The sequence below is a fragment of the Salmo trutta genome, chromosome 37, assembly GCF_901001165.1.
Source record: "Salmo trutta chromosome 37, fSalTru1.1, whole genome shotgun sequence".
Lineage (NCBI taxonomy): Eukaryota > Metazoa > Chordata > Actinopteri > Salmoniformes > Salmonidae > Salmo > Salmo trutta.
Window position 1 is genome coordinate 34,928,000 of NC_042993.1, and position 144,179 is coordinate 35,072,178.

The following is a 144,179-nucleotide window of genomic DNA, read 5'->3' on the forward strand; positions in this document are numbered from 1 at the left end:
TTGGTCCTGCCATACATACCTACACGTACGCTACGGTCACAAGACGCAGGCCTCCTAATTGTCCCTAGAATTTCTAAGCAAACGGCTGGAGGTAGGGCTTTCTCCTATAGAGCTCCATTTTTATGGAATGGTCTGCCTACCCATGTGAGAGACGCAGACTCAGTCTCAACCTTTAAGTCTTTACTGAAGACTTATCTCTTCAGTAGGTCCTATGATTAAGTATAGTCTGGCCCAGGAGTGTGAAGGTGAACGGAAAGGCTGGAGCAACGAACCGCCCTTGCTGTCTCTGCCTTGCCGGTTCCCCTCTCTCCACTGGGATTCTCTGCCTCTAACCCTATTACAGGGGCTGAGTCACTGGCTTACTGGTGTTCTTCCATGCCGTCCATGGGAGGGGTGCGTCACTTGAGTGGGTTGAGTCACTGACGTGGTGACTCAACCCCCCCCCCCCCCAAGACTCGGCCTTGTCTTAGGACGGTAAGTTGGTGGTTGGAGACATCCCTCTAGTGGTGTGGGGGCTGTGCTTTGGCAAAGTGGGTGGGGTTATATCCTGCCTGTTTGGCCGTGTCCGGGGGTATCATCGGATTGGGCCACAGTGTCTTCTGAACCCTCCTGTCTCAGCCTCCAGTATTTATGCTGCAGTAGTTTATGTGTCGGGGGGCTAGGGTCAGTCTGTTACATCTGGAGTATTTCTCTTGTCTTTTCCGGTGTCCTGTGTGAATTTAAATATGCTTTCTCTATTTCTCTCTTTCTCTCTTTCTTTCTTTCTCTCGGAGGACCTGAGCCCTAGGACCATGCCTCAGGACTACCTGGCATGATGACTCCTTGCTGTCCCCAGTCCACCCTCGACAACTACTATGATTATTATTATTTGACCATGCTGGTCATTTATGAACATTTTAACATCTTGACCATGTTCTGTTATAATATCCACCCGGCACAGCCAGAAGAGGACTGGCCACCCCTCATAGCCTGGTTCCTCTCTAGGTTTCTTCCTAGGGTTTGGCCTTTCTAGGGAGTTTTTCCTAGGGAGTTTTTCCTAGCCACCGTGCTTCTTTCACATGCATTGCTTGCTGTTTGGGGTTTTAGGCTGGGTTTCTGTACAGCACTTTGAGATATCAGCTGATGTACGAAGGGTTATATAAATACATTTGATTTGATTTGAAATAAATTTGATTTGATAAGTGCCGGGAGAAGGGGGGGTGGTCAACCTTGCCCGTAATTGTTTAGTTGGGTTGACAGGTTTATTGGGGAAGGTCTACACACAATGAAATGTATAGCAATTTAGACTAAGAATGCATTGAGATAACGATCGTCCATTACCATCCCACTCGAGACAGAAAAACAGGGATAAATGGGGGTTGTAATGAGAAGAATTATTACCGGCAGTAAAAGGTCCCGTTTGTAAATGTACATTCTAACCGTGATGATGTGTGCTAGGTTGAGAAGCTTGAATTCGAGTGATAGACTCAAAGTAAAGCACTAAGGACTGTCATTCTAAAAACCTGTGACTCATATTTTGTTAGGCTGGATGTTCCTCCAATGTAATTCATCTCTTCCCCATTTCTAACAGGGACAGTAATTGAAAGAGGCTATAGTAACAACATGGAATTGGACTACGGTGTAGCAGGGGTTACTTTAGTAGCATTATTGGGATATCATTTTATGAGGACTCATGCCACATGAAGTGGTAACTGGGAGACCGATGGGAGTATCGGGTGCTGTTATTCACAGGTCACAAATTAGTGACCTGGCCAAAATTGGAGAGTCTATGTTGTCCTGTTGTCAGGAAATGACCCATGCGTTGCAGTGTGTGTATATTCCCAGGAGCAGGAGATGAAGCATTGGCTGAATTCGGGAGATTGAGTGTATATCAAGATACACCAGTACTCCTTGCAGCACCTGCAGTGGTAAAGATCGTCATGTCTCTCCTCGGTGGGTTCACACTTCTCACGTGAAGTGAGATCCAGCTCACCTCTGTCAAGGCTTGAAGACGCCTTGACAGAGGAAGCGGAGCTAAAGAGAGAGAAAGACTAGATTCCATTGTAGACTTGCAGATGGGTTGGGTCTGGGAGCTACTTTAACAGCCATAGTTGGGTTGGGTTAGTTGCTTTATTGGTTAATGCATCATATAAGAGGATAGATGTTGGGGTAATTGTACACTGGACAACATTCTGGAGGCAACATTCTTGAGGCGTTTGTAATACCCTAGTGCAAAACTAGGTATTGAGTTTATTCTTGTTAAAACCAAGTATTGAGTTTATTTGTTATAATTAAATTGTATTATATTTGAAAGGTGACGGAATTGCTCCTAAATTGTAATGTTAATGCATTTCTTTTGTAGAAATATTTCTTTAATGTATAAGTGAATAAGTTGGTTTACTTTTAAGTTTAAGTTTTGACCAATAAGGTCGCTTGTTAAGCTGTGGCCAATGGGAATTGACCTGGTTAACAGGAGGCCTAGGAAAAAAAGAGAGGGAGAGAGACGTTGAGAAAAGGATGGATTTTTACATACAGGACCGTTGGTGAGGAAAAATTATAAAAGAAGACAACAAAACTATAACAAAACCATTACCTACTAAGACATGAAGGGAAATATCGATTTTATTTTATAAGATAGTTGTTATAATTTTGTTAAGACTTAGTAAAGACTGAAGCTACCGTTTCATCATGGAGGTATTTGACAGCCTTGAGGTTAGCCTAGCATAGTGTAACACCGAGAGAGAATTGCTTGGGAAAGCTTAACGAGTTCATGTTCCCATGGGATATCGGTTACTGCTAAAGAGTACTGTCTGCATTGATGGCTGTGCTTGCTGTGGATCTTGTGAGGAACCTTGCAAGGAACTGCCATACTTCACTGAAGGAATATCTTCAAGTAGTGAGTAACCACAACGGTGGAGTGCTTCTGGACTTTATGTGTCGTCTTTTTTTTTTTTAGCTCCAACGCACGCCAACAGGTTAAACAAGCTTGAAATAATTTGTACATGGGTTGTGCATGACTCATTGGGGTTTATTATTTTTATTTATTTTGATGTTGACCTATGAAAACGTAATCATACACATATTGAACCTTATGTATGTTGCCTTGATGGAGTCATTTACTGTTTTCAATTTAATTTAATGCATGGGATAGCCTATCCTGAAACAATAACAGAAACCTGTAATCATTTCATCTGAAGTTAATACCCTATTGTCATCACCCTAGATAGTTTACAATAGGAATTCTTAGTGGAGATGTCCTTCTCACCTAACATCCCATGCTGTTGAGATACTCTACATAAGTTAATATTGTGAGAGTCATATTCAAGCCTGGTGAGAGGGTTACACATTGATGTGAAACTTGTATCCACTGCTGAGTTACCTCAAGAGGATGTAGCGTTGATTAGGGATACGCATTCGCCTATCAGGTGACGTGCCTATCAGGTGGTAATGGAGGAAGAAGGAGATGGAGAACAAAGTGAAAATGAAATGGCTTGGGAACACCTCTTATAACCTGTAGCCTGATGGGGAAGACTGGGCATGAGGTGGTTTTTTAGGGCCTTCATTTTTGTGGAATCCAGCAGAAAAGTATTCTGAAGGCATAGAGTCAGGTGAAGAGAGAGTGGGAATCGTCATGTTATCAGACTTCGGGTTTTCTTTGCATATATAATTATGCATAGCTTACCACATTGTTAATACTGTTATGTTTTGTGTTTCTCGTTGCTTTTCAAGTCTTGTGCTATCACTCTCTTAGGGACCAGAAAGAGAAAGTTGAAATGGAAGAAGTCGACAGCTCCAGCGGACACATTATTATCACTGTTCTAAGAGAAATGGAAATAAGAGTTTGTATGGTGTGACTATAGAACAGAGGCCACAAGTCTCTAAGTTTGTAAACCTCACTGTGAATGTTAATCATGTTTTATTTTTGTTCATGTTTTGTTATCATTATTTGTTAATTTAGAAGTAATTTCCAAATTTATGTAAGTTGAACAGTAGGAAGCTATTGTTCAAGAGGAGGGATTGTTGGGTTCTGAGAATATGAAATACACTTATCAAATCACAGTTTATTTGTCACGTGCGCTGAATGCAACAGGTGTAGATCTTACAGTGAAATGCTTAATTACAGGCTCTAACCAACAGTGCAATTTTTAAGTAAAAAAAAGGTATTAGGTGAAGAATAGATAAGTAAAGAAATAAAAACAACAGTAAAAAAGACAGTGAAAAATAACAGTAGTGAGGCTATATACAGTAGCGAGGCTATAACAGTAGTGAGGCTATATACAGGCAACGGTTAGTCAGGCTGATTGAGGTAGTATGTACATGTAGGTATGGTTGAAGTGACTATGCAAATATGATAAACAGAGAGTAGCAGTAGCGTAATAGTCCGGGTAGCCATTTGATTACTTGTTCAGGAGTCTTATGGCTTGGGGGTAAAAACTGTTGAGAAGCCTTTTGGTCCTAGACTTGGCGCTCCGGTACCGCTTGCCATGCGGTAGTAGAGAGAACAGTCTATGACTGGGGTGGCTGGGGTCTTTGACAATTTTTAGGGCCTTCCTCTGAAACCGCCTGGTTTAGAGGTCCTGGTTGGCTGGCAGCTTAGCCCCAGTGATGTACTGGGCTGTACGCACTACCCTCTACCAGCACTAACCTCTTATTCATGTCACTGAGGGAGAGAGGGAATGTAGTACTTTTACATTCTGTATACATTTAGTTTGAGCTGTATTAAGCGTCCATGAGTTTTAATAGGTTCATTTAGAACCTAACAATAGTCATCTTGGTTCTACACAGAAAAACAGGATACTTTCTCCCATTCCTTTTCATCCAAAGTTGAGGAGGGAGAAAAGACAGGAAGTAGCAGGTTAGTTGTTGGTCAATGAGAGGAAGTGATATGAAGTAGTGGAGGGTTGATAATGAGGTGAGTAATGTTTTTCTCCCCGTTTGGCTGTTGCCAAGGTGCACCTTTGTCATACCCCAATACGATCTGTTAGCAAAAGTACCCAACCATATTTATATGAAAACAGCATGCCACTCACTAGGTATAGTTTCTGTTAAACCACTTCTATATTCTATTCACCAGTAACAATGAACAGCTATACTGTGACCTTGTGAAGTGATTTCCTATGAGAACCTGCATCATGGCTTTTAAATCAGCTTGCAGTAGAATCTTGCATCTGGCTATGCCTTTACTGGGCTGGCTAAACTCTGTCCATGGTGCTGGAAGTCTCCAAATGGTCTACTGTATAAGCCAGACTTCAAGCTGCAGAAGCTAACATCACATTCATCCTTCCTGTGTTCAGTTAGCCTAAACTGACAAGAAGAGATAATGCAGTGATTGAAGACTATTCTAAGATATTACGTTCTGAGATAAGTAAATTACTAGCTTACCTCAAAAGTTACTGAGCTGACATTATTTCCAACATTTTGGTTTGAGGAGATATGTTGGTATAGTTAAGTGAAGCGTAGGTAGTATGTTCATTCTTCACAACTCATTTGATACTAAAGCCAAAATGGTTCACATCACTGCAGACAGTAGGTCAGGAGGGCACACACACAGGCTTAGAAAGTCTGTATAGTTCTTTAACTTATGATATAAGAATTTGTCAGCATTTCAATAATGCAGTATTGTCAGATAGATGATCACGTCAGATTGTCCTTTTCAAAGGGGTCTTTCATATCGGTTAGGAAATAAAGACAAATTGTAAGATAAATGTTTGATCATAATATAGTCAGTCATCTCTTTCAGAACAAAATTCTGAAAGAAATTGGTGACATGAAGGTTCATCATGGAAAAATGATGAACATTTCATGACTGCAATGACGAGATAGAAAACAGTGACAAACTATTGGTATTCATTTTAGATCCTCCAATATAATATGTTATCAAAGCTTGGATAAGGAAACCTTGTGAGGGAAAAATTACCTATTTACCTGATTTATTTTAGATTAATGGTTAACAATTTATATTTAACTTATAGAAAGACATTCCTGTCCTGCTAGTGTCTGTCTTTTCATGGGCTCCACTCTAGTTCCCTGCAGCTAATCTGGGCGTATGGTCACCAGAGATGGCTTGAGCTAACAAATTAGTTGAAGACTGCATTACATAGACAGGAATGTGTTTTACTAGAGATAGCTTAGGAGTACAACAATCCCTCATTGTCTCAAAATCATCCTTGCATCTGGGAAACTAAGCCAGGGTGGGGTTAAGACAACAACCCGCGTGCAGATAATGACAGGATGAAGCCAGAGTGGCTTATGATGCCCCAATCTGCATGAGGGGGGTTGAACCAACCATGACTGAGCATTGTTAGTATCAGCTATATACAGTACTCTGCATTTGTGTAAAGGTTAGGTTACTCGGTCCAACACTCAAGGGTGGTGGGTCGACCAGCCTCATTATTGCAATAATTAATAGATATTAATTAAATAAGATGATTGTTTGAAGAAGTGACCAAATCTCTCTCAGTATTGAATTTCCACGACAGCCTACAGTAAGTACAGTTGGCTGGACCTCTTTATTTCCATGCTATCCACCTCCTATCCAACCCCAGACAAACTCTGTAACTCTGTAACTTTGCCTTTCGCGTGGTGGTCTCCAAAACAGGAAGGACTGTTTCCTCAACAACCCAAACAAACAGTCACTTTTGCCCCCGTTCCACTCCCCCTGATAAATGCCTCTCACTCCTATTGTCCCCGAGTGGCTGCTTTGCAAAGCGACCCCAATAACCCCGTAGAAAGTCTTCTGTAGCTGCACAAGTGCACGTGTTGTCCCTGTGAATGTGTCGTTGTTGGCTAATTTAGAGTAGGTACGTCCTCAGTGCAGAGCATCTAGGAAGGCGGCATCCAGTTGATTGCTATGTTTTTCGGACGACTGTGTGATCTCGCTCTCCGTAACCAATGTGAGTAAGACCTTCAAGGTACAGGTCGAGAGAAGGATTCTAAAATTACAATAACATTTTTATCCAGTTTAATTAAGGCCCTTAACCCCCTACTGTATCATTTCAGTGTTTGACCTGATGGGGCTTGGATAGGTGTAGCAACATGGTGATGACTCCACCCTGCTGGGAAATGGGCTCTGGGACACTTATTACTTACACAAATCTAGAACCTCCAGATATGCAAACACTAACTAGAAACCAATGTCCAATTCCAAACCAACCCTGCCCTAAAGTTTGATTTGTAATTGGGCACAAAATATGAATTGCTAGGGAGAAGGGGTTTTAAGGACCAGTAAGGAACTGAACAGTCAATTTCAGTCAATTGTCACGAGTGCTGTCTTCGATTCCCTGTCATAAATTAGCCAAGGCGCAACATGCCGGTAGTTCCACATATTTTATTTGTGAACTCGATCAAAACAATAAACAGGTGAAACTGAAACAAATGTGACGTTCTGGGGCTGCTCAAACACAGCTGCACAAAAACAAGATCCCACGAAAACAAACGGAAAAACAGGCTGCCTAAGTATGGCTTCCAATCAGAGACAACGATAGACAGCTGCCTCTGATTGGAAACCATACCAGGGCAAAACATAGAAAACAAAACAAACAATACACCTATCACACCCTGACCTAACTAAACAGAGAAAACACAGCTCTCCTAGGTTAATATTTTTTTACTTGCAATAAATATATTTACTATGCAAATTTAAACATTTACAGCCAGTTCTTTCAAATATTTACCAGAAAGCAGGCTCATACAACTCACAGAAAAAATATACAAATATTTACATGCTTGAAAACCTTACTTACAATACAAGACAGTTAATGTGCTTTTTACTTACCAACCAACTTACCAACTTTCACACTGCCAATGTCTGCAAGAAAACACATCTTTAAACTAATTAAAACATTATTATTACAACATGATTAAAGTTATTTACAATATCATGCAATTTACAAAAGATGTAATGTCGTAAAATTACCTATCGCCTTGAGGTGGGGAGCCGGCCAAGCAGTGTCAACAAGGTTGGAGAAAACAACAGACAAAACAGATTACAGACGACGGACACCATGGACAGACAAATTCACGGACATTGACAACATGAGACAAACAAAACACATGAAAATGCTTGCATCATCTCCTGCACCGGCTTAGGTGGTCGGTTGCTGCAGCACCCTTGATGAATAACAATAAAAAAGTTTTCATATTTAAAATAAATGTCCATCAAATTAGTGCGCTAGGGCTTCATTACGCCTGTATGAGCAGAGAAAAATACTCAGCAGAGCAGGGAGAAAAATACCCCCATGGATTTCAGGTATCCTGTCATGGAGGGTTCCTCACCTCTGCAGAGACGTACACTGTTTCCAATAGCAAACCGCCCACAATCTGTGCCCCCTTTCTGCTGCTGGACGGCCGACGACATGTACAGTACCAGTCACATGTACAGTTTGGACACACCTACTCATTCAAGGGTTTTTCTGTATTTTTACTATATTCTACATTGTAGAATAATAGTGAAGACATCAAAACTATGAAATAACACATATGGTATCACATTTTTTTTAAACAGAGTAGCGACCCTTTGCCTTGATGACAGCTTTGCAAACTCTTGACATTCTCTCAAGCAGCTTCACTGGGAATGCTTTTTAAACAGTCTTGAAGGAGTTCCCACATATGCTGAGCACTTGTTGGCTGCTTATCCTTCACTCTGCGGTCCAACTCATCCATAACCATCTCCATTGGATTGAGGTTGGGTAATTGTGGATGCCAGGTCATCTGATGCAGCACTCCATCACTCTCCTTCTTGGTAAAATAGTCCTTACACAGCCTGGAGGTGTGATGGGTCATTGTCCTGTTGAAAAACAAATGATAGTCCCACTAAGCGCAAACCAGATGGGATGGCGTATCTCTGCAGAATGCTGTGGTAGCCATGCTGGTTAAGTGTGCCTTGAATTCTAAATAAATCACAGACAGTGTCACCAGCAAAGCACCCCCATACCATCACACCTCTTCCTCCATGTTTCACGGTGGGAACCACACATGCGGAGATCATCCGTTCACCTACTGTGCGTCTCACAAAGACACAGCAGATGGAACCAAAAATCTCAAATTTGGACTCATCAGACCAAAGAACAGATTTCCAGCGGTCTAATGGCCATTGCTCATGTTTCTTGGCCCAAGCAAGTGTCTTCTTCTTATTGGTGTCCTTTAGTAGGGGTTTCTTTGCAGCAATTTGAATGTGAAAGAAGGCCTAATTTACGCTGTCACCTCTGAACAATTGACGTTGAAACGTGTCAGGTACTATCACGTGTGGTCCCGCTCCCCCTCTCTGGCACTCGAGGTCGCCAGGTTGCTTATCATTACGCACACCTGTCACCATCGTCACATCAGCACTTCATCAGACTCACCTGGACTCCATCACGTTATTAATTACCTCCCCTATATCTGTCACTTCCTCAGTTTCTTTCCTGAGTCAGCATTAATGTCGTTATGTGTCCCTTGTCCAGACGCTGTTTGTGTTTTGTTTCCTGTCTGTCTGTTAATTCATAAAATATTCACTCCCTGTACTTGCTTCTCGTCTCCCAGCGCCTGTACTTACAGTTACTGGAACTCTGTGAAGCATTTATTTGGGCTGCAATTTCTGAGGCTGATAACTCCTGAGGCTGGTACCTCAAATGACCTCTGGGACTTCCTTTCCTGTGGCGGTCCTCATGAGAGTCAGTTTCATCATAGAGCTTGATGGTTTTTGCGACTGCACTTGAAGAAATGTTCAAAGTTCTTGACATTTTCCGTATTGACTGACCTTCATGTCTTAAAGTAATGATGGACTATCATTTCTCTTTGCTTATTTGAGCTGTTCTTGCCATAACTTGGACTTGGTCTTTTACCAAATAGGGCTATCTTCTGTATACCACCCCTACCTTGTCCCAACACAACTGATTGGCTTAAACTCATTAAGAAGGAAAGACATTCCACAAATTAACTTTTAACAAGGGACACATGTTAATTGAAATGCATTCCAGGTGACTACCTCATGAAGCTGGTTGAGAGAATGCCAAGTGTGCAAAGCTGTCATCAAGGCAAAGGGGTAGCTACTTTGAAGATCCTCAAATATAAAACAGATGTTGATTTATTTAACACTTTTTTGGTTACTACATGATTCCATATGTGTATTTCATAGTTTCGATGTCTTCACTATTATTCTACAATGTAGATAATGGTAAAAATAAAGAAAAACCTGGAATGAGTAGGTGTGTCCAAACTTTTGACAGGTACTGTAAATTACCAACTTCTTATTTTTTTTTATATATTTTTTTTAACCTTTAATTTAGAAAACATATTGAGACCTAGGTCTTTTTTACAAATGTGCCCAGTTTATACACAATATAAATATACACATTATACCCAAACATATACACATGAAAATACAAAAATACAGTCATGGGAAGCACAAATAAAAGATCACAACTCACCCAGAAAAAAAGTTCCATTCCTCCACAAATAAGTCCCCAATGATCAGTACTTTAAATTGGCTGAATGGCACCAGAACATCAAGATTAAATGTATTTTGAATTTTGTTCCAGCAATTCGGTGCATTAATACTAAAAGCATATTTACCTAGCACTGTGGAGACCCTAGATGGCAAAATTTTGAAAAATGGTTGTACAATAAATCCTTCCAGTGATCTAATAGTAGGTAACTACTTAACGTTACCCTGAATTGTGATATTCTCTGCCCCCCTAGGAATGGTGTGCCTCTTGTTGAGATCAGTGGTGTCTTCATGGTACTTTGCCTGGTTGGAAAGATCAAATAAAATCTCCTCGAGGGAGAAAACTGTTTGGCTAGCTAGCTGACTAGCCTGGCTCAAGTAAATAAGAATCTAGCAATGTCAATCTAAAATCAACCTAAAAAGAGCTTGAATTATGTATTCCTATTTAACAATATGTTCTTATATAAAGACAAATATATGGACATCCTTGGAGAGTGATTCTGAGGTAATAAATTAGTGCGGACCAAGCGAGCGCTTAGGAGGTGAAATAGAACTAGAACTGCCCGCGTCCTCCATCCGCCGCGCCTGCTACAGGATAAAATAGAGCCAAGCAACCAGCATAGCAACAGACGCTTTGGTTAATTACGTAGGCCGGTCAGAATTTTGCAAGTTCTAGCAACAGCCCTACAGGGGGTAGGGACACACACACTTTTTGGCATGACAGGCCCCCTGGAAATCATGTTCTGCATGCCAGGTCGGTATTCGGACATGATTACCACAAGTTTACAGTAGATAGATGGCTAGACTAACTTACCTATCAATACATTGTTAGCTGACATGGCTAATTGAGTGACTGTCAGTGACTGACATAACAAGAGAAAAACTGAGATGCACAACCAAATTTCGAAATTGCACCTTGTGTATTCTACTATTCTAAATATAAACAATAAGTTGAGACTCCAAATAAGTTCTTAAAAAAAATATATATATATGTTTTTGGGTCAGAGGACCCCTAACACCTGGGGCCCCTAAGCGTGCCTGGAGCCAGCCCTGGTTGTCCTGCTATCCAGCTGCAGCCAGTGATCAAGTCCTCTGCAGCTAGCCTGGTCCCCCGAACATAGACATTCCTGCCTAGATTGTGGCCTAATCCATTCTACCCGCTGCCTACTATTGTTGGTACAAGTATGTAGCAGGACTACCGGAATAAATAATGTCTCATAACATGCAAAGGCAACCTGATACAGCACAAGAAAACCTGAAACAACCCATCACAACACATATCTGTCTCTGGTTTCACTTTGCTCTGATGTTTTTCTAACACCTGGGAACCAGCTCATGTTTCGTTATGTTGGACAAAACATCCGGCTGCAGTGTTGCATCAACACCTCAGACAGACAGAGTTCTGAAGAAATAAGAAATACAGTAGTGAGCCTAACTCTACTACACTGTACCTTAATGTTGCTGTTGTTGTTTGGCAGAGAGAGGCATGGCAATATTATCAGAGGCAAGGGCACATGTTCATATCTAAGGAAGTGTAATACTGCCCAATGCCTGATTACTTTATAATGTCTCAATCTATGAACAACCATCAAGCTGGAATCTGATTTATAGACTTAAAAATGCTTCTTCCTTGAGGAAGTTACATGGAAAAGTTGTTGACAGGCAGCTCTGTACATATTATTGCCAATGATTTAGTCAAGTGCATAACGGGTTTCAAAATACTAGAATATGTATTTGTTTTAAATGTCCTCCATTCAGTTCTAGATGTGGAGAACCTATTAGAGAGTACCAACGGAGTACTAAATTTGATCAGATGTGCATGTTGTAAAGGTTAAAATGTTAGTTTTCAGTAGTCATCATTGCATTCCTTTGTCCAATGAAAATCAATTATTTATTTTTAACCAAAGGAAAAACATGTTCTCTTATAATCTGTTTTCAATTCAGTGTCCTCACATAAACCTTCCAATAAGAAATAGGGCATTTAGGCAAAAAATATATATACATTAAATTGTGATTATGGAAACTAATGAGTTCTGTTTTTCCAAAAGTTATTCCCCTGAAATCTATTATGCTCAATAAAAACAGTAGTGTATTTGTAATGTTCTGTTGCAGTTTCCAGCTGATCCAACCCTTTGTTTCATACTCTGTTAGTCCTTCCTGCCTTCCCTTCCCTTCACATCACATCCCACTGTCACAAGATCATTCCTAGAGTATGACTATAACATCAAGAAAATAAGCAGAATGTTCAGGGGTCAGTAAACGATTTACTACCATTCAGCCACTAGATGAGGCTGTATGTCCATAGTAAATTGAAGCTGAAGCTTGCAGAGAGTTGACAGGCTTTAGCTATTCTGTAGCCTACTTGGTCTGATTCAATCCAATTTACCTTCAATCTAAAAATTCTCTTCAGTATGATAAACTGACTTAATACATATTTGTTCTATTCATGGCAACAATTAGGCTATTACAGTTCATATGACACGTTCTATATATTTGTTACATATGAAACAAGAATACAATTGTTTGACATGAAGTAAGACTTATGCATACACCTGCACACTCTTAGAAAAAGGGTTCAAAGCAGGTTTGTTCTGCAGTTGTCCCTGTAGGAGAACTCTTTTTTTTGGTTCAAGGTAGAACACATTTAGTTCATATTGGAGAAAAGGTTCTACCTGATACCAAAAAGGGCTCTACCCAGCCAAAAAGGGTTCTACCTGGAACCAAAAAAGTGTTCTCCTACAGGGACAGTCATAGAACATCTTATGGTTCTAGTTAGCCCCCCACCCCCCACCCACATAAGAGTGCAGTACATCAAGAGCTTTGTCTTTTGCTAAAAAAATATTTCAATCTTGACTCATCAAAAGCTCTTAAAACACATTTATCTTTAGAGTTGTCCATGCTCCAGTGTGCTCAAGCTCTGAAAGCTTATGAGACCAGTTACCAGTATATTATTATGGTCTTTAGTGATGATAAAAATATGAAAATATTGAATTAAACATCGCTCACATTGAAACAAAGAATACTGTATTGTAACAGTCAGCTGTAATGCGTTATTTCATTTAGTAACCTCAACGATTTTAAATTACGAAAACAGTTAAAACAGTGCGCTTGGACCATCTTCCTTACAATGCTTGCTGGGTATTGAAGTCTTTTTAATCCAAGGCAGATTCGATTTGCGACTACCACACATAGTAGGCCATTGAGATGCTCTTGGCTGCGGGTTTACACAAGAACTACTACTACCGAAATGCCCTCCAGGTTGTTTCCGGTCATTCTGGTAAAAAAAAAGTTTCGATGGGGGCCTGAGTAAAAGTGATTGGTGAGGAAATGGCTGAGTAGCCTAGCTATATTAAATCGACTATAACCGATTTCCGAACAAGAGGAGGGCAATTCATGAGTCAGGAGAGAAGGTATGTGAGGTCTGAAGTAACATGATAGATTAACAGAGATGGAATAATTCCCTGCAAAACACAATGAACGTGGTTTTAACTTGGCAATCACTAAGAGACAATTCCATTGCCAATGAAAATATAGATTTGTAATAACTTTTTTCCAAATGACATTTTTTATGAGTTTATTTTGTTTTTACCGGTTAAATCAGTGATTGTATTTTCCACCTTGGTTTGATCTCCATTGATGTTCTGTTGGCGTTCAAGCACAATGGATGCGCGTGATGATGCTCTCTAGATGTTATCAGTGGGATGGAGCGGTGATGTTACACTGGGTAGCAATTAGCAAGCCTCTTTTTCCTACAAAGCGGTGAGTTACAGGCTGCTGTTTGTGATTTTTAGATATGTGGTGACTTCTTCATCCCTGTGGGTTGATTACAACTGCGTTGTCTATTCAATTCGTTTTTTGGGGGGCAAGAATGATAGGCTACAGTTGACGAAATAGCCAGTTGCTAAGTAGGCTAACCAGAACTTGTAGGCTACTTAATTAGTTTGAAAACAGCAGCTATGGCTATCTATGCGGTTGGTTTCCTGAAGGTCGGTTTCCTGTTCAGCCATTAGCAACAGTTAGAAATGTTGCTGTGGCTTTCTTTGATATGCACAAAAGGCTAAACTGAGTCTACGAATAGGCTATGCCAACATACGCAGTCAATCAGGAAAGCAAAGGCTAGCTTTTTCAAACAGAAATTTGCATCCCGTAACTCTAACTCCAAAAAGTTTTGGGACACTGTAAAGTCCATGGAGAATAAGAGCACCTCCTCCCAGCTGCCCACTGCACTGAGGCTAGGTAACACTGTCACCACCGATAAATCCACGATAATCGAGAATTTCAATAAGCATTTCTCTACAGCTGGCCATGCTTTCCTCCTGGCTACCCCAACCCCGGCCAACAGCTCTGCACCTCCGCATCTACTTGCCCAAAGATTGGAAAGCAGCCACGGTCATCCCCCTCTTCAAAGGGGGTGACACTCTAGACCCAAACTGTTATAGACCTATATCCATCCTGCCCTGCCTTTCTAGTCTTCGAAAGCCAAGTTAGTAAATAGATCACTGACCATTTCGAATCCCACCGTACCTTCTCCGCTGTGCAATCTGGTTTTCGAGCTGGTCACGGGTGCACCTCAGCCACGCTCAAGGTACTAAACGAGATAACCACCATCGATAAAAGACAGTACTGTGCAGCCGTCTTCATAGACCTGGCCAAGGCTTTCGACTCTGTCAATCATTGTATTCTTATCGGCAGACTCAACAGCCTTGGTTTCTCAAATGACTGCTTCGCCTGGTTCACCAACTACTTCTCAGAGTTCAGTGTGTCAAATCGGAGGGCCTGTTGCCCGGACCTCTTGCAGTCTATGGGGTACCACAGGGTTCAATTCTCGGGCCGACTCTTTTCTCTGTATATATCAACGATGTTGCTCTTGCTGCAGGTGATTCCCTGATCCACCTCTACGCAGACGACACCATTCTGTATACATCCGGCCCTTCTTTGGACACTGTGTTAACTAACCTCCAAACAAGCTTCAATGCCATACAACACTCCTTCCGTGGCCTCCAACTGCTCTTAAACGCTTGTAAAACCAAATGCATGCTTTTCAACCGTTCACTGCCCGCACCCGCCTGCACGACTAGCGTCACTACTCTGGACGGTTCTGACTTAGAATATGTGGACAACTACAAATACCTAGGTGTCTGGCTAGACTGTAAACTCTCCTTCCAGACTATTAACCATCGCCAATCCAAAACTAAATCTAGAATTGGCTTCCTATTTTGCAACAAATCCTCCTTCACTCATGCTGCCAAACACCCTCGTAAAACTGACCATCCTACCGATCCTCGACTTTGGCGATGTCATTTCCAAAATAGCTTCCGATACTCTACTCAGCAAACTGGATGCAGTCTATCACAGTGCCATCTGTTTTGTCACCAAAGCCCCTTATACCACCCACCACTGCGACCTGTATGCTCTAGTCGGCTGGCCCTCGCTACATATTAGTCGCCAGACCCACTGGCTCCAGGTCATCTATAAGTCTATGCTAGGTAAAGCTCCGCCTTGTCTCAGCTTACTGGTCATAATAACAACACCCACCCGAAGCATGCGCTCCAGCAGGCATATCTCACTGGTCATCCCCAAAGCCAACACCTCTTTGGCTACCTTTCCTTCCAGTTTTCTGCTGCCAATGACAGGAACAAATTGCAAAAATCGCTGAAGCTGGAGACTTATATTTCCCTCACTAACTTTAAACATCAGCTATCTGAGAAGCTAACTGATCGCTGCAGCTGTACATAGCCCATCTGTAAATAGCCCACCCAATCTACCTACCTCATCACCATATTGTTTTTAATTTAGTTTTCTGCTCTTTTGCACACCAGTATTTCAAAAGATACTATATTTAATTGGTCCTAATGCAGTTAGCGTCTTTGAACGGGGTAGAGTTGGACAGGCTTCCTGTGTAGATTAAAACGCTGTGGAGCTGGCACAAGATATGTCTCTGAAAAAGTACCTCAATCCAGGGATGAGAAGTGCGTTGTACTCCGAATTGTCCCCTTAGCCCAACTGTTACACTGAGATGATTGAACGACTGCTAGTTAACCTGTTGGGGATAGGGGGCAGTATTTGCACGGCCGGATAAAAAACGTACCCGATTTAATCTGGTTATTACTACTGCCCAGAAACTATAATATGCATATAATTATTGGCTTTGGATAGAAAACACCCTAAAGTTTCTAAAACTGTTTGAATTGTGTCTGTGAGTATAACAGAACTCATATGGCAGGCAAAACCCTGAGAAGATTCCTTACAGGAAGTGCCCTCTCTGACCATTTCTTGGGCTTCTACACTCTCTTTATTGAAAACTGAGGATCTCTGCTGTAACGTGACACTTCCTACGGCTCCCATAGGCTCTCAGAAGGCGGCAAAACGTTGAATGATGCCTTTGCAGGCCCTGGCTGAAAAACAGTAGTGCATTTGGATAGTGGTCGATCAGAGAACAATGAGACTGGGGGCGCGTGCACAAGGCGACACCATGTTTTTATTTTTTCGTCTTTGAACGAAAACAGGGTTTCCCGGTCGGAATATTATCGCTTTTTTGCGAGAAAAATCACATAAAAATTGATTTTAAACAGCGGTTGACATGCTTCGAAGTACGGTAATGGAATATTTAGAATTTTTTTGTCACGAAACGCGTCGGGCGCGTCACCCTTCGGATAGTGTCTTGAACGCACCAACAAAACAGAGGATATTTGAACATAACTATGGATTATTTTGAACCAAACCAACATTTGTTATTGAAGTAGAAGTCCTGGGAGTGCATTCTGACGAAGAACAGCAAAGGTAGTCCAATTTTTATTATAGTAAATCTGAGTTTGGTGAGGGCCCAACTTGGTGGGGTTCAAAATAGCTAGCCCGTGATGGCGAGCTATCTACTCAGAATATTGCAAAATGTGCTTTTGCCGAAAAACTATTTTAAAATCGGACATAGCGATTGCATAAAAGAGTTCTGTATCTATAATTCTTAAAATAATTATGTTTTTTGTGAACGTTTATCGTGAGTAATTTAGTAAATTCACCGGAAGTTTGCGGTGGATATGCTAGTTCTGAACGTCACATGCTAATGTAAAAAGCTGGTTTTTGATATAAATATGAACTTGATTGAACAAAACATGCATGTATTGTATAACATAATGTCCTAGGAGTGTCATCTGATGAAGATCATCAAAGGTTCGTGCTGCATTTAGCTGTGGTTTGGGTTTATGTGACATTATATGCTAGCTTGAAAAATGGGTGTCTGATTATTTCTGGCTGGGTACTCTGCTGACATAATCTAATGTTTTGCTTTCGTTGTAAAGCGATAATATTCCGACCGGGAGTCGTTGTATCCGTTCAAAGACGATAGAATAAAAATATGGGGTCGTCTCGTGCACGAGCCTGAGTCCCGTTGTCCGCTGATACACCACTTAGCAAATGCGCTAAAGCTTTTCAGCCAGGGCTTGGAATTACGTCATTCAGCTTTTTCCCGGGTTCTGGGAGCCTATGGGAGCCGTAGGAAGTGTCACGTCATGCCAGAGATCCCCTGTTTTGGTTATAGATGATCAAGGAGGGCAAGAAATGGTCAGAGAGGGTACTTCCTGTTTGGAATCTTCTAAGGTTTTGGCCTGCCAAATGAGTTCTCTTATACTCACAGACACCATTCAAACAGTTTTAGAAACTTTGGAGTGTTTTCTATCCAAAGCTAATAATTATATGCATATTCTAGTTTCTGGGCAGGAGTAATAATCAGATTACATCGGGTACGTTTTTTATCCGGCCGTGAAAATACTGCCCCCTAGCCATAAGAGGTTAACTGTATCAAAGGCCTTCTGTAGGTCAAGCAGTACCATTCCACACAGATTTCCCTCATCAATCTCTTTCCTGATGAAGTCAATCAAATAAAGTAGACATGAATCAGTGGAGTATGTTTTTCTAAAACCCGACTGAAAATCATACATTTGTTAACATGTTCATACATTTTGCTCATGTAAAACTCTCTCCAGGATCTTTGATGTTACAGAGAGGATAGATACAGGCCTATAATTCCCAGGGTCAGACTTTATCCCCTTCTTATATAGAGGTATAACTTTAGCTTGTTTCATGTTCCTGGGAAAGGTACCTTGTTCAAGAGAGAGATTAACGATATGCGTAATACAAGGGCCAATTTGCTCAGCAGAATCTATAAGAAAACTTGCAGGAATATTATCCAGGCCTGTGGCTTTGGAGCATTTAAGCTCTGCCAGCATACTGACTATTTTGGTTGTTGCTACCTTTGCAAAAGAAAAAGAGTTTGGCTGAACTCCAAACGCTACATAATACCTCTTGACTTGGTTGCTTCCATACAAACCAGAACTGGTGGGCAGCTTGCTAACCAGCTTGCTGGCAACAGAAGTAAAACAAATAGTTGAATTCATTGGCAACCTCTGCTTTTTCATATACCATCTCCCCCCTGATGTTCAGTCCAATACTGTTTAGTTTGGTTTTGGTAGTACTACTACAGCCTAGTTCCTTAAGTGATTTCCAAAGCTTTTTAGGGTCATTTTTGTTCTCAATTATTTTCTCAGCTTCATCCATCCTGCTCTTTGCTTAATTTCTGTGATGTTTATATAGGACAAAATCATGCTGCTCTTGAGAGTTCATAAAAATTAAAGGCCTTATTCCTTGCTTGGATAGACTCTAGAATCTCATGATTAAACCAAGGGCTAGATCTCTGCTTTACTCTGACCCGTCTAATGGGAGCCATCACATTCACCACATCAAGGAATCTACATTTGAAATACTTCCCAGGCACTGTCTACCCCTACACTATTTAGCACAGGTGACCAGTCAATTTTACCCACTTCCTCCCTAAACTTTTCAACACAGTATTTTTTTGAGTCCTCTGACTCTAACGGTTTTCTGACGCTTAAATATATCTTTAAAAATCCTCCTTGTGCAAAATGTAATAAAATTTATCACTGATTCCATATAATATTACTCCACTCGGCGATATTTTGGATTTATCAGATTAGATTTATATTAGATTAGTTATAATCTACAGTTGAAGTTGGAAGTTTACATACACCTTAGCCAAATACACTCAGTATTTTAACATTTCCTGACATTTAATCCAAGTAAAAATTCTCTGTCTTAGGTCAGTTAGGATCGCCACTTTATTTTAAGAATGTGAAATGTCAGAATAATAGTTGAGTGATTTATTTCAGCTTTTATTTCTTTCATCACATTCCCAGTGGGTCAGAAGTTTACATACACTCAATTAGTATTTGGTAGCATTGCCTTTACATTGTTTAACTTGGGTCAAACGTTTCGGGTAGCTTTCCACAAGCTCCCCACAATAAGTTGAGTGAATTTTGGCCCATTCCTCCTGACAAAGCTGGTGTAACTGAGTCAGGTTTGTAGGCCTCCTTGCTCGCACACGCTTTTTCAGTTCTGCCCACACATTTTCTATGGGATTGAGGTCAGGGCTTTGTGATGGCCACTCCAAATACCTTGACTTTGTTGTCCTTACGCCATTTTGCCACAACTTTGGAAGAATGCTTGTGGTCATTGTTCATTTGGAAGACCCATTTGCGACCAGGCTTTAACTCATAATGCCATCTATTTTGTGAAGTGCACCAGTCCCTCCTGCAGCAAAGCACCCCCACAACATGATGCTGCCACCCCCGTGCTTCACGGTTGGGATGGTGTTTTTCTGCTTGCAAGCCTCTCCCTTTTTCCTCCAAACATAACGATGGTCATTATGGCCAAACAGTTCTATTTTTGTTTCATCAGACCAGAGGACATTTCTCCCAAGTACGATCTTTGTCACCTGACCCTCGCACCTGTCAACACTCACACCTGTGTTAACGAGTGAATCACTGACATAATGTCAGCTGGTCCTTTTGTGGCAGGGCTGAAATGTAGTGGAAATGTTTTTGTGATTCAGTTCATTTGCATGGCAAAGAGGGACTTTGCAATTAATTGCAATTCATCTGATCACTCTTCACAACATTCTGGAGTATATGCAAATTGCCATCATACAAATTGAGGCAGCAGACTTTGAAAATTCATATTTGTGTCATTCTCAACTTTTGGCCACGACTGTACATGTAGGTAGAGTTAACGTGACTGCATAGATGACAACAGAGAGTGGCAGTGGTGTGGAGAGTAATGCAAATAGTCTGGGTGGCCATTTGACTATATGTTCAGGAGTCTTATGGCTTGGGGGTAGAAGCTGTTTAGAAGCCTCTTGGACCTAGACTTGGCGCTCCGGTACCGCTTTTATTATTATTATGTTATGTTATGTTTTATTATGTTTTAATATTATTATTATTATTATGTTATAATTAAGTCTATGATTTGATAGAGCAGTCTGACTGAGCGATGATAGGCAGCAGCAGGCTCGTAAGCATTCATTCAAACAGCCCTTCGCAATGCATTATGCTGTTTATGACTTCAAGCATGTCAACTCCCAAGATTAGGCTGGTGTAACCGATGTGAAATGGCTAGCTAGTTAGCGGGGTGCGCGCTAATAGCGTTTCAAACGTCACTCGCTCTGAGACTTGGAGTAGTTGTTCCCCTTCCTCTACATGGGTAACGCTGCTTCAAGGGTGGCTGTTCTCAATGTGTTCCTGGTTTGAGCCCAGGTAGGAGCGAGGAGAGGGACGGAAGCTATACTGTTACACTGGCCAATACTAAAGTGCCTATAAGAACATCCAATAGTCAAAGGTATATGAAATACAAATCGTATAGAGAGAAATAGTCCTTTAGTTCCTATAATAACTACAACCTAAAACATGTTACCTGGGAATATTGCAGACTTATGTTAAAAGGAACCAGCAGCTTTCATATGTTCTCATGTTCTGAGCAAGGAACTTAAACGTTAGCTTTTTTACATGGCACATATTGCACTTTTACTTTCTTCTCCAACACTTTGTTTTTGCATTATTTAAACCAAATTAAACATGTTTCATTATTTATTTGAGGCTAAATAGATTTTATTGATGTATTATATTTAGTTAAAATAAGTGTTTATTCAGTATTGTTGTAATTGTCATTATTACAAATAAATAAATAAAAAATCGGCCGATTTAATCGGCTTGTTTTGGTCCCCCAATAATCGGTATCGGCGTTGAAAAATCATAATCGGTCGACCTCTACACTCTAGTGCCTTGTGGTCAGAGGCCGAGCAGTTGCTATACCAGGCAGTGATGCAACCAGCCAGGATGCTGTCGATGGTGCAGCTGTAGAACCTTTTGAGGGTCGGAGGAGCCATGCCAAATCTTTTCAGTCTGCTGAGGGGGAATAGGCTTTGTCGTGCCCGCTTCACGACTGTCATGGTGTGCTTGAACCATGTTAGTTTGGTGATGTAGACACCAAGGAACTTGAAGTTCTCAACCTGCTCCACTGCAGCCCTGTTGATGAGAATGGGGGTGTGCTCTTTCTCCTGTAGTCCACTATCATCTCCTTTGTCTTGATCACGTTGAGGGAGAGGTTGTTGTCCTGGCACCACACAGCCAGGTCTCTAACCTCCTCCCTATAGGCTGTCTCGTTGTTGTTGGTGATCAGGCCTACCACTGTTGTCATCGGCAAATTTAATGATGTTGGAGTCGTGCCTGGCCGTGCAGTCATGATTGAACAGGGAGTACAGGAGGGGGCTGATCATGCACCCCTGAGGGGCCCCTGTGTTGAGGATCAGCGTGGCGGATGTATTGTTACCTACCCTTACCACCTGGGGGCGGCCCGTCAGGAAGTCCAGGATCCAGTTGCAGAGGGAGGTGTTGTGTCCCAGGGACCTTAGTGCACTCAAAGCTCATCAATAAGCTATGATGTCAATGAATAGCATTCTCACATAGGTGTTGCTTTTTGTCCAGGTGGGAAAGGGTAGTGTGGAGTGCAATAGACTGCAACATCTGTGGATCTGTTGGGGCGGTATGCAAATTGGAGTGAGTCTAGGGTTTCTGGGATGATGGTGTTGATGTGAGCCATGACCAGCCTTTCAAAGCTCTTCATGGCTACAGATGTTAACGCTACGGGTCGTTAGTCATTTAGGCAGGTTACCTTAGTGTTCTTGGGCACAGGGACTTTGGTGGTCTGCTTAAAACATGTTGGTATTACAGACTCAGTCAGGGACAGGTTGAAAATGTCAGTGAAATCCCTTGCCAGTTGGTCAGCGCATGCTCGCAGTACAAGTCCTGGTAATCCGTCTGGCCCTGCGGCCTTGTGAATGTTGACCTGTCTAAAGGTTTTACTCACATCAGCTGTGGAGAGCGTGATCACAGTAGCAGTTTAGCTCGTCCAGTAGGCTCGTGTCACTGGGCAGCTCTCTGTTGTGCTTCCCTTTGTAGTCTGTAATGGGTCACATCCGACGAGCGTCGGAGCTGGTGTAGTACGACTCGATCTTAGTCCTGTATTGATGCTTTGCCTGTTTGATGGTTCGTCAGAGGGCATAGTGGGATTTCTTATAATCTTCCGAGGTTAGAGTCCTGCTCCTTGAATGCGGCAGCTCTGGCCTTTAGCTCAGTGTGGATGCTGCCTGTAATCCATGGCTTCTGGTTGGGGTATGTACATACGGTCACTGTAGGAACGACATCATCAAAGCACTTATTGATGAAGCCAATGACAGATGTGGTGTACTCCTCAATGCCATTGGAGGAATCCTGGAATATATTCCAGTCGGTGCTAGCAAAACAGTCCTGTAGTTTAGCATCTGCTTCATCTGACCACTTTTTATTGACTGAGTCACTGGTGCTTTAGTTTTTGCTTGTAAGCAGGAATCAGGAGGATGGAATTATGGTCAGATTTGCCAAATGGAGGGCGAGGGAGAGCTTTGTATGCATCTCTGTGTGTGGAGCATACGTGGTCCAGAGTTCTTTTCCCTCTGGTTGCACATTTAACCTGTTAGGGTATAGGGGGCAGTATTTTCACGGCTGGATAAAAAAATGTACCCGATTTTAATCTGGTTACTAATCCTACCCAGTAACTAGAATATGCATATACTTATTATATATGGATAGAAAACACCCTAAAGTTTCTAAAACTGTTTGAATGGTGTCTGTGAGTATAACAGAACTCATTTGGCAGGCAAAACCCTGAGACAGATTCTGACAGGAAGTGGATACCTGATGTGTTGAATTGACTTTAAGCCTATGCCATTGAAAAACAAAGGGGCTGAGGAATGTTTTGGCACTTCCTATGGCTTCCACTAGATGTCACCAGCCTTTACAAAGTGTTTTGAGTCTTATACTGTGAGATCTGACCGAATAAGAGACTTGGAACGGTGATGGCCGATTAGACCCCTGGCGCACGAGTTGATGGTGGGTACTCTCGTTCCGAAACGTTTTAAAAGAGATCCCAATGGTCCGCCTTGAATTTTATTCACGTTCTGGTTAAAAAAGGCACTAATGATTTAAGCTATACAACGTTTGACATGTTTGAACGAACGTAAATATATTTTTTCCGTTCGTGAAGTGAAGTCCGGCTGGCTTAGATCATGTGCTAACAACATGGAGCTTTTTGGACATAAATGATGAGCTTTTTTGAACAGAACTACATTCGTTATGGACCTGGGATTCCTTGGAAGTGACATCTGATGAAGAGAATCAAAGGTAATGGATTATTTACATAGTATTTTCGATTTTAGATCTCTCCAACATGGCGGTTAGTCTGTATCGCAATGCGTATTTTTCTGGGCGCAGTGCTCAGATTATTGCAAAGTGTGATTTCCCAGTAAGGTTAATTTTAAATCTGGCAAGTCGATTGCGTTCAAGAGATGTAAATCTATAATTCTTTGAATGACAATATAATATTTTACCAATGTTTTCTAATATTAATTAATTATTTTGTTGTCATGACTTGACTGCCGGTTATTGGAGGGAAACGATTTCCTGAACATCAACGCCATAGTAAAACGCCGTTTTTAGATATAAATATGAACTTGATAGAACTAAAAATGCATGCATTGTCTAACATAATGTCCTAGGAGTGTCATCTGATGGAGATTGTAAAAGGTTAGTGCATAATTTTAGCTGATTTTATGGTTTTGGTGACGCCTGTCTTTGAATCGACAATACATTACACACAGCTATTGTCAATGTACTCTCCTAACCTAACTTTATGCTTTCGCCGTAAAACCTTTTTGAAATCGGACAACGTGGTTAGATTAAGGAGATGTTTATCTTTCAAAGGGTGTAAGTTAGTTGTATGTTTTGAGAAATTTGAATTTTGACATTTATTTGGTTTCAAATTTGCCGCTCTTGAAATGCACCTGCTGTTGATAGGGTGCGCCACGGGTGGCACGCTAACGTCCCACATAGCCCCAAGAAGTTAACATGCTGATAGAAATTTGGTAAAACAGATTTAAGTTTCCCTGCATTAAAGTCCCTGGCTACTAGGAGCGCCTCCTCTGGTTGAGCGTTTTCTTGTTTGCTTATGATGGAATACAGCTCATTCAATGCTGTCTTAGTGCCATCATCGGTCTGTGGTGGTATGTAGACCGCTACGAAGAATACAGAAACTCTCTCGGTAGATAGTGTTTTCTACAGCTTATCATGAGAAACTCTACTTCAGGCGAGCAATAGCTCGAGACTTCCTTAGATATTTTGCACCAGCTGTTGTTTACAAAAATACTTAGACCGCTGCCCCTTGTCTTACCAGACGCCACTGTTCTATCCTGCCGGAACATCGTATAACCAGCCAGCTGTATGTTGATATTGTCGTCATTCAGCCACGACTCCGTGAAGCATAAAATGTTAGTTTTTAATGTCCCGTTGGTAGTTTAACCTTTCCAGTAAGTCTTCCATTTTATTGTCCAAGGATTGCATGTTTGCTAGCAGAATTGAGTGAAGTGGGGGTTTATTCAATCACCTCCGACTTCTCAGAAGGCAGCTTGCTCTCCGGCCTCTTTCTCTGCCTCCTCTTCACGCAGATCACGGGGTCGGGGCCTGTTCCCGAGGGAGCCGTATATCCTCGGGCTCGTCAGAGTCGTGAAGGAAGAAAAAGTATTCTGCTAGTAATCGCAGTCCTGATGTCTAGAAGTTATTTTCGGTCATAAGAGATGGTAGCAACAACATTATGTACAAAATGAGTAAAAAAAAAAAAATCAAACAACGCAGACAAACAAATAAAAAAACACAATCGGTTGGGGCACATAAGACGTCTGCCTTCTGCTCCAGAACCATCTTTCTTGTTTAGTGTTTTACGTATGTACACTCGTCAACAGAGATGTTAGCAAGTTCCAGAGATTTCTGTAAGTCTGTAAGTCTTTAGCTGACAGTCTAGGATTCTTCTTAACCTCATTGAGCATTCTGCGCTGTGCTCTTGCAGTCATCTTTGGAGGACGTCCTCTCCTAGGGAGAGTAGCAGCAGTGCTGAACTTTCTCTATTTATAGACATTTTGTCTTTCCGTGGACTGATGAACATCAAGGTTTTTAGAGACTTTTGTAACCCTTTCCAGCTTCATGCAAGTCAACAATTCTTAATCGTAGGTCTGCTGAAATCTCTTTTGTTCAAGGCATGTTTCACATCAGGCAATGCTTCTTGTGAATAGCAAACTCAATTTTTGTGAGTTTTTTTTATAGGGCAGGGCAGCTCTAACCAACATCTCCAATCTCATCTCATTGATTGGACAGGTTAGCTGACTCCAATTAGCTTTTGGGAAAGTCATTAACCTAGGGGTTCACATACTTTTTCCAACCTACACTGTGAATGTTTAAATTATGTATTCAATATAGACAAAAATACAATATTTTTTGTTATGAGTTTAAGCACACTGTTTGTCTATTGTTGTGAAGATCAGATCAAATTTCATGACCAATTTATGCAGATATCCAGATAATTCCAAAGGGTTCACTTACTTTTTCTTGCCACTGTATGAATATTTAAATTGTCATCATTTTCATCCCTAAACTGAAAGGGGATTTGATGTTATCAAGGTCATGTTAAATTAGAGGACATTGGCACATTGTTTGTGTTTGAGCAGAGCAGTCTGTGTGAGGTAGGTGCCAGTGTTGTTGGGGTTGTAGTTAGGCTATGTTGAAAGGAGTTCTTTGTGGTTGTCTTAATGCTGGACGGTCAGCATGCAGTAATACCAAAGCATCTACAAACTCTGTGGTAATACAGTAGCAAAACACTGCTGCCCGTTTTGCCAATGTAGTCCTGTCTTACAGAGCCTACTTCTAACAGGATGGTGCGGAGGTGTTGGATGCATGGTGTATCATTATGTCAAATAAAATGTTCTGTCACATGAGCCGAATACAACTGGTGTACAGTTTAGAGGTCGACCAATTAATCGGAATAGGCGATTTAATAGGGCCGATTTCAAGTTTTCATAGCAATCGGAAATTGGTATTTTTGGACACCGATTTGGCCGATTTAAAAAAAAATAAAATAAAATTTAAAAAAAAAAATCTATTTAATTCATTTTTTTAGTTTTAATTTAATTTTTTAACACCTTTATTTAACTAGGCAAGTCAGTTAACCTCTTACATCTAGACGTTCCGCTAGCGGAACACCTGCTCCAATAGCCAATGATGGGTGTGGCGCGAATTACAAATTCCTCAAAAATACAAAAACTTCAATTTTTCAAACATTAACCTCTCTAGGGTATGTGGGATTAAATCGTCCCACCTACTCAACAGCCAGTGGAATCCCGTGGCGCGATATTCAAATACCTTAGAAATGCTATTACTTCAATTTCTCAAACATATGACTATTTTACACCATTTTAAAGACAACACTCTCCTTTATCTAACCACACTGTCCGATTTCAAAAAGGCTTTACAACAAAAGCAAAACATTAGATTATGTCAGCAGAGTACCCAGCCAGAGATAATCAGACACCCATTTTTCAAGCTAGCATATAATGTCACAAAAAACAAAACCACAGCTAAATGCAGCACTAACCTTAGATGATCTTCATCAGATGACACACCTAGGACATTGTTATACAATACATGCATGTTTTGTTCAATCAAGTTCATATTTATATCAAAAACCAGCTTTTTACATTAGCATGTGACGTTCAGAACCAGCATACCCCTCGCAAACTTCCGGTGAATTTACTAAATTACTCACGATAAACATTCACAAAAAACACAATTATTTTAAGAATTATAGATACAGAACTCCTCTATGCACTCGCTATGTCCGATTTTAAAATAGCTTTTCGGTGAAAGCACATTTTGCAATATTCTGAGTAGATAGCCCAGCCATCACGGCTAGCTATTTAGACACCCACCAAGTTTAGCACTCACCAAAGTCAGATTTACTATAAGAAAAATGTTATTACCTTTGCTGTTCTTCGTCAGAATGCACTCCCAGGACTTCTACTTCAATAACAAATGTTGGTTTGGTCCCAAATAATCCATAGTTATATCCAAACAGCGGCGTTTTGTTCGTGCGTTCAAGACACTATCCGAAAGGGTAAATAACGGTTACGCACCCGACGCGTTTCGTGACAAAATAATTCTAAATATTCCATTACCGTACTTCGAAGCATGTCAACCGCTGTTTAAAATCAAATTTTATGCAATTTTTCTCGTAAAAAATCGATAATATTCCGACCGGGAAAGCGTGTTTACGTTCAAAGAGAGAGAAAGCCAGCGGCTGGAATTACATCATTCAGCTTTTTCCTGGGTTCTGAGAGCCTATGGGAGCCGTAGGAAGTGTCACGTTACAGCAAAGATCCTACATTTTTTTTAAACAGAGCCAAGAAGCTCAAGGAATGGTCAGAGAGGGTACTTCCTGCCTGCCATATGAGTTCTGTTATACTCAGACACCATTCAAACAGTTTTAGAAACTTTAGGGTGTTTTCTGTCCAAAGCCAATAATATATATAATATATATTATATTATAATATAATTATTATAATATAATAATATATATAATAATATATGCATATTCTAGTTTCTGGGCAGGAGTAATAATCAGATTAAATCGGGTACGTTTTTTTTTATCCGGCCGTGAAAATACTGCCCCCTAAAATAACTAAAATAACACATCCTAGATCTGAATGAATGAAATAATCTTATTAAATACTTTTATCTTTACATAGTTGAATGTGCTGACAACAAAATCACACAAAAATAATCAATGGAAATCCAATTTATCAACCCATGGAGGTCTGGATTTGGAGTCACACTCAAAATTAAAGTGGAAAACCACACTACAGGCTGATCCAACTTTGATGTAATGTCCTTAAAACAAGTCAAAATGAGGCTCAGTAGCGTGTGTGGCCTCCACGTGCCTGAATGACCTCCCTACAACGCCTGGGCATGCTCCTGATGAGGTTGGCGGATGGTCTCCTGAGGGATATCCTCCCAGACCTGGACTAAAGCATCCGCCAACTCCTGGACAGTCTGGTGCAACGTGGCGTTGGTGGATAGAGCGAGACATGATGTCCCAGATGTGCTCAATTGGATTCAGGTCTGGGGAACGGGCAGGCCAGTCAATGCCTTTCTCTTGCATCAATGCCTTCCTCTTGCAGGAACTGCTGACACACTCCAGCCACATGAGGTCTAGCATTGTCTTGCATTAGGAGGAACCCAGGGCCATCTGCACCAGCATATGGTCTCACAAGGGGTCTGAGGATCTCATCTCGGTACCTAATGGCAGTCAGGCTACCTCTGGCGAGCACATGGAGGGTTGTGCGGTCCCCCAAAGAAATGCCACCCCACACCATGACTGACCCACCGCCAAACCGGTCATGCTGGAGGATGTTGCAGGCAGCAGAACGTTCTCCACGGCGTCTCCAGACTGTCACGTCTGTCACGTGCTCAGTGTGAACCTGCTTTCATCTGTGAAGAGCACAGGGCGCCAGTGGCGAATTTGCCAATCTTGGTGTTCTCTGGCAAATGCCAAATGTCCTGCACGGTGTTGGGCTGTAAGCACAACCCCCACCTGTGGACGTCGGGCCCTCATGGAGTCTGTTTCTGACCGTTTGAGCAGACACATGCACATTTGTGGCCTGCTGGAGGTCATTTTGCAGGGCTCTGGCAGTGCTCCTCCTTGCACAAAGGCGGAGGTAGCGGTCCTGCTGCTGGGTTGTTGCCCTCCTACGGCCTCCTCCACGTCTCCTGATGTACTGGCCTGTCTCCTGGTAGCGCCTCCATGCTCTGGACACTACACTGACAGACACAGCAAACCTTCTTGCCACAGCTCGCATTGATGTGCCATCCTGGATGAGCTGCACTACCTGAGCCACTTGTGTGGGTTGTAGACTCATGCTACCACTAGAGTGAAAGCACCGCCAGCATTCAAAAGTGACCAAAACATCAGCCAGGAAGCATAGGAACTGAGAAGTGGTCTGTGGTTACCACCTGCAGAACCACTCCTTTATTGGGGGGGTCTTGCTAATTGCCTATAATTTCCACCTGTTGTCTATTCCATTTGCACAACAGCATGTGAAATGTATTGTCAATCAGTGTTGCTTCCTAAGTGGACAGTTTGATTTCACAGAAGTGTGATTGACTTGGAGTTACATTGTGTTTAAGTGTTCCCTTTATTTTTTTGAGCAGTGTGTGTATATATATATATGTGTATATGTGTGTATATATATATATGTGTGTGTGTGTGTGTGTGTGTGTGTGTGTGTGTGTGTGTGTGTGTGTGTGTGTGTGTGTGTGTGTGTGTGTGTGTGTGTGTGTGTGTGTGTGTGTGTATATATATATATAAATTATAATAATCCTGGTGAGGACATTGTGCAAACCCACAGTTTCATCAGCTGTCTGGGTGGCTGGTCTTAGATGATTCTGCAGGTGAAGAAGCCGGATGTGGAGGTCATGGGCTGGTATGGTTACACGTGGTCTGCGGTTGTGAGGCTGTTTGGAGCTACTGCCAAATTCTCTAAAATGACGTTGGATGCGGTATATGGTAGAGAACTTAACATAAAATGATTTTGCAACAGCTCTGGTGGACATTCCTGCAGTCAGCATGCCAATTGCACGCTCCCTCAAAACTTTAGATATCTGTGGAATTATGTTGTGTGACACAACTGCGTATTTTAGTGGCTTTTTATTGTCCCCAGCACAAGGCGCACCTGTGTAATGATCATGCTGTTTAATCAGCCTCTTGATATGCCACACCTTTCAGATGGATGTATTATCTTGGTAAAGGAGAAATGCTGACTAACTGGAATGTAAACAAATTTGTATACAACGTTAGAGAGAATTAAGCTTTTTGTGCATATGGACAGTTTCTGGGATCTTTTATTTCTGCTCATGAAACATGGGACCAACACTTTACATGTTCAGTATATTTCCCTCTTCAGTGCACATGATTTAATCCTATTTAATCTTTTCATTTTTTGCCCCTTTTCTGCCCAATTGATAGTTAGTCTTGTCCCATCGCTTCAGCTCCTGTACGGACTCGGGAGAGTGACTGCGCCACTCGGGAGGCCCTATTTCATCTTTTCTCCACGTACTAGTGGAGTTTGTTCCTGTGTGTCTGTACTGTCTGTGTAAGCCACCTCCAATACCTGCCCCATAAAACTGTATCTCATTATCTGATGCTGACTATTTGTGGCCTGAGAGGTCTTGAAGTTAATTTGCCTGTCAGAGAAAACGCTGTCTCAGTGCTCTTGCAGTGCTCGCCACATCCTATTGGAATGCACTGCAATGGGTAATGGGCCATTATAAGCAGAGCAGGATGCTTAACCCATCAGCTGGGCATGATTCTGTTAGACCAAAGAGGAGACAGGTCTCTGACAAGCCACTTCAATAGCTCTCAGCTAGGGTTTCTGTTAGGAAAATGTTGCGCCAGACAACGTGACCGGAAAGATTTTAATTTACCTGCCATTTTGAGAAATGTACGTGACACATATGCATTGTGTGCATAACCCATTAGGGCGTCCACACACGGTTCTCAGAATGACAGAAATCGCATTTAGATTATGGTAATGCATTTTAACAGAACATGCAACTCATGTAATGAAGCAGCCTTCAAAAATTGGCCACAACGCAATTTGCGGGAAAACCCCATTTTAAGCAGTGCACCTGATAGCGGAGATGAAAATCTCTGTCAAACTTTGAAAGAGGGTGAATCTAAAGATGCAACAACTCAGATGGGTTGCTAATATGAATGGGATTGTAGCCTTTGGCTTCTGGACAACAAAATAAAGTTGATATGAAAACCAATAGAACAGGAGAGAAATTGCATAGTGGTGGGTCCAATGGGGAAGTAAATGGAAATGCATTTGCCAAAATAAAATCTTGTCTCCTGTCTATACATAAATAAATAAAATCATTCAAAATACATGACTTAGTCAGAGGAGTTGAGGATCATTAGCCTCTTGGGAAAAAAATGCTGTGGAGGTACAAGCTCGTAGGCCTGTGCCTATTTGGGAAGCCCGCAATTTGGGCATCGTGAGTGGCAATAGGCATAGCTGATTATTGAATTGCGGCTGTCAGTGAAAGCATCTAAAATATGTGTGACGATAATGTGTCTTTTATTATCATTTAAAAGTTGAGACAATAAGGGAGGGGTGTGTGGCGACGATATAGGTGTCTCTCTCCAGAATGGTTTAGCTGTATCCCGCAAATTCTTTACATTCATTGTTTTATTGATTCTCCATTTTTACACATGTCACCATTTAGTAAATGTACTATTAATCCCCGTCATTTGGTTGTCACTCTAGCTAAGGAAGAAGCAAAATGGAAGAGTGACTGGGGAGGTTCTACAGTGCATTTGGGAAGAATTCAAGCCCTTTCCCTTTTTCCACATTTGTTACGTTATAGCCTTATTTTAAAACAGCTTAAATAATTGTTTTTCCTCAATCTACACACAATGCACCATAATGACAAAGCAAAAACAGGTTTTTAGAATAAATAACAGAAGTATCTTATTTACATAAGTATTCAGACACTTTGCTATGAGACTCAAAATTGAGCTCAGGTGCATCCTGTTTCCATTGATCATCCTTGAGATGCTTCTACAACTTGGAGTCCACCTGTGGTAAATTGAATTGATTGGTCATGATTTGGAAAGGCACACACCTGTCTATACAAGGTCCCACAGTTGACAGTGCATGTCGGCGCAAAAACCAAGCCATGAGGTAGAAGGAATTGTCCGTAGAGCTCCGAGACAGGATTATGGCGAGGCACAGATCTGGGGAAGAGTACCAAAAAATGTCTGCAGCATTGAAGGTCCCCAAGAACACAGTGGCCTCCATCATTCTTAAATGGAAGAAGTTTGGAACCACCAAGACTGTTGCTAGAGCTCTGACAGAGCTCCAGAGTTCCTCCGTGGAGATGGTTGTCCTTCTGGAAGATTATCCCGTCTCTGCAGCACTCTTCCAGACGGAAGCCACTCCTCAGTAAAAGGCACATGACTGCTCGCTTGGAGTTTGCCAAAAGGCAACTAAAGGACTGTCAGACCATGAGAAACAAGATCTTCTGGTCTGATGAAACCAAGATTGAACTCTGAATGTCGAGCGTCACGGCTGGAGGAAACCTGGCACCATCCCTACGGTGAAGCATGGTGGTGGCAGCATCATGCTTTGGGGATGTTTTTCAGCGACAGGGACTGGGAGATTAGTCAGGATTGAGGGAAAGATTAACAGAGCAAAGTACAGAGAGATCTTTGATGAAAACCTGCTTGAGAGTGCTCAGGACCTCAGACTGGGGTGACAGTTCACCTTCCAACAGGACAATGACCCTAAGCGCACAGCCAAGACAATGCAGGAGTGGCTTCGGGACAAGTCTTTGAATGTCCAGTCAGAGCCCGGACTCGAACTCGATTGAACGTCTCTGGAGAGACCTGAAAATAGCTGTGCTGTGACGCTCCCCATCCAACCTTACTTTCCGAAGGCCCTGTACGTCTTTAACTTTTTAGGGTATAGGGGGCAGTATTTTCGATTTCGGATGAAAAGCGTGCCCAGAGTAAACTGCCTAATACTCGGGCCCAGAGTCAAATATTTGGATATTATTAGTAGATTTGGATAGAAAACACTCTGAAGTTTCTAAAACTGTTTGAATGATGTCTGTGAGTATAACATAACTCATATGGCTGGCAAAAACCTGAGAAAAATCCAACCAGGAAGTGTGGCAATCTGAGAATTGTAGTTCTTTTAAATCCCTATCGAACTACAGTATCTGTGGGGTCACGTTGCACTTCCTAAGGCTTCCATTGGCTGTCAACAGCCTTTAGAAAGTTTTTTCATCCTTCTCCTGTTACTGGGCAGAGAATAGTAGCTCAGTCAATGAGTGGACTGCCTATGGACAAAGGGCTTGGTGATGCACGATCCCGCGAGCACGCCGTTCCTTTTTCTCCTGGAAAGAATACGCTATTGTCCGGTTGGAATATTATCGACGTTTTATGTTAAAAATACCCTAAGGATTGATTGAAAACAACGTTTGACATGTTTCTACGACCGGTAATGGAACGTTTTGACTTTTCGTCTCTGGTACTGCGCTCGTGCAGTACAAAACGGAGGTATTTGGACATAAATATGGATTATATCGGGGGGAAAAAAGAGCATTTCTTGTGGAAGTAGGAGTCCTCGGAGTGCATTCTGATGAAGATCAGCAAAGGTAAGAGAATATTTAGAATACTAATTCAGAGTTTTGTTGATGCCAGATCTTGGCGGGTAGCTGTATAGCTTGCTTCGATGGCTGAGCGATGTTCAATATTCTGAGTACAATGTGCTTTCTCCGTAAAGTTATTTTGAAATCTGACAAAGCGGTTGCGTCAAGGAGTAGTGTATCTATAATTCTTTCAATAACTGTTGTAAATGTTATCAACGTTTATGATGAGTATTTTTGTAAATTGATGTGCATATTCACCAGACGTTTTGGTTGGAATACATTTTCTGAACATCACGCGCCAATGTAAAATGCTGTTTTTGGATATAAATATGAACTTTATTGAGCAAAACATACATGTATTGTATAACATGAAGTCCTATGAGTGCCATCTGATGAAGATCATCAAAGGTTAGTGAATATTTTTGCTATATTTTTGGTTTTTGTGACACATGTCCTTACTTGGAAAATGGCTGTGTGGATTTTCTTGTGAAGTTTATGTCCTAACATAATCTAATTTTATGCTTTCACCGTAAAGCCTTTTTGAAATCGGACAATGGGGTTAGATTAACGAGAGTCTTATCTTTTAAAATGGTGTAAAATAGTTGATTGTTTGAGAAAATGAAATTGAGATTTATGAGATTTTTGCTGTTTTGTATTTCGCGCCATGCTATTTCACTGGCTGTTGAATAGTGTGGAACGGTCACATCCCACCTAGCCCAGAGAAGTTAATCATGGCTTAAGCAACTAAAAAGGGGTTCTTATTCTTTTGGTAATCAGATTAGCTAATATCCATATGACTGTAGGAGATTCTCACGGGAGATGTATTATATTAGATATATCAGTGGACAACTTTAGTTTTTTGTCTCATCAACCTCTATGCCCCAAATGTGGATTTTTTTTGTTGTTGAGAGGAACAATACAGAAATTTAAGGATTATAATGAACAAATTAGAATGGCTGGAGATTTTAATACAGTGATAGATTCAGCAATCGAACTGGGAGCCGCATGTCAAATTATCACCTACAAGCTCTTTCAGCAATCAGGGAGAATACAGTTGAAGTTGGAAGTTTACATACACCTTAGCCAAATACATTTAAACTCAGTTTTTCACAATTCCTGACTTTTAATCCTAGTGTAAATTCCCTGTCTTAGGTCAGTTAGGATCACCACTTTATTTTAAGGATGTGAAATGTCAGAATAATAGTAGAGAGAATCTTTTATTTCTTTCATCACATTCCTAGTGGGTCAGAAGTTTACATGCTACCAAGTACTAATTGAGTGTATTGCCTTTAAATTGTTTAACTTGGGTCAAACATTTTGGGTAGCCTTCCACAAGTTTCCCACAATAGTTGAGTGAATTTTGGCCCGTTCCTCCTAACAGAGCTGGTGTAGATGATTCAGGTTTGTAGGCCTCCTTGCTCGCACACACTTTTTCAGTTCTGCCCACACATTTGCTATGGGATTGAGGTCAGGGCTTTTTGATGGTTACTCCAATACCTTGACTTTGTTGTCCTTAAGCCATTTTGCCACAACTTTGGAAGTATGCTTGGGGTCATTGTCCATTTAGAAGACCATTTTGCGACCAAGCTTAAGATTCCTGACTGATGTCTCGAGATGTTGCTTCAATATATCCACATAATTTCCCCCCCCCCCCCCCCCCCCCCCCCCCATGATGCCATCTATTTTGTGAAGTGCACCAGTCCCTCCTGCAGTAAAGCACCCCCACAACATGATGCTGCCACCCCCGTGCTTCACGGTTGGGATGGTGTTCTTTGGCTTGCAAGCCTCCCCCTTTTTCCTCCAAATATAATGATGGTCATTATGGCCAAACAGTTCTATTTTTGTTTCATTGTTTGTACAGATGAATGTGGTACCTTTTTAGGCGTTTGGAAATTTTTCCCAAGGATGAACCAGACTTTTTTATTTTTTATTTTATTTTACCTTTATTTAACGAGGCAAGTCAGTTAAGAACAAATTCTTATTTTCAATGACGGCCTAGGAACAGTGGGTTAACAAAATCGTCCCACCCTATTCAACAGCCAGTGAAAAATCAGAGTGCCAGATTTAAAACCACAAAATGTCATAATTCAAAGTTCTCAAACATAGGACTATTTTACACCATTTTATAAATACACTTCTCCTGAATCGAACCACGTTGTCCGATTTACAAAAGGCTTTACAGCGAAAGCAAAACATTAGATTATGTTAGGAGAGTGCATCGACACAATAACCACACAGCCATTTTCTAAGCAACTAGCATGCATCACAAATACACAACACAGCTAAATGAAGCACTAACCTTTGACGATCTTCATCAGATGACACTCCTAGGACATTATGTTATACAATACATGCATTTTTTTGTTCGAATAAGTTCATATTTATATATAAAAACAGCATTTTACATTGCCGCGTGACGTTCAGAAAATGTTTTGCCTCAATACTGTTGGTGAATCAGCACCACAATCTACAAGAATACTCGTCAAAAACATTGATAAAATATTAAACTGTCATTCAAAGAATTATAGATTAACATCTCCTGAATGCAACCGCATTGCCAGATTTCAAAATAACTTTATTGGGAAATCACACTGTGCAATAATCTGAGTACTGATCTCAGAAAAAAACACTAGGCGATACAGATAGCCGCCATGTTGGAGTCATCTAAATTAATAAATAGTATTAGAAATATTCACTTACCTTTGATTTTCATCAGAAGGAACTTCCAGGAATCCCAGATACTCAACAAATGTTGTTTTGTTCGATAAAATCCATAATTTATGTTCAAATAACTCCATGTTGTTTGCGCGTTCAGTAAGGTACTCCAAATGAAGGGCGCGCGAGGGAAATGTCACAACAAAGTAAAAAAAAATGTGTATTTACGTTCGTTCAAACGTTGTAAAACATCAATCTTTAGGGCCTTCAGAACGTGAAGATTCAGTAATATTTAAACCGGACGGTTCCTGTGTCTTGAAAAAAGTTTTTGGAACGGAGCATCCTCTCTCGTGAACACGCCCCAATGAAGTGATGTCATTCCCTGGTCTACAAGTTCCATGCCTTCTCATTCGGCCTCTGTTCATCGTAGACGCTTCAAACAACTTCCTAAAGACTGTTGACATCTAGTGGAAGCCTAACTCACCATGTGTTCGAATGGCAATGACTTGAAAGGACTACAAGCACCAGAATTCTCACTTCCTGCTTAGATTTTTCTCCGTTTTTTGCCTGCCATATGAGTTCTGTTATACTCACAGACATCATTCAAACAGTTTTAGAAACTTCAGTGTTTTCTATCCAAATCTACTAATAATATGCATATTCCAGTTCCTGGGCCCGAGTAGTAGGCCGTTTTTAATTTGGGTACATTTTTCATCCGGCCGTGAAAATACTGCCCCCTACCCTAGTGAAGTTTAACTGCCTTGTTCAGGGGCAGAACGACAGATTTGTACCTTGTCAGCTCGGGGATTGAAACTTGCAACCTATCAAGCTAGCGGGGTTTCTTGAGGACTTGAATGCAGCCCACGATGTGGTTAGCCATTGTGGCTGGGAACAATGATTGTCCCGGGTTTGTGGCTGTCTGGATCCATGCTGTTTGCTGTTTTCAACTTGTGGAGGTCTAAAAAAAAAAAGTTGTTTTGATTTTCCCATGATGTCAAGCAAATAGGCACTGAGTTTGAAGGTAGGCCTTGAAATACATCCACAGGTACACCTCAGATTGACTCAAATGATGTCAATTAGCCTATCAAAAGCTTCTAAAGCCATGACATTTTCTGGAATTTTCCAAACTATAGGCACAGTCAATTTGGTGTATGTACAGTCATGGCCAAAGGTTTTGAGAATGACACAAATATTAATTTCCACAACGTTTGCTGCCTCAGTATCTTTAGATATTTTTGTCAAATGTTACTATAGAATACTGAAGTATAATTACAAGCATTTCACAAGTGTCAAAGGCTTTTATTGACAATTACATGAAGTTGATGCAAAGAGTCAATATTTGCAGTATTGACCCTTCTTTTTCAAGACCTCTGCAATCTGCCCTGGCATCATGTCAATTAACTTCTGGGCCACATCCTGGCAGCCCATTCTTGCATAATCAATGCTTGGAGTTTGTCAGAATGTGTGGGTTTTTGTTTGTCCACCCACCTCTTGAGGATTGACCACAAGTTCTCAATGGGATTAAGGTCTGGGGAGTTTCCTGGCCCTGGACCCAAAATATCGATATTCTGTTCCCCGAGCCACTTAGTTATCACTTTTGCCTTATGGCAAGGTGCTCCATCATGCTGGAAAAGGCATGATTTGTCACCAAACTGTTCCTGGATGGTTGGGAGAAGTTGCTCTCGGAGGATGTGTTGGTTCCATTCTTTATTCATGGCTGTGTTCTTAGACAAAATTGTGAGCGAGCCCACTCCCTTGGCTGAGAAGCAACACCACACATGAATGGTCTCAGCTTCTCCGGACAAGCTTTTTTCCGGATGCCCCAAAAATCGGAAAGGGGATTCATCAGAGAAAATGACTTTACCCCAGTCCTCAGCAGTCCAATCCCTGTACCTTTTGCAGAATATCAGTCTGTCCCTGATGTTTTTCCTGGAGAGAAGTGGCTTCTTTGCTGCCCTTGACACCAGGCCATCCTCTAAAATTCTTAGCCTCACTGTGCGTGCAGATGCACTCACACCGGCCTGCTGCCATTCCTGAGCAAGCACTGTACTGGTGGTGCCCCGATCCCGCAGCTGAATCAACTTTAGGAGACGGTCCTGGCGCTTGCTGGACTTTTTTGGGCGCGCTGAAGCCTTCACAACAATTGAACCGCTCTCCTTGAAGTTCTTGATGATCCAATAAATGGTTGATTTAGGTGCAATCTTACTGGCAGCAATATCCTTGCCTGTGAAAGCCCTTTTTGTGCAAAGCAAGGATGACGGCATGTGTTTCCTTGCAGATAACCATGAATGACAGAGGAAGAACATTGATTCCAAGCACCACCCTCCTTTTGAAGCTTTGTCTTTTATTTGAACTCAATCAGCATGACAGAGTGATCTCCAGCTTTGTCCTCGTCAACACTCACACCTGTGTTAACGAGAGAATCACTGACATGTCAGCTGGTCCTTTTGTGACAGGGCTGAAATGCAGTGGAAATGTTTTTGGGGGATTCAGTTCATTTGCATGGCAAAGAGGGACTTTGCAGTTAATTGCAATTCATCTAGTCACTCTTCACAACATTCTGGAGTATATGCAAATTGCCATCATACAAACTGAGGCAGCAGACTTTGTGAAAATTCATATTTGTGGCATTCTCAACTTTTGGCCACGACTGTACATTACTGACCCACTGGAATTGTGATTAAGTGAATTAGTCTGTCTGTAAACAATTGTTGGAAAATTTACTTGTGTCATGCACAAAGTATATGTCTTAACTCACTTGCCAGAACTATAGTTTGTAAACAAGAAATTTGTGGAGTGGTTGAAAAATGAGTTTTAATGACTCCAACCTAAAGTGCATGTAAACTTCCAACTTCAACTGTATATCCTCTCTGAATCTAGTAGATATCTGGATATTTAAAATCCCCAGTCAATTAGATATACTTGGTGAAGAAGGGAAAAGGTGAGCCTAATTTATAATTTTTATTTTATTTCCTTTTCACTCACTTCTAAGGTATCAAACTGTTATTGCAGAACGTTTACTTTCAAACCACTGTTATTATAATCCAATATGTCAGTGAGGAATTCCCAAGAGGTCCCGGGTTTTGGAAGTTTAACCAATCCTTACAGGAGGATGTGAATTTTATTAATCGCAATACAGACTCAGCTGATCCGCATATTGTATGGGATGCCATCAAATGCGCTTTTTGGACATGTGATAAACATGCCTCTTGGAGAAAGAAAAGGTTTTTGCCAAGGAAAAGCTTTTTAACAGAGGAAATCATTTCTCTAAACCAGTGGTTCCCAAAGGTTTTGTCCCGTACCCCTTTAAACATTCTACTTCCAGCTGCGTACCCCTCTAGCACCAGGGTCAGCGCACTCTCAAATGTTGTTTTTTGCCGTCATTGTAAGTCTGCCACACACACACACACACTATACAATACATTTATTAAACATAAGAATGAGTGAGTTTTTGTCGCAACCCGGCTTGTGGGAAGTGACAGAGCTCTTACACTGCGTGCACAATTATTAGGCAAGTGAGTATTCTGATCTTATTATTTCTATGCACATTTTCCAACTCCAAACCATATAAACTTGAATGCTTATTGGATTTAATCATTTTCAGGTGATATGTATTTGTGTAATGAGGGAGGGTGTGGCGAAAGTGAATAACACCTTATATCAAGGTGTGCATAATTATTAGGGCAATTTTACCTTAACCTTGACCACCAGCCCGTCTGGTGTTCAACCTTCCCAAGTTCTCTCACGTCACCCCGCTCCTCCGCTCTCTCCACTGGCTTCCAGTTGAAGCTCGCATCCGCTACAAGACCATGGTGCTTGCCTACGGAGCTGTGAGGGGAACGGCACCTCCGTACCTTCAGGCTCTGATCAGGCCCTACACCCAAACAAGGGCACTGCGTTCATCCACCTCTGGCCTCCCTACCTCTGAGGAAGCACAGTTCCCGCTCAGCCCAGTCAAAACTGTTCGCTGCTCTGGCACCCCAATGGTGGAACAAGCTCCCTCACGACGCCAGGACAGCGGAGTCAATCACCACCTTCCGGAGACACCTGAAACCCCACCTCTTTAAGGAATACCTAGGATAGGATAAAGTAATCCTTCTAAACCCCCCCCCCCCTTAAAAGATTTAGATGCACTATTGTAAAGTGGTTGTTCCACTGGATATCATAAGGTGAATGCGCCAATTTGTAAGTCGCTCTGGATAAGAGCGTCTGCTAAATGACTTAAATGTAAACCTTAAGCAGCTTCATTACCTAACTGACACCGAAAAGTCAAAAATGGTAAAATGCCTTTCAGACGGATGCAACACTCTTGAAATAGCTAAACTATTGAGGCTTGACCACCGGACAATCAAACGTTTTGTTGCGAAAATCCTGCCAAGGCAGGGTACTCTGACCGCTGCCCTATCCAGAAATCTGATTTAAATAACATTTTCACAAAACCGCTTGTTGCAATTTTGATGAGGCTCTCTTGTTCAGAAATCGGTAAGTGGACTGGAGGCAGGGCATGAAAGGATAACGAATCCAGTTGTTTGTGTCAACCGTTTCGGGAAAGTACCTGCATAATTGCACACCCAACTCACTCAGGTGCTTCGCTATATCACATTTGACATTGTCCGTAAGCTTGAGTTCATTTGCACACAAAACATACAATGATGGAAAGACCTGTGTGTTGTCCTTGTTAATGCAGACAGAGAAGAGCTCCAACTTCTTAATCATAGCCTCAATTTTTGCTGCAGTGTTCCCAAGTGGCATGGGGGCAACTGCTTACATGCGCGTTACCACTCCACTATGTCTCCCTGTCATGGCTTTTGCGCTATCAGTACAGATACCAACATGAGCAGCAGCTACGTTTGGCTATATATGGACCGTTAGTGGAATTCCCGCGAGAGAGTAACTCTTAATTTGATTGGATGTTAATTATTTGACTAGGCTACCTGTATTTGACGTGTTATTTCGCTGAACGCTAGATGGTTTTAATTGTAATTTTGGCAGTGAAACGAGGCTACTCAGGTGAGAATAAAACCTCACACAAATATTTAACCCCATTGGAAAATATAAATGGAATGTTTGAAAATGTGAAAAAATAAATTAAAAAAAACATGCAATTTGGTATACCTCCGACAGGGTACCCTAGTTTGGGAATACCTGCTGTAATCCAACAAATTGACAATTATTTTAAAGATTTTACAACATTACAATTACTCAATGGAAAACAGAGAGCTAGAGAGACTTCATCAATAGGTGGTTGGGGGTATCATCTATACTACAGTATCGAGTGGATGGAACATGGTGAAAAATACTCCATGCATTTACAGCAGAGACATTTTTCCAGAAAAAATATCAACTAATTTTAGAGAATTGTGATATTAATGGAAGGAACAAATTATTTCAAACAGTTGTTCAAACAGAAGCCAGCCCTAAAATCTCACAAGTATTCACAGAAAACCATTTTTCTACACCCCCAATAACATCTGCTATATATGTGTATGTGACCAATAAGATTTCATTTTAGATTTTTTTAAATTGAATATCCCCCACCTGAAACGTACAGATGAGCAGCAGCTTTTAGGTGAAGGTTTTATCATGGAGGAGGAATTACTTTATGCCATTGAGTCATTCAAAATGGGAGAGTCCCCATGTTTTAGATGGAATTCCAATTGCGGTATGTAAAACGTTCTTCACAGAAATTAAGAAACCCTTACTATTCTTTCTGTGCTGTAATCCAATCCAGGACCCAACAGGAGGGAGTAATTTCCTTATTATTAAAGCAAGCTGCAAACGGTCAATATAAAGACCCAATTCAACTTAAATTGGAGACTCCTCACGTTACTTGGTTATGATACCCGTATACTGTCAATGTATTTCCTTGAGAGTTAGAAAAGTCATACAAGATATCCACCATGATCAAGCAGGTTTCTTGGCAGGGAGATTCATAGAAGATGGTTTCAGAAGGCTTCTTGAAATTATTGATTATTATATTTTTGTAGGCTACACCGTGGTATTGCTGATAACTGTCTTGTCCAAATGTGTTGTATAGTGTGTGTGTGTGTGTGTGTGTTTGTCTGCGTTTTATGTACATTGTTCTTATGATTGTCTTATCCTGTCATAAATTATTTTTTAAATCTGTTAATGTATTAATTAGTCATTTACCTTAATCATTCTTGGAGTGGAAACATTGTTTGCAGAGTTCACAACCTGCTACACTTGTGAGAAACAAGTTTTGGATTATTTCATAACCATAATTTACGATATTTGTCCATTTCTTTCATTGTCTTTTGTTGGTGTGCTCCATATGAGCGTTCAGCATGTCTGGTTTCTCTTTCCTGATAATGTTGAGGTAGTGTGCGCACACCTGAGCACACATTGAAGTACCTGACCTGCTGCACAGGAAATGTAGGAAAGTGTTTATTTAAAAAAAAAAATATATATATATATATCTCTCCCCATTGTGGATTATAATATATTTAAACTATAGTTCCTCACAGTAAGCTATTTGAAAAAGGTTTCAAACAATTAAGTATGTTTTCAAAATGCATACTGCCTCCAGCTCCCATTGCAAAGTGGTAGGTGACGCACTAATAGGCTGTTGCCTGCACTTGAATGTTGAATGGGAGGCGTGCTTCAATTACCAGTTTAGAATTGTTCTTTAGTTTTTTTTTTAGCTCTTTTTAAGTGTGCAATAAAACTGTTTTAAACATGCGATTTGGATTTGTGGCGCAATGAATGGGCTTATAAAAGTACATGTTTTACTTTAGCAGCAACCAGCTGAGGAGCTGCAGAAGAAATCCCACTCAAAATAGGCTCTGTATGCATGCGCGTATGATAGTTGTGTTGGATAAATAAGATGCATGATGACTAACGAATACACAGGCCAATTTAATTACACTAAACTATAGACCGATAAGCATGACGGTGAAATGTATTTTCATTGACTGGTATTTACACCAATGAATTAAGAAGTATTATTTATCTGGGCATTTATCGGCTTTTCATGTATTTATTTTTGCTGGCTAACGGAAACGGTGTCAGTTAATGTACTCTGTTCTCCCCTCATCTTAGTCCACTAGCAGGGTGGAGGGTGCGGAGACTGCGGACTCACTGGCTTTAAACAGTGGAAGTGCATTAAGGCATGAGGACGTAAATATGGGATGCAGAGAGCTTGGGAGATGGGTGTGTGAATATACTGACCATGCAAAAGGTGTGGGTTCAAGATAGATTATGCTGATACATGGCAACTGTCCAAGCCAGAGATCTTGTCTACTGTAGGTACTGTAATCAGGAACTTCACTTCCACACACCACATTGAGTGGAGTCTTTACTTCTGCCTTTTGGGCAGAGGATAAAAACACATTCTCATTGTTCGTAGTGACCGAAGAACAGTGAATTTCAAAGGTCCATTTGCACTAGCTTACTGTTGAACAGTGCTCTAAACAGGTGGAGAGAAGAAGTAAAGTTTTTCAGAGGAGAGGAGCATTTTGGGCTCCTTGGGAAAGTGGGCCATAAGTCCCTGCGGTGAGTGGTGCTATTCTGGGGTAGGTGCGGTGATGACGTGTAGCTGGCCCGGATTGAGAACAGACTATCTTCTGTCCGTATCCGAGAGGGGGGGCTGGGGAGCGGTGCTGAACGGAGAGATTCGCACGAGAGGGACCAGAGAGGCTGTATGTCTGCCACTGCGCACCCAGTTCCAAGACACCTTTGGCAGGGGAGAGATCTGTCATAAAGGCCCTTCCAGAGCAGTGAGTATGGCACTGGGTCTACCTGCTTTACGCTCTGGTTCTGGACAACTGTAGTGCTTGGCAATGCATATCTACTTCTAGATGTGTAGCGCTAGATGCATGTCATAGGCTGAGCTCAGTGTTGGCTTGGTGAAGCGTAGAGAACTGGGGATAACTATTTTTCCTCCACTTTATTGGCGGCTATTTGTTCCCAAAACCCAAGCAACCCTGCGGTGAGAGGAGTTGGGCTGGGCTGCTCTTTAAACATCACATAACCAAGCCAGCTGCTCCCGTTTCCGGTCGCATTGTAATTGTATCATCGCTAGTGGAGTGCCAGCCAGTGAAAGTGGTGCACTCTACAAATGATTATATAGTAGTGACTCAAGCAACATCTAGTTTGTGATTCCTCCTGACCTGTGCTTTCTGACCTGTCATGCCTGGTACTTGTTGACTGTGGAGGGGGGATATGTGTGGGGGGGTGCAGGCAATAGGACTTGAAAGTACCCTCCGAGAAAGAGTTGTTGTAGGTTTAGTCTGTGTTGGTTGCAAAGAGTTGTAGGTTTAGTCTGCGGGTCGCCTCGGGTTGTTTGCTACAGCAAGAGAATCTTTCATATCAATCGGAACTGATCAGAATGAGTTATAAGACAACCACTGACTCGGAGTTCATCAGGATCGATTCAATCGGCTACTTACCACGGTGGAAATCATTACGGTCTCTAATTAGTCAGGACTATCACTGACCAATGCGTGTGCCAGGTCTCGCACCCTCCTGCTTGACAGTCAGTGTGAGGTCAGGTGTGGTCTGACTGGAGACTGACGTGTTATGTGTCAAAGACAAGTGGTGTATATCTGGCATCGCTGTGGTGGAAGAGTGAGTGATTGAAGTCTCTGGACTGTTTGACTTTGACACAGTGAGACTTGTGGCGGTGCTGAAAAGCATTGATTGAGCGCAGTGGTATCGCACAGCAGTGAGACGGTTAACTCAAAATGGAACATTTTTCATCCCTTTTTCACAAGCACCATCCTGAGGGTGTGCTGTGAGCATGAGAAGAAGAGGGAGAGCGAGGGAGGGAGAGAGCACATTTCTCTGTTTCAAATGACATGCAGTGATGCATTCAAAGGCTGAGATAAAGATGAGGGTGTAACGAGATGTATAAGATCACACACGCACACTTTTCTAAGATTGGGAAATGCTCGCCACTCTGCTCCAGATTCTGCTGTGACTGACCAAGCAGTGGTACTGGGCGAGTCAGGAGTGTGAGAAACGTCATCTTCAACCACCCTGACGTCTGCTGCCTCTGTGTGTGTGTGCGCTCGCACCTTGTCCAATAATTCAGTGACTACCTGTCTTTCAATGTTAAAAATCCAGTACATTTAGCCCAGGCTCTGAACTCAAGGAAAGGATGGGGCTTATCTGGTGTCACTGCCACTTGTTCAGTTTCATTCCTTAACCCCTTTAGCTTCCTTTTGTGGTTGAAAAGCGAAGCTTTGTTCTTACACTCATACAGTAAGAGAAACTCATAAGGGGTGATGATGCTTCTGAAAGAGAGCAATCCGTCATTAAATGGTAGCCTGATGATGGGAAGTGTGTGTGTGTGAGCAGTAGAACTCTCTGCATAGTCTGTCCTAGACAGACTCTTAGCCTAGGTAATGGCTGTGTGTGTGCGCGTGAGTGTGTTCATGCATTTATGATTGCAAGTGTGTCTGTGTATTTATAGCTCTGGTCAATGGGGCCTCTCAGGATGACAGCCATTACATTGTCTAAACAGGCTTTTGTCCATGTAGTAATTGGTTACTAACACACTGTTCATTAAAGAAAGACAATGTATAGTGATAGTTATTTGTAGGGCTGGGAATTGCCAGGGACCTCACGGTATGATATTATTACGATACTGAGGTGCCAATACAATATGTATTGTGATTCACACAATTTTATATGTATTGCAATTGTATTGCAATAATAATATCCCAATATATAACTATCCACTACCCCCCCACCCCCTGCTATCACTAGTACCCCGCTATCACTCATGCAAGACATTGAATTTGGTAGGCTTGGCCGATATACCTTTTATGGGTCTTTCTATAAACTAGGGTACCAGTGAGGATTTCCTACACTGGATAACTTGTTACAAAGCTGTTGATAAGTCATTGATAATAATCTGACAATAGTTTCCATGTCATTACATTAAGATATAAGGGGGATCATAGCTATATTCAATAAAATGGATGAGTTGATTTAAAACTGTTTTTGTGTCTTGACGGATTTGTCCAAAATCGTGTCATAACGTTTCTGTCCTTGCATTAATCAGTTAAATTAGACATTGAGCCCTGTAAGAATATTGTAAGAATCCTTGAACCCTGTAAGAATCCTGGATCTAGCTGTTGGACAGTTTTTTTTGTATAGAGATCTTAAAAATGCAGTCTAAGTAAAACATTTGTCTACTTATGTTACAGGGTGAAAACAGTTTTCATGATAACACATATCTAAAATGATGTATGCGATTGCGAAATCGAATGCTTCTAACCGAAAGAGTAACCTTACCTGGTATTTATTATGGATCCCCATTAGCTGCTGCTAAGGCAGCAGCTACTCTTCCTGGGGCCCGGCAAAATTAAGGCAGTTATACAATTTTAAAAACATTACAATACATTCATTACTGAATTGACAACACACTGTGTGCCCTCAGGCCCATACTCCACTACCACATATCTACAATGCAAAATCCATGAGTACGTGTGTGTATAGTGTGTATGTTATATGTGTGTACGCATGTGTCTGTGCCTATGTTTGTGTCACTTCACAGTCCCCGCTGTTCCATAAGGTGTATTTTTTACCTGCTTTTTAAATCTGATTCTACTGCTTGCATCAGTTACCTGATGTGGAATAGAGTTCCATAAAGTCATGGCTCTATGTTGTACTGTGCACCTCCCATAGTCTGTTCTGGACTTGGGGATTGTGAAGAGACCTCTGGTGGCATGTCTTGTGGGGTATGCATGGGTGTCCGAACTGTGTGCTAATATTTTAAACAGACAGCTGGGTACCTTCAGCTTGTCAACACCTCTTACAAAAACAAGTAATGAGGAAGTCAATCTCTCTTCCACTTTGCGCCATGAGAGATTGACATGCATGTCATTATTGTTAGTTCGCAGCAATTTTCCCAAGTCCCTCTTTGTGGCATCTGACCACACGACTGAACAGTAGTCCAGGTGCGACAAAACTAGGGCCTGTAGGACCTGCCTTGTTGATAGTGTTAAGAAGGTAGAGCAGTGCTTTATTATGGCTTACTGGCTTATGGCTACTGTTGTATCAATATGTTTTGACCATGACAGTTTACAATCCAGGCTTACTCCAAGCAGTTTAGTCACCTCAACTTGCTCTATTTCAATATTATGCATTACGAGATGGAGTTGAGGTTTAGGGTTTATTGAAAGAGTTGTCCCAAATACAATGCTTTTCGTTTTGGAAATATTTAGGACCAACTTATTCCTTGCTACCCATTCCGAAACTAACTTCATCTCTTTAAGTGTTGTCGTTAGTAAACATTGAAAAAAGCACGGCCCTAAACGGCTACCCTGGGGAATTCCTGCTTCTACCTGGATTGTTTGATGGGCTTCCATTAAAGAACACCCTCTGGGTTCTGTTAGACAAGTAACTCTAATGTCAAAAGCTGCACTGAAGTCTAACAAGACAGCCCCCACAATCATTTAATCATCAATTTCTCTCAGCCAATCATCAGTCATTTGTGTAAGGGCCATGCTTGTTCAGTGTCCTTCCCTATATGTGTGCTGAAAGTCTGTCAATTTGTTTACTGTAATTGTATCTGGTCAAACACTATTTTTTTCCAGAAGTTTACTGAGGGTTGGTAACAGGCTGATTGGTCGGCTATTTGAGCCAGTAAGGGGGGCTTGACTATTCTTGGGAAGCGGAATGACTTTAGGAAGCTAAAGGGAATTCAATAGTACAATTCTTGTCTTTTCATAATTTGGTCAGATATGCTTGGATGTGTAGTGTCAACATTTTGATTCTGGCATGTCATCCCTACGTTTGCTTGTCTTGCAAATGAAAAAGTCATTAAAGTAGTTAGCGCAATATCAGTGGGTTTTGTGATAAATGAACCATCTGATTCAATGAAGGATGGAGCCAAGTTGGCTTTTCTCCCCCAAAATGAAGGTGCTCCAAAACGTTTTACTATCATTCTTTATATAATTTATTTTTCATAGTATAGTTTATTTTTATTTAGCTTAGTCACATGATTTCTTAATTTGCAGTATGTTTGCCAATCAGTTGGGCTGCCAGACTTATTTGCCATACCTTTTGCCTCATCTGTCTCAATCATACAATTTTTCAATTCCTCATCAATCCAAGGGGATTTTTAAAATTTCTACCTTTCATTTTGTCATTAACAACTGCGACCTGGCCAAGATAAAGCAAAGCAGTGCGACACAAACAACACCGAGTTACACATGGGATAAACAAACGTACAGTCAATAACGCAATAGAAAAATCTATGTACAGTTTGTGCAAATGTACTAAGATTAGGGAGGTAAGGCAATAAATAGGCCGTAGTTGCAGAATAATTACAATTTAGCAATTAAACACTGGAGTGATGGATGTGCAGAAGATGAATGTGCAAGTAGAGATACTGGGGTGCAAAGGAGTAAAAAATAAATAACAATATGGGGATGAGGTAGTTGGGTGGGCTATTTACAGATGGGCTGTGTACAGGTCCCTAGTGGACTAAATGAAAACAGTTTGGTTATAAAACGATAGAGAGAAGAGAAGGGGGTTTTGGATGGAAGACTAAGGAACATGGGTTTTTATCCGACCTGGGAAACTATTCTCACATAAATACATATGCCACTATCGATCGCTCATTGGGAAAAGCAATGCATTGTATTTACGTGAAGCTGGCTTCGATAGTTGAGCTGGTGATGTGAGGCTCTGGTTTGCCCAGTCAATGTCGCCCTCGTCCTTTGTGGAATCCTCCGGGTCGTCGTGTGAGAGGTTCACGTGGTCTGAGAGGTTCATCTCACTCTGGAGATGCTTCCTCGTCGGTCAGTGTTCTCTAGATTTGCACATATGTTCAGCTGCAGTCTGATATGCTAGTTTAGTATGCACTTCTTCTTTAGGTGCTCAATAGTTCAGAGTTCATACCATTTCACGTGTGGCGCAAGCTCTCTCGTTTCCCAGCATGTAGAGTTGAAATTAGCCCATTTCAACGTGGAGGACAAGTACTCCCGTTATTTGGAACTGAGTTGACTTTTTTCGTCAGAGGCTTTATTCAAGAGTGGAAAAGGGGTTGCTTCATCATTTCCAACCAATGTCTATTCACTTGGGTGTGGCTACTGACTTAGTTAAACTTTACAATGAAGGCCAATTCTCTCATTTTAAAGGTTAGATGCAAGCCTCATAACTGAGGAACCTGTATAAACAGAGTTAGGGTAATGTGGCTGAGGTCACAAACATGAAACAAAACGGACCGGTCGTAGCTGGCTTCTCCACTGACCGTTTACACATTCTCCAAAATAGGAATATTGTTACATTCTCAAATTCGGGGATGTAGTACAATTTGGCAGGAGAGTTCCTTTGTTCTACTGTGACCCTCTCTCTCGGATACGGCATGGTCAGGGAGACAAGAGTCTTTGCATAATTTACAATGTGGTTGTAAAGTCGTAAAACTGCCCCCCCCCCCCCCCCCCCCCCCCACACACACACACACACACATACACACACACACACACACGCACCTCTCCTAACAGGAGAGGGGGGTTTGTTCCCATCTCTGCTAGCCAATTCCCTGAGCAGGCTAGTGTCATGACACCGCCCAACCCTAGAGTGAGTCCTACATTCGTGATGCAGGAAAAAGAAGTGCACAGCTATTGAGCGCTGGCCTTGCAATGTCATTTTTTTTAACCAGATGTACAAAAATGACACTTTGATCTAATGTCTTTGTGGTTAAAGTACTTGTAGAATACCTGTTTTAAACCATGAAGAACTGCATGAAGAACCTGTTTCGTGGACATATTGGCAGGTTGTTTCTTGGTAGCACACAGCTTGTTGGACTCTCAGGCGAAGCAGCGCTGGCTCCCTCCTTGTAGATCAGTAGATTATCTTTTTATAGAATACTTCAACAGAGCAGACTGATTCAGGGTCAAGCCTTTACATTGTTACATACCATAATTACATACCAAGCACCAACATGCATTACTGGGATGGAGCATCATTTTTATGTGTCTCTGCCATGAGGTTAACCACTGTACCTGTAACTTTGTGCCTTAGCATAAGTAAGACTTTAGCCCAAACATTCTCAACTATAAGCAAGTCATAACCATTTCATGGTGGGAGGTTGCAGGAAACGATGTGATGGTAGTGATATAAGGCCTCTGAATGGGCAGCAAGTTAGGTTGTGTTGTAAGACAGAACGGTTGTAGCTGTTACTGTCCCTCCACCTTTTTCACGCGCATGCTCTGATTTAAAGCAACAATATTCGAGTGATAGGCTATTTTAAAACTCTCACTCACTCACTCACTCATTCACAAAGACATTACGCCTAACGTGGTCCCTGCAAATTAATTTTGAATACCCTTTCCCAGATTTGTGCCTCGACACAATCCTGTCTCTGAGCTCTACGGAAAATTCCTTCGACCCCAAGGCTTGGTTTTTTTCTCTGACATGCACTGTCAACTGTGGGACCTTATAAAGACAGGTGCGTGCCTTTCCAAATCGTCCAATCAATTGAATTCACCACAGGTGGACTCCAAGTTGTAGAAACATCTCGATGAATGGAAATGCGCCTGAACTCAATTTCGAGTCTCATAGCAAAGTGTCTCAATACTTATGTAAATTTCATTTTTTTATTTTTAATACATTTGCAAACAATTCTAAAAACCTGTTTTCTCTTTGTCCATTATGAGGTATTGTGTATAGATTTTAGGGGGAAAAACTTGAACCAATTTTAGAATGAGGCTGTAAACAAAATGTGGAAAAAGTCAAGGGGTCTGAATACTTTCTGAAGGCACTGTACCTTTTATTAATATTTCCCCTGATGTTATTAGACTACCCCTTTCTCTTACCTCCTGTTGCTTCATTCCTTCCTCGCGTTCAACAGTTAAGCTAAATTAAATGATTTTCGTTGTCTTTATGTTCATCATTCTAATGACATGCTTGAATAATTTAGGACTAGAATTAGATGCAGATGGCTTTCCCTTCACGAAGATCTGAATGGTTATGGGTCTGACTAAACTGCTACAGCCCTCCGCAATCGTGTGTTCGCTCTTCTTTCAAACTAAACATCAGTTCTGTTGACTGTTGTATTTAACATTCAGCAAACAAGCTTGCGTCCATCTTCAAATAGTCTATTCATATAAAACATTTTAAAAATATAAAATGTCCAGCAAGCTATTCTAGTCTAGCTTTTCCTGCCTGGGACTTCAAGACCTAAGGAGCGTTTTTTAACGAGAGGCCAGCGGAGCACAGGCGCATGCGTATTGCAAAAGAGACAGAGGCTATGAGTTAGAAGCTTATTATTCATTAGCTAAATGTAAGGCTAATGCTGCATTGAATGTATTACCTGAAAGAGGTAGGCTAGGATGTCTTGAACAGGATCATCTATTTTCATGCAATTTGAAGGGAATTGATGGGGAGTCTGCTCGCGCATGCTCTGATTTAAAGCAACAATATTCGAGTGATAGGCTGTTTTTAAAACTGCAGCTGCAATAAAAAAAATCTTTACAATTCAAAAATCCGCTGACCCCCGAAAGCCAGATGGAGATGTGTAAATTAGATGTGCATTCGGTTCTTATATTACTGTAGCTGTATGCTATGCTGCAGCAAATGTAAGCATCGAGATGGTCTGTCCACACCGTGAGCATTTATGATTGATCATGCAGAGAGAAGGCCGTAGAGAAGCCAGGTTTAGATATTGCATATTAACAGTTTAACGGCATGCTGTTAATTTAAAAAATGTATTATAATTTTCTGGTTTTTCGCAGTTATTTAACCCAGGAAAAGGGAGTGGTTTTGGGTGGTTAATCTTGGTAACCAGGTTCCCGCCATTCAACCCTAACCTGCACCCACACTTTTTCACCTATCCCTTGACACTCCACCATCTCTCCCTTGACAGTCACGCACCCATACCATTCCTGTGCTTGTCCTTCATTCTCCCTGAAAAAGGTCCCTGTTACAGCAGATCTGCTCGAGTTGGCGACACTAAAAATAAGTTGCAAACGTGCTCCCGCTCTGTTCCCAAGGTTTAATATTGTCCCCCCGGCTATGACACTGTCACACTGAGCTGTAGCTAGAGTTGTGTGTGTGTGTGTGTTTGTTTTAGTCTAGATGGACTGTAAATGAGCATGTCTTTAACTTCTTACATCTACACGTTCCGCTAGCGGAACGTCTGCTCCAATATCCAATGATGGGCGGGGCGCGAAATTCAAACTCCTCTAAATCCGAAAACTTACACTTTTCAAACATATGACTATGTTACAGCTATTTAAAGACAAGACTCTCCTTTATCTAACCAAACTGTCCGATTTCAAAAAGGCTTTACAGCGAAAGCAAAACATTAGATTATGTCAGCAGAGTACCCAGCCAGGAATAATCACACAGCCATTTTTCAAGCTAGCATATCATGTCACATAAACCCAAACCATATCTAAATGCAGCACTAACCTTTGATGATCTTCATCAGATGACACACCTAGGACATTGTGTTATACAATACATGCATGTCTGTTCAATCAAGTTCATATTTATATCAAAAACCAGCTTTTTACATTAGCATGTGACGTTCAGAACTAGCATTCCCACCGAACACTTCCGGTGATTTTACTAAATTACTCACGATAAACGTTCACAAAAAGCATAACAATTATTTTAAGAATTATAGATACAGAACTCCTCTATGCACTCGATATGTCCGATTTTAAAATAGCTTTTCGGATGAAGCACATTTTGCAATAATGTAAGTACATAGCCCGGCGTTACAGGGCTAGCTATTTAGACACCCACCCAGTGTAGCCTTCACCAAAATCACATTTCCTATAAGAAAAATGTTCTTACCTTGCTTGTTCTTCATCAGAATACACTGCCAGGACTTCTACTTCAATAACAAATGTAGGTTTGGTCCCAAATAATCCATCGTTATATCCAAACAGCGACGTTTTGTTCGTGCGTTCTAGACACTATCCCAACGCTAAATCTCGGCCACGAGCATGACGCAAAATATGACAAAAAATTTCGAAATATTCCATTACCGTACTTCGAAGCATGTCAACCGCTGTTTAAAACCAATATTTATGCAATTTATCTCGTAGAGAAGCGATAATATTCCGACCGGGAATCTGCCTGTCTGTAAACTGAGGAAAAAACCAAAAGCCGGGGGCGGGGCGTGTCACGCGCCTAAGGCTTAGTCCATTGACTGACCACTCAGCATTTGCTCTCGTGTGCTTCAGCCAGGGCTTTGAATGACATCATTCCTGTTTTTCCCGGGCTGTGAGACTCCATTGTTGACGTGAGAAGTGTCACGTAAGAGCAGAGATCCTTTGTAAACGACAGAGATAATAAAGAAGGGCAAGAAATGTTCAGACAGGGTACTTCCTGAACAGAAGCATCTCAGGTTTTTGCCTGCCATAGGAGTTCTGTTATACTCACAGACACCATTCAAACAGTTTCAGAAACTTTGGAGTGTTTTCTCTCCAAAGCTAATAATTATATGCATATTCCAGTTTCTGGGCAGGACTAATAATCAGATTAAATCGGGTACGTTTTTTATCCAGCCGTGAAATTACTGCCCCCTAGATGTAACAGGTTAACTCTCTTTTCCCAAATTAATATTTAGTTACCACACACCACAATGTGTTCATTGCTAATTGGTTTTATTAACTAGCTTAGAATTTGGATTTGGGTGTAAATCTGCAGAAAAATGCAGTGTGTTTGCGTGTCATAGTGATTCCATTACCCTTCTCCTCACTCCAAATCCTCTAAATATGTAAGTGTTGATTTATGTGGAAGGTCACTTGAGTTTATCAATCCCCATTTAAAACTGGCAAAATGCTCTCCCCTCCCAGCTGTGTGTGACTGACTGTGTGTTGTGCTCTCTCTGGACAGAGGGACTGAGCTGAGAGGGCATCTCCAGCGAGGCCTGAAACCTCTCCCCACAGACCTACCTACTGCTGCTGAAGACCACCACCTCCCATCACCAATGACCTTCTACAGTGTACGTCTTTTCAGTTTTTACATAAATGCTAGTCATTAAAGCTGACCTTTTGCCAGTTACCTCTGCAGGCTAATAAATAAAAATGTTGCCGTTTCTTTTTCAGGAACCGTTGACTGTTGCGCCTCAGACCTTGTAATGGAAAATCGTGGTAAGTTTGGCTTCTTGTTCATTGTGGTTTGTGTAGTAGTGCAATATAGACCTGGGTGTGTTTATGGGGCAGTTTGTTTTTGCTGCTACTCGGCGCACAGCAGACAGCTCAGTTCTCTATGGCGCCCTCTGTAGGAAAGGGAGACAGGCTCCCTCCCTTTCTTGTTAGCACCAGTCTGTGTGTTGAGCTTCAGTTCCGTCTGCCTGCTGAAGAGGCCTGGCCCAGTCTGTTTTCCAGGTCGACAGGTTCCGGGCTCATGCGGATTGGCCCAGCTCTCTATCTCCCGCTCTCTGGAAGCCAGCCCAGTTTGGATTTATGTGGGGCAGTGAGAAAAGGCCGTACAACTACAGACTCCATCTTCAGAAGCAGAGAAAGGGAACGGGAAAAGGGTCATACCTAGTCAGTTGTAAAACTGAAATGTGTCTTCCGCATTTAACCCAAACCCTCTGAATCAGAGAGGTGCGGAGGGCTGCCTTAATAAACATCCACTTCATCAGTGCCTGGGGAACAGTGGGGTTAACTGCCTTGTTCAGGTGCAGAACAACATACTTTTTTATCTTGTCGGCTCTGGGATTCGATCCAGCAACCTTTCGGTTACTGGCCAAATGCTCCTACCCGAGAGAGACAGCCCAAGAAGGTCAGAGACCTAATCTGTTCAAATCAGCAAGTACTTTAGCTGTGCTTGATTGAGCATGCCTAGCACAATGGAACCAATATAATAGTCCCCAAAGTGCAAACCTCGCCCACCTGGCACTCCAGACAGGCTCAATCAAACGCTCAAAGTATTTGAAGGAAAACAACTATTTAAACCCAGGAGCCTGTTCAGGATAGAACTTTCAGATAGGAATGTATCGTGTAGAACAGATATGATTGTCTGTCAGATCATGCCAGCTCTATTCACTCTATTCCTATCTGTGACTTCCAGAACGTTTCACATCACTGAATACACCCCACGACGGTTCAGTGCCCTGTGTTGTCATGTTGCATGTGACCCCAGGTAGTGGGTTTAAACATGCTCTTCGTTCTAATCAAAACAGCCTGGCTGGATCTGCCAATCTCTCTCTCCACCCTCTCCTATGAGAAGGAGTCAGTTGTGTTGGTCCCTTCACTCTCCCTTCTTCTCCCGCTGTCTCTATCTTGCCCAAACAGTTTGTTGTCCCACCTCAAAAAGCACAAGACAGAGGATTTCGACACCCACCATTTCAAATTGTTTTGAAATCGTTTCTGATAAGATTAGCATTCCTGCAACATTATTTTGTCGAAATATAATTGGATCTCTGAGACATTAAGCTGATTGATCGCACCCAAATTGGCCATTTTAAATTAGAGGATTCATATAATATTCAATAAATATAGTACATAACATCCAATTTGGACCCCAACAAAAATCTTACAATGAGTAACATTCCGACGGACCCCCACGCCAATCCATGTCAAATATAGACATTTGTTAAGTATACTGAACAAAAATTATTTTGAGTAAAGTCATTGAAATTGTTGCGTTTATAAGGAAATCGGTCAATTTAAATAAACTCATAAGGCCCTAATTTATGGATTTCACATGACTGGGTAGGGGTACAGTCTTGGGTGGGTCATGGGTGCCACCCCCCCACCCACTGGGGAGCCACGCCCAGCCAATCAGAATGAGTTTTTCCTCACAAAAGGGCTTTATTACAGACAGAAATACGCCTCAGTTTCATCAGCTGTCCAGTTGGCTGGTCTCAGACGATCCCACAGGTAAAGAAGCCGATTGTGGAGGTCCTGGGCTGGCGTGGTTAGACGTGGTTTGCGGTTTTGATGCTGGTTGGACGTACTGCCAAATTCTTCAAAATGACCTTGGAGGCGGCTTATTGTAGAGAAATTAACATTAAATTCTCTGGCAATGTTACCGGCCTCAGTCTAGCTGAGGTGGCCTGTAATTGTAAAAATAACGGACACAAGTTTACGTCTGCAAAGTTCTGGTGTTTTCTTTATTCTGAAGAATGTTTTTTTTCTCTTGTTCAATTGTCTATTTTCTTCTTTGTACTTTTAAAACATTAACATCAAACAAGTGCACACTTTAAAATACACTGCATAAATGCACTTTACCTAAAGCAGAATTCAAAAATGTTCCACAAATAACCCCGTCTACTGTATGATTTCACATGAAAACCACAATGCATTTCATGTTCATACAATATAAACACTTATTTATATATATATATATATATATATATATATATATATATATATATGAAGACAAAAATGTTTTCTACAAACTGCTACCAATAAAGAGAACTGACAACAATACATTCAGCTTCAAGATAGTGGCACCACCGTAAAATCGTCTCTCTCTCATGCACCCGCACTGTCTGCACTAAAAGTCCACACTCCAGATTGAGCGTGCGCGGCCACTTTACCTGCTCGTGAGCACAATTTTACACAAAACCAATAACATGTAAAACCAACTCAGAAATCCCTAACAAATGGATTCTTTATAAAATCTCCTAGACAATATCCAGTACAAGTAAGCTACTCTGTAAACAGTCTGACTTTTTACCTCAGCTGGCATCAAGCTAACATATATCACTCATTGTAAATCACGTTCTTCTCTCACTCAGTTCGACACAAAACCAACACACATTTCCTAACGTGATAATACCTTGACAAAGTTGTTAAATTGCATGTTATTACATATTTTTTTGATATTAGAACGTTTGGAAGTTCTGTTAAAAAGAACGGACAAGTTTACATCTGCAAAGTTCTGGTGCTTTCTTTATTCTGAAGAATGGTGCGTGCACTTGGCCAGAACTTGCTGTTTTTCCTACTACCACAGTGCAACAGCGCCATCTATTGGCCTGATGGACTACTAATGCTAAAGCATGTAAAATATACAATTTTAGATTAATTCAGACAAATACATAAACAAATTGTTTGTTTTTTAAATAATAAAGGGGTGTCTGTTTTTAGTGACTTTGTTTTCAATCCATCACAGCAACAGTTCTGGTGGACATTCCTACAGTCAGCATACCAATTGCATGCTCCCTCAATCTGTGGCATTGTGTTGTGACAACTGCACTTTTTAGTGTGGCCTTTTATTCTCCCCAGCACAAGGTGCAACTGTGTAATGATCATGCTTTTTAATCAGCTTCTTGATATGACACACCTGTCAGGTGGATGGATTACCTTGGCAAAGGAGAAATGCTCACTAACAAGGATGTACACAAATTTGAGAGAAACAAGCTTTTTGTGCATATGGAACATTTCTGGAATCTTTTCTTTTAGCTCATGAAACATGGGACCAACACTTTACATGTTGCGTTTATATTTTTGGTCAGTATAGTGTGAAGCTGCGGCTCAGAGTATTGTTTCTTCATATCCTATGTAATGCATTCTCATGCTAAAAAGTTAGCATTTGAAACAGTGGCCAGGTAAACATGGGTGTCATGGCTTGCTGAAATGACATGGAACGAACCAGTATCGTCTCAGTATTGCTCTGTCATGAGTGCTGACTGGAAGTGAATGTGAAGACGGCTTTTGTGAAGCATACGCGGCCATTTTGAATGGCTCCCAATGTGCATTAATTTTTCACATTTACATTTTGTCATTTAGCAAACTCTCTTATCCAGTGCGACTTACAGGAGCAATTAGGGTTGTGCCTAGTTCAAGGGCACGTCAACAGATTTTTCACCTAGTCAGCTCGGGGAGTCAGACCAGCAACCTTTCTGCTCTTAACCGCTAGGCTACCTGCCACCCCATGACCTCAGCAGTACTAGTGACATTTCTGCTGATGGAATGCTGTGTGGTCTCAGAGCAGACACTTCCTCCTCTGTCTGAACTACATCTCCATTGATAGAGGGCACAGATAGAAATAGATATCTCTCCCAAAGGACAAGCTAGTAGCTTTGTACCTGCTCTGGTTTTCCAGCTTTAAACAATTTCATTTCTATGTCGGAAGTGAGAGAGAGAGAGAAGGTACTACTTTCTATATTTTTTTTTCCGATTTTTCTCTCTCGGACGGTGGCCCATCCTTTCAGTTCTCTGTGACTACTCACACCTCTCAGCCCTACTGGCAGAGTTGCTGTTAGGAGCCCCCTGCTCATGCTGTACATCCATATGGTGGCTCCATAGAGACATAATATGAATACCTCAGTGGGTGTCATTATTTAACCTTTGACCTGGATCTGGCCACTGTCAGGTCACATGAGCAGTCAGAGCCCACCAAGGAAACTACTTTCATTACTACTGGTTTTGGTCTATTAAGCTGCTTAGTGCCCCATTCAAAGTGGAAAGAGATCCTGTGAAGAAGGATCCCACTGTGGTGGGCATATATGAAGGGCTAAAGCCTGAGAGGTTAGCCAGAGAATGTTGGTAAATTCTGTCACACACACACACACTAAAATACAAACGCACATTTATACACCACCAGTGCAGCTCAAAGGAATGATAGGCATCCGTCTGTGAATGCTGACCGGCCCAGAGACCCAAGGAGGGAGGGTCAGTGAGAAAGGGAGAGGGTGGGGAGCACTTCAAGGGAGCAGGGAGGGTAGGTCTTACGGAGACCGAAAGAGGGAGGGAGAGTGGGAGGAGTATACCAAAAGAGGTAGAGGGGAAAGAAAGTCACACAGAGTTGCTGGCAAAGTAGACAGAGGTGTCCGGGAAAGAGAAGACCAGGGAACTTGGTTGAACAAGCTGTGGATCAGGTGTGCTCCTCCTCTGCCCAACACGGAGTGCCTATTCCTGGGTAGAAAGAGCAAAAGAGGCCCCTCTGGGGCTGGATCATGGGACAGAGCCTTCCTCTGGAGACCCCAGCTCAGGACCAACACATCCACCGTAGAGGTGAGTTTCTAGCTTACTCACTCACATACACATGCTCTATAATCAGCCTCACAAGTACACACAAGGACCTTTATAAATACACTCAAGCACTTTCACTCACTTATAATACGATCCTTAGTGTTCAGTTTTTCTCATTTTTTTTCAACATCTTAGCTGCGAAGGAGAGAAGGCAGAGGAGAGGCGGGGCAGGAGATTGTGTAATCAACAATGTTGCACACTTTATTTCTCTCTCTCTTTACCACAGGAAATGCTAAAAATCACTGGGATCATGTGGATGAATATCAGCTGTGTGTGTGCGTGCACCCACATTACTGAGTGCAGGATACCCTTCTGACGTGCTGTGTGCAAAACAAAAAGATTAGCCGCACAAACACATGCCTCACTGTTTGCGGCAGTAAACTGAGATATTGAAACATTTTTCTGAGGGATTACTGGAAATAGGATTGTCTGTCAATGTGTAGGGCGCTTATTATGTGCTTTTTTGGAGCCATTGCATCCCCCTTCCCTCAGTATTGTTGTGGTCTGTTATCCCACGGAGGTTAAGCCTATGAGGTTGGGTAGTATATTATTATTTTATAGAGATGAAGTATGGCAACCAGCGAGTAATCAGCCTAGTGTGCCAATAACAAGTTACAGGCACACTAGGCAAAAAATCAACCAGCCCATCTGGCATTTGAAATGCCACATGGCCAGTCCGACCCGGTGTGTAGGCACAAGTACACAAAACCAGGTTTAGAAATGGCTATCTTTTCAACCAACAACTTTAGGTATTGGAATTACCTCTCTGGTACCACCCACTAGTGACTAGTCAAAGCTTATCTAGGCTCCATTTCAAAACATAGAAGGTGACTAGTTTAGGGATGAGGAGGGAGAGGGTGGGCTTTCCTTGCGGAAGCAGACTCTTATGTAAGTGATCAGGCTACTTGAGGCAGCGGGCCTGCTGCTGAGGCACTTAAAACAACACGATCTGCTCTCCACCACATGCTCACCTGACTGCTCCTGCAAGTCAAGGGGCTGAGGCTAAACCTGGATCATAATTAACTACCGTTTTTTTTACACAAGATATGTTACATAACGATGTTTCCATACTCAACGTTACAGCTTAGCTTATACAAAATAATGCCATAGATTTTTCAACTAACCTGCTCTTGGCAATACTTTTCTCTTTTCGGGTAAAAGGTTATCTTATAAATGTTCGTGTCCAGTTGCTGAGCACACCCCCATTCTCATTGACAGGGCTGTAGTGGAGCAGGTTGAGAGCTTCAAGTTCCTTGGCATCCACCTCACCAACAAACTAACATGGTCCAAGCACACCAAGACAGTCGTGAAGAGGGCACGACAAAACCTTATCCCCCCAGGAGACTGAAAAGATTTGGCATGCCGTCCTCAGATCCTCAAAAGGTTTTACAGCTGCTCCATCGAGAGCATCCTGACGTGTTGCATCACTGCCTGGTATGGCAACTGCTCGGCCTCCGACCGCAAGGCACTACAGAGGGTAGTGCCAGTACATCACCGGGGCCAAGCTTTGTGCCATCCAGGACCTCTATACCAGGTGGTGTCAGAGGAAGGCCTTAAAAATTCAGACTTCAGCCACCCTAGTCATAGAATGTTCTCTCTGCTACCGCACGGCAAGCGGTACCGGAGTGCCAAGTCTAGGTCCAAGGGGCTTCTAAACAGCTTCTACCCCCAAGCCCTAAGACTCCTGAACATCTAATCAAATGGCTATCCAGACTATTTGCATTGCCCCCCCACCCCTCTTCTACGCTGCTGCTACTCTGTTATTATCTATGCTTAGTCACTTTAATAACTCTACCTACATATTACCTCGACACCGGTGTCCCCCGCACATTGACTCCGTACCGGTACCCCCTGTATATAGCCCTGCTATTGTTATACTGCTGCTCTTTAATTATTTGTTATTCTTATCTCTTATTTTTTGGGGGTATTTTCTTAAAACTGCATTGTTATTTAAGTGCTTGAAAGTAAGCATTTCACTGTAAGGTCTACACCGGTTGTATTCGGCGCATGTGACAAATAACATTTGGTTTGATTCTACAAAAAAAATATATTGAAACCATGTTTTGTATCGAGCGAGAGATGACTCATGCATGTGTGTAGATCTTAGTTTTGGTCGCACTGTGTAACTTGCTGTCATCTACTACTGGAAACGACTAGTTCCTGCAAAGATGCTGGGAAATGCTAGATGTGTGTCGGTGAAGAACCTCCCAGTGCGGTACAAAACATGGATTTAGTAGCTTTCTGATTATTTGTTTTTGTTTTGTAGAACCACCTGCAACTGGACATTCACATTTATAAGAATTTCCCCTAATGACCACTACTTGGTGTGAGGTAGTGATGTGTAGTCAGAATTTTTTTTTTAAACTTTTTTTAGTGACTCGATAGTTATTAGTTTTTGTGAGTGACTCGTTCATTTTTTTTTTTTGTTCTTTTGAACTGAACAAAATTGGTCAAGATTTGTTCTTTTGACTAAATGATTAGAAAAGTCCACAACTCCGACTAGTTAACTTCCCATCACTAGTCTGAGGTGTGGCTATTAGCATTGCTTTGAGATCATCCCAGTCTGGCAGTTTACACTAGATAGTTAAGTCGAAATTGGCTATATCGTAAAAATTCTGGAAAAATATTCTTAATTTAAGATTAGGCATAAGGTTAGGTTTAAAATCACATTTTAAGAAGATAAATTGTAGAAATAGGTGGAACTTATGACTTTGTGCCTGTGGTAACTGTTACAGGCTTTGGTTTTCGTTTTTGAGGTTGGTTCTATTTAGTTGTGGATGCGACTGATTGGAATGATCCTTGTTGGTCAGGATGTGTTGCACCTGTCGCCTCGTTAGTCAGTCATTAGTTTCAGGTAATATTTAAGAGCTACAGAGCCAATGCTTCAGTGGGCATCTCTTATGTGAAACAAAGTCTTATCTTGTCTCACCTGTTTGGTTTGTGCCATGTTTATTTGCACTCCCTTACCTAAGTTGGTGTGAGTTTTATTTTCCTTTAGTTTGTCTGCTATCAGGCAAATCTAGTGGGCGTCCATAGTGGGTGTTTAAGACCCTACTCGAGTTTGTTTGGCCAGCACCCAGTCAGTAGGCACCCCCATGGATGCCTTTCAGAACCCATTTTAAAACTCCACCTGTTTCGTTCTGGTTGTCAGAGGCTCATTTTGTTCGTTCCCTATTTCTGTTGAGCGATTAGATTTTTTTCTTATTTGGGAATGTAACATAACTAGTGACGACCAAGTCTGACCCTGTTTCCTTATTGGCAAGCTCTAGATGGACTGGCTTCCTGATTGGACAGAACCGTCTAGCCTGGTATCCTGGCTGTCACTGCATAATTCACTTTGAACTTGCCATCCAGACCTCTCTGAGTCCTTTGTTTTTACATAAAAATATGACAGCGTAATCCACTGTCTCATCAGCCCAGCCAGGCAATTTATAAACTTGATCTCGACTATAAAAAGCATCTAGACGTTATCTCACATTTCTTTTAGACTAACATTTAGTTTTCAACCTCTGAGATTTGTATAAACCTTGCTCTCTGTCTACGACATTTGCAACATTATTTCAATATTCAAATTTGATCTTCAGTTGTCCCATAGTAATGAACGTGTCAGAAATCGGAACGAGACAGCCAGGCATGCAGGCAGCGTTTCTCAGCCAGTCGAAATCATGAATCCGCTTGAATAGTTTTTATGGATAACTACAAAGAAGTGTCAATTGAATTTTTTTAAACAAAATGAAGTGCAGCTAGTTTGCAGTCTTTCCAGCTTCAGTTTGAAGTGATTGTGTTAGCGGTGTTATTGGCTAGCTCTTATGAACAACAGTGTCCTGACAAGTGAGCACATTTTCTATGCTAGGCGAAATTGTGCCTCATTAGCTCAATTTTACGGATGCGTCCAAATAAATGTCACTAGAAAACAGCTTAAACAAATTCAAATGCAGATATTTTGCTGTTCTTCTGGCTGCGCTGTAAGTTAGCCGTAGTTGCCTAGCTAGCAAGCAAGGGATAAGAACGTTGCCAGCCAGTATGGCAATGGAACATTTAGACTGAACGACTGGGTCATGTCTCCAGCAACCGAACCGATGAAATGAACGACCAGCCAGCTTGGGTAGCAACCCTAGATTTGTGTCGGGACTATATCTTGTGGAAGGATGAAATAGTATGAATACATTCATCAAAATAACGTTTTTAATGAAAATATGTCAATCATTATTTGAATATGTTGGTAACCCATTGTATAAAAGTGATAATGCCATCGAAGCCGGTGTTTGAAGGATATATTGGCACAATTTGCTAACACCCGTGCCAATATATCCTCCAAACACCGCCTTCTCGGGCATTATCACTTAATATTATGTCCTGTGTGCTTATAGCCTACAATACAGGCTATCAGTTGAAACAGGCTCTCTGTTTCCATGTCCAGTACAGTAAGATGTGTGAGGGGTGGTTGTCTTTGTTCTGTCACAGTTAGGATCAGGGTGGAGTGCCGTTTCCTCCCTGTGTTTCCCAGACCTCACCCCCCCTCCCCTTCCTCTGTCCGAGTCACACAGCTGCAGACAGCCTACAAACACCGGACCTCCACTCACTCTTCAGGCACCCTTTTGGGTATAGGAAGGATCCATTTGGTCACCTTTCCAATCTCCGGGATAAGATCAACTGTATTTCTTGCTACCAGCTGAATGGAGTGAATGTTCTGCAGCTGTGTGTTTCTGGTAGTATCAGTCAGTCAACCCGCTGTGGATCTGGAGTGTGTCGGCCCAGCACAGCCAGCACTTATCCTGCTTGAGTGGATTTTAGCTGTCCTGCCTGCCTGCCGTGCTTTCCTTGTCAGAGGCAGACCGCTCTGCCAGAGCCTGCTGTGCCTGAGTGTAGGATAACCAGGGGGGAGTGTGTTACAGACAACTGTATTTAGCAACTCGTTCTTTGGACATCATGAATCCACTGGTTTTTGTAACTTCCTGAGGAGCTGGATGTACATGGTTTGGAGCTGGCCTCTGAACTTTGATGTTTTGTCCGCATGTGGTTTAGCAGCCTGCTGTGGGTCTCTGCACTGTCACAGCCGCCCCCAACCCCTCCCTACCTAGGTTGTTGGGATCGACTTGGGACAAGAGTTTGAGTTTTTGAACACAACCTTCTGCTTCCTCATGGCATGTTGCCTCAAGTCCCACCACCATGGAAGCTGGACCCTGAGCTCTCACCCAGGTAGACTAGCTCTGTAATATAACCTCCATGACCCTGTTTTGGAGCCCATTTCCACCTTTTGACATGTTTCCTATACCTCCACTAATGGTCTTTTGAAGGAAGGTATTGTATAGTATTATTACCTCTGCCTATCAGCAGCTGGCAAATATAGTGTTTTTTTTAAGCGTGTGTTGTTGTGTGAACCGAATTGCTGTAGTAGTGTTATTGCCAGGACATCCTGTTTTTGTAGGACTGGTTGGTTGTTTTGCCCCAGCCCTTCTACACAGTAAATATTATGTCTGCTCAATTAAAACCTCAACCTTAGAGGAACCTGGCTCACAGAGATGTTCTGTGAGAGGCCTTGTGAAGCTCAGCACCTTGTCAGTCACCTGAGCTGTTACCATGGCAGCTGGATGTCTGTGCGTGTCTCGGGAAAGAGACGCACTCAGGCCAAAGAGCGAGTCCTACCTCCAAATTATTTTTAAAGATATATTTGATACTGAAAAATGTGTTTGTGTGCTTCCACATAGCCTGTTGGTGTTGAAAGGCTGATGATAATATTCTCCCAGTAGGGAGGAATGTGAGACTCTTGACTGTGGGAAGCTATGGACGGAGGCCAGTGCAAGAGGGACTCTCCCTTCCCATAACTGTTGGTTACTTGGTTGTGAATGTGTGGAGGAGTACATGAGCTTTTACCATCACCCTGCCAAAGCATGCACAGTCCCAGAGCTCTGAGCTAAAGATAATAACCTTCCTAATGAGCCTGGCCCTCCCATGTTCTTTACTCATGGTGCATATGGGTGTTAGTCTAGCATAGCTAGGCTAATGTTATTCTGTGCTTTACTCTGAGTGCATATGGCTGTCAGTCTAGCTCAGTTAGGCTATAGGCTAATGCTCTAATACTACACTTTACTCAGAGTGCATGGGCCAGGCTAAACAGCAGCTGGTGCACAAGGTTTTGCTCGCCTGAGCTAGTGCTCAGCTAGGCTACTGTGAAAATGTCTAGGCTCTGGTTACCTCTGCTCTCTGTGCTGTTATGTTGTAGATGCCAAGTTATGGTTGTCATATTTCAACAATGTTTCTTGACTCTCCATTCTTCTCTCTCTGACTCCATTGCTCCAGTTGATGAAGTTGACCACCTGCACAACACGACGGAGGGAGATGGGGACAGCACCCCTCTCCCATGCAAGGGCAAGGGCAAGTTCTCTACCCTTGGCAAGATCTTCAAACCATGGAAGTGGAGGAAGAAGAAAAGCAGCGAGAAGTTTACGGAAACTTCAGAAGGTTTGTGTTCCGGCTTCATTGTGTTTGTTTGTTGAATGTTTGTGCATTCAATCTTTATCAAACGCCTTTCAGTGTGTTTTCCTGTCTCCTGGTGATATGTACATGCCATGGCCTTTTCCAGTGTGTCCAGTCTGCTTAAACAAGACAATTGTTATAGTGGTTAGAATAATATCATTTTTATTTGAAGATCTGTAAACTTACATCTTTGACTTCTGGAACGTGAAATGACACACTAAAATTTGAAATATTATCTTCGGTTTTATATGCTATCTGGAAGAAATCACGTTAATGCACTGGCTTAAATTCTGTGTGTTGACGGCAGTTCTGGAGAGAAAGATGTCGATGAGGCGACCGAGGCAGGAGCTTATAGAACAGGGAGTGCTGAAGGAGCTCTCAGAGAATGGTAAGAGTGCTGCCACTGGTGATGTCACTCACTCACCTGATCCCCGCATGACTCAATCAGCCAGTTCCAGTTGGCTTCCTACCCCTTCCTCTTGCCCCTAACATTTTCAATGTTTCTATATCTGTAAAGTGTAAGCAACATGGTGCACGCTCCACCACTACCCTGCATATACCTATCCAGACCCTTCAGATCTGCAAACATTTAAGGGTTAGGGCAGCCAAGGGGGAGGGAGCAAATTGGAAATGGCTTTATCTTTATCAGATGAAAGTCCAGGGCTATCACACCGACACAGACAGCATAGTCGATGAGTAACAGCTTCAAATTCAGCACACTCAATGGCAGTTGAAGAAAGGCAAATTCATTCTCATGTTCCTTTTCAACAGTATAACTATATATTTTGGGAAGAAATGTAAATGGTGTTTTTCTTGAGCTGGGGAAAGTGGAACGAATTGCGCCCTGCAGCGAAATAGCTTTTAAAGTCAGTGTGTTCTATGCTCTTACTCACTCTGCCGGCGTCAGTGTTGCAGAGGCCCGTTTATTAAACATATTTCACTCCATGGCCAGAGCTATGATCCAAAGGGGTTGGCAGTTAGGACACCTTTCTCAAACCTCTCATTCTGAAGGGGGCTGTGAAATCATGTCCAGATGCACAGAGGGAACCAATCCAAAAGTCCATGTGCCCTAATTCAACAAGCCAATTAAGTTTGACCATTTATACTCAAATATGCAGAACATTTTGAGTAGGGATAATGGCTTTTTTAGATTTCTGACTAACCCCTCCCTCACACTTGGTTAGTGACTCAAAGTAGTGTTAGTTTATAGATCTTCTCATGTGTGAGTGACTGTATGGAATGTCTCACTGCATGTATCCATTTTTGTGACAGAAGGGGACGATCCTCACAGCCCCAAACAGTCCTACGTGAAGAATGGCCACACCCTGCCCATGGGTGGTGGTGGTGGAGGGGGCAGAGGGCAGGAGAACCAGACAAGACCCCCCTCAGACCTTGGGATGAACCCCTCAGACTTTAAGATTAACCCAGCCTGGCTGCCCCAGATAGAGGACCGCAGGGTCCGATTCCCCCCGGACGTAGACCGCCATGGGGACCAGGGTGGCCCCGGAGGCTCTGGACAGCAGGAGGAGGGCCGGCGAGGAGGTGGAGGAGGACGGTCCCAGGGGGAGGGGGAATGGAAGTCTAACATGGCCTGGCAGGGGATGGGACAGGAGGAGGGTAGACGCGGGGGCAGACTCCACCCTTCCGACGGAGACAAGCGGCCGGGCCTGCAGAAGGCGCCATCAGAGGACGGTAGGAGGAGTCGCCCTGCTGAGACAGCATGGAAACCCACCCTCCCCCGGCACGCGTCCACAGAGGAGGGAAGGGCCCGTAGAGGTGAGCTATTAACACCAACACATTCTTTTACTTTTAGATATGTGTGTATTGTTGTGACTTGTTAGATATTACTGCACTTTTGGAGCTAGGAACACAAGCATTTCGCTACACACGCAATAACATCTGCTAAATATGTGTATGCGACCAATCAAATTTGATTTGACACACACACGGCCTTATTCTGTGGAGTAGGGTGAAGCTGTCCCTAGACACTGATCTAAGGTCTGTGTTTTTCCCCTTAATGGAAGATTTGAAAAGGATCAGCTGATCCTAGATCTTTGCATAAGGGCAACTTCTACCTGGAGCCTGGTTTTCTGACTGCCCTCCCTCCAGTCAGTCTTCCTCCTCTTCAGTCCTCTGGTTTGGCCCCAGATATAGACAGGAGTCTCGGAGCCTCTTTGCTCCCCTGAGTCCTGCTCCAGCTATGCGTCTTATTCGGGAACGGAAGGGAATAGAGGGAATAGCTCATCCTCTCCTCCTTTTGTAATTAATGCGGCACTATCGTTTTAACCATTCCTGTTCTTAAAAGCTAATGCCTGTCAGCTCAACCGTAACCCTGCTGAAGAGCTAAAGCTAATTGATACCATTCCAGCTATTACACACTGAGCTAAATGGCCTTTAGTGTCTGCTGTTTCTTTTAGATCTTATACTCTCCCTGATTTATATCTTAATCTTCTCGCTTTCTCTCTCTCCCTCCTTTTCTCTCTCCCTCAGTTTTCTCTGACCTACAGTGCCTTCAGAAACGATTCACACACTTGACTTTTTCCACGTTTGTTGTTATAGCCAGAATTTTAAATTGATTAAATTTCGATTTTGTGTCACTGATCTACGCACAATACCCCATAATGTCAAAGTGGAATTATGTTTTTAGAAATGTTTACAAATTAATAAAAAATGAAAAGCTGCAAAGTCTTGAGTCAATAAATGTTCAGCCCTTTTGTAGGCAAGCCTAAATAAGTCACTACAAAGATACAGGCACCCTTCCTAACTCAGTTGCCAGAGAGGAAGGAAACTGTTAGAGTTTAGAGTTTAGATTTTAATGGCTGTGATAACTGAGGATGGCTCAACAACATTGTAGTTACTCCACAATACTAACATAAATGACAGAATGCAAAGAAAGCCTGTACAGGAAACCTGTAATCCAACACACCACGGAGTGGTATAATTCCATTCTTCATATTTTCAAGTATGATGGCTGCATCATGTTATGGGTATGCTTGTCATCGGCAAAGATTCGGGTTTTTTTTAGGATGAAAAGAAATGGAATAGAGCTAAGCACAGGCAAAGTCCTAAGTCCTAAACCTGTGTCTCCCAGTTTCCAACAGAAACTGGGAGACACATTCACCTTTCAACAGGACAATTACCTAAAACACAAGGCCAAAATATACACTGGGCTTGCTTACTAAGACGACCTTGAATGTGCCTGAGTGGCCGAGTTTCAGTTTTGACTTAAATTGGCTCTGTGGCAAGACTTGGAAATTGCTGTCTAGCAATGATCAACTTGACAGAGCTTGAATAATTGTTTAAAGAATAATGGGCAAATATTGTACCATCCAGGTGTGCCAGAGACTCAGAGCTGTAATTGCTGCCAAAGGTGATTCTAACATGTATTGACTCAAAAGGTTGAATACTTATCTAATGAAGATAGTGAGGGAAAAAAGTATTTGATCCCCTGCTGATTTTGTACGTTTGCCCATTGACAAAGAAATGATCAGTCTATAATTTTAATGGTAGGTTTATTTGAACAGTGAGAGACAGAATGACAACACAAAAATCCAGAAAAACGCATGTCAAAAATGTTATAAATTGATTTGCATTTTAATGAGGGAAATAAGTATTTGACCCCCTCTCAATCAAAAAGATTTCTGGCTCCCAGGTGTCTTTTTTATACAGGTAACGAGCTGAGATTAGGAGCACACTCTTAAAGGGAATGCTCCTAATCTCAGCTTGTTACCTGTATGAAAGACACCTGTCCACAGAAGCAATCAATCAATCAGATTCCAAACTCTCCACTATGGCCAAGACCAAAGAGCTCTCCAAGGATGTCAGAGACAAGATTGTAGACCTACACAAGGCTGTAATGGGCTACAAGACCATCGCCAAGCAGCTTGGTGAGAAGGTGACAACAGTTGGTGCGATTATTCGCAAATGGAAGAAACACAAAAGAACTGTCAATCTCCCTCGGCCTGGGGCTCCATGCAAGATCTCACCTCGTGGAGTTGCAATGATCATGAGAACGGTGAAGAATCAGCCCAGAACTACATGGGAGGATCTTGTCAATGATCTCAAGGCAGCTGGGACCATAGTCACCAAGAAAACAATTGGTAACACACTACGCCGTGAAGGACTGAAATCCTGCAGCGCCCGCAAGGTCCCCCTGCTCAAGAAAGCACATATATATGCCCGTCTGAAGTTTGCCAATGAACATTCGAATGATTCAGAGGACAACTGTGTGAAAGTGTTGTGGTCAGATGAGACCAAAATGCAGCTCTTTGGCATCAACTCATCTCGCTGTGTTTGGAGGAGGAGGAATGCTGCCTATGACCCCAAGAAAACCATCCCCACCGTCAAACATGGAGGTGGAAACATTATGCTTTGGGGGTGTTTTTCTGCTAAGGGGACAGGACAACTTCACCGCATCAAAGGGATGATGGACGGGGACATGTACCATCAAATCTTGGGTGAGAACCACCTTCCCTCAGGCAGGGCATTGAAAATGGGTCGTGGATGGGTATTCCAGCATGACAATGACCCAAAACACATGGCCAAGGCAACAAAGGAGTGGCTCAAGAAGAAGCACATTAAGGTCCTGGAGTGGCCTAGCCAGTCTCCAGACCTTAATCCCATAGAAAATCTGTGGAGGGAGCTGAAGGTTCGAGTTGCCAAATGTCAGCCTTGAAACCTTAATGACTTGGAGAAGATCTGCAAAGAGGAGTGGGACAAAATCCCTCCTGAGATGTGTGCAAACTTAGTGGCCAACTACAAGAAACGTCTGACATCTGTGATTGCCAACAAGGCTTTTGCCACCAAGTACTAAGTAATGTTTTGCAGAGGGGTCAAATACTTATTTCCCTCATTAAAATGCGAATCAATTTATAACATTTTTGACGTGCGTTTTTCAGGATTTTTTTGTTATTCTGTCTCTCACTGTTCAAATAAACCTACCATTACAATTATGGACTGATCATTTCTTTGTCAGTGGGCAAACGTACAAAATCAGCAGGGGATCAAATACTTTTTTCCCTCACTGTATATTATGGTTTTATTTTCCATTAAAAAAAAAAGTTAATTTTTCCACTTTGACATTAGAGCATTTTGTGTAGATCATTAACAAAAAAGGACACATTTTAATCCCACTTTGTAACACAACAAAATTTGAAAAAAGTGAACAGGTGTGAATACTTTCTGAAGGCACTATTTCCTATTTTCTCTTACATCAGCTTGTGATAAAGACTTGTCTATAAATAAACTTCAGCTTTGAGGAATGGCGTGGGATAAGAAGCAGGGTGGAGGGCTAGGGGAATGGGGGTTTAGGACTGTAATTACAGCACTGTTTATCTACACAGCTGATCCCCTGATAATGACAATCCCATACAAGTGTTTTGATACACACACACACACACACACACACACTAGAGTGGCTGAGTGAATGGCACAAATTGGCTCAGTGCTTCAACCCAAGCCTGCAACATTTATGTTTTTTTGGGGTGAGATAGTATCGTTTCCATTTTTGAAAGAGCCAAACACGTCCAAAAAGGCTAGCAGTGTGTAGCGAGTTGTTGTGTGTACGGTCTTTGACACGAATGCGCTCGTGTTTCTCATGATGATGATTAGTTACTAAATGTATAGTGCTCTTTCTTTAACACGTGTATGTTATGTAACATGTGTTTTGTGTGCTGTGTGTTTTGCAGAATCAGAGAGCCATTTTGTTCCTGACCCAGATTTGCTGCGGGACACTCTCCGAGAGTCTCTGCCCCCCAAACAGTCCGTTATGCCCCCCAAGTGGCTGATGAGCTCCACCCCCGAACCCGGCAGCGAAGGGTCACCCTCATCCCACACCCCATCCAACCACCCTGCAACAACGTACTCTTCCTGCTCTTCTTTCTCTGCAGTTGCAATGCCTGCCCGAACTGTCTCCTCTGCAGACGCCAACCCCCAATCTTCTGCAGTAGTGTCCTTCGCTCCATCCTCCACCCCCCAGGCGACCAAGCAGCCTCCCCTCCCACTGCCCAAGCCCGTCAACAGGGGCGTTAATACTGCCATGTTGGGTGAGTAGTAGGACTAGTTGTGGTGGTGGTTGTAGTAGTAGGGACCGCAGCTGGCTGTTTAATCATGGGATGGCAGAATTAGCTGATGAGATGCCAGAGGAGACCAGGTGCAGCTTGCATCAATACACACACACACACACACACACACACACACACACACACACACACACATTCACTCAGTGGAGCTTCCTCATGTAACATGTAGTCACGTGTCACATGCATACATGTCTGTAGAAGACTCATGTTACATGCATAGGCGTTACTACAAGGGACATGTGCATGTGGCGCGCATTCTATCTCTCACACACACACTTTGCCACTCATCTTTATAATGATGTTATCCCTGCGGCTCCAGCAGCTGTTTCCCAGACGATAACTTAATAAGACTGAACTATTTTAGACAGCAGCAGCAGAGCAGATTTTCCCCGGCATTGTACTCTCCCAGGACACCACTGAACTCTGGTGGCTCTGAGCCTGCTGCTGCTCAGCTTCATACGAAGACAACATTATTGTTGTTTTTACCAGGGGAGTTTCTCGTCAGGGGAGCCCAACTTTATTCACTGTTGTTCTCTTTGAGATCTGATACGCCTATTACCTTAGGACTGTTTTAAACACATTTTTTGTATATATTCCCTCTAGTTTCCTGTGTCATTTTTACATGTAGGTTGGTTGGTTTAGCCTGGAGCTAGTAGGCTTGGAAGTCATTTGCCATGCGCTCGTGTCACCTATTTGCCATCTATAGTCTGTCAAGCTATTTCATATGTACGTTCTAGAATGTGTGTAGACATTTCAGCTCTCATATTATGTAAACAATTCCGTTGTATTAAACCATGTCGGATATGTTAAGAGGTGGCATAGAATACTCTGAACAATGGGACCTTTTCATAATGTAGCAGGAAGGAGAAACTGCATTAAGAAGTTGCTTTGCTGCATTCTTAATTTGGTACAATAACAATACGTTCCGTTATTGTCAACAATGCATTTTGGCCAGTGCATTTTGTTAGGTAATGTTCAAACCAAGGTTATCATAAACTACTGGGAAAAGTTATCCGATACTTGTAGATTTAAAATCTCATCTGACATGATACTGAATATGCAATCATTGCTTGCCCAGCTGCTGTTGAAATATATCAAAGTGTATACGAATGCTAGCTGAGCCAGTAGTGACTTTTCAAAGGTATTCCACCAGTTAATTAGGAAAATTCCTAACAGGTAGCTAGGTACAGAGTGATTACTTCACCGGCTAACCTAGAGGGCCCGAAACTGAAGGAGTTTTGATTACCTCTTCACTTTCCCCATTGATGCCCCTCTCACAGCCCAGGCAAGCCCCTCAGACACTTAGCGCAGTACTCTAATTATACAAACCCTCTTGTTCTGGGTGCTGGTAGTGCGTTCAGTGTAAGCATATCCACCTTGGTCGTGTTCATTAGATACCACACATAAAAAAAAACTGACTGAAACCAGGAAGGACTACCTGGACTGTTTTTAAAATGTTGTGCTACGGTGTGCCCAAATGAACACCACCCTGGTGTATGTGTAGTTAAGGTTAAGGTGACCAGATATTGGAAATTAAAATCATGGATTTTTTTATATGGGGCTAGCTGTGCAAAAATATATAAAAAACAATGGTATGGAACTATAGTTAACTATCAATTTTCACTATATTCCTTTCAAATACTTGTATTAATTCTAACACAGAAATGGATTACCCCTCCACAGTTACCTTAGGCTAGTCATTTTAGAATCACTTGTTTAGCAGCCTGGTGGGCATGGTTGTTCATGCAGTGGTTACATGTTTGTATCAATGATCAAACGTTCTCATAAATGGTCAAACAAGTTTGGTACAGGGATAGACAATTTGTACATGCAAATCTGACTGGATACAGCGTTTTGATTATTGAAATATAAACCTCAATATCAACAGTTGCATCTTTCTTTCTGAGGGGAAAGATCGGGGATATTTTGGGGGGGACAGCTCTAGCCAGGGACAGGCCACTAAAATTGGGGACTGTCCCTGGAAATCAGGGATGTCTGGTCACCCTATACACAGTGTATACATTCAGCCAGCCTATATGAGAGCTGAAGGCCTGTGTGTCGTGCCTCTCATCCCCTGCCAGCCTCCACTCTACAGGGGGGTGAGAACCAGAATGACTCGCAACTGCCCCTCTACTGGTCCTGCTGGAAACGCGAGGGCGACTATGATGTCTACCTGTCCCTCCCTGTCTACCTGTGCCGGCGGGACGGCAGAGGCCTGCGGTCAGGTAAAACAAAGGATGCCCACCAATGCCCCTCTTCACTGGCATCGCCGCAGCAACGGTGCCCACCCTGTCTCTCTAACATCTTCCCAAGCCTGCGTTGTGTGTGGCTGTATGCTACACCCCTGTTAACGTCAACCTTCTGGTCACTTGCGTCATCATATTGCATCATCCTGACTTGAAATGCCTCATGCCAAACGCTACCTGGATGCAACTGATGGACTAACCTATAACGGCCTGGATTGAGTGCTCTCTTCTGCTCATGCCACGTTAGGCTGCATGCGCGTAACAAGGCTGAGTGAGGTGTGGGTGTACGTGGGCGTCTGACCACCATATGTGTACTACCACCTCTGGCATGTGAATGGGGAGTAACTGAGTGTCTCCCGTGATGGCTAGCTGTGGCAGCGCAGCGCAGACCAGCCTGCCCCATAAAGGCTAATCCACACATCTGCTCTGGAGCGAGAGAGGAAAGGACAGACTCTGTTTAAAGCAGATGTTATAATCCAGTCTATAGCATGCTTCATGTCTGGCGCTCAATCAGTCTGCTGCTGTGATCTATTGTACTCTAATGCAGTATGTCTCCATGGCTTTGTATTTTAATGCTATTTCATGTTGACACATTCATCAGCAACTGCATCGAGCTTACGTATTTAAAGGTTTGCATGCAATCGCTAAATGTCTATTCCAGCTTGGTTGAACAGGGTTTTTTTATAATTCTCAGTTCAGAGATGCTAAGAAGCGATGGATGCATACTGGCCAATTCGGTTTATATATGGTCTGTGTGTGTTCTAGAGCATGTGTACTTATTCAAACCCTCACTGTAACCTTGATTGCCACATGCACCCGTTTGTAATGTAAGACCCTGTCGGATACACTCATGTGGACCCAGTCATGTGACCTGGGTTTGTGGACCTATGCATTCATGTGGACTCAGTCATGTGATCTGGGTGTGTATATCAATTCATGTGCACTCACCCATGTTACTTGGGCTCGATCTTACATGTAAATGGAGACGTAAACAAGCATGTGCACTCACTTGATCCACAGTTGAAATCCCAGATTTAGGTTAATAGTAAGTGAACATGTGTCACACACAGTGAAAATAAATTGTTTCTCCATCCCACAGGCAACCTCACCCAGGCCGGTACCAGCCTTGTGCCAACTAAGCCCTCACCACCTATGCCCCCCAAGAGGACCACCCCTGTCACAAAGCGCAACCCGGAGGACCCGTCTGCATCCACCCAGTCTGTCTCCACCCCCTCCCCTTCCCTGCTTTCTCCTGAGGACCATCATAACCACTCAGCGGGCTTCCAGATGCCTCCCCCGTCCCCGCCCTTACCCAACCACATCCCCCCTTCTCCCCCCCGCCAGCATCTGCAAGCGCACTACCTCCACCACCAGCACTCCTACCAACATCCCATCCCCCAGCCCTTGCTCTTTGACCCCCCCAGCCCCACCAGTGAGCCCCCCCAGCGGCCGGCCCCCGTCCCCCTGCACATCATGATCCAGAGGGCCCTTTCCAGCCCCGGCCCGGCCCAGCCACATCCCGACGGCTCCCAGCGCTCAGCTCACTCCCTGCTCTTCGAGACACCGCCCGAGTACCAGGGGGACCGCAGCCGGCCCCTAGCCGTCAGCATCCAGCCTCTGAAACTGTGAGTCCTATATGTCACTGTGGGTATTTCGTCAATGTTCTAGACTTGAGTAAAACACACACCTGAAACATTAGGTGTAAAGTTGGCAAGACCTTGTCTAGGACTTATGAAAGGATCTAGCCACACAATCTTTCTGTCATGCCAATGATTTATTATCAGCTCCATCAATAATGATATGTGACTGACGGCTTTTCCTATTTCTGTTGAAAATTCATCTGGTCTCCATCGCTCCATTTCTCACTATCAGGGCTGAGGATGACTACTCGGAGGAGGATGATGATGATGATGAAGAAGTGGAGGAGTATGATGGGGAGCTCCCCCAGCCAGAGCTGGAGCCACGGAGCAGGAGGTGCATGGTGGGAGAGCCCAGCATCAACGTCATCCCTGAGGGACCCAACAGCAGTGAGGAGGAGGAGGAAGAACTGCAGGACTTGCAAAGGGACGACAGCGACTCGGACGGGCCAGTGCTCTATAAAGATGAAGATTCAGACGAGGATGAGGAGGATGAGCCTCCACCCAGTATGTATCTCTGTCTCACTTGAATTGCTTTATGGATAAACATTTATACTCAGATACAGCAGCATCTTTAAAATACTGTAAAAATATATATATGCCACCTATCAGACATTTTAAACGTGAATTACAGTAGAGTGAGCGCATACACTTTTTGTATGTGACTATGATCCCTGCCGAGAATTTACCCCTCATTTGGCATTGTTAGCACTGCACTCTTACCAATTGAGCCACACATGATACCTGTACAGTACCAGTCAAAGGTTTGGACACACCTACTCATTCCAGGGTTTTTCTTTATTTTGACTGTTTTTTACATTGTAGAATAATAGTCAAAACATCAAAACTATGAAATAACACATATGGAATCATGTAGTAATAAAAAATAAAAAAAGTATATAAAATATATTTTAGATTCTTTAAAGTAGCTGCCCTTTGCCTTGATGACAGCTTTGCACACTCTTAGCATTCTCTAACCAGCTTCATGAGGTAATCACCTGGAATGCATTTAAATTAAAAGGTGTGCCTTGTTAAAATTAATTTGTGGAATTTATTTCCTTAATGCGTTTGAGCCAATCAGTTGTGTTGTGTCAAGGTAGTGGTGGTATACAGAAGATAGCCCCATTTGGTAAAAGACCAAGTCCATATTATGGCAAGAACAGCTCAAATAAGCAAAGAGAAACGACAGTCCATCATTACTTTAAGACATGAAGGTCAGTCAATGTGGAAAATTTCAAGAACTTTGAAAGATAGCCAGCAGCATACCACCCTGCATACCACTGCTGGCTTGCTTCTGAAGCTAAGCAGGGTTGGTCCTGTTCAGTCCCTGGATGGGAGACCAGATGCTGCTGGAAGTGGTGTTGGAGGGCCAGTAGGAGGCACTCTTTCCTCTGGTCTAAAAAATGTCCCAATGCCCCAGGGCTGTGACAGTCTTTCGAATGGGATGTTAAACGGGTGTCCTGACTCTCTGAGGTCATTAAAGATCCCATTGCACTTATTGTAAGAGTAGGGGTGTTAACCCCGGTGTCCTGGCTAAATTCCCAATCTGGCCCTCAAACCATCACGGTCACCTAATAATCCCCAGTTTACAATTGGCTCATTCATTGCCCTCTCCCCTGTAACTATTCTCCAGGTCATTGCTGTAAATGAGAACGTGTTCTCAGTCAATTTACCTGGTAAAATAACGGATAAATAAAAACGTTTTTTAAAAAGTGCAGTCGCAAAAACAATCAAGCGCTATGATGAAACTGGCTCTCATGAGGACCACCACAGGAAAGGAAGACCCAGAGTTACCTCTGCTGCAGAGGTACAGTTACCAGCCTCAGAAATTGCAGTCCAAATAAATGCTTCACAGAGTTCAAGTAACAGACACATCTCAACATCAACTGTTCAGAGGAGACTGTGTGAATCAGGCCTTCATGGTCGAATTGCTGCAAAGACACAACTACTAAAGAACAACAATAAGAAGAAGAGACTTGCTTGGGCCAAGGAACACGAGCAATGGATATTAGACCGGTGGAAATCTGTCCTTTGGTCTGATGGAGTCCAAATTTTAGATTTTTGGTTCTAATTGCTGTGTCTTTGTGAGATGCAGAGTAGGTGAACGGATGATCTCCGCATGTGTGGTTCCCACCATGAAGCACGGTGGAGGAAGTGTAGGGGTGCTTTGCTGGTGACTGTCTGTGATTTATTTTGAATTCAAGGCACACTTAACCAGCATGGCTGCCACAGCATTCTGCAGCAATACGCCATCCCATCAGGTTTGTGCTTAGTGGGCCTATAATTTGTTTTTCAACAGGACAATGACCCAACACACTTTCAGGCTGTGTAAGGGTTATTTGACCAAGAAGGAGAGTGATGGAGTGCTGCATCAGATGGCCTGGCCTCCCCGACCTCAACCCAATTGAGATGGTTTGGGATGAGTTGGATCGCCGACTGAAGGAAAAGCAGCCAACAAGTGCTCAGCGTATGTGGGAACTCCTTCAAAACTGTTGGAAAAGCATTCCAGGTGAAGCTGGTTGAGAGAATGCCAAGAGTTTGCAAAGCTGTCATCAAGGCAAAGGGTGGCTACTTTGAAGAATCTCAAACATTAAAATATATTTTGATTTGTTTAACACTTTTTTGGTTAGTACATTTTTATTTCACCTTTATTTAACCAGGTAGGCAAGTTGAGAACAAGTTCTCATTTACAATTGTCACCTGGCCAAGATGAAGCAAAGCAGTTCGACACATACAACAACACAGAGTTACACATGGAGTAAAACAAACATACAGTAGAAAAATAAGTCTATATACAATGTGAGCAAATGAGGTAATGCATGATTCCATATGTGTTATTTCATAGTTTTGATGTCTTCACTATTATTCTACAATGTATAAAATAGTAAAAAATAAAGAAAAACCCTTGATGAGTAGGTGTGCCCAAACTAATGACAGGTACTGTATATCTTTGTATACCTGACTACATCTCTCTGTGGTTCTTGTTCAGGTGCTTTGGCCAGCAGGGTCAGAAGGAAAGACACTTTAGCTTTGAAACTGAGTAACCGACACGCCCCAGAGAAACATGCTCGAGAGGACAACTCCAGCGGTCACACCGAACGATGCACTCCGGGACACACACCAGGACATACACACCAAGGGTCAACAGGGCTGACGTGGCAGAGCAGGGAGCAATGGGAGGCCATACGCACACAAATAGGCTCTGCACTCACAAGGTAATAGATAAAGCCACACAGTCTCACAATCATTTTCTTCTCGCTCTTTCCTTTTCTCTCCACATATACACACACTAAATCTAACACAAGGTTGATGTGATACGGATATTCTAACTTCTATCCTCTAGGCGTCTCAGCCAGAGACCCAGTGCAGAGGAGCTGGAGCAGAGAAACATCCTTCAACGTAAGTCTTTCCAACTCCCCATCACAATTTTTTCAACAGGTGAAAGCTTTGTGGTGGAGGCGTGGAGCCCTTGCCTTCACCTGTCTGATCACAGAACTTCAAGGAAGGGAGGAAGGAATCATGCACTTTTATGGAATTAGAATGGGGCCTAGGTTTTCACCTAATCACTGATCACAATCCCCACTGGTATTTCTCTCTCAGTAAGGATTCTTGTTATTTATATTAATGAGGCCACTTATCATCGTGGATTAGAAGAAAATAATTGTCGGTGTACTTTTGTATTTGTACCTTTAAGTCCCGTTGGAAATTCAAATTTTTGTGAAATGGACAACAATTGCACAATTTGGTGAATGTCTGTACAGGGTTCTAAACATTGGTTTGACTCGCTCTCTCTCTCTCCTTTCCAGCCAAGAACCAGGTAGACAGGCAGGCAGAGGTCCGAGAGATCAAACGTAGGCTCACCAGGAAGGTAAGACCAGTGACACACACGCACTACTGTTACCTGTAATAAGATAGTTCTCTCATTTAACAGAACATTTACATACAGAGGATTAACTAGAGTGAATTGTTATAAAACGAGCTAAGAGAAGATGGAAGGTAGTCTTCTTCAAGGGAGACTGGCATTGAGGCCCTTTATCTACTTCCCCAGATTCAGATGAACTTGTGGATACCATTTTGACTCACAAAACTACCTCTAACTTCTTTCATACTGAACATAAATTCATCTGACTCTGGGGAAGTAGATAAAGTTCATCATTGCCAAAATCCTGAAGTATCCCTTTAAATTCTTCATTTAACTCCTCTAGCTGAGTCAGAGGCCCACGGTTGCTGAGCTTCAGGCCAGAAAGATCTTGCGCTTCCACGAGTATGTCGAGGTCACCACAGCCAATGATTACGATCGGCGAGCGGACAAGCCCTGGACCAAGCTAACACCCGCCGACAAGGTACAATCAGCTGTCACTCATAGCTCCCTAAATCACGGCTTGTAATGCACTTATTTATTGACACCAGTATTAGAGGTCGACCGATTATGATTTTTCAACGCCGATGCCGATTATTGGAGGGCCAAAACATGCCGATTAATTGGCCGATTGTTTTTGGTTTATTTATTTGTAATAATGACAATTACAACAATACTGAATGAACACTTATTTTAACTAAATATAATACATCAATAAAATCTATTTAGCCTCAAATAAATAATGAAACATGTTCAATTTGGTTTAAATAATGCAAAAACAAAGTGTTGGAGAAGAAAGTAAAAGTGCATTATGTGCCATGTAAGAAAGCTATCGTTTAAGTTCCTTGCTTCGAACATGAGAACATATGAAAGCTGGTGATTCCTTTTAACATGAGTTTTCAATATTCCCAGGTAAGAAGTTTTAGGTTGTAGTTATTATATGAATTATAGGACTATTTCTCTGTATACGATTTGTATTTCATATACCTTTGACTATTGGATGTTCTTATAGGCACTTTAGTATTGCCAGTGTAACAGTATAGCTTCCGTCCCTCTCCTTGCTCCTACCTGGGCTCGAACCAGGAACACATCGAGAACAGCCACCCTCGAAGCAGCGTTACCCATGTAGGCAAGGGAAACAACTACTCCAAGTCTCAGAGCGAGTGACGTTTGAAACGCTATTAGCGCGCACCCGGCTAACTAGCTAGCCATTTCATATCGGTTACACCAGCCTAATCTTGGGAGTTGATAGGCTTGAAGTCATAAACAGCGCAATGCATTGCGAAGGGCTTCTGGCAAAACGCACGAAAGTGCTATTTTGAATGAATGCTTACGAGCCTGCTGGTGCTTACCATCGCTCAGTCAGACTGCTCTATCAAATCATAGACTTAATTATAACATAACACACAGAAACACGAGCCTTAGGTCATTAATATGGTCGAATCTGGAAACTATCACGTTTATTCTTTCAGTGAAATACGGAACCGTTCCGTATTTTACCTAACGGGTGGCATCCATAAGTCTAAATGTTCCTGTTACATTTCACAACCTTCAATGTTATGTCATAATTACGTAAAATTCTGGCAAATTAGTTCGCAACGAGCCAGGCGGCCCAAACTGTTGCATATACCCTGACTCTGCGTGCAATGAACGGAAAAGAAGTGACAATTTCACCTGGTTAATATTGCCTGCTAACCTGGATTTCTTTTAGCTAAATATGCAGGTTTAAAAATATATTCTTCTGTGTATTGATTTTAAGAAAGGCATTGATGTTTATGGTTAGGTGCAACGATTGTGCTTTTTCGCAAATGCGCTTTTGTTAAATCATCCCCCGTTTGGTGAAGTCGGCTGTCTTTGTTAGGAAGAAATAGTCTTCACAGTTCGCAATGAGCCAGGCGGCCCAAACTGCTGCATATACCCTGACTCTGTTGCAGAGGTGACACATTTTCCCTAGTTAAAAGAAATTCATGTTAACAGGCAATATTAACTAAAGATGCAGGTTTAAAAATATATACTTGTGTATTGATTTTAAGAAAGACATTGATGTTTATGGTTAGGTACAAGTTGGAGCAACGACAGACCTTTTTCACGAATGTGCACCGCATCAATTATATGCAACGCAGGACAGGCTAGATAAACTAGTAATATCATCAACCATGTGTAGTTAACTAGTGATTATGATTGATTGATTGATTGATTGTTTTTATAAGATAAGTTTAATGCTAGCTAGCAACTTACCTTGGCTTCTTACTGCATTCGCGTAACAGGCAGGCTCCTCGTGGAGTACAATGTAAAGCAGGTGGTTAGAGCGTTGGACTAGTTAACCGTAAGGTTGCATCCCCAAGCTGACAAGGTAAAAATCTGTCGTTCTGCCCCTGAACAAGGCAGTTAACCCACCGTTCCTAGGCCATCATTGAAAATAAGAATGTGTTTTTAACTGACTTGCCTAGTTAAAAAATATTTATATAAAAAAGAAATTTTTCAAAAATATTGGCAAATCGGTGGCCAAAAATACCGATTACCGATTGTTATGAAAACTTGAAATCGGCCCTAATTAATCGGCCATTCCGATTAATCGGTCGACCTCTAACCAGTATATCTTATTGCCCAGTAAAGAAAGTATATATTTCTGTCTTTACTTTAGTATTTAGATGCTGTTTATGCAAGTCTTCACTATTAACTTTCCCTCCTTCGTCCAGGCTGCCATTCGGAAGGAGCTCAATGACTTTAAGAGTTCTGAAATGGAGGTTCATGAAGACAGTAGGATCTATACAAGGTACTTCCTCAGCTTATGGACAACATGAAGTTATATACACCATTCCATAATATAGATCTTGAATTAACATACCAAGACATTTGTTTCGGTCCCTTTAATTTGCGGCTCTTACAGCCTTGGAAAATATATTTTTGATATGTTGAGTTGTTGTGATTGATCAAATTATTATTGATGTCCCTTTCTTTAGGTTCCACCGGCCTTAGCATCCACCCCATACTGGAAAGCACTTTCTTAACCAGTGGCCGGCAGAGTCTCTGGAGAGGAGTCGTAGGGTCTTGGTGCTCCCTAAACAGACTGCCTTTTTATGTTGCTGAATGTACTGTACAGATCATCGAGGAAGGCCCTGGAATTGACTGAACTGAAAACGGGGACTGAGGACCAGATGCAGTATTTCTCCCGGACAGTAGGGGGAACCAACTGCCAACAAAGTGGAGAGCTGGCAGATGGGCTTGACCGAGAGGGCTGACTGGGAGCCACTCTGCCGATTTGTGTTATCCCTCAGGGACTTGGTTCCACTGACAACGACCTTTTGCCGCCTCTTTCGATGTTGCCTTTTTTCTGCTTTTACTCTGTATGGCACAGTTAACCTATGTTGCAGAGATGTAAATGTAATAACGTTACAGTAATAATAGTCATAATAATGACGGCTACAATAATAAACACAGTAATAATACATGTTAGAGAGGAAGCTGCAGAAAGAGGATGAGGAGGAAGAGGACTGTGGGGTTTGCCGTTCCCAAGACTGGAAAAGCTCTGGGATAATTGTGTATAGATTTCTGTGATTGGTTAGACTGAAACTTTGGAGAGTTATACTAATGACAACTGTAATGAATAATATTTTGATCACAACAGAAATTACTGCTTTTATTTGAACCTGTTTTGTGGTGTGCATTTTTACATTTTAGTCATTTAGCAGACGCTCTTATCCAGAGCGACTTACAGGAGCAATTAGGGTTAAGTGCCTTGCTTAAGGGCACATCGGCAGATTTTGTCCGCCTAGTCGGCTTGGGGATTCGAACCAGCAAACTTTTGGTTACTGGCCCAACGTTCTTAACCGCTAGCCTGCCCTGCCTGTATTTGTATTTGGCTGTAACGTGGGGTGAGCATTTGAGCTTATACTAGTCATAGGAAAGAACACAATGAGGAGGTAGTTGGTGTGCTGTTTATTTTTTTTTTATTTTTTTTTTTGCCAGACACTGATCCCCATGCTGACAGTAGAATGCTGGTTTTTCATGTCGCAGATTTCTTCAATTCGCTGCATGAGCCAACATGTACAATTATTGAATCAATACATAATTCTTTTTTTATTTACGCTTTTTTTATTTGAATTTTTTGTACTTCTCTACATAAGTCAAACCATGCAATGCTGCAAATAATAGCTGTTTTAAAATGCTAAGATCATGATGGCATCTTAATTAAAACAAAAGTTAAAATGTTGCAAATCTTTAGAGAATGTATCAAAGTGCAGTTAGTGTAGATCAGGATTTGATTAATCAAACATGAAAAAACAATTTAGTGCATTTTACAGTTGACAGGGAATCATTTCGGCAGGAAAATACTTTTTTCTGGAGAAAAGTATCATGCATTGTCTTCTAGTCAGTAGATTACAGGGTCCTTTGCTGTACAGATGCATTTAGGTTACTGTTGTGTATCTTTTTCTTCCTTATTATTTGAAAATAAATGTTAAATATAATAAAGTATTAAATGTTGCTATTTTTCTAAGCACAAAATATTACTATATGATTAAACACTACAACAATGGGAATCTTTAAGTGTACCTGTTCAGTTTTACTTTTTTTTATGAAGTGTAGAATTTTAGTAACTGACTATAAATAGTCACCTATAATTAAAAATCTTAATCACTCTTTGTGTCTTGTTGTTGGACTTATGCCGCGTTCACGTGCTAGTCAGAACTAGGAAGTAAGACTTGCTAACTGTTTGCAGTTACACGTGCCGCATTCAAACAATTAGCAAGTCTAACATCTTCGAGTTTCCTACTTCCGACTAGCACTTCAATGCGGCATTAATAGCTCACTTGTCAATAAATATGTGCGTGCTGTACTGTAAAGTGATGGTTCACTCCAGAATGAATTGCCTAATTTAGATAGAGTCCACCTCCCGTCTTCAATTGTGAAGATCCAGCTAAGTCCTGTAATTCCAAATGAATGGGAAAGATGGGACTTCATCATTCAAGATGGTGCATTTCTCATTCATCTGGGATTCAGGCATATAGCTGAAGTTAATATGAAAAAAGATCAAATAATTTCTGGGTAACAAGTACCTTACTGTAATAGATTTCCATGAAAAGTGTTTTTTTTTAAATGCTTTTTCAAAAAACAATATTTCTCAAGCAAAATTTTTGCTAGGACTAATCACGTTTCCATCCAGTTTTTATGCGAGTAAGTCATACCGTATAAATGTTTTTTACGACAGCTGTGATCGAAACAGGAAGTTTCGGCAAAATTTTATAAATGCTGCCATTTGTTCGTAAATATTGCGGGTCTTATTCTTGTGGCATGATGCTTGACTGCTGTTTGACAAATTAAAATATTCTCGCTCTTATCCATAATAATCTCATCATGTAGACTAGCCTACCTGCACAGCCTACCCACACTCCATCTGAAAACCGTGCTCATGTGCCAAGACCACAGGAAGGCCAAAAAGATCAAGGACAGCAACCACCCGAGCCACTGCCTGTTCACCCCGCTAACATCCAGAAGGCGAGGGCAGTACAGGTGCATCAAAGCTGGAACCGAGAGACTGAAAAACAGCTTCTATCTCAAGACCATCAGACTGTTAAACAGCTATCACTAACATTGAGTGGCTGCTGCCAACATACTGCCTCAACTCAAGCCACTTTAATAATGGGAAAATTGATGTCATCAATTTATCACTTGCCACTTTATATTATTTATATTAGATCATGTTTACATAACCTACATTATTAATCTCATATGTATATACTGTACGCCATACCATCTACTGCATCTTGCCATCTTGATGTAATTAGATGTGTCACTAGCCACTTTATATGTTTTCATAACCTACATTACTCAACTCATATGTATATACTGTACTCTATACCATCTACTGCATCTTGCCATCCTGATGTAATGTATCACTAGCCACCTTACACAATGCTGCTTTATATGTTTTCATACCCTACAATACTCATCTCATATGTATATACTGTACTCCATACCATCTATTACATCTTGCCTATGCCGTTCGGCCATCACTCATTTATATATTTTTATGTACATATTCATATTCATTCCTTTACACTTGTGTGTACAAGGTAGTTGTTGTGGAATTGGTAGATTACTTGTTAGATATTACTGCATGGTCAGAACTAGAAGCACAAGCATTTCGCTACACTTGCATTAACACCTGCTAACCATGTGTATGTGACAAATACATTTGATTTGAAGACCAGAGTAGGCACATTTGCTATTTAACGCAACAGTTTTTGTGACAAAACTATCAGAGTTGGAAATGCGATGGAAAGATTTTTATTCGGTACATGAAAACGTAAGCAAAAGTATGTTTTGCGTGCACTACGTCATCATGCACTGATTTATATCCGCAACGGGTCAGCTTGTTGGAAACACACCACTTTTGGGAAAATGTGCATGTTTTTGTGTATTTTAGAATATTCGCATGAAAATGTGTCTCCAATTGAATGGAAATCTAGCTATTGTCTGGGCAGGGAAGGGAAAACTGAAAACTAGCTGTTATTGGCAGAGGTTTGGAACTGTTTGTTTTTGGTCTATTAACCAATTTACTGCATGGGGATGTCATCATCGAAAGCTGAAACTCCCAGCCTTGCAAACCTGCTGATTAGCATCAGCTGATACAATTTTGACTAGCTGGGCCTTTAAACTCCCACACCAGTAAAAATCCACTTTTCTGACATGAAAGACGATGGCCAGAGTTTACCCATGATGTAAATTAATGTTATCGTTTTAGTATGATATATTTGGATTCAGATTTTCCCTAAGACTTCTGTGTCTTCCTATGAGATGACGTGCAAATTCTTTTTGTTTCAGGACTGGTTTTTATGCCGCGTTCACAAGCTAGGATAGTCAGAATCTTTTTTTTTTTTTGACTTTTTTTTTTTTTAACACGGCATGTGATTAACTACAACCAGTTAGGAAGTCAGAAATGTCAGAGTCTCCTAGTTCGTCAAAGGAATGAGCGTTACACCGAGGCCTGTACTCTGGAGCAGGATCAATTTGGAGGTGGAGGGTCCGTCATGGTCTGGGGTGGTGTGTCACAGCATCATCGGACTGAGCTTGTTGTCATTGCAGGCAATCTCAACACTGTGCGTTACAGGGAAGACATCCTCCTCCCTCATGTGGTACCCTTACTGCAGGCTCGTCCTGACATGACCCTCCAGCATGATAATGCCACCAGCCATGCTGCTCGTTCTGTGCGTGATTTCCTGCAAGACAGGAATGTCAGTGTTCTGCCATGGCCAGCGAAGAGCCCGGATCTCAATCCCATTGAGCACGTCTGGGACCTGTTGGATTGGAGTGTGAGGGCAAGGGCCATTGCCCCCAGAAATGTCCGGGAACTTGCAGGTGCCTTGGTGGAAGAGTGGGGTAACATCTCACAGCAAGAACTGGCAAATCTGGTGCAGTCCACGAGGAGGAGTTCCACTGCAGTATTTAATGCAGCTGGTGGCCACACCAGATACTGACTGTTATTTTTGATTTTGACCCCCCCTCCCCTTTGTTCAGGGACACATTATTCCATTTCTGTTAGTTACATGTCCACGGAACCTGTTCAGTTTATGTCTCAGTTGTTGAAACTTGTTATGTCATACAATTATTTACACGTGTTAAGTTTGCTGAAAATAAACGCAGTTGACAGTGAGAGGATGTTTCTTTTTTTGCTGAGTTTATGTCTAAGACATAAACACTAAGAAAGCTCAGGAAATATATACAGTACCAGTCAAACATTTTAGAAGACATACTCATTCAAGGGTTTTTCTTTATTTCTACTATTTTCTATATCAAAACTATGAAATAACACATATGGAATCATGTAGTAACCCAAAAAAAAGAGTTAAACAAAATATATTTTATATTTGAAATTCTTCAAATAGCCACCTTTTGCCTTGACAGCTTTGCATACTCTTGGCATTCTCTCAACCTGCTTCACCTGGAAGGCTTTTCCAACAGTCTTGAAGGAGTTCCCACATATGATGAGCACTTGTTGGCTGATTTTCCTTCACTATGCAGTCCGACTCATCCCAAACCATCTCAATTTGGTTGAGGTTGGGTGATTGTGGAGGCCAGGTCATCTGATGCAGCACTCCATCACTCTCCTTCTTGGTAAAATAGCCCTTACACAGCCTGTAGGTGTGTTGGGTCATTGTCCTGTTGAATAATAAATGATAGTCCCACTAAGCCCAAACCAGATGGGATGGCTTATAGCTGCAAAATGCTGTGGTAGCCATTCTGGTTAAGTGTGTCTTGAATTCTAAATAAATCACACAGTGTCACCAGCAAAGCACCCTCACACCATAACACCACCTCCTCCAAGCTTTACGGTGGGAAATACACATGCGGAGATCATCCGTTCACCCACACCGCGTCTCACAAAGACACTGCTGTTGGAACCAAAAATCTTCAATTTGGACTTCAGACCAAATTACAAATTTCCAACAGTCTAATGTCCATTGCTCGTGTTCCTTGGCCCAAGCCAGTCTCTTCTTCTTATTGGTGTCCTTTAGTAGTGGTTTCTTTGCAGCAATTCGACCATGAAGGCCTGATTCACACAGTCCTCTGAACAGTTGATGTTGAGATGTGTCTGTTACTTCAACTCTGTGAAGCATTTATTTGGGCTGCAATTTCTGAGGCTGGTAACTCTACCTCTAATTAGAGGTAACTCTGGGTCTTCCGTTCCTGTGGCGGACCTTGTGAGAGCCAGTTTCATCGTTGCGCTTGATGGTTTTTGCGACTGCACTTGAAGGAACTTTCAAAGTTCTTGATATTTTCCGGATTGACTGACCTTCATGTCTTAAAGTAATGATGGACTGTCGTTTCTCTTTGCTTTCTTGAGCTGTTCTTGCCATAATATGGACTTGGTCTTTTACCAAATAGGGCTATCTTCTGTATAACCCCCCACCTTATCACAACACAACTGATTGGCTCAAACACATTAAGAAGGAAAGAAATTTACAAATTATCTTTTAAGAAGGTACACCTGTTAATTGAAATGCATTCCAGGTGACTACCTCATGAAGCTGGTTGAGAGAATGCCAAGAGTGTGCAAAGCTATCATCAAGGCAAAGGGTGGCTATTTTAAGAACCTCAAATATAAAATATATTTTGATCTGTTTAACCCTTTTTTGGTTACTACATGATTCCATGTGTTATTTCATAGTTTTGATGTCTTCACTATTATTCTACAATGTAGAGAATAGTAAAAATAAAGAAAAACCCTTGAATGATTAGGTGTTATAAAACATTTGACTGGTAGTGTATTTTTTTCTATCAACATTACATGACAAATGTAGATTACAGTGTTATTTTTTTTTATTCATAAAAACGAGTGTATGAAATGTATATGCCTACGTTTCACATGAAATGTGGGCTATTAGTCAGGTTTGCTTATGACGCAAGTGGCATCTATTTCAGCACCAGTGAACTGGACAGCTCCCCCAACAGAATCAGGTGAGAAACCGAACATGCTCCCAACGACGCTCTTAGCTGTCGCTCTTACAGGTTCACTCTAAGTGCTTGTTTGGGAAACACTTAAAAAGTTGCATCGTAAATAACGATATCATTTCTTACGACAATCGTAATGCTTAAAGTGGCAATCAGCAGTAGAAACAATAACAAATCAATCACATGTATTTATAAAGCCCTTTTTACATCAGCAGATATCACAAATTGCTATACAAAAACCCAGCCTAAAACCCCAAACAGCAAGCAATGCAGATGTAGATGCACAGTGGCTAGGAAAAACTCCCTAGAAATGCAGGAACCTAGGAAGAAACCTAGAGAGGAACCAGGCTCTGAGGGGTGGCCAATCCTCCTCTGGCTGTGCCGGGTGGAGATTATAAGAGTACATGGCCATTAAGGCCAGATTGTTCTTCAAGATGTTAAAACATTCATAGATCACCAGCAGGGTCAAATAATAATCACAGTGATTGTAGAGGGGGCAGAAGTACCTCCGGAGTAAATGTCAGTTGGCTTTTCATAGTCAAGCATTCAGAGGTCGAGACAGCAGATGTGAGAGAGAGGGAGATAGAGAGAGAGTCAGGGACAAGGTAGCAGGTCTTGTGAACAGGTCAGGGTTCCCTAGCCACAGGCAGAACAGTTGAAACTGGAGCAGCAGCACAACCAGGTGGAATGGGGAGTCATCAGGCCAGGTAGTCCTGAGGCATGGTCCTAGAGCTCAGGTCCTCCGGTAGGGGAGGGAGAGAGGGATAGAGAGAGAATTAGAGAGAGCATACTTAAATTCTCGCAGGACACCAGATAAGACAGGACAATTACACCAGATATAACAGACTGATCCTAGCCCGCCGGCACATAGACTATTGCAGCATAGATACTGGAGGCTGAGACGGGGGGGGGGGGGGATGGGTTGGGGACACTGTGGCAACGTCCAACGATATTGCCGGACAGGGCCAACCATGCAGGATATAACAGTACCAACTTTGCCAAAGCACAACTCCCACACCACTAGATGGATATCAACAGACCACCAACTTACTACCCTGAGACAAGGCTGAGTATAGCCCACGAAGATGTACTCTACCTCACGAGCCAAAGGGGGCGCAAAACCATCCAGGAAGATCAAGTCAGTGACTCAACCCACTCAAGTGATGCACCCCTCCTAGGGACGGCATGGAAGAGCACTCGTAAGCCAGTGACTTTGTCCCCGTAATAGGGTCAGAGGCAGAGAATCCCAGTGGAGAGAGGGCAGCATGTCAGGCAGAGACAGCAAGGGCAGTTCGTCGCTCCAATGCCTTGCCGTTCACCTTCTCACCCCTGGGCCAGACATCACTCAGCCATAGGACCTACTAAAGACATGAGTCTTAAGTAAAGACTAAAAGGTCGAGACTGAGTCTGCGTCTCTCACATGGATAGGCAGACCATTTCATAAAAAATGAGCTCTTTAGGAGAAAGCCCTGCCTCCAGAGTATTGCAGTAGTCTAATCTAGAAGTGACAAAAGCATGGATTAGCTTTCTGCATACATTTTTGACAACGTTTCAGATTTTTGCAATGTTATCGAAGATGGGAAAAATATCTCCTTGAAATATTCTTGATATGTTCGTCAAAAAAGAGATGAAGGTCCAGTCCTTCACAGTTTTATTTGAGACGACTGTACAACCATCAAGATGAATTGTCTGATCCAACAGCAGATCTCTTTGTTTCCTGGGACCTAGAACTAGCATCTCTGTTTTGTCCGAGTTTAAAAGTAGAACATTTTCCACCATCCACTTCCACTTCACTTCCAGGTTTCCAGGGAGGGCAATTTTGGGGCTTCACCATGTTTCATCAAAATGTACAGCTGTGTGTCGTCCACATAGCAGTGAAAGTTAACATTATGTTTCTGAATGACATCACCAAGAGGTAGAATATATAGTGAAAACAATAGTGGTCCTAAAACGGAACCTTGATGAACACTGAAACTTACAATTGATTTGCCAGAGGACAAACCATCTACAGAGACGAACTGATATCTTTCAGACAGATAAGATCTAAACCAGGCAAGAACTTGTCCATGTAGACCAATTAGGGTTTCCAATCTCTCCTAAAGAATGTGGTGATCAATGTTGTCAAAAGCAGCACTAAGATCTAGGAGCACGAGGACAGATGCAGAGCCTTGGTCTGATGCCATTAAAAGGTAATTTACCACTTACAAGAGTGCAGTCTCAGTGCTATGATGGGGTCTAAAACCAGATTGAAGCATTTCGTATACATTATTTGTCATCAGGAAAGCAGTGAGTTGCTGTGCAATAGGTTTTTCTAAATAATTTGAGAAAAATGTTAGATTCGATATAGGCCGATAGTTCTTTTCATTTTCTGGGTCAAGGTTTGGCTATATCATGAGCGGCTTTATTACTGCCACTTTTAGTGAGTTTGGTACACATCTGGAGGATAGGGAGACATTTATTATGTTCAACATAGGAGGGCCAAGCACAGGAAGTAGCTCTTTCAGTAGTTTAGTTGGAGTAGGTTTCCAGTAAGCAGCTTGAAGGTTTAGAGCCATGACTATTTTCATGAATGTGTCAAGAGATATAGGATTAAAAACTTGAGTGCCTCCATTGATCCTAGGTACTGGCAGTTCTGTGCAGACTCAGGACAACTGAGCTTTGTAGAAATATGCAGATTGAAAGACGAGTCCGTAATTTGCTTTCTAATAATCATGATCTTTTCGTCGAAGAACTTCCTGTTTGGCCCTGTCCGGGGGTATCATCGGATGGGGCCACAGTGTCTTCTGATCCCTCGTGTCTCAGCCTCCAGTATTTATGCTGCAGTAGTTTATGTGCCGGGGGGCTAGGGTCAGTCTGTTTCATCTGGAGTATTCTCTTGTCTTATCCGGTGTCCTATGTGAATTTAAATATGCTCTCTCTAATTCTCTCTTTCTCTCTTTCTTTCTTTCTCTCGGAGGACCTGAGCCCTAGGACCATGCCTCGGGACTACCTGGCATGATGACTCCTTGCTGTCCCCAGTCCACCTGGCCATGCTGCTGCTCCAGTTTCAACTGTTCTGCCTGCGGCTACGGAACCCTGACCTGTTCACCGGACGTGCTTGTTGCACCCTCGACAACTACAATGATTATTATTATTTGACCATGCTGGTCATTTATGAACATTTTAACATCTTGACCATGTTCTGTTATAATATCCACCCGGCACAGCCAGAAGAGGACTGGCCACCCCTCATAGCCTGGTTCCTCTCTAGGTTTCTTCCTAGGTTTTTGGCCTTTCTAGGGAGTTTTTCCTAGGGAGTTTTTCCTAGCCACCGTGCCTCTTTCACATGCATTGCTTGCTGTTTGGGGTTTTAGGCTGGGTTTCTGTACAGCACTTTGAGATTTCAGCTGATATACGAAGGGCTATATAAATAAATTGGATTTGATTTGATTTGATTAATTCATCACTGCTGAAGTGAAAGGCATCCTCTCTTGGGGAATGCTGCTTTTTAGTTAGCTTTGCAACTATCAAAAATACATTTTGGATTGTTCTTATTCTCCTAAATTAAGTTGGAAAAATAGGATGATCGAGCAGCAGTGAGGGCTCTTCGATACTGCACGGTACTGTCTTTCCAAGCTAGTCGGAAGACTTCCAACTGGGAAACTAGGCCCTGATCCTTTGGTCTCTCCTGGACTGTGTGACATTCAGTGTTCTCCAGACAGTCCCGGGGAAAAGTGCTTCACACTTCAAAAATGAAATTGGCAATGAGGTAGGCTAGGCTATGGTTTACAATGTTTATTTGTCCAATTATGTAGGCTACTATGCCGTTGCAGGAGCACATAGTGGCTCGCTATATAAGAAGAATAAAAAGTAGCGTATGCCTTCAAGTGGATATCGAACAACTTAAAGCGGACTTTCCTCTGCATCTCTCTGCGCTGCGCTTTCACTGACAACCAGCAGCTGTTTTCTAGAATTCCACTCTTCCCGAATTGCCAGCTATTTTGCTATAGACACGCATCTGTGCAACACATAGGGCTATATATTAGGCCTAAATGATCAAAGGCTTCAGATAAATTACTTCCCAACGATTTCTCAAGTTATGGTATTTTTGCAGTATTGTGGGGGAAATGTTTCATAGAAATATAGGCTACTTTGGCTGGACAATACCCTATGATTGATTAAGCTACGAAGTATACTAAACACAAATATAAACACAACATGTGAAGTGTTTGTCCCATGTTTCATGAGCTGAAATAAAATAAATAAGAAATGTTCCATATGCACAAAAAACGTATTTCTCTAAAATTGTGTGCACACATTGTTTTACATCCCTGTTAGTGAGCATTTATCCTTTGGCAAGATTATCCACCCACCTGACAGGTGTGACATATCAAGAAGCTGATTAAACAGCATGATCATTACACAGGTGCACCTTGTGCTGTGGACAATGAAAGGCTACTCTCAGTTTTGTCACACAACACAATGCCACAGATGTCTCAAGTTTTGAGGGAGCGTGTAATTGGCATGTTGACTGCAAGACTGTCCACCAGAGCTGTTGTTAGAAAATGTAATGTTAATTTCTCTACAATAAGCCTCCAACGTTGTTTTAGAGAATTTGGCAGTTCCTCCAAATGGCCTCACAACTGCAGACCAAGTGTAACCATGCCAGCCCAGGACCTCCACACCCGGCTTCTACTGAGGAGTATTTCTGTCTGTAATAAAGCCCTTTTGTGGGGAAAACTGATTCTGATTGGCTGGGCCTGGCTCCCCAGTGTGGGTGTGAGGCCCACCCATGGCTGCACCCCTGACCAGTCATGTGAAATCCATAGATTAGAGCCAAATCAATTTATTTAAATTGACTGATTTCCTTATATGAACTGTAGCTCAGTAAAATCTTTGAAATTGTTGCATGTTGCGTTCGTATTTTTGTTCAGTATAATAGGCCTACGGTGGCCTGTAGCCTATAATTGAGGATGGGGTTTATGCAGTATTCCATGGTGTCCATCTCTATAGCCTACCAGTAGTGTCGGTCACACTGTAGGCCTAATTGCTTCCATAGGCCTATTGACACTGTGCATCAGTCCCGCTGGACTCAAAGGCTACTTATTAATTATCGGCCCACTTCAAGGGTTCCTTGTGTACTAAGATTCTAGAATCATTGTTAAATGTACAACTTTGCTCTTTTAAAAAAAAATCTGAGATGTATTCTGAATGTAAACCAATCAGGGTTTAGGCCTGGGCATGCACAATTACAGCAACCCCAGTTATTAATGATCTTGTCCAATGCTTTAGACACTAAAATTTTATTGAATATTGTCCTCGATAGGCCTGAGCTCTGACACCTGTTCATGGTTTCATGATTATCTTAGTGACAGAACTCAGGACATTGTGATTGAGTTGAGTCTGAATTTCCTGAAGTACAAATGCATGAAATGAAATTAAATGGATGCATTCACTACTGTAAGTCGCTCTGGATAAGAGCGTCTGCTAAATGACTAAAATGTAAATGTAAAATGTACCACAGCGGTCGATTTTGGAACGTGTTCTCTTCTCTATTTATATAACCACCTTTGGTCAATCTGTTAAAAATGGTAAGCTTCATCTATATGTAGATGATACTATTATTATGTATGTTATTGCCCGGACTGTTGATCTGGCTGCGTCAAAACTACAGTCAGATTGTATAGCTATACAGGAATCCCTTGCTGATTTAAAACGTGCTTAATATGGGCAAAACAAAATTTATGTTGTTTTTAAACTCTCGTAAGACTAATTACATGATCACTCAATAGATGGTTCTCCAATTGAACGTGTTCCCGCATATAAATAGGCCTATACGCATTTGGATTGATATGGATTTGACGGTTAAAAAACAAATAGATGAGTTGGTTATGAAGCTAAGATTTAAAATTGTCTCTTTCTATAGAAACAGATTGTGCCTCTCTAAACAGTAGGAAGCAGATTATTCAGTCAATCTTTTTATCTGTTCTTGATTATGGTGATATTATTTATCAAAGTGCAACTGCTATTACTCTTAAACTTTTGGATTCCATCTACCATAGTGCCCTTTGTTTTGTTACAGGTGACATTTTAGATACTCATCACTGTATTCTGTATTTAAAGTTTGGCTGGACTTCGCTAAATACCCGAAGATCTCTACATTACTCCCTTTTTGTTTACAAGGCCCTACTTCATAAACTTCTGTCTTATCTAACTTTGCTGTTGAAGTATAGACACCTGAGTTGCCTAACCCGTTCACAGGATTGGTTAACTTTTGAGGTTCCTAGGGTCTCCACAGAGCTAGGCAAATCTGCTTTTAGCTTTAATGCACCGTATTGCTGGAACAGAATTCAAAATATATTTCAATTTAAAGTATTGATTGGGAACTTATTTGTAACTGTTTTTCTGGGTGATTTGTGATGTTTTATTTGTGCTTACCATGACTATGTTTTTGTATTGTAATGTTTATATCTATATCTATATATCTATATATCTATATATATATATATATATATATAGTGTATAATGTGTATTTTTATATTGTATTATACAGGGCACATTTGGAAAAGAGACCTACTGTAGGTCTCAATATATCTTCCCGATCAAAATAAAGGTTAAATAAAATAACACATAAAATCACGGCCTGTAGAAAGGAAAGGAAGAAGGAAAGGAAGCTAGGAATGGAGGACAAGAAAGGGTTAGAGGAAAGAAGGAAAGGAATATAGGAAAGAAAAGGAGGAGTTCACATGTATGTGGTAGGGATTAACCACGGCCAGTAGATTGCAATAGTATTGGTTTTAGTGAAAGGCTAGTTTTAGTCACAGGCTACTGCAGCTGGATACTATTTACAGTGCATCCCCTCAGCTGATTATCAGCTGTTGTCAGACAGAGGTGGGTCTTGAAATACCATTCTCTTCCTCAATAGTGTGCGCTGAATTCTAACAAAGATGGTCTATTATATTGACAAGATATTCGAGTGACGGCTCTGACAATGGAAATACATGTTCTCAAAGATGGAACGCAGACAGGAGGAGGCAAGAGCAGGGGGAACCATTCTAGCCAACGAGAGGACAGATACACATGTGAACAACATGCCATAGAGATAGATAAAGGACTCATCTATGTATCTGTGCCATCATAGCGTCTGTGACAGCATGGGCTGCGCCATTGAGGCTATCTCCATTTTAAAGTACTACATTTTTCTTCTTCTTCATTGGCTGATTGCTCCCAATTCATAGGAAAGGGGATACCTAGTCAGTTGCACAACTGAATGCATTCAACCGAAATGTCTCTTCCGTATTTAACCCAACCCCTCTGAATCAGAGAGGTGTGAGGGGCTGCTTTAATCGATGTCATCGGCACCAGGGGAGCAGTTGTTGTTGAGGGTGAACTGACTTGCTCAAGGGTAGAATGGCAGATTTTTCCACCTCTGTGATTCAAACCACCTCTGTGATACTGGCCCAACGCTCTTAACTGCTAGGCTACCTGCCGAAAACCCACCCAATTGACTACATTAAAATGGTGGAAGCCCTTTAATGGCAATGTATATCCATGATGAGTCCTTTATCCATCTCTATGACAACTTTGCTGAAATGCCACGTGTCCACTTATATCAGTGCATTCGTAACAACCTGACCATTACAAAACTTCTATTTGATCGAATTAGCCTTAAGTACGAAATTAGCAATAAAACATTTTGTTGACCAAATTCGACACTCTCTCATTAGCTAGGTTTCCATCCAATTGGAGGCAGATTTTCATGTGTTCTAAAATCTGCATAAAGAATAGATGGGCATTTTCCCTGCAGTGGTGTGTCCTAACAGACTTGGTGTGAATAAAAATGACATAGTGCACACAATTATTTTTTTTTAACTTTAGATTTTTATTCGGTACATGAAAACTGAAGCAATGTGTTTCCATTGCATTTCCCACTCTACAGATCACAAAAACTGTTAAATAGCAAATGTGCCTACTCTGGTCGTGGCGTGTGAGCTCTAGCCAATAACAGACACAGTGTGAGTAGGCTGTGAGGGTAGGCTAGTCTACATGATGAGATTAATATGGATAAAAGCAATTCATATTTGTATTTGTCAAACAGCAGTAAGCATCGATCATCATGTCAACAGAATAAGACCCTCGATTATTATTGGAAAGGAGTATCAAGCTCATTACCTTGCACTTTCACCACCATGTGAAGTTCATAATTTATTTAATCTGTAGCCTAAAAAATTGCATGATTTCCTGACAAGTCGTAGTGGGAGGACCACACATGTCTTTGCGTGACTCCAAGTTTACTTTGATATGATGGTTATAATATTAATATTTGCGCATAAAAGCTTTTCCACTGACAATTCTTGCATAATACATTTTACTGACACAAAAATCTCTCAACATGTCGAATGAAAAAATTAACTGTTGACATTTTATATAAAATCACATTGTGATTTTTTTGAAAATATGGTATGACTTTACTCGCATAAAAACTGTGGATCTAAACTTGGTTAATGACTTCCAAACAAAATTCCTCACTTTGTGGGCTGATTTTTGTGGACAGATTTGGGGTAGTTAAACCTCTCGCTTCGCCTCTTCCTCTTTGATTCAACTAGATGAAAAGCTTCTACTTTTAGCTAAATGGGTTCTTTGGGGTTCTATAGTCTTGGCCAAAAGTTTTGAGAATGACACAAATATTAATTTTCACATAGTCTGCTGCCTCAGTGTCTTTAGATATTTTTGTCAGCTGTAACTATGGAATACTGAAGTATAATTACAAGCATTTCATAAGTGTCAAAGGCTTTTATTGACAATTACATGAAGTTGATGCAAAGAGTCAATATTTGCAGTGTTGACCCTTCTTTTTCAAGACCTCTGCAATCCGCCCTGGCATGCTGTCAATTAACTTCTGGGCCACATCCTGACTGATGGCAGCCCATACTTGTATAATCAATGCTTGGAGTTTGTCAGAATGTGTGGGTTTTTGTTTGTCCACCAGCCTCTTGAGGATTGACCACAAGTTCTCAATGGGATTAAGGTCTGGGGAGTTTCCTGGCCCTGGACCCAAAATATCGATGTTCTGTTCCCCGAGCCACTTAGTTATCACTTTTGCCTTATGGCAAGGTGCTCCATCATGCTGGAAAAGGCATAGTTCATCATCAAACTGTTCCTGGATGGTTGGGAGAAGGTGCTCTCGGAGGATGTGTAGGTACCATTCTTTATTCATGGCTGTGTTCTTAGGCAAATTGTGAGTGAGCCCACTCCCTTGGCTGAGAAGCAACCCCACACATGAATGGTCTCAGGATGCTTTACTGTTGGCATGACACAGGACTGATTGGTAGCGCTCACCTTGTCTTCTCCGGACAAGCTTTTTTCCGGATGCCCCAAACAACTGGAAAGGGGATCTATCAGAGAAAATGACTTTACCCCAGTCCTCAGCAGTCCAATCCCTGTACCTTTTGCAGAATATCAGTCTGTTCCGGATGTTTTTCCTGGAGAGAAATGGCTTCTTTGCTGCCCTTCTTGACACCAGGCCATCCTCCAAAACCCTTAGCCTCACAAAACCCTTAGCCTCACACTCAGATGCATTTACACCTGCCTGCTGCCATTTCTGAGCAAGCTCTGTACTGGTGGTGCCACGATCCCTCAGCTGAATCAACTTTAAGAGACGGTCCTGGCGCTTGCTGGACTTTCTTGGGCGCCCTTAAGCCTTCCTCACAACAATTGAACCGCTCTCCTTGAAGTTCTTGATGGTCCGATAAATGGTTGATTTAGGTGCAATCTTACTGGCAGCAATATCCTTGCCTTTGAAGCCCTTTTTTGTATTGAAGACGGCACGTGTTTCCTTGCAGATTAACCATGGTTGACAGAGGATGAACAATGATTCCAAGCACCACCCTCCTTTTGAAGCTTCCAGTCTGTTATTTGAACTCAATCAGCATGACAGAGTGATCTCCAGCCTTGTCCTCGTCAACACTCACACCTGTGTTAACGAGAGAATCACTGACATGATGTCAGCTGGTCCTTTTGTGGCAGGGCTGAAATGCAGTGGAAATGTTTTTGGGGGATTCAGTTCATTTGCATGGCAAAGAGGGACTTTGCAATTAATTGCAATTCATCTGATCACTCTTCATAACATTCTGGAGTATATTGAAATTGCCATCATCAAACTGAGGCAGCAGACTTTGTGAAAATTAATATTTGTGTCATTCTCAAATTTTGGCCATGACTGTACTCAAGTACTGTATTGTGCATTGTTTTTCTTCATGGTGTTGGAAAGTGTACAGGTACAGACCTAGATGACCAGCCTATGTACAATACAGTAATGTACATTTACATTATGTGGTTTGTTAGAATGGTAAATTAATACCCTACAAAAAGTGTTTGTTTTCCATCTTATTTGATCAAGACATTTTTTTTATTTCATGTGGATGTCTTTGCCCATAACTTTGCACCTTTTGATGTAAATGTTTGAGGACAGGGTTTTGTTCTTTTTGGATTCCATTAGAATGGAAATTGCAGAGAAATGGACAGGGCAACAACTCTTACAATTCCAACTATTGAATCCTGCAAGATACTGTTCTTAATTTGTAATCTATCACAGTGCCATCCGTTTTATCACCAAAGCCCCATATACTACCCACCACTGCGACCTGTATGCTCTCGTTGGCTGGCCAGCATCACTACTTATCCATCGCCAAACCCACTGGCTCTAGGTCATCTATAAGTCTTTGCTAGGTAAAGCCCCGCCTTATCTCAGTTCACTGGTCACCATAGCAACACCCACCCATAGCACCCGCTCCAGCAGGTATATTGCACTAGTCATCCCCAAAGCCAACACTTCCTTTGGCTGCCTTTCCTTCCAGTTCTCTGCTGCCAATGACTGGAACGAATTGCAAAAATCTCTGAAGCTGGAGTCTTATATCTCCCTCACTAACTTTAAGCATCAGCTGTCTGAGCAGCTTACCAATCACTGTACCTGTACACAGCCAATCTGTAAATAGCACACCCGACTACCTCATCTCCATATTATTACTTACCCTCTTGCTCTTTTGCACCCCAGTATCTCTACTTGCACATCATCATCTGCACATCTATCACTCCAGTATTAATGCTAAATTTTAATTATTTTTGCCTTTAGGGCCTATTTATTTCCTACCTCCCTACTCTTCTACATTTGCACACACTGTACATAGATGTTTCTATTTTTCTCTTATTTTGTGTTATTGACTGTACATTTGTTTAAGTGTAACTCTGTGTTGTTGTTTTTGTCACACTGCTTTGCTTTATCTTGGCCAGGTCGCAGTTGTAAATGAGAACTTGTTCTCAACTGGCCTACTGGTTAAATAAAGGTGAAATTAAAAGAATTATACAACTGCCTTTTTTTCCAAAGCTGAGATGCTGAATTTTTTAGGGGCCAGCGTTGTTGCCCACCTTACAGAAGTCTATATTGGTACGCTAATACTAGTAAAGGCCCAATGCACTACTTTTGTAAAAAAAAAATATATATATATATATATACAGTGGCAAGAAAAAGTATGTGAACCCTTTGGAACCCTGGGTTCTGCATAAATTGGTCAACAATAGACAAACATAATAACACACAAATTACTGTATTTTTATTGTCTATATTGAATACATCATTTAAACATTCACAGTGTAGGTTGGAAAAAGTATGTTCTACCCCTAGACTACTGACTTCTCCAAAAGCTAATTGGAGTCAGGAGTCCAAACAATGAGACGAGATTGGAGATGTTGGTTAGAGCTGCCTTGCCCTATAAAAAACACTCACAAAATTTGAGTTTGCTATTCACAAGAAGCATTGCCTGATGTGAACCATGCCTCAAACAAAAGAGATCTCAGAAGTTTACTTGTATAAATATAGAAAGGGTTACAAAAGTACATCTTAAAGCCTTGATGTTCATCAGTCCACAGTAAGACAAATGATCTATAAATGGAGAAAGTTCAGCACTGTTGCTACTCTCCTTAGTAGTGGCCGTCCTGCAAAGATGACTGCAAGAGCACAGCGCAGAATGCTCAATGAGGTTAAGAAGAATCCTAGAGTGTCAGCTCCAGAAATCTCTGGAACATGCTAACATCTCTGTTGAGGAGTCTACGATACGCAAAACACTATACAAGAATGGTGTTCATGGTGGGGCACCACGGAAGAAGCCACTGCTGTCCAAAGAAAACATTCCCGCACGTCTGAAGTTTGCAAAAGTGCAACTGGATGTTCCACAGCGCTACTGGCAAAATATTCTGTGGACAGATTAAACTAAAGTTGAGTTGTTTGGAAGGAACACAACACTGTGTGGAGAAAAAAAGGCACAGCACACCAACATCAAAACCTCATCCAAACTGTAAAGTATGGTGGATGGAGCATCGTGTTTTGGGGCTGCTTTGCTTCCTCTGGACCTGGACAGCTTGCTATCATTGATGGATAAATTAATTCTCAAGTTTATCAAGACATTTTGCAGAAGAATGTTAGGCTATCTGTCCGCCAATTGAAGCTCAACAGAAGTCGGGTGATGCAACAGGACAACGATCCAAAACACAGAAGTAAATCAACAACAGAATGGCTTCAACAAAATAAAATATGCCTTCTGGAGTGGCCCAGTCAGAGTCCTGACCTCAACCAGATTGAGATGCTGTGGCATGACCTCAAGCGACTAGTTCACACAAGACATCCCAAGAATATTGCTGAAGTTAAACAGTTTTGTAAAGAGTAATGGTCCTCTTTAAAATTCCTCCTGACTGTTGTGCAGGTCTGATCTGCAACTACAGAAAACGTTTGGTTTTTTAGTTTTTATTTATTTCACCTTTATTTAACCAGGTAGGCAAGTTGAGAACAAGTTCTCATTTACAATTGCGACCTGGCCAAGATAAAGCAAAGCAGTTCGACACATACAACAACACAGAGTTACACATGGAGTAAAACAAACATACAGTCAATAATAATGGTTGAGGTTATTGCTGCCAAAGGAGGGTCAACCAGTTATTAAATCCAAGGGTTCACATACTTTTTTCACCCTGCACTGTGAATGTTTTCACGGTGTGTTCAATAAAGACATGAAAACGTATAATTGTTTGTGTGTCATTAGTTTAAGCAGACTGTGTTTGTCTATTGTTGTGACCTAGATGAAGCTCACATCAAATTTCATGACCAATTTATGCAGAAATCCATACTTTTCTTGCCACTGTATAAAATATAGCATTTAGCAATATAGCTAGTATAGTATATTGTTTTTTAGGGGGTGCTGCATCACAGTCAGCACCCCTACTTCCCACGGCTATGCCTCAGTTGCTTAAAAGCTTGCCAGTCTGGGCCTAAGCCTGTGTCCTTTCGATCTACCTTTAACCCTTAATTTTTTTTAAGGGATTATGATTTTCCACAATAGTATTGACGAGGCTCAAAGCTAAATCTGGTTCAGTGACAGCTGAAATACAATCAAGGTCACTAAAATAAAGATTGTGTAAAAAAGCCTGTTCAAGGAAGTTTTTAAAATTCGTCTGTGATGACACAAGGCTTAGATTTTTGTATTCTCACATCTCCAACACAAACAACTGGGCAATGGTCACTAGTAGAAACACCAGTAGAAACATATTTCTCAGAGGTATTCGTTAAAATACAATCAATCAGAGTTGACTTTGAAGGATTTTTATGGTTAGGCCGTGTAGGCTTAGTCACTAACTGGCCTAGGTTTAGATCCTTAATCCCTACCACATACATGTGTACTCCACCTTTTCTTTCTTAGATTCCTTTCCTCCTTTCCTCTCTCCTTTTCTGTTCCTCCTTTCCTAGCTTTCTTTCCTTTCCTAGCTTCCGTTCCTTCCCAATCTAAATGTTCTCACCAACTTCCCTATCCTCATCTCCTTACCTTTCCTAGCTCCTTTCCTCTTTTCCTAGCTCCCTTTTCCTAGCTTCCTTTCCTTTCCTTATTTTCTTTCTTAGATTCCTTTTCTCCGTTCCTCGCTCCCTTTCCCAACTCCCTTTATTTTCCTCCTTTCCTAACTTTATTTCCTGTCCTAGCTTCCTTTCCTCCTTTCCTTGCTTCCTTTCTTTCCCTACATCCCTTTCCTCACCTCCATCCCTATCTACCTTTCCTAGCTTCCTTTCCTTCTTCCTTTTCTTTCCTCCTTTTCTTTCCTAGATTCCTTTTCTCGCTCCCTTTCCGTGTCTCCTTTCCTTTCCTAGCTTCCGTTCCTTCCCAATCTAAATGTTCTCACCAACTTCCCTATCCTCATCTCCTTACCTTTCCTAGCTCCTTTCCTCTTTTCCTAGCTCCCTTTTCCTAGCTTCCTTTCCTTTCCTTATTTTCTTTCTTAGATTCCTTTTCTCCGTTCCTCGCTCCCTTTCCCAACTCCCTTTATTTTCCTCCTTTCCTAACTTTATTTCCTGTCCTAGCTTCCTTTCCTCCTTTCCTTGCTTCCTTTCTTTCCCTACATCCCTTTCCTCACCTCCATCCCTATCTACCTTTCCTAGCTTCCTTTCCTTCTTCCTTTTCTTTCCTCCTTTTCTTTCCTAGATTCCTTTTCTCGCTCCCTTTCCGTGTCTCCTTTCCTAACTCTCTTTATTTCTACTTTCCTAGCTTACTTTCCTTTCCTAGCTTCATTTAGAGAAGCACCTGCTTTCAATATACTTTGTATCCCTCATTTACTCAAGTGTTTCCTTTATTTTCTGGCCGGTATCAACAACGCACAGTAGAGAGGAAAGGAATGGAAGAAGGAAAGGAAGTTAGGAAAAGAGGAAATGAAAGGACGCTAAGAAAGAAGGAAAGGAGTCTAGGAAAGAAAAGGAGCTGCAATCTGTAACTTTTCGGGCAAATTGACCAAATTCACATAGAAATATGAGTTATAGATCTGTCATTCTCATTCAAAGCAAGTCTAAGAAGCGGTAAATCTGTTTTATGTGCGCTATTTCTATGCTTCCCGTTAAGTTTAGTATAGAGAATCATTGTACCAGCTGAACCACTGTGAAATATATTTTCCATAACAAAAAATATTGTATTTTCAGCAGTTTGAAGCTGATGTACAAAACTCAAAGTAAAAGAAGCAAAAACTAAACTTAAGTGCTTGTTTTGTCACATAAACGTATTAGAACTATCAGAATTTTAGCCACCAGGAAATGGCGGTGCGAGTTCTGTATAGTGCAGCTTTAACGCCTTGATCAGACTGACAGCATTTTCGATTCTGCAGTCAAACTGTTTTTAGTTGATATGTGTGCAAGTTCAACATTTACCTTTTGCTACTATTTCAGTCAAGTCTACCTACACAATTTGATGCATACGTTAAGACTGTTTTCGTTTTTACTAAACAGTACGTTCTAAATAGTACATTCGGTGTGCAGTAATTGGCAAGACAGATTTCTAACACGGCCACTGTCTCTTTAAAAATTGAGGGCGCGTGGTCTGTGTAGAACAGTTGCCGACTGGGATAGCCTACAGTAACACGCACACTGAACCAGTGTGGCTTCATATCTGTTAGCTACCAAAGTGATCCACGGTACAGGCAAGTATGTCGGTATTTAATATTTTTCCCTTGGTGAAAACGGAATATACGAGTTATCTTAATATAGCCACGAGCTGTTTAGTTATTTGGATTCGTTTAGCGGGATATTTTGATCCATGTACCAATGAATCAGCTAGCAAGCTAACTTTCAGATAACGTTAGCCAACTCCTGTTGGCAATGTTAGCTAGCCTAACCTTCCCGTTTAAAGTGCAGCTAGTTAGCGTTAGCTTTGTGTTGGTAAAATAGCGAACACGTTAGCACACTTTCTGGTTTAAACAAACTCAATTGCGAACTGTTAACTTAGCCAGCTAACGTTAGCTGGCTAACGTTGTCATTGCAACCACAGGCGCTTGTATGCTAACATTAGCTTAGTTCTAGCGAACAAGCTAGCTGACCAAAGTGACTAAGTTCTGTATTTACTATAGCAATATACACCAGTCTAACAAATGTACCGACAATTGATGGCAGTACTAGCTATAGCCATCACCATGTACCTGGGACGTGTATCAACCACATGGCTAAAGTTAACAGGATGGTTGTTTGCAGCCAGGAACAAGTAGCTATGTTGTTTGCGCCTGTCGGTCGTAACGTTGCATACCACTCTAGTCCAAGTCTCGCTGCACGTACATCTTGTGCAACAGCTGTCCGCATTAATTCCTGACATCTGTTCCAAATCCAAAATCACACTGCCCTCTTCCATAGGTCACATTATACTTTGTAACTGATATCCTACTGCAGCAATATTATTGTATCCCAGAATTGGAACTGTTATCTAGAATTGTTCTTCCTCTAATAACCTTCCTAAAATAATTATTTGCTATATTAAATGCAGTCTTCATTTTCTGTTCCTACAGGCTTGTTTCCCCCTCAAATCTTTTCACACGAGTTGTTTTGTGCAGGGTCTGTTGTAGCCATGCCTGCAAAGAAGGCTCTTAATAAGAGACCGAAGGAAAGTAAACCTGAGGAAGTAAACGATCCTAAGAAAGTTAAAGGTAAGCCACTGACTGACTCCATTAAGCCAATATGAAGTCTATTGTTAGATGTTCTCTCTTTGTCAAGCTGCCTACTTGAACACACCCCTAGTATGAGTCCTTTGAAATAGAATCATCATTAGCGTCTGTGCTTGTTAATTGCGCCATTTTTATAAAGATACTACAGTTTGGATTAAATAATACTGTTGGTGTCAGTTTCCCACAGCAGCCATGGGCAGGAGAAGGGTCTGGTTCTAGTGCTGGGCCAAGGGGACGTAGGACAGCTGGGTCTGGGAGAGGACATCATGGAGAGGAAGAGGCCGGCCCTGGTGACCCTGCCTGAGGGTGTGGTGCAGGTGGCGGCGGGGGGCATGCACACAGTCTGTCTCAGTGACACTGGAAATGTGAGTGAAGGAGGCAGATCCAACTTCAACTGTCTCAAGATACTGCATCCAATTTCATAAATCCAGATTAACCATGCTACTGGTCTTTTTAAAAAATCAGTGAAGTTGGAGACTTATATCTCCCTCACTAACTTTAAGCATCAGCTGTAAGAGCAGCTTACCGATCGCTGCAGCTGTACACAGCCCATCTGTAAATAACCCATCCATCCAACCAACTACCCATCTCATCCCGTTTTTGTTTTTCTGCTCTTTTGCACGCCAGTATTTCTACTTGCACATCCTCATCTGCACATATATCACTCCAGTGTCAATTGCTAAATTGTAATTACTTTGCCACTATTGGCCTATTTATTGCCTTACCTCCTTACTTCATTTGCACACACTGTATACAGATGTGTTTAACTGTATGTTTGTTTATCCCATGTGTAACTCTGTTTTTTGTCACACTGCTTTGCTTTATCTTGGCCAGGTTGCAGTTGTAAATGAGAACTTGTTCTCAACTGGCCTACCTGGTTAAATTAAGGTGGGAGGAAAAAAAATGCTCAATTGAGAATATCTATTAGAAATGCTTTTTAGTTCAGGCCCTGTATTCATGAATTGGCTCAGAGCTGTTTTTATTTCACCAACAATTATGAAAAATTTCCTGACGCAAACAAATGACGATAACGAGATGAAATGCCCTGAAGAAAACAATAACTATTAAAAATGATTGTATTTTAGTTGACAAATGTAAAGAGATGAGAATTCCACGTGATACTAATTGACATAATTTCACATGAAGCTCCTTTGCGCCGTTTGTGTCCCATCATAAGCATACATGCCTTTGTGGAATATAATGCGATCCTCTCAGTGGTCTTTCAGTTGCACTGGCTGATGAAGCTCATCTGTCTGGCTCTACCACACACACACAGCTACCAGGAGGTCACTCCTCTTTTGAACTGATGTGCAGCCAGGACACTTCAATTGTAACTAACCTCAACTTAGAACCTTTAATGTTTACTCTCTTACTTTCATATAGGCTATTTTTGCTTTGATCACATCAGAAGCTCTATTACCATGTGCGCTGTTATTCATCTGTTGACGCTCTTGCATTTGGGAAATGCGAGTGCAGTTGCTTTTATCTGATTGGAAATACTAAGGCTATTTGCTGAAATATTAGGAGTAAATTATTAATTTTGGCATTGTTGGAAAGCTCAGGTTCTCCCATTTAAATAAAAAGGGGGGAATCACTGTTATTTACCCACATCACGAGGTTATGATGGGGAGAATCTGAGCTGTATGGGCCCAAATTATTTTACTAGTAGCCAAGGTTTTGTAGCCTATATGATAAATAATGGCTGACTTTTGTTACAATCTGCTACAAGCGATGTTGCCAGCTATGTGGTAATTGTAGCCTTGTCCAAATAGGCCTATCTTATTGTGAACATTATTGAAGTTGGAGGTAAATATACATTCTTTCATGGGGGGGAAAAATGTAGAGGGAAATGTGACCAAAAGAGGAAATTACTAAACTGCCTAATGGCAGCTATTTTAGATTTAGCCAAAATTAACACTGGCTCATAGTAAGAGTGCTGATCTAGGATAAGGTCTTATTTAAAAGGCAAAACTGATCCTAGATCGGCACTCCTACTTGGGAGACACTTTGTGAATATATATATATATGTGTGTGTGTGTGTATGTATGTATGTATGTATGTATGTATGTATGTATGTATGTATGTATATATATATATACACATATATTTTATATATATATATATATATATATATACATAACATACACCCTGGACTAAGATTAACCTGGGGCTGAGAAACTATCTTAAGGATATATGACTTTGCTTAGTAACAAGATGCTTGTCACTGGTGTAGATCTACACGTTTGGCTGCAATGACGAGGGTGCTCTGGGTCGAGAGACTACAGAGGAGGGCTCCGAGATGGTGCCAGGAAAGGTGTCCCTGGACGAGAGGGTGGTTCAGGTGTCTGCTGGGGACAGTCACACAGCTGCACTCACAGACGACGGTGCAGTATACATCTGGGGCTCTTTCAGGGTGAGTAGGGGACAGGGTTTAACTGCTGTCAAACACCCTGGAAACTGTTTATGCACCATTCTGTTACTCAAATAATCTTAAATTGACTTTCCATTGACTTGCATTGCATCTGCCTTTTAACTAATCAAATGGAATACAATTTTATTTGTGACATGCTTCGTAAACAGGTGTGGACTAACAGTTAAATGCTTACTTATGGGCTTTTCTCAACAATGCAGAGAAAGAAAATGGAAAAATAATAGAAATTAATACATGTAATGATAACTTGGCTATATACACAGGGTACCTATACCGAGTTGATGTGCAGGGGTACGAGGTAGATATGTACATGCACTGTATAACTGGGAATAAAGTAGCAGATAATAAACAATAGCAGCAGCATATGCCATCTCTGTCATATACCAAATTCAGAGAACCTGCAATTCTCACATTTCACACATTGTCCCATTTGCATTAGGATAACAGCGGAGTCATTGGTCTACTAGAGCCTATGAAGAAGGTTACTGTGCCTGTCAAGGTCCCAATGAAAGGGCCTGTGATGAAAATAGCATCAGGTGAGAAATGGGGACTCTGTCCCTAACCTTTAAGGTTTCTCTACATAGGTTCTGCTTGACCGGAGGTCTGGACCACGTTCAATAAAAATATAATGATTACAACTGACGTGATTCCTTCTGCAGGTCAGAGGCATGTTTGTCCTACAGCTGAGCTTTCTACCATATCGTTTCTTGCTCAATGCTGCCCTGGTTATAAGACCATATTCATGACCTCTGACCCCCAGGTAATGACCACTTGGTGATGCTGACCACAAGCGGTGACCTCTACACATCAGGCTGCGGAGAGCAGGGGCAGCTGGGAAGGGTGCCAGAGCTCTTTGCCAACCGAGGGGGCAGGAAAGGGCTGTGTATGTACCAACTGAAACCATTTACCTCTGACGCTGTATTCATTCAGCTGTAGTTTTGGTGTGAGCACTCATATGATGAATGAATATCTATACCACTATTCTCTGTTTTGACTGCTATGGGTGACAGTCAGGACATGTGTTTCTGTATGATTACAGTGCGGTTGCTGATACCTCAGATTGTGAAGGTCCAGTCTAGGGGCAAAGTTCACTTCACAGATGCCTTCTGTGGGGCTTATATGACCATTGCTGTGTCAAAAGAAGGCCACGTCTACGGATTTGGACTGTCAAACTACCATCAGCTTGGTGAGCATAAGATAAAAATGTATTTGACAACCATCAGAAATACTGTAACAGAACTTGGTTTATCCTCCAATTTGAGCTTAATTAATCAACTATAGCTAGGTTTCCATCCAATTGGCAACAGATTTTCATGTGAAAATGGAAAAATATGCATAAAGAAATATGCACATTTTTACTTTGATATGGTGGTTGTCAATATATGCGCATAAAGGAAGCATTTTTTTTATCTGACATGTACTTTACTTGCATAGAAAGGTTGGCTGGAAACCTGGTTATTTATGCATTCTCTGATCTGCTCTAGAATTGCAGTTGGGTGTGTTGGAGAGTCACACAGTACCCATTGACCATAGACCTCTGTACTAATGTTTCCAGGGACCAAGCTCATCAACACATGCTTCGTTCCAATAAAACTTACCACCTTCAAAAACTCCACCATTAACTGGATTGGCTTCTCAGGGGGACAGCACCACACAGTCTGCCTCGACTCTGCCGGTAAGCGCTTCGGGGCCCATCTTTTATTTTAAACGCTCTTGATCAGATCAACTATGTCAGAACTTGGACTGTTCAAGAATCTGTCAACTGCATAGTGCAGCACAAATTGGGAAGATAGAGATGTCTCCTTTCTCTGTCCTCCTATAGGGAAGGTGTACAGCCTGGGCCGGGCAGAGTATGGGCGTCTGGGTCTGGGCCAGGGGGCAGAGGAGAAGAGCGAGCCCACGCCTGTGGAAGGACTGGATGTAGCCCAGGTGGTGGCATGTGGGGCATCGGTCAGCTACGCTGTCACCAAACAAGGTGAGGTCATAGCTAGTGTATTTCTGGTTTATAAAAATAATTACCTGCTGATGTTGTGCATGTCTACATTATTGTGTGTAATTGTGATAGGAATGACTCCAAGGCCATTGTGTCTATTTATGGTCCGCTGATGTGTGTATTTATTGCAGGGTCTGTGTATGCCTGGGGTATGGGCACTAACCTCCAGCTTGGCACGGGTGAGGAGGACGACGAATGGAGCCCTGTAGAGATGACGGGCAAGCAGCTGGAGAACCGCATAGTACTGATGGTGGCCAGCGGGGGGCAGCACACAGTCCTGTTGGTCAAAGACAAGCAGGAGTGTTGATGTATCCTCAGGTTGACCTTGTTGGTCTGCACCAGAGGGATCTGTGTTAAATACCTACATGTGGGGGAGGGGTTTGTGGATGAATGTGCCTTCCTGTGCTGAGCCAGGTATGCCGTGGAGAGAACGTGGTGATGGGGCAGGGGTGAGACTGACTAGTCTCTGTTAGAGGGCTCTGAATCTCTCCCACTCAGTGCAAAAATCCCCTAATGTATTTGGATGTAGATCATGATCATTACGCAAGAGAGAAAGTTTTTTAAAATCTAGTTTGCTTAGTTATTTTTTTATGACAATCTTTAGGATTCCAGTATGCGTGTGTGGGGAAATAGTGGACGAGCCTTTTAATGAAATCCCAAGTCACAGCCTTTTAAGATTCCCATTTTTGTTCCAAGCAATAACACACCCCCCCCCCCCCCCCCACACGGCATCAGTAAGATGAGTACTAGTATTTCTTGTCAGCACCATGTAGTTGAGACAGCTGTTCACTGTACCCCCTTGCACAATTATTTGCTGGTCCAACTTAGAAATAAAGTACAATTTTACTGTTTGGAATTATTTTGATTTTTTTTTAACACTGCAATGGCAAACTTTGTCCAGGTGTTGTCGCTGGTAATACATTTAGGGCCCAATAACAGATGGCCATAGTGATGACTTGAGTAAGACAGCCACACATTTATCAGTTCGTCAACATATTTCTATAAGGCAGACAGTGTAAATTTAAAGTCACTTGAAGTTGCAAATGCAAGGGCCGTGGCTTTTGGCGTGATGGGTAACGATGCTTCGTGGGTGTCAGTTGTTGTGTGCAGAGGGTCCCTGGTTCAAGCCCAGGTTGGGGCGAGGAGAGGGACAGTAGCTATACTGTTACACTTGTACATTTTTGTTGGTAAAAGGCCTGAACTTGACATTGCTAGCTGGCTTCTGACTTAATTCATCCTACTTCACTGGCAAGCTGTATCAGGCAGCTTTAAATGCGAGGGGAAAACTAATAGCTATATTTGCTAAGCTATCCATCTGATAAAGTTGATTTAAAAAAAAAAAAAAAAAGCTTTATTAGCTAGCTAGATTGAAACTGCTGGGAGAAAGTTAGCTAATGTTGCTAGAAAATAACTACATATTTGCTAGCAATAATACCTACACTACCTACACTGAACAAAAATATAAACACAACATGCACAATTTTCAAAGATTTTACTGAGTTACAGTTAATATAAGGAAATCGGTCAATTGAAATAAATTCATTAGGCCCTAATCTATGGATTTCACATGACTGGAAATACAGACATGCATCTGTTATCACAGATACCTAAAATAAATCTAGGGGGTTGGATTTGAAAAACAGTATCTCGTGTGACCACCATTTGCCTTGAGATAGAAGCTGTTTTTCAGTCTCTCGCTTTGATGCACTTGTACTGACCTTGCCTTCTGGATGATAGCGGGGTGAACAGGCCGTGGCTCGGGTGGTTGATGTCCTTGATGATCTTTTTGGCCTTTCTGTAACATCAGGTGCTGTAGGTGTCCTGGAGGGCAGTCAGTGTGCCCCAGTGATGCGTTGGGCAGACCTTACCACCCCTTGAAGAGCCCTGCGGTGTGCGTGTGGTGCAGTTGCCATTCTAGGCGGTGATACAGACCGAAAGGATGCTCTCAATTGTGCATCTGTAAAAGTTTCTGAGGGTCTTAGGGGCCAAGCCATATTTCTTCAGCCTCCTGAGGTTGAAGAGGCACACTGTCTGTGTGGGTGGACCATTTCAGATTGTCAGTGATGTGTATGCCAAGGAACTTGAAGCTTTCCACCTTCTCCACTGCGGTCCCGTCGATGTGTATAGGGGCGTGCAACCCTCTGCTGTTTCCTGAAGTCGACGATCAGCTCCTTCGTTTTGTTGACATTGAGGGAGTACAGGAGGGGGCTGAGCACGCACCCATGTGGGGCCCCTGTGTTGAGGATCAGCGAAGTGAAGGTGTTGTTTCCTACCTTCACCACCTGGGGGTGGCCCGTCAGGAAGTCCAGGACACAGTTGTACAGGGCTTGGTTTAGACCCAGGGCCCCAAGCTTAATGATGAGCTTGGAGGGTACTATGGTGTTGAAGGCTAAGCTATAGTCAATGAACAGCACTCTGACGTAGGTATTCCTCTAGTCGATGGGATAGGGCAGTGTACAGTGCAATGGCGATTGCATCGTCTGTGGATCTATTGCGGCGGTAAGCAAATTGAAGTGGGTCTTAATGATGGCACTTCATGATGACAGAAGTGAGTGCTATGGGGCGATAGTCATTTAGTTCTGTTACCTTTGCTTTCTTGGGTACAGGAACAATGGTGGTTATGTTGAAGGAAGTGGGGACATCAGACTGGGATAGGGAGAGATTGAATATGTCTAAACACTCCAGCCAGTAGGTCTGATCACGCTAGCTATATGTGTTATTTCATAGTTTTGTTGTCCTCACTATTATTCTACAATGTTGAAAAATAGTAAAAAATTAAGAGAAACCCTTGAATGAGTAGGTGTGTCCAAACTTTTGACTAGTCCTGTACGTCAAGCCTGGACAACGTTCTATTTCATATTTTTATGGTGCGCGTGCAGCCCAGAAGTATATAATCGATTATATCTCCAATTTACAATGTCGACATAGGTGACATATCAGATTCATACACATGCGCACTACTCATTGTAAAAAGAAAAGTGAAACATGGCCTTAAGGCCTTCATACACTGGCAATTTTTTTGGGCAATATTGACAAGCAATGTTGCTGGCAATGGAGTGGGGTATGAGACACTGGAGCAATGATGAGCAATGAGGATATGGACACTGATAATAAACTTAACAAACATATAAACGCAACATGCAACAATTTCAAAGATTTTACTGAGTTACTGTTCAAATAAGGAAATCAGTCAATTTAAATAAATTCATTAGGCCCTAATCTATGGATTTCACATGACTGGGAATACAGATATGCATCTGTTGGTCACAGATACATAAAAAAAAGTAGGGGCGTGGATCAGAAAACCAGTCAGTATCTGGTGTGAGCACCATTATATACACTGCTCAAAAAAGAAAGGGAACACTTAAACAACACAATGTAACTCCAAGTCAATCACACTTCTGTGAAATCAAACTGTCCACTTAGGAAGCAACACTGATTGACAATAAATGTCACATGCTGTTGTGCAAATGGAATAGACAACAGGTGGAAATTATAGGCAATTAGCAAGACACCCCCAATAAAGGAGTGGTTCTGCAGGTGGTAACCACAGACCACTTCTCAGTTCCTATGCTTCCTGGCTGATGTTTTGGTCACTTTTGAATGCTGGCGGTGCTTTCACTCTAGTGGTAGCATGAGGCGGAGTCTACAACCCACACAAGTGGCTCAGGTAGTGCAGCTCATCCAGGATGGCACGTCAATGCGAGCTATGGCAAGAAGGTTTGCTGTGTCTGTCAGCGTAGTGTCCAGAGCATGGAGGCGCTACCAGGAGACAGGCCAGTACATCAGGAGACATGCAGGAGGCCGTAGGAGGGCAACAACCCAGCAGCAGGACCGCTACCTCTGCCTTTGTGCAAGGAGGAGCAGGTGAAGCACTGCCAGAGCCCTGCACAATGACCTCCAGCAGGCCACAAATGTGCATGTGTCTGCTCAAACGGTCAGAAACAGACTCCATGAGGGTGGTATGAGGGCCCGACGTCCACAGGTGGGGGTTGTGCTTACAGCCCAACACCGTGCAGGACGTTTGGCATTTGCCAGAGAACACCAAGATTGGCAAATTCGCCACTGGCGCTCTGTGCTCTTCACAGATGAAAGCAGGTTCACACTGAGCACGTGACAGAGGTGACAGAGTCTGGAGACGCCGTGGAGAACGTTCTGCTGCCTGCAACATCCTCCAGCATGACCGGTTTGGCGGTGGGTCAGTCATGGTGTAGGGTGGCATTTCTTTGGGGGGCCGCACAGCCCTCCATGTGCTCGCCAGAGGTAGCCTGACTGCCATTAGGTACCGAGATGAGATCCTCAGACCCCTTGTGAGACCATATGCTGGTGCGGTTGGCCCTAGGTTCCTCCTAATGCAAGACAATGCTAGACCTCATGTGGCTGGAGTGTCAGCAGTTCCTGCAAGAGGAAGGCATTGATGCTATGGACTGGCCCGCCCGTTCCCCAGACCTGAATCCAATTGAGCACATCTGGGACATCATGTCTCACTCCATCTACCAACGCCACGTTGCACCACAGACTGTCCAGGAGTTGGCGGATGCTTTAGTCCAGGTCTGGGAGGAGATCCCTCAGGAGACCATCCGCCACCTCATCAGGAGCATGCCCAGGTGTTGTAGGGAGGTCATTCAGGCACGTGGAGGCCACACACGCTACTGAGCCTCATTTTGACTTGTTTTAAGGACATTACATCAAAGTTGGATCAGCCTGTAGTGTGGTTTTCCACTTTAATTTTGAGTGTGACTCCAAATCCAGACCTCCATGGGTTGATAAATTGGATTTCCAATGATTATTTTTGTGTGATTTTGTTGTCAGCACATTCAACTATGTAAGGAAAAAAGTATTTAATAAGATTATTTCTTTCATTCAGATCTAGGATGTGTTGTTTAAGTGTTCCCTTTATTTTTTTGAGCAGTATATATTTTGTATTATTGAAAAGTTCATCCATTCTTCTCTAGCTAATTAAAAGTTTCTCTATATATCTTCTCACACTTCTAATGTCAGTACAGTAGCCTATGCTTCATAGGGGGGAGGGGTAGGTAGCCTAAACATGCACACCCATTGGCAAAGATTTTCAGCTTGCAGGCAGATGCTGGAATAAGTTTCTGAGTGACAGAGTGAGGGCTTTGCATAGATGCTTTGTTTCATTTTTTTTGTGGGTCTAGAAAAAAATACCTGGAGCGTAAAATGAAGTTATTCAAATAATGGTTCTATTCCAAAACAGCATAGATCACTTTTGTTCCGGTTCCCTGAACCGGTTCCAACTCCTGGTCCTCGTTGTTGGCTAGCGGGAGCGACACCAGTAGACAGTGTCCTTTGCTCCTGCTTGCTGAACACCTGCCCTCACCCCGTCGTTAACAGAACTGCAGGAAAACAGTGCCCAGCAGGCGGTGGGCGAAGGACCGGTCACCCCTGCCTCCCACTAGCACAGCAGGCATATATATATACATAGAGTTGAAGTCAGAAGTTTACATACACTTAAGTTGGAGTCATTGAAACTCGTTTTTCAACCACTCCACAAATGTCTTGTTAACAAACTATAGTTTTGGCAAGTCGGTTAGGACATCTAGTTTGTGCATGACACAAGTAATTTTTCCAAAAATTGTTTACAGACAGATTATTTAACTTATAATTCACTGTATAACAATTCCAGTGGGTCAGAAGTTTACATACACTAAGTTGACTGTGCCTTTAAACAGCTTGGAAAATTCCAGAAAATGATGTCATGGCTTTAGAAGCTTCTGATAGGCTAATTGACATAATTTGAGTCAATTGGAGGTGTACCTGTGGATGTATTTCAAGGCCTACCTTCAAACTCAGTGCCTCTTTACTTGACATCATGGGAAAATCAAAAGAAATCAGCCAAGACCTCAGAAAGAAAATTGTAGACCTCCACAAGTCTGGTTCATCCTTGGGAGCAATTTCCAAATGCCTGAAGGTACCACATTCATCTGTAAAAACAATAGTACGCAAGTATAAACACCATGGGACCACGTGGCCGTCATACCACTCAGGAAGGAGATGCGTCTCCTAGAGATGAAAGTACTTTTGTGCGAAAAGTGCAAATCAATCCCAGAACAGGTACAAAAGTATCTATATCCACAGTAAAACAAGTCCTATATCGACAGCAATGAAGTAGCCACTGCTCCAAAACCGCCATAAAAAAGCCAGACTACGGTTTGCAAATGCACATGGGGACAAAGATCGTACTTTTTGGAGAAATGTCCTCTGGTCTGATGAAACAAAAATAGAACTGTTTGGCCATAATGACCATTGTTATGTTTTGTGGAAAAAGGGTGAGGCTTGCAACTGAAGAACACCATCCCAACCGGGATGCACGGGGTGGCAGCATCATGTTGTGGGGTTGCTTTGCTGCAGGAGGGAATGGTGCACTTCACAAAATAGGTGGCATCATGAGGGGGGGAAATTATGTGGATATATTGAAGCAACATCTCAAGACATCAGTCCAGGGGTGAAAATCTGATATGAACTTTGGAGGGATAATTACATAAAGTTTTCTCAAGAGCAATTCCTGAGGGGGACTCCAAAAGTAGTGCTGTAACACATAGCCTACATTGTAATATGTTAAATGTATATTGAGGAACCATATTTACTACAACTGGATAATTGATAGGTACAGTAGTTAACTGAAGGGTTGTCCCAACTTGTTCAAATGTTTAAATCATTATAATACTACTACTAATAATAGTTATAGCAGTGTTCCTTTTCAGTCCATTATGTTTGCAAGTATTTGTATTTACAACCAGCAATACCAAGAAAGGCCAGTAGGTGTATGGGTGCAGTTTTCGTAAATACAATGAGCATGGTGCGATCTCATCTAAGTGAATCTCCATTGAGAACTACCACAAAGTTGGTCTCCGTATTGAATTGACCTTTTTAATTGTACTTTTTCTGATACATTTATATAGTCATTAAATATGTGCCACTGGCCTGAGTTGACTACAATATCTTTACAAGAACAAGCTCAGAATAAGTACAGTTCTAAAAGTGAAATAACTATTTCAATGAATAACCCAAATAAATCAACCAAAAATATCCTTCAAAAATACTTATTTATTGTTCAGTCAGTGTCTCAACTCTTCAAACAGCAGCTATGGACAAGTATGTCACACAAAGTATGCAATTTTAAATAAAATAACAAAATAAATAATTAGTAAGTGTACAGTCATGTACCAAAAACAGAAAACAGAAAACTACTAAACAAAAGAACAAATATCATACTATACACCAGGGGTTCTCAAACAGGGGTCCGTGGACCCCTAGGGGTCCCTGGTGTAATTGCAAGGGGTCCGTGAAATAAAAAAGTGTAATGAACGTATTCAGCACCACAAGGATTCCAGTAACTTTACATATAATATATGTCACTCAAAACCTAGCCCGCCTTGCCTCAAAATATGCAGGGGTTCCAGTACCGCAAAAAAGTTGAGAACCACTGCTATACACACTACTGAACAAAATAAACAAATATATGTTTGTTGCTTTCAATGGATCCAACAAATTGCTGGCATATATTTTCCCTGAAGACTGTCCAGCCTGTCTTTATGTATGTAACCGGTGCTCTATTGCACCGCTGTAACTCTGCGTTGTGTGTGGTTGATTGAGACTATAGACGTGGACTTTGGAGATCAGGTAGTTTTAATTAAGCAGAATTCACTCTTTGCATCCTGCATCTGCATCCAAAAGAAAATAAAAATTTGTAGAGCACATATGTTCTGCGAATCATCGCCTCTTTCCCTCATAGTGCATCAAAATTATTTTCGAATACAAAAATTAGTACAGCCTCTCCTTATTATGCATCAACACATAACATATATTTTACATAGATAAAACTACATACCTGCATCCAAAAGACAATAAAACATTTGTAGAGCACATATGTTCTGCAAATTGTCGCCTCTTTCTACAACAGATGCACAATACAAGGGACTGGGATCATTCGAGGAGCTAGCCATCGTTCACACATACAATAGCCTGCTAATACCTTAGTTAGCTATTAACCACATGTTGAATTCAGAATGTTGATATCATCCTAAAAAGTACAATACCATCCACATATGAGTAACCTCTAAATATACAACATTATTCATAAACAAAACACCGTGTGTATGACTTTGTGCTTAAAAGAATAAAACTTTTCTGAAGACGACAGAAAAAGCGTGCCTACCTCTCATAGTGCATCAAAATGATTTGAGCACGAGCACGCAGGGCAAAACGTAAGTACACACTCCCCTACTCCCAGGATGCAGGCATGCATAATAACAAATCAATATGACATATTAATATATGAACCTGGTGAAATTCACACAGTACTTTAACAACTGTTACATTCACCCCTCCTAAATTTCACCAACCTTGTAAAACAACAAAATAACCTACCAAGCTCAAGGCATAATTCTGAATTCAGCTCAAAGCCAACCATAGGGTTAAGGGCAAGAGAACGTTGGACAGGCCTTCAACTGCCCCTAGATGCATAGTGCCTCTTACACTATACCTACCTTAGCCTTAAAAAACGGTAATTCTGTACTAAATCATATCTCTGTACTATGTTAAGCTTGCACCTTCTGGTGGATTGACTCAATTAGTCTCTTGACTGGTTTAACTACCCTCCCCGCCCTTGTGCGACCTGACACTGGGCTAGGGGCCCTGGGCTAGGGGCTCTGGCCTTAGATCATTGATCAGAGGAGGGTTTGAAGGAATCAGTTCCAGGATCTCAGAGGTGCTTCCTCCATGTCTTCCCTGTCCAGTCCATACCCAGAGTGGGTGACCTGTCCTGCATCTACATTGATTGAAGGGCCTGCAGCATCACTGTCATTGAAGTGCACTGAATCATCAATTTCAAATGGCAGGAAAATCCCCTGCAGCAGTAGATTCCTGTGAACCACTTTCTCTCTGCCGTAACGATCTTGGATTATGTACGTGTGAGTTTGTGGATTGACTGAAGTCACTGTGAAAATCTCGGGGTTCCACTGTCAGCCAATTTGCGGCCCCTTTCACCCTTGTTGGCGATGAGGACACGATCCCCCATGGACAAACTGATGCCTTTAACCCGCTTGTCATACTCCCGACCTTGTCGTCTCTGTTGCTTGTCAGTGTGCCTTTGGGCAACACCCATAGCTTCCTTCAGCCCAGTGATCAGAGTCTCGACATACTTGTTGCAATCCACAACACTGGAGTCGTCCAAAACATTGAGGATTATAACATCCACTGGTAGCCGAGGGACCCTACCAAACATGAGAAAGAATGGAGCATAGCCCGTAGTCTCGTGAACAGTGGCATTGTAGGCAAATGTCAATGACTGGATTTGTTCAGGCCAATGTTCTTTGGTTTTCAAGGGCAGACTCCTGAGCATGCTACCTAAAGTCATGTTGAAGCATTAAGTTTCTCCATTCCCCATTGGGTGATATGCCGTGGTTCTTGACTTTTGGACACCGGAGAGCTTAAGCAGTTCTGCTATTAGCTCGCTCTCAAAATTTGCGCCCTGATCAGTATGGATCCTTGAAGCAAATCAATAGACACAGAAGACATGATCCCACAGTTTACGAGCTACTTGCTTGGCTGTCTGGTTTCTGCATGGCCATGCATGGGCAAGTTTTGTGAAATGGTCAGTCACCACCAGATCATCAACTGAGTTCTTCTTACTGTCTTCCGCTGTCCAAAAATCCAAACACATCAACTCTCTAACGGGGCTCTAGCCGCTGGCTCTGGAGTCTTTGCTAGAACACATCTCTGGCAGCAGCGCACATACTCCTTCATGTTTCTCTCCATTGCAGGGCAGAAAAACCTCTGTCTGGCCAGGGCTAGAGTTCTAGCTTGGCCTTGATGTCCTGCAAGGTCGTGAATGCCAGTCATCACTTTGAGTCTCAACACCTCTGGCAAGACATACTGGAACTTTCTCCGGTTTGTGTGACTCTCCTTAAACAGCATGATCATTACACATGTGCACCTTGTGCTGGGGACAATAAAAGGCCACTCTAAAATGTGCAGTTTTGTCACACAACACAATGCCACAGATATCTCAAGCCGCCTCCAATCTTGTTTTAGAGAATTTGGCAGTAAGTTCAACCGGCCTCACAACCGCAGGCCATGTGTAACCACGCCAGCAAAGGACCTCCACATCCAGCTTCTTCACCTTCGAGATCGTCTGAGACCAGCCACCCAGACAGCTGAGGAAACTGTGGGTCTGCACAACCAAAGAATTTCTGCACAAACTGTCAGAAACATCTCATGGAAGCTCATCTACATGCTCGTTGTCGTCACCAAGGTCTTGACCTGAATATGTGGACAACTACAAATACCTAGATGTCTGGCTTCCAGACTCATATTAAACATCTCCAATCCAAAGTCAAATCTAGAATCGGCTTCCTATTTCGCAAAAAAGCCTCCTTCACTCATGCTGCCAAACATACCCTCGTAAAACTGACTATCCTACTGATCCTTGACTTCGGCGATGTCACTTACAAAGTAGCCTCCAACACTCTACTCAGCAAATTGGCTGTAGTCTATCACAGTGCCATCTGTTTTGTCACCAAAGCCCCATATACTACCCACCACTGCGACCTGTATGCTCTCGTTGGCAGGTCCTCGCTACATATTTGTCGCCAAACCCACTGGCTCCAGGTCATCTATAAGTCTTTGCTAGGTAAAGCCCCGCCTTATCTCAGCTCACTGGTCACCATAGCAACACCCACCCGTAGCAAGCGCTCCAGCAGGTATATTTCACTGGTCAAAGCCAACATCGCTTTTGGCCGCCTTTCCTTCCAGTTCTCTGATGCCAATGAGTGGAACGAATTTCAAAAATCACTGAAGCTGTAGACTTATATCTCACTCACTAACTTTAAGCATCAGCTGTCAGAGCAGCTTACTGATCACTGTACCTGTGCACAGCCCATCTGTAAATAGCACACCCAACTACCTCATGCCCATATTATTTTTGTTTTTTTGCTCCTTTGCACCCCAGTATCTCTACTTGCACATCATCATCTGCAAATCTATCACTCCCATGTTAACGCTAAATTGTAATTATTTCACCTCTATGGCCTATTTATTGCCTTACCTCCCTAATCTTACTACATTTGCACATACTGTACATATAATTTTCTATTGTGTTATTGACTACGTTTGTTTATTCCATGTGTAACTCTGTGTTGTTGTTTTTGTTGCACTGCTTTGTTTTATCTTGGCCAGGTCGCAGTTGAACTTGTTCTCAACTGGCCTACCTGGTTAAATAAAGGTGAAATAAAATAAATAAATATATATCTGTATTGTCAGTCATATGAAATCCCTAATGAATTTATTTGAATTTACTAGTTTCCGTACAGTAAATGAACTGTAACTCAGTTGAGGAGTATTTCTGTCTGTAATAAAGCACTTTTGTGTGGAAAAACTAATTGTTATTGGCTGGGCCTGGCTCCCCAGTGGGTGCACCCCTGCCCAGTCATTTGTAATCCATAGATTAGGTCCTAATGAATTTATAGAAATTTACTGATTTCCTGATATGAACCGTAACTCAGTCAAATCATTGAAATTGTTGCATGTTGTGTTTATATTTTTGTTCGGTAAATGTTTCAGATATTTTCTCTTGAAATTCAGTGGTTTTCTACTCATTCTAAAGAGGGATATGAAAAGAGAATCCATTTTCAGCCTTTGAAATGGTCTCTGAGTGGGCACTTGTTTGTGAGTCACAGTGGGGAAAGATAAACCCAGACATTTATTTTATGTGCAGGGAATCAAATCTTAATATCTCTCACATTTACTGTATCATAAGGCAAAAAGGGTAATCTGCTGTATTTCTTTAACATTATGTCCACTCATTTGATCCCAGCTAATGGAATATCTTATTTGCACTTGCCAATCTTTCTCAACCTTTTGCTCAATTCTCTTATACACATAAATGGACGGTTTTTACTTTTAAACTCAGACAAAACAGAAATGCTAGTTCTAGGTGTTAGGTATGCGTAACTGGCTGTAAGGGAGTCAGGTGCCAGAGAGCAGAATTTGGTTAGCAAACTGAGCCTTTTATTTAGGCGAACAAAAACACACGGCACTAAGAACACTAAACACAATACGGGTTGACATAACCCAGCGCAACCAGTCTAACGTACCCCTAGGCCGGACTCCCCACACAGCGTTGACCCATTCCAGGGCTTTCGCCGAGAGGCACGAGACGAGGGCGGACACCTTCTCACGGCCTGAGGGAGCCGGGTGGACGGTCGCCAGATATAAATACAGCTGCAGCAGGAAACCCTGGCAGCGTGTGGCCGTCCTATCGTACTCCCTGGGAAGTGCGAGATGAATCCCACTGGAACCGGGTGTGAGTAGTGGAGACCCCTGTTGTGCTGGTGGGAGTGCTGGAGGAACCCTCTGTCTCTCCCACTGGTCCATCGTCTGGATGACGCGGTCCTTGGCGCCGAGATGGTGAATCAATGCCGTGTGCTCCTGGACGCGCTCCTCGACTCCGCTACCATAGGTACCATAGGTACTTGCTGACTCCATACTCAGGTGTGAAATTCTGTTAGGTATGCGTAACTGGCTGTAAGGGAGTCAGGCACAGGAGAGCAAACGGAGCCTTTTGTTTAGGCGAACAAAAACACACAGCACAACGAGAATAAGAACACTAAACACAATACGGGTTGACATAACCCAGCGCAACCAGTCTAACGTGCGCATACATGAAACAATAAACAATTTCACACACAGACATGGGGGGGAACAGAGGGTTAAATACAAGACAAGTAATGAGGGAAATGTAAACCAGTGTGTGGGAAAACAAGACAAAACAAATGGAAAATGAAAGGTGGATCGGCAATGGCTAGAAGACCGGTGACGTCGACCGCCGAACGCCACCCGAACAAGGAGAGGAACCGTGACACTAGGTCCCAGTAAACAAACAATCTGTTGGTGGATCTGACAATTAATCTTGATGGTTGTATAGTCGTCTCAAATAAAACTGTGAAGGACCTCGGCGTTACTCTGGACCCTGATCTCTCTTTTGACGAACATATGAAGAATCTTTCAAGGGCAGCTTTTTTCCATCTAGGTAACAATGCAAAAATCAGTCAAAAGATGATGCAGAAAAGCTAATCCATGCTTTTAATACTTCTAGATTAGACTACTGCAATGTTCTACTCTCTGGCTACCCGGACTTCAGTTAGTGCTAAACACGGCTGCTAGAATCTTGACTAGAACACCAAAAATGAATCATATTACTCCAGTGCTAGCCTCCTGTTAAGGCTAGGACTGAGCTGATTTCAAGGTTTAGCTGCTAACCTACAAAGCATTACTTGCTCCTACCTACAGTGATGCAAATCAATTTATAACATTTTTGACATGCGTTTTCAGGATTTTTTTGTTATTCTGTCTCTCACTGTTCAAATAAACCTACCATTACAATTATGGACTGATCATTTCTTTGTCAGTGGGCAAATGTACAAAATCAGCAGGGGATCAAATACTTTTTTCCCTCACTATATCTCTCTGATTTGGTCCTGCCGTACATACCTACACATAGGCTACAGTCACCAGACACAGGCCTCCTGATGGTCTCTAGAATTTCTAAGCAAACAGGAAGCAGGGGTTCTCCTATAGAGCAACATTTTTATGAAATGGTCTGCCTATCCTTGTGAGAGACGTAGACTCGGTCTGGCCTTTAAGTATTTACCGAAGACTCATCTCTTCAGTAGGTCCTATGATTCAGTGTAGTCCGGCCTAGGGGTACGAAGGTGAATGGCAAGGCACTGTAGCGACGAACCGCCCTTGATGTCTCTGCCTGGGATTCTCTGCCGGTGGAGGAGATTGGGGGGGGGTGGGGGGGGAATCGGTGGAGGAGATCTTCGTGGGCTATACTCAGCCTTGTCTCAGGGTAGTAAGTTGGTGGTTTGTTGATATCTCTCTAGTGGTGTGGGGGCTGTGCTTTGGCAAAGTGGGTGGGGTTATATCCTGCCTGGTTGGCCATGTCCGGGGGTATCGTCAGACAGGTCCACAGTGTCCCCCGATTCACCCCCCCCAATCTCAGCCTCCAGAATCTATGCTACAATAGTCTATGTGCCGAGGGGCTAGGGTCAGTCTGTTATATCTGATGTAATTCTCCTGTCCTATCTGGTGTCTTGTGTGAATTTAAGTATGCTCCCTCTAATTCTCTCTCTCCCTCCCCTCCTGGAGGACCTAAGCCCTAGGACAATGACTCAGGACTACCTGGTCTGATTAATCTTGGCTGTCCCCAGTCGTTCTGCTGCTCCAGTTTCAACTGTTCTGAATGCAGCTATGGAACCCTGACCTGTTCACAGGACGTGCTGCTGTTCTCTCTCTCAACCTCTTTCTCAACCTCTGAATGCTCAGCTTTGAAAACCCAACTGACATTTACTCCTGAGGTACCGACCTGTTGCACCCTCTACAAATGCTGATTATTTTTTGACGCTGCTGGTCATCTATGAACACCTTGAAGAACAATCTGGCCTTAATGGCCATGTACTCTGCTGATCCCACAGCTATTGTATGCAGTAATCATATGCCTATGAACCAGAGTTATCCTGTTAAAACTGAGGCGGTGTGCCCTAGTAGGAAGTCCATTGTGTGCAACAAACCCTGCACTAACATAAATAACCTGAGCATGCTAAGATTCCCAGTAAAGCAATGAAAAACATTAAGCATTCCAGAAAAATTCAAAAAATAGCCGACATTAACAAATGTAGCTTAAGAAACAAGGTTCATGAAATCAATAATATGCTAGTAACAGATGACATTCAGATTCATATTGACATTCATATTCATTCTGACAATCTCTGAAACTCACTTAGATAATACATTTGATGATACAGTGGCAGCAATACAATGGTTATAAGATCTACAGAAAAGACAGAAATGCCAATGGTGGAGGTGTTAATGTTTATATTCAGAACCACATTTCTGTAAAGCTTAGAAAATATATTATGTTAAATACTGTTGAAGTAATATGGCTACAGGTTCATCTGCTTCACCTAAAGCCCATTGTGGTGGGAAGCTGCTATATACCAACAAGTGATAACAGTTGGTATATAGCATAACATGTGTGAAATGCTTGATCATGTATGTGATATCAACAGAGAGGTATATTTCCTGGGTGATTTAAATATTGTTTGGCTTTCATCAGGCTGCCCATTCATGAGAAATCTTCAAACTGTAACAAGTGCCTGCAACCTGGTTCAGGTTAACAGTCAACCTGTCAGGGTAGTTACAATCAGTGCAGGAATGAAATCATGAATATGTATTGATCACATCTTTACTAATGCTGCAGAAATTTGCTTTAAAGCAGTATCCAAATCTATCGGATGTAGGGATCACAATATATTAGCCATATCTAGGAAAACCAAAGTTCCAAAGGCTGGGCCTAATATAGTGTATAAGAGATCATACAATAAGTCTTGTAGGGAACTCTATGTTGTTGATGTAAAGAATATTTGTTGGTCCATGGTATGTAATGGGGAGCAACAAGAAGCTGAACTTATCACAGTTACTAATAAGCATGCACCCATTAAGACAATGACTGTAAAAAACATTAAATCCCTGTGGATTGATATGGAATTGAAGAATGTTTGGTTGAGAGGGATGAGGCAAAAGCAATGGCAAATAAGTCTGGCTGCACAACCGATTGGCAAACGCACTGCAAATTGAGAAATCATGTGAATAAACTGAATAAAAAGAAGAAGAAACTACACAATGAAACAAAGATAAATTACATGAAGATAGATAGTAAGACACTTTGGAGCACCTTAAATGAAATTGTGTGCAAAAAAGGCAAATTTAAGCTCCATCATTCATTGAATCAGATGACAAAACCCACTGATATTACTAACTACTTTAGTGATTTTTTCATTGGCAAGATTATCAAATTTAGGCATGACATTCCAGCAACAAACACTGAACCATTTGGAATTATTTGGATTTCTGCATAAATTGGTTATACAATTTGATCTGATCTTCATCTGTCACAACAACAGACAAACCCATTCTGCTGAAACTAATAACACACAAATTAATGTATTTGTCTTGTCTATATTGAATACATAATTTAAACATTCACAGTATAGGTTGGAAAAAAGTATGTGAACCCCTAGGTTAATGACTTCTCCAAAAGCTAATTGGAGTCCGGAGTCAACTAACCTGGAGTACAATCATTGAGACGCGATTGAGCATGTTGGTTAGAGCTGCTCTGCCCTATAAAAACACTCATAAAATTAAGTTTGCTTTTCACAAGAAGCATTGCCTGATGTGAACCATGCCTCGAACAAAACAGATCTCAGAAGACCCAAGATTAAGACTTGTTGACTTGCATAAAGCTGGAAAGGGTTACAAAAGTATCTCTAAAAGCCTTGATGTTCATCAGTCCACGATAAGACAAATTGTCTATAAATGAAGAAAGTTCAGCACTGTTGCTACTCTCCCTAGGAGTGGCCGTCCTGCAAAGATGACTGCAAGAGCATAGCGTAGAATGCTCAATGAGATTAAGAAGAATCCTAGAGTGTCAGCTAAAGAACATGCTAACATCTGGAACATGCTAACATCTCTGACGAGTCTATGATATGTAAAACACTAAACAAGAATGATGTTCATGGGAGGACACCACGGAAGAAGCCACTGCTGTCGCCCAAAAATATTGTTGCACGTCTGAAGTTCGCAAAAGAGCATCTGGATGATCCACATCCATACTGGCAAAATATTCTGTGGAAAGATGAAACTAAAGTTGAGTTGTTTGGAAGGAACACCCAACACTATGTGTGGAGAAAAAAAGGCACAGCACACCAACATCAAAACCTCATCCCAACTGTAAAGTATGGTGATGGGAGCATCATGCTTTGGAGCTGCTTTGCTGCCTCAGGGCCTGGACAGCTTGCTATCATCGAGGGAAAAATGAATTCCCAAGTTTATCAAGACATTTTGCAACCCGATTGAGATGCTGTGGCATGACCTCAAGAGAGCAGTTCACACCAGGCATCCCAAGAATATTGCTAAACTGAAACAGTTTTGTAAAGAGGAATGGTCCAAAATACTTTTTCTTGCCACTATATATCTTTCCAAATTAGGAACGACAAGCATTGTAATTTTGAATTCTGTAAAGTGAGTGTGGAAGTGGTGAAAACATTTTTGCTGTCTATCAACAATGACAAGCCATCAGGGTCTGACAACTTGGATGGAAAACTACTGATGATAATAACAGATGATATTGCCACTTCTATTTGCCATATCTTCAATTTAAGTCTACTAGAAAAGGTGTGCCCTTGGGCCTGGAGGGAAGCAAAAGTCATTCCGCTACCTAAGAATAGTAAAGCTCCCTTTACCAGCTCAAAAGCTGACCAACCAGCCTGTTACCAACCCTTAGTAAACTTCTGGAAAAATGTGTATTTGACCAGATAAAATGCTATTTTACAGTACACAAAATGACAATAGACATTCAGCACACTTATAGGGAAAGACATTCAACAAGCACAGCACTTACACAAATTACTGATGATTGGCTGAGAGAAATTGATAATAAAAAGATTGTGGGGACTGTTTAGTTAGACTTACGTGTTAAGGCTTTACTCCCCCTGCTACATTTTTGGATAAAGAGTTACCTGTCTAACAAAACACAGAGGGTGTTCTTTAATATAAGTCTCTCCAACATAGTCCAGGTAGAATCAGGAATTCCCCAGGGCAGCTGTCTAGGTCCCTTACTTTTAAAATGTTTTATTAACGGCATGCCATTTATTTAAAGCCAGTGTGTCTATGTATGCGGATTACTCAACACTATGCATGTCAGCTACTACAGCAACTGAAATGACTGCAACACTTAACAAAGAGCTGCAGTTAGTTTCAGAATGGGTGGCAAGGAATGAGTTAGTCCTAATAAAGTCTGTCCATAATAAAGCGTAACTCTGCCTTCTTAACAGCACTATCAACAAGGCAGGTCCTACAGGCCGTAGTTTTGTCACACTTGGACTACTGTTAAGTCGTATGGTCAGCTGCCACAAAGAGGGACTTAGGAAAATTGCAATTGGCTCAGAACAGGGCAGCACGGCTGGCCCTTGGATGTACACAGAGAGCTAACATTAATAATATGACTGTCAATCTCTCCTGGCTCAAAGCGGAGGAGAGATTGACTTCATCACTACTTATATTTGTGAGAGGTATTGACATATTGAATGCACCAAGCTGTCTCTTTGAACTACTGGCACACAAGCTCGGACACCCATGCATACCCCACAAGACATGCCACCAAATCAAATCAAAGTTTATTTGTCACTTGCGCCAAATACAACAGGTGTAGACCTTACAGTGAAATGCTTACTTACAGGCTCTAACCAATAGTGCGGAAAAAAAAGGTATGTGTGTGTAAGTAAAAAAATAGAACAACAGTAAAAAGACATTTGAAAATAAGAGTAGCAAGGCTATATACAGACACCAGTTAGTCAGGCTTATTGAGGAAGTATGTACATGTAGGTATGGTTAAAGTGACTATGCATATATGATGAACAGAGAGTAGCAGTAGCGTAAAAAGAGGGGTTGGCGGGTGGTGGGACACAATGCAGATAGCCCGGTTAGCCAATGTGCGGGAGCAGACCCGCACAAGTTATTAATTTCATGAACCTTGTTTCTTAAGCTACATATGTTAGCGTGGGCTATTTTGAGCACTTTTCTGGGATGCTTGCTTGTTTTCATTGCTTTACAGGGAAGCTTAGCAGAAGTAGTTATTCTCATGTTATTTATGTTAGTGGAGGGTGAGCTGCACACAGTGGACTTTCTACTAGGGCACACTGCCTCAGTGCTAATAGCATAAATCTGGTTCATATGCACATGATTGCTGAATACAATAGCTGTAGGATCAGCAAAGGTATTCAGGGCAGTTAGAGGGACATAAATTAGGTTACTTTGATTGTGTCTACCAATGTCCCTGGTATAATGTACATTTGCTAAAGCGTTATGATGACTCAGCGACACAATGGTATGGATTAACTGAGCTGGGCTTGGGTCATTGATAAGTCATTGTCTCAACACAGGCTTATAATGCTGTGAAAGGACCCAGGAACCCAAATGATTTGGGTGGATCCCATCCTCCTTGTAAAACGTGTTATGTTTCCAAAAGGTATCAAAATTGTCAACAAAAGTTACACCCATTGATGAGCTGCAATAATCACATAGCCAGTTGTGAAGAGAAAGAATCCTGCTAAACCCTTCAATGCCACAATTCAGAGGGCACAGGGCCAGATATGATGGATCTTTTATTAGTGTCTAGCAGAAAGTCAATCAGCTCTTTGAAATCCAATTTCAACTGTTCAGAGCCGCCTTTCATAATGTCATTAAAACCCACATGGACTACGATAGAATCGATGTCCATGTCCTGGCGTAGTACATTCAGGAGCAGCTTAGTAATGTCATTTACTCCAGCTCCGGGATAGGACATTGTTTTTGCAACAGGAACAGTCACATTTCTCACGGCTGGCAAGAAGGACAAGGATATCCTCCCACTCCCACATTTCAAGCAATTCGTTAGGTTAGGTTAGCTCTTTCAAGCAGACTTTAACCTGTCAGTTAAGCAGGATTCTGAGACAAGAAATAGCGGTCCTAGCTGTTAAAATCTAACCGCTTCGCAGAATCCATGCAAAAACAAGTTTGGTATTTATGTTTAACAAAGATTGGTTATGTAACTTCTGCTTCCAACTCACTCTCAAACACGTAGATCCGCTGAACGCAGCTCACTTAACAGCCCACTTTCCAGCTCACACTCTCAAACACATAGATCCCCTGAACACAGCTCACTCTCCAGATCCCAATCACCTGAATTCTGATCACCTGTTCACACACCTGTATGTCATTATCACACACTATTTAGTTCAGTTCTCCCGGACGACATTACTAGCCTTTTCCCTGCCTGTACTGTTGCCTTTTTGGACCCCCTGTGTATGACCTTCTGCCTGCTCCTGGACCCAGCTACCTGCCTCCTCCTGTGGTCCTTGACAAATAAACACCTGCTGCGCCCTGCGCTTGAAACCAGCTCTCTATCTCCCATCGTGTTCATTACAGAATACTTCACCCAAAAACGACAGATGGATTCAGCGGAGCTGCAGCTACGTCTAGCCCGACAGGAGGAACGAATCGATGAACTCTGCAACCTCCTTCGCCAGTCCATTCCTGCCTCATCAATATCAGGTGCCACAGCCTCCTCTCGTTCATCTTCCCCCATATCCATGCCTAATAAATACGACACCTCCCCAGGGAAATGTCAAGGATTTCTCATGCAACGTAACCTGTACATCTACCATCACCCCGCTGACTCCACATCTGACAAAGACAAGGTGGACTTCGTCATCTCCCTACTCACAGGCAAAGATCTGGATTGGGTCGCAGCCCTGTGGGCCGCTCAAAGTTCTGATCTGTCCTCTGAATCACGTTTCCATGCCCTCTTGGTGTTCGACCATTCAGTTTCAGGTCATCACATCGGGGACCTGTTATGTGAGCTGCGACAGGGCCGTCGCTCCATCACTGAGTATGCCCTTGAGTTTGCACCATGGCTGCCAGCAGTGGATGGAGTGAACCAGCTCTCCTTACAGTCTATCGGAGAGGTCTTAATCGGGAGTTACAGACTGCGAGTCTTCCACTCCCTTCTCTCGTCCACCACGGTCTAATAGCCCCAAACCCATGCCAGACATTGGAGGTTATGTGAAAACCTGTGCCTCTATTGTGGAGAGAGTAAACACCTACTCAATAGCTGTCCGGTTTACCCCCCACGAAGGGGTGACCACAACCCCTCCACTTCCGCACAGGTAAGCATCTCTACGTTTTTGAACATTACCAAAAGGTAGTTTGGTATCCCTGCTCTTCTTTCTGCTAATGGGGTCACTCAGTTTGTGGAGGGACTAGTGGACTCGGGGGGGGCCGCAGGTAATTTTATTTGACGAACAATTGGCACAACAGTTAAGAGTCAAATTAATCCCTGTTAATCCTCCCCTTAGGATTAATGCGCTGGACGGACAACCTCTCAGTACTGGTCTTGTGACTCGCATGACCGACACTATCACACTTCAGATTGGCCTCCTTCACTCTGAGGTCATTCAGTTAATGGTGTTGTCTTCGCCTAAAGAACCCCCTCATCCTCGGTCACCCCTGGCTAAGCCTTCACAACCCTGCCATCTCCTGGCGGCAAGGGGAACTGCTGTCATGGTCTCCCACCTTTTTAAGAACTGCTTCAATCTACCCTGTCGAGCCACCTCTATAGAAGGATTGGAGTCTGCTATTCCAACCCACATCCCACCTGTATATGCCCAGTTCCTGAGTGTCTTCAGCAAGAAAGGCGTCCATTCTGCCCCCTCATCGCCTGGAGCACTGCGCGATCAACCTCCTTCCTGGGGCATCGCCCGCTAAGGGTCAGATCAACCCCTTTTCCATCCCAGAGAATGAGGCTATGGACACCTATATAGAAGAGGCCCTCGATTCATCCATCCATCCATGTCTCGGCTGCATCCAGTATCTTTTTTGTGAAAAAAAGGATGGTAGTCTCTGTCCCTGCACAGATTACCAACCCCTCAATGACCTTACCATCAAGAAGCGCTTCCCTCTGATTTCAGCCACACTAGAACAAGTTGGACAGGCTACCATCTACTCCAAACTGGACCTACGTAGTGCTTACAACCTGGTCCGTATCTGAAGTGGGGATGAGTGGAAGGCGTCATTCATCACCACTAGGGGTCACTACGAATACCTGGTTATGCCCTACGGTCTCACCAATGCTCCCGCAGTCTTCCAGTCCTTCATGAATTAAGTTTTCCAGAACTTGATCAACCAGTTCCTCATTGTGTACATTGACGACATCTTGATCTACTCTCACTCGATTGCAGAACACGTACAGCATGTGCAACAGATCATCCAATGGCTACAGGACCACCATCTTTATGTCAAGGCTGAGAAGAGCGCATTTCACGTTACTACAGTAACCTTCCTAGGTTTCGTGTTGACATCAGGAGGGGTCAACATGGATGAAGGCAAAGTCACGCCCGTGCTTAACTGGCCCAAACCTACCACCGTAAAGGAACTACAACGTTTCCTAGGATTTTCCAACTACTGCCGGTTCATCCAAAACTGCAGCAGCACAACCGCTCCTCTCTCAGCTCTCACCAGTCAAAAAACCCGTACCCTCCAATGGCCCGACACCACCCTTACGGCATTTGAGACCTTGAAACGCCTCTTCACCTCTGCACCCATCCTTAGGCAGCCAGATCCTACCCTTAATTTTGTTCTGGAGGTTGATGCATCCGAGGTCGGCCTCTCTCAGCGGGTATGGACACCTCCCGAATTACACCGATGTGGCTCTTTTCCAAGAAACTGTCACCCACTGAGAGGAACTATGACGTTGGGAACCGAGAGTTCCTCGCCATTAAGCTGGCTATTGAAGAGTGGCGCCACTGGTTAGAGGGAGCTAATCACCCATTCCTTGTCCTTACCAACCACTGCAATTTGGAGTACTTAAACCTGTTGGGGATAGGGGGCAGTATTTGCACGGCCGGATAAAAAACGTACCCGATTTAATCTGGTTACTACTCCTGCCCAGTAACTAGAATATGCATATAATTATTGGCTTTGGATAGAAAACACCCTAAAGTTTCTAAAACTGTTTGAATGGTGTCTGTGAGTATAACAGAACTCATTTGGCAGGCAAAAACCTGAGAAGATTCCTTACAGGAAGTGGCCTGTCTGACCATTCCTTGAGCTTCTTGACTCTGTTTATTGAAGACTGAGGATCTTTGCTGTAACGTGACACTTCCTACGGCTCCCATAGGCTCTCAGAAGGCGGGAAAAAGCTGAATGATGTAATTCCAGCCCCAGGCTGAAACTAATTAGCACTTTTGGCAAGTGCTCTATCAAAGGACAATGGGCTTAGGCGTGTGCACGAGTCGACCCCATGCTTTTATTTTCTTTCATCTTTTATCCTAAACACAGATTCCCGGTCGGAATATTATCGCTTTTTTACGAGAAAAATTGCATAAAAATTGATTTTAAACAGCGGTTGACATGCTTCGAAGTACGGTAATGGAATATTTAGAATTTTTTTGTCACGAAATGCGTTGTGCTCGTCACCCTTCTTTACCCTTTCGGATAGTGTCTTGAACGCACAAACAAAACGCCGCTGTTTGGATATAACTATGGATTATTTGGGACCAAACCAACATTTGTTATTGAAGTAGAAGTCCTGGGAGTGCATTCTGACGAAGAACACCAAAGGTAATAACATTTTCTTATAGTAAATCTGACTTTGGTGAGTGCTAAACGTGCTGGGTGTCTAAATAGCTAGCCCTGAATATTGCAAAATGTGCTTTTACCGAAAAGCTATTTTTAAATCGGACATATCGAGTGCATAGAGTTCTGTATCTATAATTCTTAAAATAATTGTTATGCTTTTTGTGAATGTTTATCGTGAGTAATTTAGTAAATTTTTTGTAAATTCACCGGAAGTTTGCGGGGGGTATGCTAGTTCTGAACGTCACATGCTAATGTAAAAAGCTGGTTTTTGATATAAATATGAACTTGATTGAACAAAACATGCATGTATTGTATAACATAATGTCCTAGGCGTGTCATCTGATGATCATCAAAGGTTAGTGCTGCATTTAGCTGTCTTCTGGGTTTTTGTGACATTATATGCTAGCTTGAAAAATGGGTGTCTGATTATTTCTGGCTGGGTACTCTGCTGACATAATCTAATGTTTTGCTTTCGTTGTAAAGCCTTTTTGAAATCGGACAGTGTGGTTAGATTAACGAGAGTCTTGTCTTTAAAATGGTGTAAAATAGTCATATGTTTGAGAAATTGAAGTAATAGCATTTCTAAGGTATTTGAATAACGCGCCACAGGATTCCACTGGCTGTTACGTAGGTGGGACGATTTCGTCCCGCCGACCCTAGAGAGGTTAAGAAGCACTAAGAGGCTCAAACCCAGACATGCTTGCTGGGCACTCTTCTTCACTCGATTCAACTTCACCGTGTTTCCTGTCTCTCTGTGCCAGTTCATCTTGTATGTTCAAGTCAACCAGCGTGTTTTTCCTGTGCTCCTGCTGTTCAATTCTCTTTACTAGTCCTCCGGGTTTTGACCTTTGCCTGTTTTCCTGGACTCCCATCTTCTTCCCTTTAGGATTGTTAATAAACATCTTGGACTCTAACCATCTGCGTCTGGATTCCTGTCCCGTCTGTGCATGGGCAAAGAGCCCTTGCCAACTACCTACCGATAAGCTCAAGCCTTTACCTACGTTACTAGCCTTTTCCTTGCCTGTACTGTTGCCTTTTTGGACCACATGTGTATGACCTTCTGCCTGCCCCTGGACCCAGCTACCTGCCTCCTACTGCGACCTGCGCTTGAAACCAGCTCTCTGTCTCCCATTGTGTTCATTACAGGTTATGTTTTAGTTAAAATAACAAACTGAGTGTTTCCAGCATACAGTGTTCAGCTGTGTACTCTGATGATTGGTCTGAAGCCAAATCCAAACTGGCTTCCCTTGACACTTTTATTTGGTGCGCCAGGACAATTCACAGCTGAGGTTACTCTGTTTAGCTCAATGCTGAGTTGCAATTATTATTATTATTATTATTATTATTATTTTTAATCAAGTTAGGCCAAATGCTTGCTGGCTTCCCTTGCATTCAATGTTACGGGCAGCAACAATATCAGACGCTTTTTGATCAGACAGCATCTGATAGATAAGCTACACATACTGCGACAGAGGAGCGCTGTTTTGTTCGCTCGAATGCTGAGATACCTTCAGCATTTAGGAAACACAGATGAAAGATCAATAATTTTGTATGTTTTTTTTTCTTGTTTTGGGGGGAAGGCTGGCTTCCCTTGGCATCCATGAATACACACCACTGGTGGTAGGGGGAAATTGAGACATGGGCTGTGTCTGAAAACGTTACTAGCCATCAAATCCTTGCTTCCTCAATTCCTCTTAACGTGCATTATACGCCAATGGCGCTAGGGGGCTCGAGACATGGGCTGTGTCTGAAAACGTTACTAGCCGTCAAATCCTTGCTTCCTCGATTCCTCGAGAGGGGTTTAGTTTCAATTGATTAACTTTGCAGCTATACATCTGGCTGTTATACAGTATGTTATCATACCACCCTTAAATATATGATTTAACCTCTGCTACCCCCAGCCTTCATTAATTGCATTACCGCTATGGCCCTGTGAGGGAATTTCATTAATGTATTTTTGTATTTTTATGTTAGGTTTGTTTGGGATGATCTCCAATTAGAGGCAGCTGGTCCTCGTTGTCTCTAATTGGAGATCATACTTAAGTAGGGTTTTTTTCCACCTGGGTTTGTGGGAGATTGTTTTTGAGTTGTGTATGTTTTACCTCTGCGTCATGGTTTGTTGTTTTTGTTCTTTCAGTTTATGTTGTATGTATCGCATTAGTTTCACACTGTAAATAAAATGTGGAACGACGAACACGCTGCACTTTGGTCCGCTTCTTCCTACGACAGCCGTGACAGTTCTTGCTTATGTAAGATAACCTTTCTGGAGACTCCCACATAACACACCTACTGAGAATCTGTAGCACTGCTTAGTTTACGAGATTTAAATTCTAACCATATATCTCATCAAAGACTCTAGATAGGAGTCAGGTGTGTCGACCTGAAATGGTCCCTTCACATAGACAGTGTGGTGAAGAAGGCGCAACAGCACCTCTTCATCCTCAGGAGGCTGAAGAAATCCTGCCGGGCTGTATCTCTGCCTGTGCTTATATTTCAAATGTGAATTCCATAAACTTGAATATCCCCTCGGTTTTAAAATTACGTGAAGGGCTGAGCTGATGCATGATAGCAACCATAGCCCATGTAAGTCAGTTGATAACATTCCATTATTGGATACTCAGATCCCCACATTGGCATTGGCTGTGACATCAGGGCCTATGGTTCTAACCTTGGAAAAGTAATTCCAATTCATACTCCTTCCTCTTACTAATAGGGATAGACCAAATGGTTCAGTTTTATGCAATTTTATTGCCATGCCATCTACAGTTGAAGTCGGGATTTTACGTAGACTTAGGTTGGAGTCAGAAATTATGGGTTTGGCAAGTCGGTTAGAACATCTACGTTGTGCATGACACAAGTAATTTTTCCAAAAATTGTTTACAGACAGATTATTTCACTTATAATTCACTGTATCACAATTCCAGTGGGTCAGAAGTTTACGTACACTGTGTTGACTGTGCCTTTAAACAGCTTGGAAAATTCCAGAAAATGCCTTTAGAAGCTTCTGATAGGCTAATTGACATCATCTGAGTCAATTGGAGGTGTACCTGTGGATGTATTTCAAGGCCTACCTTCAAACTCAGTGCCTCTTTGCTTGACATCATGGGAAAATCAAAAGAAAAAATTGTGGACCTCCACAAATCTGGTTCATCCTTGGGAGCAATTTACAAACGCCTGAAGATACACGTTCATCTGTACAAACAATAGTACGCAAGTATAAACACCATGTGACCACGCAGCATTCTGTCTCCTAGAGATGAACGTACTTTGGTGCGAAAAGTACAAATCAATCCCAGAACAAGAGCAAAGGACCTTGTGAAGAAGCTAGAGGAAACAGGTACAAAAGTATCTATAGCCACAGTAAAGCGAGTCCTATATCAACATAACCTGAAAGGCCGCTCAGCAAGGAAGAAGCCACTGCTCCAAAACCATCATAAAAAAAGCCAAACAAAAATAGAACTGTTTGGCCGTAATGACCATCATTATGTTTGGAGGAAAAAAGGGGAGGCTTGCAAGCCGAAGAACATCATCCCAACCGTGAAGCATGGGAGTGGCAGCATCATGATGGATGTGGGGGTGCTTTGCTGCAGGAGGGACTGGTGCACTTTACAAAATAGATGACTTCATGAGGTAGGAAAATTATGTGGCTATATTGAAGCAACATCTCAAGGCAACAGTCAGGAGGTAAAAGCTTGGTCGCAAATGGGTCTTCCAAATGGACAATGACCCCAAGCATGCTTCCAGAGTTGTGGCAAAATGGCTTAAGGACAACAAATTGAAGGTATTGGAGTGGCCATCACAAAGCCCTGACCTCAAGCCTATAGAACATTTGTGGGCAGAACTGAAGAAGCGTGTGCGAGCAAGGAGGCCTACAAATCTGACTCAGTTACACCAGCTCTGTCAGGAGGAATGGGCCAAAATTCACCCAACTTATTGTGGGAAGCTTGTGGAAGGCTACCTGAAACATTTTACCCAAATTAAACAATTTAATTGCAATGCTACCAAAACTAATTGAGTGTATGTTAACTTCTGACCCACTGTGAATGTAATGAAAGAAATAAAAGCTGAAATAAATCATTCTCTCTACTATTATTCTGACAATTCACATTCTTAAAATAAAGTGATCCTAACTGACCTAAGACGGAATTTTTTCTAGGATTAAATGTCAGGAATTTTGATAAACTGAGTTTAAATGTATTTTCGACTAAGGTCTATGTAAACTTCCGATTTCAACTGTACGTATATCAATATCAACCATCAGACAGGGCCTGCAACCGCTTTTTGAACGTAACTTTTTGAGTTGGAGACTCCATGTGACTTCACAAATTGTAAAAGACTTGGGTTGATGCATCTGAACATTAGGAACTTACTTCCTAAACTGGATTACATCAAGATCTGGGCTATGTAGATGAATCCGGACATTCTGGTATTGACTGAAAGTTGGATCCCTGGCGACGTTCGGGACTCCGATATTAATATTGAAAGTTATAATGTGTTCAGAGCTAACAGACAGGGTAGAGGTGGTGGAGTGGCCATTCTTATAAAAAAGTATCTTTACTGAAATCCATTTCCCTTGGCCAAAATGTTTTGCTGCAATCTTTAAGCCTTTGTCTGGGGAAAAATGTATCCATAACTGTTATAGGGTTCCTCCCTCGGCTAACCTTTGTGCACTTGAGGAGTTAACTAATTTGTTGTCTACTTTTATTATATCAGAACTTATTATCCTAGGTGAAGTAAATTATGATTGAGAAATGCAAGCTTCAGACAATCTAAAAGATATGTGTAATGTTCTAAACCTAAGCTAGTTGGTGACTAAACCTACAGGGCCCAAGCCTAAACATCCTTCAAAGTCAACTCTGATTGATCTTAAATTAACGATCTTAGTTTCTAGTGGTGTCTTCGCCCAAGACATTAGTGACCATTGCCCAGTTGTTTGTGTCAGAGATCTGAGAATAATATAATTACAAAGAGGAACTATAAAAACGTAGGCTTTTTTACATGATCTTTATTTTAGTGACCTTGGTTGTATTTCAGCTATCCCTGAACATGATTTAGCTTTCAGGTAGATGATGCTTGGATCAAGGCCAGAAACACAGACTTAGGCCCGGACTGGCAAGCTTTTAAGCAACTGAGGAATCATTGTGTAAGACAAATCAGAAAGGCTAAATCTGATTATTATGTAACCACTCTTTCGGATTGTAATGGGAACCCGGCTAAGTTCTGGAAAACTGTAAAATCCCTGACGGTTTCTACTTCCTCCTCACTGCCACAACAAAGTAATTCAGACACTGGCCTCATTACGGAAAAAATTGCATCATTGATGCATTCAATCACCATTTTATTTCAGTGGGCTATCTCTTTGAAATAACTTCTAAGCCTATTCACAAGGATTTTGGGCTGGAGCAGTGGTGATTTCTAGCCTGTAAGTCTTGGTGGGGCAAAAATTTAATAAAGTGGGATGCATGCCAGCAAAGCCACTACACAACACTAAACAATACAGTCGTGGTCAAAGGTTTTGAGAATGGCACAAATATTAATTTCCACAAAGTCTGCTGCTTCAGTGTCTTTAGAAATTTTTGTCAGATGTTACTATGGAATACTGAAGTATAATTACAAGCATTTCATAAGTGTCAAACGTTTTTATTGACAATTACATGAAGTTGATGCAAAGAGTCAATATTTGCAGTGTTGACCCTTCTTTTTCAAGACCTCTGCACTCCACCCTGGCATGCTGTCAATTAACTTTTGGGCCACATCCTGACTGATGGCAGCCTATTCTTGCATAATCAAGGCTTGGAGTTTGTCAGAATTTGTGGGTTTTTGTTTGTCCACCCACCTCTTGAGGATTGACCACAAGTTCTTAATGGGATTAAGGTCTGGGGAGTTTCCTGGCCATGGACCCAAAACACTGATGTTTTGTTCCCCGAGCAACTTAGTTATCACTTTTGCCTTATGGCAAGGTGCTCCATCATGCTGGGAAAGGCATTGTTCATCACCAAACTGTCCCTGGATGGTTGGGAGAAGTTGCTCTCTGAGGATGTGTTGGTACCATTCTTTATTCATGGCTGTGTTCTTAGGCAAAATTGTGAGTGAGCCCACTCCCTTGGCTGAGAAGCAACCCCACACATGAATGGTCTCAGGATGCCTTACTGTTGGCATGACACAGGACTGATGGTAGCGCTCACCTTGTCTTCTCCGGATAAGCTTTTTCCGGATGCCCCAAACAATCGGAAAGGGGCTTCATCAGAGAAAATGCCTTTACCCCAGTCCTCAGCAGTCCAATCCCTGTACCTTTTGCAGAATATCAGTCTGTCCCTGATGTTTTTCCTGGAGAGAAGTGGCTTCTTTGCAGCCCTTCTTGACACCAGGCCATCCTCCAAAACCCTTAGCCTCACTGTGCATACAGATGCACTCACACCTGCCTGCTGCCATTCCTGAGCAAGCTCTGTACTGGTGGTGCCCCGATCCCGCAGCTGAATCAACTTAAGGAGATAGTCCTGGCGCTTGCTGGACTTTCTTGGGCGCCCTGAAGCCTTCTTCACAACAATTGAACCACTCTCCTTGAAGTTCTTGATGATCTGATAAATGGTTGATTTAGGTGCAATCTTACTGGCAGCAATATCCTTGCCCTTTTTGTGCATAGCAATGATGACGGCACGTGTTTCCTTGCAGGTAACCATGCTTGACAGAGGAAGAACAATGATTCCAAGCACCACCCTCCTTTTGAAGCTTCCAGTCTGTTATTCGAACTCAATCAGCATGACAGAGTGATCTCCAGCCTTGTCCTCGTCAACATTCACACCTGTGTTAACGAGAGAATCACTGACATGATGTCAGCTGGTCCTTTTGTGGCAAGGCTGAAATGCAGTGGAAATGTTTTTTGGGGAATTCAGTTCATTTGCATGGCAAAGAGGGACTTTGCAATTAATTGCAATTCATCTGATTACTCTCCATAACATTCTGGAGTATATGCGAATTGCCATCATACAAACTGAGGCAGCAGACTTTGTGAAAATGTATATTTGTGTCATTCTCAAAACTTTTGGCCATGACTGTATATTACTCCCTTTTTGTTTAGATTTTCTTTTAGTTTAATGCATTGTATTGCTGGATCAAAATTCTAAATACATTTAATCTTGATGTTGTGGTGCCGTTGTTGCAATTTAAAGTATTTATTGGGGACTTATCTGTGGTGGAATGTAACTGTTTTTCTGGGTGATTTGTGATATTTTGTGCTTCCCATGGCTGTGTTTTTGTATTTTTGTCACAGAAAATGTCGTACTCCTCACAGAAAATGTAATATGGGAGAGAATAGGACCAAGACGCAGCAGGTTTGTGGATACTCATGCTTTTAATGGTAAAACAAAAGGGCATCCACAGGAAAAACTAAATAATAGACAGTACTCATGACACGAACAGTTTTGCAGGCTCACAAACGCAGTGCAAAAATAACTACCCACAAAACCAAGTGACAAACATACTCCTACATATATGACTCCCAATCAGGAACAACGATCCCCAGCTGTTCCTGATCAGGAGTCACAAGACCAACACAGAACATTCACACACACAAGACTGCCACGTCCTGACCCCAAAACTACTACAACAGCTCCATCTGCTGGTCAGGACGTGACAGTACCCCCCCCCCCCCCCAAGGTGCAGACCCCGGAATGCACCTAACAACAGAAAACGCCAACAAACAAAACCCCCAACAAAACCCATAAACAATAACCCCTAAACAATAAGGGAGGGAAGGGAGGGTGGCTGCCATCAACGACGGCACTGTGCTACACCCTCCCTCCCCAACCCACCTATCCTGGAGGTGGCTCAGGTGCAGGACGTGGACCTTGCTCCACCCTCGGCGTCGCCCACTTCGGTGGCGCCGATAGCTGCGCCAGGCAGACGGGCCACTCGGGCTGGACCGGAGGACAGGAGGGCCCCTCGGGCTGGGCCGGAGGACAGGAGGGCCCCTTGGGCTGGATCTGAGGATAGGAGGGCCCCTCGGGCTGGGCCGGAGGACAGGAGGGCCCCTCGGGCTGGGCCGGAGGACAGGAGGGCCCCTCGGGCTGGGCCGGAGGACAGGAGGGCCCCTCGGGCTGGGCCGGAGGACAGGAGGGCAACTCGGGCTGGGCCGGAGGACAGGAGGGCCACTCTGGCTGGGCCGGGCAGTCTGGCCACTCTGGCAGCTCCGGGCAGTCTGGCCACTCTGGCAGCTCCGGGCAGTCTGGCAGCTCCGGGCAGTCTGGCAGCTCCGGGCAGTCTGGCAGCTCTGGGCAGTCTGGCAGCTCCGGGCAGTCTGGCAGCTCCGGACAGTCTGGCAGCTCGGGGCAGTCTGGCAGCTCGGGGCAGTCTGGCCGCTCTGGCAGCTCCGGGCAGTCTGGCCGCTCTGGCAGCTCCGGGCAGTCTGGCCGCTCTGGCAGCTCCGGGCAGTCTGGCCGCTCTGGCAGCTCCGGGCAGTCTGGCCACTCTGGCAGCTCCGGGCAGTCGGGCCACTCTGGCAGCTCCGGGCAGTCGGGCCACTCTGGCAGCTCCGGGCAGTCGGGCCACTCTGGCAGCTCCGGGCAGTCGGGCCACTCTGGCAGCTCCGGGCAGTCGGGCCACTCTGGCAGCTCCGTGCAGTCGGGCCACTCTGGCATCTCCGGGCAGTCGGGCCACTCTGGCATCTCCGGGCAGTCGGGCCACTCTGGCATCTCCGGGCAGACGGGCCACTCTGGCATCTCCTGACTAGCGGGCGGCTCTGGCGGCTCCTGACTGGCGGGCGGCTCTGGGGGCTCCTGACTGGCGGGCGGCTCTGGTGACTTTCGACTGGCGGGTGGCCCTGGTGACTTTCGACTTGCAGACGGCTCTGGTGACTTTCGACTGGCGGGCAGCTCTGGTGACTTTCGACTGGCGGGCAGCTTTGTTGACCTTCGACTGGCGGGCAGCTCTGGTGACCTTCGACTGGCGGGCAGCTCTGGTGACCTTCGACTGGCGGGCAGCTCTGGTGACCTTCGACTGGCGGGCAGCTCTGGTGACCTTCGACTGGCGGGCAGCTCTGGTGACTGTTGACTGGTGGGCAGCTCTGGTGACTGTTGACTGGCGAGGCTGGGCTGACGCACTAGAAGCCTTGTGCGTGGGGCAGGTACTGGACGTGCCAGCCTGGAGACACGCACCTTCAGGCTAGTGCGGGGAGCTGGCCTGGGGCTCCATTCTTGCACCGTAAAACTGCCCTTGTGCCCCCCCCCAAAATATTATTGGGGCTGCCTCTCGAGTTTCCTAAACTCCTCCATAGCCCTGGAAACGCTCAACCTTATTTCTGTCCATGTCCATCCTTCCTCCTCGTTCCTCTGCTGCTTGGTCCAAGTTTGGTGGGTAGTTCTGTCACAGAAAATGTCGTACTCCTCACAGAAAATGTCATATGGGACCAAGGCGCAGCAGGTTTGTGGATACTCATGCTTTTAATGGTAAAACAAAAGGGCATCCACAGGAAAAACAAAATAATAGACAGTACTCACAACACGAACAGTTTTGCAGGCTCACAAACGCAGTGCAAAAACAACTACCCACAAAACCAAGTGACAAACATACTCCTACATATATGACTCCCAATCAGGAACAATGATCCCCAGCTGTTCCTGATCAGGAGTCACAAGACCAACACAGAACATTCACACACACAAGACTGCCACGTCCTGACCCCAAAACTACTACAACAGATCCATCTGCTGGTCAGGACGTGACAATTTTATTGTGTATATATATATTTTGTGTGTAGTGTGTATATTTATGTTGTATTAAACAGGGTGCATTTGTAAAAGAGACCTAGGTCTCAGTATGTCTTCCCTATTAAAATAATGGTTAAATAAATATACAAAAATATTGAGTTGCAACCCCTTTTACCCTCAGAACAGCCTCAACTCGTCGTGGCATGGACTCTACAAGTTTTCAAAAGCGTTCCGTAGGGATGCTGGCCCACGCCAGTGTCACATCCAGTTAGTCACTGAGTTTGTTGTGGACCTAACGTGTTTTCCTAGCTTGAGTTATAATACTGAACACCTCCATTCATTTTTCATATCGTGAATTTCACAAAAAAATCTAATTAATTGTGTGATTGGTGTAGGCTTACCTTGGACTGATGTTTTTGATAGCCATGTGGTTCTCTCTCGGACATGTTGGGAGTTCGCTGTCAAGAGGAGAGACACGGAGGCCCGGTTGACTTAGCTAGCCTAGAGCCTCAAATGGAGGATGCTAACAAAAGTTTTCAATGCTGCAGTTGTGTTCATTTTGCTTTATTCCGGGACAATGTGGACCGCCAAGACTTTCAATGTAGCTCCTGGAATCTGTCCACGCATTTCAAGGCTGCATTTAGACATTGACTTAACAATGACCCAAGACCAGCTCAGTTAACCTGTTATGGATAGGGGGCAGTACCCAATTTAATCTGATTATTACCCCTGCCCAGAAACTAGAATATGCATATAATTATTAGCTTTGGATAAAAAACACTACAAAGTTTCTAAAACTGTTTGAATGGTGTCTGTGAGTATAACAGAACTCATTTGGCAGGCCAAAACATGAGAAGATTCTGTTCAGGAAGTACCCTGTCTGACCATTTCTTCCCCTTGTTGATTCTCTCTTTCCATTACAAAGGATCTCTGCTGTTACGTGACACTTCCTACGGCTTCCATGGGCCCTCAGAGCCCGGGAAAAAGCTGAATGACGTAATTCAAAGCCCTGGCTGAAACACACGAGCGCTTTTGCTAAGTGGTCTATCAGCAGACAAAAGGCTTAGGCGCGTGCCCGAGTCGACCCCGTGATGTATTTTCT

General features: G+C 42.4%; 2 protein-coding genes across 10 annotated transcripts; both read left to right on the top strand.

The window, feature by feature from the left end:
* The first annotated feature begins 13,685 nt into the window (after nt 1-13,685).
* Nucleotides 13,686-84,388, top strand: phactr4b (phosphatase and actin regulator 4b). 8 transcript variants are annotated; one of them, XM_029738252.1, is made up of 16 exons: nt 13,686-13,812; nt 54,358-54,466; nt 54,570-54,614; nt 65,751-65,912; nt 66,235-66,315; nt 67,200-67,703; nt 71,615-71,971; nt 74,089-74,232; nt 75,353-75,878; nt 76,126-76,397; nt 78,880-79,105; nt 79,234-79,289; nt 79,697-79,758; nt 80,096-80,233; nt 82,449-82,525; nt 82,713-84,388. In XM_029738252.1, the coding sequence occupies exons 3-16, from the start codon at nt 54,602-54,604 to the stop codon at nt 82,726-82,728; spliced, it is 2,634 nt and encodes an 877-aa protein (XP_029594112.1). In that variant the 5' UTR covers nt 13,686-13,812; nt 54,358-54,466; nt 54,570-54,601; the 3' UTR covers nt 82,729-84,388. The 8 variants fall into 8 exon arrangements, with proteins under 8 accessions (XP_029594112.1, XP_029594113.1, XP_029594111.1 ...); XM_029738253.1 differs by lacking the exon at nt 13,686-13,812 and adding an exon at nt 14,105-14,161; XM_029738251.1 differs by lacking the exon at nt 13,686-13,812 and adding an exon at nt 44,140-44,267.
* A 20,192-nt stretch (nt 84,389-104,580) lies between these two features.
* Nucleotides 104,581-110,970, top strand: rcc1 (regulator of chromosome condensation 1). 2 transcript variants are annotated; one of them, XM_029738257.1, is made up of 10 exons: nt 104,581-104,679; nt 105,535-105,672; nt 105,868-106,055; nt 107,924-108,103; nt 108,561-108,657; nt 108,882-109,004; nt 109,161-109,307; nt 109,677-109,796; nt 109,944-110,096; nt 110,246-110,970. In XM_029738257.1, the coding sequence occupies exons 2-10, from the start codon at nt 105,594-105,596 to the stop codon at nt 110,419-110,421; spliced, it is 1,263 nt and encodes a 420-aa protein (XP_029594117.1). In that variant the 5' UTR covers nt 104,581-104,679; nt 105,535-105,593; the 3' UTR covers nt 110,422-110,970. The 2 variants fall into 2 exon arrangements, with proteins under 2 accessions (XP_029594117.1, XP_029594119.1); XM_029738259.1 differs by having other exon boundaries at nt 104,582-104,683.
* Nucleotides 110,971-144,179: the final 33,209 nt, after the last annotated feature.

Coding starts and splice junctions, on each gene's coding strand:
- rcc1 (XM_029738257.1), top strand. CDS start 105,594: ATGCCTGCAAAGAAGGCTCTTAATAAGAGACCGAAGGAAAGTAAACCT. Junction 108,658..108,881: donor TGTGATGAAAATAGCATCAG/GTGAGAAATGGG, acceptor TCTGACCCCCAG/GTAATGACCACTTGGTGATG. Junction 110,097..110,245: donor CTACGCTGTCACCAAACAAG/GTGAGGTCATAG, acceptor TATTTATTGCAG/GGTCTGTGTATGCCTGGGGT.
- phactr4b (XM_029738249.1), top strand. CDS start 59,375: ATGGGACAGAGCCTTCCTCTGGAGACCCCAGCTCAGGACCAACACATC. Junction 65,913..66,234: donor GTTTACGGAAACTTCAGAAG/GTTTGTGTTCCG, acceptor TGTTGACGGCAG/TTCTGGAGAGAAAGATGTCG. Junction 74,233..75,352: donor CGGCAGAGGCCTGCGGTCAG/GTAAAACAAAGG, acceptor TCCATCCCACAG/GCAACCTCACCCAGGCCGGT.